A 144,179-nucleotide genomic window follows, 5' to 3' on the forward strand; every position below is an offset into this window, starting at 1 on the left:
TTGTGTTAGAGAGAACATCTGTGCAGGGCTGATGAAGTCACTGGATTTCTATACTGTACATGTGAGTGAATGTTGACGGTGTTCATGTCATAATCTGTTTATCGAGTGTATGGGTTTGTAACAGTCAGTAGTAAGTACTTTATTGTGTGTGTGTATGTGTGTGTTTCATATGGTTGTGTATACAGAGGGCAGTCAGAAAAAAGGGTGAGTGTGTTCCCAGGTCTTAGGGTTGTTTGCTGAAGTCACTGGCCAGTGGTTTATGACAGGCCATTTTTAACGCTCGATTAACAGGTCCAGTACAGACCGGACAGACCTGGTTCTCCCCTGACCACTGAGTCCTTACAGCGTTACATTAATCCATTAACTTTATGGATGTAATAGATGCTGCTGTCAATGGGTTGTGCAACAGCTATAACTTATATATTATCTTCGGGTGACTTTGCCAGGAATGGAAAATAAACAATCATTCAAAATGCTAGAAAGAAAAGGTTGATTTTCAGATATTAAAAATTCCATTTGGCTCTACTTTGAATCTGTTGCGAGCTCAAGCACTGACATGTTTTATAAACATGTACGATGTTGGATCCATACAGCCCTTAAGATGGCAATAATTGAATCAGTTCCATTAAAACGGAACGGCAAGGCCAAGGAATCATTTATGTGGCACATTTCGTACACATAAGCAATACAAAGTGGTTACATAAGGCATACAAGACGTAGGCCTATTTGCTAAACACATTACTAAAATGAATGTTTTGGGAAAATTGTAATACAGTTTCTATTACTGCCATGATGAATATAAAGAGAGGAATGGAGATTGTCAGCATATGTCCAGCTCACAAACAGTTGTTATTCTGGGACTATGATGCTGCCACTCCTGACTTTAGGTGACCGGGTCAGTGAACTCGGTTCCTCCTCCATGCAAACATCCACCACTATCTGGATGACTGCTCAGGCCTATTCATTGGCACGCTCTACATCCTAATGGGACTCTTATTTCGTTTTGTTTTTTATTGCAGGCTGGTGCACAGGTTAAGTATTAACTTTAGTACAAAGGTACAGTATATTACTAGCCACGAGTGATCTATAGTTAAATTACATTTAAAAAGGACATTTGTACATTTTCTAATACCTATTCAACACTTTCTATCTATTTATATTTTCATTTAGGGAATTTACAATGACTGAAATATATCCAATTAATTAAACATTAACAACAACACAATTTACTCCTTCATACAATTTTTGAAGGACTGCTTCATCTCTTAATGTGCAGTGTTCCACCTAAGATCAAGTACAAAAGGCCTACTTGCTGTTGCACTATAAAAGGCTATATGTAGCCTAATATTTAAAAAAAGGCATATAGTGTAGGCTAATAAAAATACAAAGTCCTACAGTTGGCCTACACAAAAAAATAAAAAATAAACCACCATTTTTGAATTCACTGATCCTCGCATTTACACAATTTGGGCTTTTACAATTAATTTAAATGTGGAAAATAGGCCTATGTTAATGAACTAGCTCAATATGATGACAATATCTCAATAAATCAGATTAGCCTATGTCCAATATACGAGCAATATAACACAAGCCTGCACAATCTAATTCACTCCTTGCTTTGCGTAGCCGTAGATGAATGCAAATGTGTTGGGATTTATTTAACTCTGATTTATGAAGGCGAGTTTGATTTAATCCATTCACACAATAACAATGTCACAGAAATGGCCTGGGGGGCGCGGATCCCAACGATAGACTGTAGGCCATATGAAAGAGATCCCAACAGGTAGGCAGGTCGTGACGTGTGCTGCCACCAACCAGCCCTCCTCCTCCTCCTCTTCTCCCCCCATCCCCACCCCCACCGTCCCGCCTGCCAGTGCCTCCCAGCTGCGTCCGCCGCTGCCCTCTCCCTGTCTGGCCGCTCGCTGTCTGCTCCGCCGCTCCGCGCTCTGCGGCGCTCCCAAAACCCCGAACCCGACGACTCTCTCGCCTCCTCGCTCTCCGCCCCGGACCCTCCCCACCTCCTTCCCCGGTGAATGCACCAGCGCGACCCGCAAACATGACGGGCATCGCCGCCGCCTCTTTCTTCTCGAATTCCTGCAGGTTCGGGGGCTGCGGTCTCCAGTTCGAGTCTCTCGCCGAGCTCATCGTCCACATCGAGGACAATCACATCGGTGAGTTGGGCCGGAGGGAGGAGGGGGGAAGATGGAGCTAGCTTGTTAGCTAAATAGCCTCCTAGCTAGTTAGCCGAACGCGCACGGGCTTGGCTCAGCATTCCGCTATTCCTTGTGCTCGCGCTTCGTCGAGACTATGAGCCTCGTCGGAGTGCGAGTTATTTATCAACACGGGGCTTTAAATTATTTTGAAGAAGCTCTGCCTCTCTGTGAAATAGGTGACCGGCTTGTTTTCATTTTGCATTAGCCGCGACAGTTACCTTTTGCAGTGGTAACTCGACTGCGAGGGCCGTTTAGGTCTCTCATAGGTGTAACTAGCATTCCAACCAGACAGCGGTCTCACGGCTAACGTTGCAGAAGTGTCGGAGTGTGTACGTTTGCAGGCCTGATGTCTCTCTCTCTCTCGTTTGTGTATTGAGCTGCCAGAAGGTCTGTAGCTTTTGTCACCTCAGGTGTCTCAATGCATCGAGCTCTTTGCAACGCTTAATTAGGCTACCAGCTGACAAGACACCCTATACGTTGAACCAAGTTGCGGCGGACATGCAGTGACAATACCATCAATAGATTTTCCTCAACAATGGAAACACTTTCACTTGTTGCCACGCTTATTAGATTTTCATCTGACAATAAACCCGGGCTATAACTGTCACGTGTAAAGACTCACAATAAGTTTACCCATCATTTTACTAGCCTAAACTAGGCCTATACAAAACTAGTGGGTAACCTATCACCATAGTTGTGAATATTATGAAATGCATGAAAGTTGTATCACTTAAGAAATACAGAAGTAGTCTTGTATTAGGCTAGTATAGCATATGTGTCAGTTTATACTTTTAAACCAAGTGTAGGCATAGTGTAGGTAATGAGGTAGTGCAATTGCTATTACTCTGACATAACAAGGCAAAAAAAACATTTACATGTAATTAGTACTATGTAATGCAATGCTTGTTAATTATTTACCACTTTTTGTAGTTCAGATGCTGCTTAAAGTAACACAAAATAATCCACTGAAGGATTACCCTATAAACCTCCATAGCCAATGAAACTATCAGCTAGAAGATTATCAGGGAGTCGCAAACCAGCAAAACACTCAGTAACCGCAAAAAAAGTTCTGTCGTGGGCTGCTAATCATTATTTGTGGTGTGCATCCATCCTGGAGTCGGGAGGCTTGTTTTGAAGCAGGCGATGCGGTACTAGTGGGGGTGAGGAGGGGGTAGAATGGATGCTTCATTGAGCCAGTCTCCATGGCAACTGGCTGTCTCCAAAGGGCCTGAGGGCAGTATATTGGCTGAGTTATGGCACACCTGCTGTCTCACTATAACAAAGAGCGCTCCCCAGCAGCCAGCTGTGGTGAGGAGGACGGCCGCCGTGTGATGTCACCACACGTGTCGGACAAAACTGATGTTCTCTTCTAGCTTTTTTTTAGGTGGGGGGGGGGGGGTTCAATTTTGTGTGACTGTGTATGTGGATGAGGTTAAAGTGGATTACTGTGGGTGGTGTTGTTTTGGACCACTCTTCAGACTGCCATATGTTCCGTGGATCACTTGCAAGTCAACCAGGAAATCGACACCTCGAATGTCTGTTTTTTTTTAGTATTGTTATTTTTTATTTTGTACCTGTGTGTTTCCCCCAGACCAACCAGTAAATAGCCTACATGAAAGGGTTTAAAAATGGACAAGAAGAGATATTGTCCTCTCAGCCACCCAGCTCCAAACCCCACAGACACATATATATCTGCCCCATCTGGCTCTTAGCTTGACCTATGACCCCCCCCCCCCCACACACACACACACACACACACAACCGTCGGCTGAGCAGAATCGCCGGATCACTTGGATTAATGAGATGCCCCTCTCTCCTCCGTACCTCTGCCGGTAGTCAGCACAGCCGCGGCGTCAAGATCACGCGTAGTAGCCTGATCAATATTATGCAGATCAGTTACCACGAGGATAAGTGTGACAGATGGAGGGGATTGAGGTTGGAGTAAGGTAGATGAAAGGGAAGGGCAAGGGTAGTGGCGTTTAGCTGCTTTGACCCACCGTTTTTAGTGTTCAAATGCCTGCAGGAGTGAGCGATTCATTCCAAAATCGATCACAAAGCAATAAGCTAATTCGATGTGTCTGTGAGCTGTCACATAGAAGTCGTTGGAAGGCTTTGGAGATAACAGATTGCCTCGATTGGGGTTCATTCATCCTACAGTGTGCAAACTGATTATGATAACAACAGTTAGCTCGAACAGCAAATCAGATAATCCAGAGGTGACAACAGGCTTGTGCTATCTGGCGTAAATAGCAGGCGAAAGTGGGGCTATAATGGTCTGGCGTATTTCTCCGTTTTGTTTCATCCTTTGGGTGGGGGGGGGGGGGAGCGTCAACAATTAATTTCCTACATTGTGGTGATTTTTTTATCAACCAATTTGTGACCTTTGTGCATCAATTTAAGGTGGAAATGTCTATATTTATGTAAAGGAAAAGAAAAAAATATGGTATGATCCACTTCAGGGGTGTCTGAAATTTTGGGGAAATATATACCTCTTTTGTGGACAGTGTTGTATTTTGTATTTTTTTTTGGGGGGGGGGGTATAATTACCTCTTCTTTATATTGAGGGGGACATTATATCCCTGCCTCCCCCCCTGAAATCTAATCTACACCTATGATCAGGGTGTAAAAATCAGTGTAGGCCCCTTGTGTTAAACCTTTGGCCTTTACCGTTGACTGTGCTGCCCTCTTGTGGTAGGGCATCCTATGTGCAGCTTTTGCTTCGAAAATAAAAGTCAGATTTTTGCTCTGCCACTGGTTTGCCCCCAACTTATGTGTATCTCAGTTATCTCAACTCTTTAGGACGCCCACCTCCTCTTGACACAGCAGACAATAGGCTGGCAGCAGCAAACAGACCAGATTGGCACGTTGCTAACCTTTTCCGTGAGAAAATGAGGTAATATGTAAAGGTGTGGGTTCAGCGCTGACCTCATCCCAGGGGGGAGGGGGGGGGAGTGTAGCAGCCATTGAATAACATACCCGCACTGTTTTAATCACAGCTAAAGAGAGGAGGAAACAGGCTGGGGTCAGGTGAACTGTGTTTAGTGTCGTGGTTGGTTGTTTAATCGAAAAGGCTTTGTGCGTTAACTCTAGTAGGTAAGGTCTGAGGAATGTAATGATGTCAGGCTCATCTGCCCTTGTGTTCCCACCTGCACAAGCACATACCTGCCTCTTACCTCAACAAAGAGGAGCTGGGAGGGAGGGAGGGAGAGAGAGATTAAAAGTGGGGCAGAGGTTTTAAAGAGAAGGCTCTGAAAGGCAAACTATGGTGGCGAGTGCAGGGAAATCCCAGCTCAATTCACTTGGATTTTTTTCTTTGTTTGTTTGTTGTTGTGTTTACAGCTGAAGTCAAAGGCTGAGCTGTATCTTGACTGGTGGAGTCACGTGGGTCCGCAGCATTGTGTTGGTATAATGTGGGCTCTGCTGGAGCATGCTGCTGATAATTAACCTACAGTAACTTTTTAAAAGACGTTATCATTCTGCCCCCACAGGCAAAGTTTGGCTCTATCCCTGTATTTGCCCTTGCTCAAAGAAAAGGCCATGGCTAAACACAATACGTTGAAGCAGTTGTGACCTGTTAGGTAGAAAAAACCCTTCCCCACAGTTAGCTTTTTTTTGAATATTTCTTGTAATAAAGATATAATTACTTATAGCTAAGGAAGCATTTGGTGAATTACGAGCATTTGTATTTGAAACTGTGATCAGTGTTTCTTCACTTTTTTCAGAAATTTCATTGACAAAGAGATGAACCGATTCAATATATAATATAGTACATTTAACAATAATGAACAAAATGACAATCAAAATATTTTCTTGTATCATCTGTTGAGTCGACTAATGGTTTCGGCGTGATTAAAAATGGTGATTTTAATCCATATCAGAAAATACCTGTGTTATTATGGCGATAATGATTTAAACTGTGAAGCCCGGCCCTAGTTGTCAGATTGTTTCCCATCCCACTTTGAGAGGTGTGACACGGGAAGGGACGTGTGTTGTGGGCATTCATGTGTTGTGTGGGAGACTGTGTTGTTCACCATTACTTCCTGAATGACCTGTCAGGGTGTACCGGAGCAATTAGTGGATCGGCATTCCCAAAACTGGAAGACTGCAGACCCTCTCTTTTCATGCACACATCCATCCACACACACACACACACACACACACAGTCACACAGTTTGCCTTTTCGGAAGTCGCAGGGCCCGAGCGCCCCCAATAAGCACTGGGGAAGTGTAATTACAGAGCAGTTTGAGTCCCCCCTCTTCCCACCCATACACCCCTCCCTCCTGCTCCTCCTCTCCCTCCATCCGGTTGCCTGCTGCTCCAGAAACACGTTAAAATGTGGTTCTCTGTGGCTTAATGAGCAGTCTGCAAAACAAACCATGCATTCTTGGCCTGGTTTCAACACACACATGTAAAGACACACACAACACAGACCCTATATATACACACGGGCACATGTGTGGCGGACACACGACCATGCCTGTGTGTATTCAGCAGGGGGCAGCAGTGTACCGCTGGCCAGAGATGTATGTCTAGTGTTGACTTGAGTGGAGTGGTGGTTGATTGGTTTGCTACTTTAAATGACAGGAACGCTAATTAGAGTAATATTTATATTTATATTTATGGACCCTCGAGACTGTGCAATGTCTCAGACGGGCAGTGCACACGCACAGAAACATGCCCTCCGTTCCAAATAGCATACTTTTTCTCTTTACTATTCTACATGACATAGCTGATCATAAAAAGTATGAAGTTAGCATTCATAGGGCATACAATTGGGACATAGTTTTACTTATTTATTTCCTGATAATATCGCGCCTTAAACTGGCCTCTTGCTTATATACCCGTCGCATGGCGTTGCTGATTTTCACACTAAAAATCATGACGGAATGTAGTGTAGCGCATCTGGGTATTTTTAAGCATGCTGCATCAGTCCACATGTAATGGGACATCCTAAATCTTTTTCTAACATACTTAAGCAGGGAAGTATGGTATTGGAATGCAGTCCTATAGTCACACGAACACATGGCTGGAAAACACGGACAAGAAAAGGCTGCTGGCAATACATTTGAGTAGTAGCATTACAGTATATGCAAAAAAAAATATTTATATAGCTTACTGTGTGTGTGTGTGTGTGTGTGTGTGTGTGTGTGTGTGTGTGTGTGTAAACAGGTCTCGCTGTTGATCCTCGAGCAGCAGGATCAGCAGCGTGTTAGCTTCCTGTCCTGTTAGGTGAGCGGAAGTCGTAAAGCCGGTGAACATTTACTGCTGCTCCCTCTCTCCACCTGGCTCACTCCATTTCCACCAACACCCCCCTACCCCCGTTGTACACACACACACACACACACACACACACACACACACACACACACACACACACACACACACACACACACACACACACACACACACACACACACACACACACACACACACACACACACACACACACTAACTAACTTCACCTTAAGTAGAAATAATGCAAGCCCCATGCACACCCCAACTCTTCCTTTTCTATCTTCTGGCTCTTTAATACCTTGCAGTTATGATAGCATTTAGCTGACAGACACTTTTGAACTAGTCATGGTGAACGCATTTTTGAAGGGACTTATTAATGAAAAATGCCAAACATTTAGTGGTAAAAGCTTCAAAAGAGTAAATGCAGTGATTGTGAATAGGATATCTGTGAAATACAGATGTTGGAAAAAACAAGCAATTTGAAGACGCCACTTTGGGCTCTGGGCCGTATGTAGACGTAGGGTTATAAGAATTGGCTGATATTTTGATCAGGTGATAGACAGACTGTTATTTGGCATCTTTTTTGATACTGAAACCGTTCTTTTCAGCCATTTTTTCAAGAAAAAAGCCAAGCAGTTGATTGTTCCAGCTTCAAGGTTTGTATGTCTCTCTTTGTCAGATAGCACATTGAATAGATTGTCAGAGTTTTGACTTGTTGAACAAGCAACTTGAAGGTTTCACCTTGGGCTCTGTGAACTTATTACAGGCATTTTGCTTTAACCCATTGACGCCCATGGCAATCTAGGATACATGTCCTTATCTCCTGAGGGTTTTCTGAAAAAATACTACGAATTGTCGTAGTCTACCAAAACCTTAATATCTAACGGCCTCCTAAAATATTTAAAAATAATGTGTTTTTATTTGTGATGATTTTCATCAGTAGCTACAGTAGACCTAGTTCCTGCGCTCCGAATGCAACTAACTGTTCTGTAATACACTATTGCCGATCACGTGAACACACAGCCGTCTTCTTCTTTTCTTTTGATTGACGTGATTTTCGGCAAACCACACAACATTTGGGTGGTCACGTGGTTTTAAAAAATCAACAAGACCCAAGGTATCAATGGGTTAAAGTTAAGTTTATTATATCAATCAGTCATAGAAGTATTGTTCGATATATATTAAAATATATTGTTTGGGTTTGTTGAAATATCATGTATGCCAGTATGTATGTTGTCACTGTATACACATTAACTTTATGAAATGTTTCTTGAATGCCTCAGTCAGTAGTCATCCCTATAATCAGCATCAGATTAAATCAATATGCCCTGACAGAGGAATTGAACTGGGGGAATTCCGAATATTTAAATTGATGGTTTTTAAAGAGGTTGGACTGCAAGATGCCACTGGCTCTAATTGTCATGCCTCGTGACTGAGCCTTGTTGGTGGTGTAGGCTGACGAGTGTGTGTGTGTGGGTGTGTGTGTGTGTGTGTGTGAACGTGTGTGATAATGCGCGTGCAGAGAGCTCTGGTCTCTCCATCTGAGCAGCAGGTAGGATTATTAAGGCTCAGCTATAAAAGCATGTCAAAGACCACCTCAGTGGACCACCTGAGATGTGTGTGTGTTTGTGTGTGAACTGTGTGTTTATGGATCTCTGCTATCTTTTTCCCTCACCCAGGCTTTTCAGTGTTTTTACATACATACGCTCACATGCACGCATACACAGCAGCAGCAATAGTGTGCATTTTTCTTCTAGGTTGTTTTCTTGTTTGGTGTTCTCCTGAACTGTGGGAAGCCTGCATTCTTTTTAATTATGAGGTGTGAAAAAACCAAAGTGCCAAGAAGGCCAACACACACACACACACACACACACACACACACACACACACACACACACACACACACACACACACACACACACACACACACACACACACACACACACACACACACACACACACACACACACACACACACACACACACACACTTGGGATTAGTCCAGGAGTGTGTTGTTAATTGTTGCTGTTGCACAGAGAAGATCCAGTTCTTGGATTTGAATGGCAATACATCTGCAAACCATTACATATAAAGCTGCAATTATGCCTCCGTGCAAACACACACACACATACACACAAACATAGCCTTGCACACCATGGTAACCAACTAATATTTTTTTCCAACGTGAATCCTGCTGAATGTTCCCCCGTCGAACACTTGATGGCAGTGGTACCTCACAGATGCACCCACCCGCGGTCTTTTCATGCACACTTGTCCCTGTTTTCTAGGGGGGTGGGAGGTGGGGCTTTGAAGTTAACACAGCTTCCCTCAGGCAGTGGAAGTGGCCTACTGTTGTGTGACTGACACAGCAAGTCAACTGGAAAAAGCGTACGTGTGTGTGTTAAGGGGGTAGTACACTGTATACATTCATTGCAGCCTCAAAGTTGGTTCTCTCACTCTCACAATTTAGACATCCCTATAATCAGCATCAGATTAAATCAATCAATCTGAATGTCTCTCTCTTTCTCTCTCTCTCTCTTGATCCTTTTCAAAATGTGTGGGATTATGAAGGCATACTTCGTACCCTGGATATCAGGACTTGGATATAATTTTTGCAGATGTAACTTTTGGTTCTGAATCGGAATCTGAATAAATTATTGTTTAAAACTCATCTCTCTCTCTCTCTCTCACACACAGACACAGATCCTCGGGTCCTGGAGAAGCAGGAGCAACAGCAGCCCACCTATCTGGCCCTAAGCTACATCAACAGGTATACACACACACACACACACACACACACACACACACACACACACACACACACACACACACACACACACACACACACACACACACACACACACACACACACACACACACATCTGCAGAGGGCAGCAGTGCTCCACCAGTGGAACTGTGTCTCTGCGCGCTTGTGTGTACATGTGGCTTGCGGCGAGCAGCTCAAATGAATGATGTCTTCCCATAGATACATTACTGACTCATCCACACATCAGCACAAAGGAAAAAATCACACATGAGACAATCCCTCCTGGCTGCAAAACACAACAGCCAAAGACGCCATTTCAGGATTACGGCATTGTGTGTGTGTTTTTGTGCGGTGTAGCCGACATGACAGGTTCAACTTCATGTGCGGTTAAATCACACCAAGACGCAACATTGAGGAAGATAATAGTTCAATCGAGGGAGAAAGACAGCGAGAGGTTTGTTTTCTACTGTTCTACTGTATACAGGCCTTCTTAAAGTACATGTATAATTGCAGTTAATCACAAGTTCGAAACTGAACCGGGGCCTTCTTCATTACCTCCATCTCAGGTGTGCTCACCTTTTTAGTTTTACCTCCCAATAAAGCAGTATGCTGCTGGCATGTTTGCAGTCAGTTGGATTGTCTCACTGCTTGTTTATTGCCCCACATTAGACTTTGATGTAGCAATGTCTGTGTGTGTGTGGTCCAAGATCTCTGCGATTACTTTGATCAAAATTGTGCTCTAAATATTTATTAAGAGAAAGTAGCGTTCGCACAAACAGCTTATCCTCCGAAGACCCTTTAATTGTGCAAAGACACGTTTCCAACCAACAATTAAAGTGTGTTGTGCACACGTTACTTTCTTTTAACACTTAGTTTGGTCCTGCACCAGCCACATATGGATGTCTATCACATCGCCTTTTTGAGCTATAATAACTTATAACATGGAGAAGTAAATGAACACCCAGATCATCCATTAAAGGTGCACTATGTTACTTTGAGGGTGTTAAAGAAGTGAAGTAGTGGTCGCTGTTTCGAATCCGGCCCGTGGACCTATTCTGCATGCCATCCCCCCTCACTCTGTCTCCTCATTTAAACTCTGTTTCGCTCCATACTGTCAAATAGAGCTTGAAAATGCAAAAAAAAAACATGTTTGTCAGATGGGAAGTTTGTTTATGTAACTGATGGCCCCCCTTGTGTGGCCCCAGGTTCATGACAGACGCGGCGCGCAGGGAGCAGGAGACCATGAAGAAGAAGGCCGCGCCCAAACTCTCCCTGTCCATCAGTGGGGGCGTGTCCAGGAACAGCACGGCGACGCCCCCTCGCCACACCAGCGGTAACCTGACACCTCCCGTCACGCCCCCCATCACCCCCTCCTCCTCCTTCCGCAGCAGCACGCCCACAGGTACGACAGGTGTGTGTCTGCGCTGTGTGTGTGTCGAAATATGTGTTTGTCACGATGAAAGACTGATGGCTCATAGGTGTTGAGTGAATGGGAAGTGTTGAAAATGACTAATGCTAAATGAACCCTGCTGCTGCTGGCCATAACAGACACGAGGCTTAGAGTTACTGGTTTCGACATCAGTGAGTGTATTCTTCGATATTCAGGTGGTGTTCTGATGAGTATATGAAGATATTTGTTATGCAAAAAAAACATGGCATCAAAATAATATATGCCAAGAAAGCACTATCCAGCTCGCCTTTCATGGAATCTGCAAATGATTCTCGTTTTAACCACAAACAGTTATTTCGTAAATAAGATGTAAATGTGGACATTCCCTTCTTTATTCAAATGTCTGATCCATGAATATAATGTGCTGCCTGCCAGAGTAGAAAGCGGGAGACGCTAAAACCCCAAACAACACTGTCTGCTGTTGTGTGCGTGTGTTGTTTGTGTGTTGGCTTTGGTGGCCCCTGCAGTGAGCAGACCAGTCAACACTCTGCTAATTACATAGCAGCTGTCACGCTGTGTGTTCACATTGGGGGCCGTGTGTTGCACAGCCCAGAAGCAGATGTCCAATTCCAGCCCAAATGGTTCCAAACGTAGTGTTAGGTCTGGGCTTATTCGCCAGCACGACAACACACGCGAGCACACGCACACGCCTCCTTTCGACATGTGCCAGGGTGCCATCCATTTCCTCATGCTGAGGTGCAGCATTTCCTGTGAAATGGTGGGGGGTCAGTTTGCCTTAATGTGTGTGTGTGTGTGTGTGTGTGCGCATGCAGAGTGGAAAATGTTCTGCTCTGAGCAAAGCACTTTTTCCAGGCTGAGCAATGGGAATCACTCCCACTTAATGATCTCTTTCTCAGTGCCAGTGCAGTTTGACTCACAGCACACACACACACACACACACACACACACACACACACACACACACACACACACACACACACACACACACACACACACACACACACACATACACACACACACACACACACACACACACACACACACACACACACACACACACACACACAGAGGAAAGTGTTGATTAAAAAAAAGTGACATATAATTTCTGCGTTGTAATTTTCCTCAAAGGCATGATGTCCTGAACTGGTATGTTACCCCATTCATAATTCATCTTGGTGGGATGATGACGATGGTTTCTTGTGTCTCCATTGTGCCTGCAGGCAGCGAGTATGACGAGGAGGAGGTAGACTACGAGGAGTCGGACAGCGATGAGTCGTGGACCACAGAAAGCGCCATCAGCTCCGAGTCCATCCTCAGCTCCATGTGCATGAACGGGGGAGAGGAGAAGCCCTTCGCCTGCCCCGTGCCTGGCTGTAAGAAGAGATACAAGGTAAGGAGACACCACACACCACTGTGGAAGGGCCGGTCTAGGCTACTACACCAGCCACAGCACAAGAGGTTTTAGTAGTTCCTCCTAATGTAGTCCACACTGGGGCTTTTTGTCTTCAGTATCAAATGTCTGAAAAAGCTAAAGTTATAAATCTAGAATGTGGTGATTGGAGGCTAGTGATAAATATATCACGGTGTATTTGCTTTTATTGAATTTTATTACGGCTGGTAACAAAAACGTCATTCAGCTTGCGGTCCATGCTCTTTGGATAATAGCCCTAACATGGGATAAAGCCTCATATGCTGTAGATCTGAAGGAGGTTCACATAAGCCAGTGTCACCAGGATTTGGTGCAGGTCTGCCATTATCCAGCTTTGATATAAGACGGTGTAGAAGTCGTCTTTCTGTGATAACTTTGCCCTCAAAGTTACTGGAGAATGATTGATATAGTGATCAGCTGCCACTGGAAGGTGAGTCCAATAAAATAAACATGACAAATTAACAATATAATGCTTGTAAATCTATTGTCTTACTAATAGATGTTGTCTGTGATCTCTAGCCCTACAAATCATAAACCATGCAAACCTATCACACGGTTATGCTTTCGTATGTAAACATTCTGGTGACTGTTTAAAATTATTTTACACAAATGGCTTACTGTAAAGCAAAAAAAGGCAAATTGGGATTTTCCCAGGAACCTCATCTGTGCACAGGCAGCAGCCAGTTAGCTTAGCTTCACATTAAGATGATGCTGATGCTCCAATATTAACCTTACGCAGCAGTCTCTTTGCATGGGTTCAAACATGAAATTAATGTGTGGCATATTTGGGTGTCATCATGTATTTATACAAATAAACTAGATCTGGGGAAAATGGTTTAGGACAACTGTATATAAAAGATTAAGCTATGGTTGAGCAGTGGTGTTGAATGTGTCCTTTGGTTGCAGACATGGGTCAATGAGGCGATCCACCTGTGACCTGTCTACTGCCAAAGGGTCAAACATGGGGCCCTACTTCTCCCGTTTCATAACGCATCTCCTCTGTCCCCTTTTCAGAATGTGAACGGCATCAAGTACCACGCTAAGAATGGCCACCGCACGCAGATCCGTGTGAGGAAACCCTTCAAGTGTCGCTGTGGCAAGAGTTACAAGACCTCGCAGGGCCTGAGACACCACACCATCAACTTCCACCCGCCCGTCTCCACCGAGATCCTGCGCAAGATACAAGGCTAGAGCCCTGTGCGCTCTCTACCAAGCAGTCTGCCCCAAACGTAGCCCTGTCCTGACATTCCTTTTCACACCCATCCCAACACACTAAAAGGTTTAAGTGCATGCTTTAAGTTGTTATACTTTTTGTTATTTTTTTTGATTTATATATATATATATTATTTTTTTCTATCCATGTTATATCACATGTATTTTTGGAAAACCAATGTATCTTTGTAGTATTTTTTAATGTTGTACAATTTTGCACATTCGTCTATATGCTATCACGCTATTTTTGTTTTGTTTTTCCCTATTGTTTGACTTGCATAAGGTGCTAACTGTAAAAAACAAACAGAAAGAAAAGACAAAAAACAAAACGATAAAGAAAGAAGAGTTGGGGTTAAAGATGTGAAACAGGAAGTGCAACCAAGTCCTGCTCCCCTTTCCCCTGCTCCTTGATTGGAGCGGGATGAAGTTGGCGCTAGTGCTGATCTGAGGTCAGGGTCCGTTAACACTCCCTTTGCCTAAGTTGCTGAGAGTTTGCTGAGCTTAGATCTGTGCCTTTTGCAGTAACTTCCTGGGGGGGGGGGGTTCAAGTGCGAGAGTTAAGTTATACTTTAAATAGATATATTGATATATAAACAATAGCTATGTTCATGTACATAAATAAATATATAAAAGTATTCATGCGCATATACATAAATAGTTACACTTTATTTCCAAGCTTTATTTTATATATTTTCGGCAGTGTTTTAGATTAGGTTTTTTTCTTCTATGTATCAGTAAGTGTTCTTTTTCATTCCTTATTTGCTGTGACGGCCAGTTTTGTCGCCTCAGAGATCAGGAGCAAAAAATGGCCTTTTCAGTTTGACTCTCTGAATGGGGTGCGATATTTCACTGTTGATCAGGAAAGGACGCTCGGCGCCAAACTCATGAGAACACGACCCCAGGCCAGTAATCCGTATCTTAAACATTTCATCCCCAGCAGAAAGCCATGCGTGTATTTCATATCTCCAGTGTTTACTCATTCAGAGTGCCAGAGCTGTGCTCCCCGAGACCTAGCCGTGAGAGCAGGCTAAGCATCATACTGTATTCCAGTTGCCAAGATATTGTTGTTTTTCCATTACTCCATGATTGTTGCCAACAGCTCTCCACTGCCAAACATTGACCATACCATGTGCCTGATGTGGGGGGTGGGTGGGGGGGAGGGTGAGGGTGGGCTGGTGGGTGGGTAGGGAGTTGTAATGTATCCATCCCAGAGGTTTGCCAAACGTGTGGCAATGATTTTCTTCTTCATCGCTCCTCCAAAAGGTTTTGGACTGGCAGATGTATATCAACGGAATGTTTTCATGCATGCTTTCTGTGACGTTTACGAGATAAATAATGTGTGAGAGAAGAGGTTGGACTTTGTATAATGAGATTACCATCTACAACCTGCCATTTGTGAGTGTGTTGTAGACAAGAGCATTCCAGTTCATTGAACGTATGTGTGTAATGTGTATGAGCGCCTTATTTGTGTGCGTGCGTACATGTTTTTTCAGCAGTATCCAAGTCATCAGCCTATAGAGTATTCTGTGTGTGTGTCAGTGCTCTCATCTGTCATGTTTGCTGCCTCAAGCCGCTGGTTGGCCTCCTGTGGAGCAGGATGGCTGGCTGGAAGCATTGTGTCATGTAGTGTAGCGGTGGCCAACATGTTGCCCCTGAGTGGAATTTTGATCCTTCATTTGCCTATAGGAAAAACAGAGCGGTGCATGGGAGCGCCGCACGCCAAGTCACATTATGATCCATGACACCATTCCCCTCACTGTGCACGTTTTTTTTTATTTCACCGAAGGCTCAAAGCACGAGCTCTTTCTCTTTTGTTCATGTGATGGGTACAGTGACCTCTGACATGCACACACCCTCCCGTCCTCCGAGCTGATGTTGCCATGGAAACCACTGAGTTAGCGAGGCAAAAATGTTAATGGCCTTTGTGATAAGAATTCATTTTCCACATTGTCTTTACAAGGCAGTTACCAGTTTTTATATTTCTGGTATGTTTATCTAAATCATACTTTACATTAAATGTTGAACCAATTAAATTATTTTTCATCTCCTGATTATAGTAAAACGATGCGCCTGTTCCACTCACAGTGGGCCTAGTGTTCCACCTAAAGAATAAGCACAAATACGGCCTGATAAGACATCCATGTCCATTCTGAAGCACCAAATAAGCGAGGCAAAATTTCACAAATCTGGGTATCAGTTCAAAGTACATCTGTGGACTTAGTACCCCCAGCGTAACCCTGAGATAATGGTTTGCGTGCGATACGAAAGCTTCATTCCAGCCCTTGAGCGTAAGGGAAGTGTTTCCGCGGCTGGGATCAGAGCAGACATGCTGAGATGGACAGAGACTGAGTGCCTCCCGTAGGAGCTCTGTCAAACACTCGTAAAACCATCCCCGCTTTGCGGACACAGCGGTCGCCATGGCAATAGTTTCAGCTTTACACAGGGGGCCAATTGCAGTATTACACATGTGGGAGAGGAGGAGTGGAGGCTGTGTGCAGAAGGAGGAGGAGATGTGGGAGGGGTTTCAGTATACCTGTACAGTGAATGTATTGTTACGTGTTGTCAAGTGCTTTTAAATTATATTTTCGTATGTAACGTGGAGACCAATGTTACCTTTTTGTATGGGGGGGGGGGGGGGTGGGACGACAACAGGTTCTGAGCAGAGTAACTTGTAAATGATGTCAAACTGTCTTTCTATATAAAAGAGAAGCTGCTTCAATGTAAACAGGAAATGACTGAAAAAAACCTGCAAAATAAAGTAAAAAAGCTCTGTAGCTCACACTGACTGTTGTGTTATTTCAACTCAAATAAAGAACAGTGTTACAGATGAATGCATTTAGACAAGCTTACTTTATTCATAAAGATCTTTGCAGTAGTTTACAGTATACACTTCAACCGCCCTCCCAACACACTCGCATGAAAAGACACTTGATGCACACGCGCGCACACACACACACACACGTTTTCCTCATGATTACTGGGCATGTGCAGTTTTTAAAGCCTGAATACAACACTGTCAGAGGGTCACTTTGTAAAGACAGAAAATGGACTAGCAGTGGAACAGAGCCCTGTGGACACGCACACACATATAAATAACACTCACTCATGATGTGGAAATGCACACAAAGCCATGACTTTTTCTTCACAACTCTAGTTTTAAAACGTGGAAGTACATAACGGATAAAAGTGTCTGTAACTTTGTGTCGTGTACAATTTTTTTGCCCAGCTTCTTACGGACCAAAGTAAAACATTATAGGTCTTTCTTTCATCACTAAAACATGAGGGAAGTAAACACTGAGGGGCGGCAGGGGTCACGAAAGTATCTCACACAGGTCTCTCTCCACGACTTCTACATATTTTCATATTTACAGTACATTCAAGATAAAGCCTTATTTAGTGCAGATACATGAAAAACGTAGTGCTGTTTTTTGTTTTTTTAACATCCGACGTCTTGGCAAAACACTACCATACGTACAGTAGTGCCGCAGTATGGGAGATTCTTAGAGATCACTTCCTATTCCATTCAATGAAATATACACACTCACATGGCTCTCTTAGACATCACATTTTAGCATTAACATTTACAAAAAAAACTAAAAACATTTTCCTTTCCCTTTTGCCTTCCCCGAGATTTGAACACTTGGACAATTCAAATATTTCTTGGCTGCTTTATCAGTAAAGACATGTTAAAGAACAAGGACATTAACATTCTAAATGGGGTTTTCCTTCCAAGCCCTGTTTCAATCTCCTGCTACAGTTCTCTCTTTTAGCCTAAACAGCTGTCATTTTGTAGTTAGTAACACAGAATAAGTGCATGCACTACTAATGGTGCTTGAGTCCCTTGCAGCAGAAAGATAAGCCTAAAAATGATTCAAACGTAAAAAGGGCCATGGCACTTCTATCAAGTTAATGATCCTATATAACCCATTGTGTATAATACGTTAAAAAGCTAAACGTAAAAGTGCTTCCTTCCAGAAGTGGACTACATTCTTTTCTTACCTTGATTGCAAATAAAAAAAAAAGTGCTAAATGATTGTACAGCATATCAACAAGACAACTTAACCGAACCCCGATCATAAATGAACTAATAGCTGACAACAACACAAATTTACCGGTATCTCCCTTCCAAATATCTTCATTCCACCTGCTCGAAGTTGAGCACGTTGCCGTCAAAGTGCGTGAGGACGTGGCCCTCAAAGAGCTGCTGCTGGCAGTTGAGGGGGAACTGCTCGGAGCAGACGGGGCAGACCTTCCAGTGGCTCTCCACGTGCTGCTCAAAGCTGCGCTGCTCAAAGTGCGGCGGGAAGATCACCTCGCACAGCGGGCAGCGCTTGTGAACGGCACTCCTGGAGGAAGTACAAGTAAGTCATTAAGTAAGTAAAATGTATTTATATAGCGCTTTTCACAGACAGAGTCACAAAGCGTTTTACAATGCGCATAGAAAATAAAAACATAGTAAAAAATATGTCTAACAATAAAATGAATTAAAAAAACACAACAGATACAATTGGCAACATATAAAAGACAGAAGTTACCCAAATGCATTAGCCTAAACAAGTTAGTCTTCAATTGACCCTTAAAACAGTCCACACTGTCAGCAAACCTAATGCTGGCAGAGCATTCCAGAGCCTGGGTGCCAAAGCGACAAAAGGGAAAGAGGGTTGGTGGTGGTGGTGGAGATGGGGATGGGCAACACATGGGTCAGTTTACTTTCAGATCATGTCCCGGGAACGTGCACACCGACTTATTATACATGACAAGTCCATCCAGTTAAAAGTAGACTGTGACCTTTGTAGAGGTGTCCCCGAATAATTTACATAGTCAAATCTAATTGGTTGAAAAATTATTCGACTATTCGTGGAATCGTGTTTTGTTTTTCTGCCTATTGATCCATGTTCTCAATTGCAACATTGGCTTTCATTGTTGTCCACTCAAGACAAAAACACCCAATTATAGTTTGTCTTCTTGACGTGGCATGAGACATTTTTTTTTTGCGATTCAGTCTACCGTTCATGCACACTACGGTGATATTTACAAAGATACAATGTAGTAGATTAGATTAGAAAATCAAAGTCTATATAATACCATTCTTTGTGTGTGTGTGTGTGTGTGAGGGGGGGCAGGCACACTACCTGGAGTCAAAACAGAAACTCCTCCTGGCTTCACTCCGCCCACTGGCCTGATGATCACAGGATGACTGAGCTCCATCGGCAGCCTATACAACACAAACACACACAAAGGGATGGAAAAGGATGGCTTATCTAATAGCTGGAAGAAAAAGCAACCAGCGAGAGGGTGCTTACTAAAAAAGGAGAAAAATGGGTCTAAGTGGCTTCCAAACAAGTGAACCGTTAGAGATAAGGGTGTGCAGGTATGTCTTCTTACTATTTAAAGAACAACACACGGTGGACCTTCCTCGTGAGGCATGGCTCGCTCCCAAACAACCAAAGATATAATCCTACAGAACACTGATCTCGGGTCTGTCCCTTTGCAAAAATCCCCCCCCAATTACTCTCCAAGCCCTTGTTATATTCGTCTCTCTAGGGCTCTGAGGGAGTGACGTTAATTAGAGCTTCATGCAAATGAGTTCAAAGCTTCATTTTTTAAGGGCAAGCTACTATTCCCTTCTTTCATCACGGAGGAGCACTCCAGAGAGAGAGAGAGAGAGAGAGAGAGACAGCGAAAAATAACAAAAACATCTGGGATCACAGTAATTTTGGCGTGCATTTGCCTTAAGTAACGTGTAAAGCTCTACAGAAGGACAAACGGATAAACTGCTGGACCAAACTCAAATCGATGCTGTGATCACTTATGGTAATTTGATCGATGTTTAATGTGATGTTTAATAATATATGTGTAGTCCAAATGATTACAGATACTCCAATATAATACCAATGCCTAGGTTTTATTTTAATGTGGTGGCTGAGTGTGTTTTTCGTGCACCTACATTGCGTGGCTCCTCTGGTGAATGCTCTCCGTTGTCAGGGGAGCCGGTGCTGCGGCAGGGCTGGATGCAGACCACCTGGCGGGTCCAGCCCGGCCCCCCCGCCGCGCTGGGGCTCTGGGGGGTGATGGGAGGAGCACAGGGAGGGGCGCAGGCTGAGGGGGCCTCGGGCGGAGGACGGGACATTTGATCGGGAGAGAGCGCGACATCCACCCGGTCTAAAAAAATAAAAATAAATCAGTTAAAGGTCACATTATTATGATCATCTTCAGGTTCAAAAGTGTAATTTGGGTTTCTGCTATGGTGTAGTGTCCAAAAAAAATTTATTTCTCAGTGCCATTGCTAAATCTCCTATTTTCAGCCTCTGTCTGAAACACTCCATTTTAGAGCCTGTCTCTTTAACCTTTAAAGCTTTCCAAAAAGCCCAGTCTGCTCTGAGTGGCCCTGAATCTTACTGTCAGTTAGATTCAGGGATATCTGGGGATGTGCTTATCACAGTTGGAGATAGTGCTTAGGTTGGTAAGGGTGGGGTGTGGCTTTTCCCCTTATGGAACACGGGTTTTCAGTAAAGTGGAGGTGGAGCAAAAGAGAGAGGGTTGTTTGTTATCACACTTTGGGAGTATCTAGTCACACTGTAGTGACCCATATTAATGTTGAAAAAACATGAACAAGTGAATTTTGCATAATAGGTGACATTTCACACACACGGACAAAAGAGCATCAAAATGACAGACGCTAGAGAGTAAGAGAACAATTAAAGATTGATCGATCAGAGCGTTAATCTCTCCCCACCTCTGGTTGTGTCAGTGGAGTAGGGATTGCCGTACTGCAGCTCTGCGGGCCTCTGAGGCACCAGGGGCGGAGGAGAGGGGTCCTGAGGGTAGGGCAGGGGGTAGCGCAGCACCATCATCTCAGCCCCAGCCTCCTGCTCCCTCTGCCTGGACACACAGCGCTGCAGCTCCTGGGGGGGGGGGGAAGATGGAGACAAGGTCCAGGCCATGAGTGTCACAGGATTTCAGAAGGATAGATGACATATTCTTAAAGGTGCAGTGTGTAAAGGGAATCTGCAATTTTCAAAACCGACTTGGTGGAAATGGAATGTAATATTCCAATAGATGGGAGCGGGGCACGCCACCATGTTTCTACGCTAGCACATAAGGGGACAACTAAAAAGCCTTACACGGGGTCTCATTCTCAAGAGAGACCTGCTTAGTTAAAGAATCTGACTTTGAATGCATCACACATCCTGCACGCACACCTTTGGAGCTGTGCATATTCTAAGAAGTTCTTAAAACCTATAAATTATTTTACTTTTTTTTTTTTTTTTGTGTTTTAACAAAAAAACTCCTTTGCAGCTCTATTGTGCGCACATGCTGAATGCGTGACCACCGCACACGTCAACATTATCAGTCTGATTAGAGAGGGACTTATGAGAACAGCTGTGTGAGAGGAATTCCAAAGCACTTTTTTGCACTCCCACACCGGGAGTTAAAGCTGTAGTGCGTAACCTTTTCAGAAAAAATCTAATTTCAGTTACGTTCAAGCCATTGCCACATGAGTTGACACAAAGCCGATTATGCCTTTTCAGCTCCACAAAGATCTTTGTATTTCTCAGTATGGCATTGTTTACAAACTGATGTCACCCCCCGACATTGGCACAGGAGCTCTGATAAATCTCAAGAAGTGCCCAAGAAATGTTTCAGTTGTTGATTCTACTGCTAAGGAAACACCTGTAGATTGTTATAATAACACATGGGGGGGGGGGGGGGCAACAGAAGTTACGCTCTATAGCTTTAAGTATCTTTCCCTCTACTCTGTTTTTGCCCTTTGTGATCATATATGAAGCGAGAGCATTAGTACCTTACTCATTACTGTAATGGGTGTCAGACTCTGGCTCCCTCTGCTCGGCCTCTCCCTCTTCTACTTCCTTCCTTCCTCTCTCTATTCCCACACTCTGACCTCCTCTCTTGATGACTTCATTAGTGCGCTGCTATCAGGTTTAACATTTAAACCAGGGTTGGGAAGGTGAAACAGACACGTCGCGTGGCATTTGCACTGTTCTAATGGCACTGTACCATTGGGCAAAAGAAGCAAGTATAGATGTATTAATTAATGGCTAGCTAGGAATATGGAAAAGTGAAGGAACATCTACAGAAAGGGTTCATACAAGGCACAGATAGGGTTTATAATTGATTGTGAAGGGACGATCCATCCAGTGATGGCTCATTTCTACAGGTCTGGTGCCTGTAGCAGTGACTGACAATGTTGTAATGGTAAACACTAGCCATGTATATAAATGATGTGCTGATTGTACCTCCTGTAGCAGCTCTTTGTCTCTCAGGGCCTGGGCCAGGTTGCGTTTCAGCTCCGTAACCTCGCTGGCCCGCTCTGCCATCTGCACCTACAGACAGAGCACACACACAAGGAAAGAAAGAAAAAACACATTAATTTATCCTTTCAAATATATCTCTTAAACAACTCCTTAAAGATTCTCTTAAACAACTCATAGATTCCTTTCATGTAGGATTCCCACTCCATTTGTGAATGCATGTCTTCGTGCACGCAGGCGAGGCAAGTGAACACAACATTTGGTCAGTTGAGTTTCTATTGCAGCCGAATGGAGCGGCGTCAAACGTGCGGTGCTCACTGTAAAACACACACAGCTAAAGCCACAGAGAGAGACAAGAGTCCAAGTCCAGGGCAGACTGGAGCAGCCCGGGGGATCGTAGTAAATCTCCTACTTTCTGACAGGACTGACCCTGTGGGAGAGTTTACATGGCTAGTTGCCGGCTCTGCTATGATATCATCCCATTACGAAGGTTTCCAAGTCCCCCCTCCGCTCCGCTCCCCTCCTCGGTTTCTCTTTCTGCTTCATGTCTGTCTGTCTGTCCTGCCCTTTTCACTCTTAAATTCTGTTCCATTCTCCTCCCCATCATGCTCTTTCATCTCCTTTTGTCCTCTCTCTCCCTCCCACCTCTTTGGTTAATTTACGGCGCAGCATTAGCGGGTTAAGTTCAGGTGAAGGGGATTGTGCAGCAGTGAATTTCTGTGCCGCCATCCCCTACCCCTGTCTCTCCCTCTGTCTATTCCTCTCTCTCTCTCACTCTGTCCTCTGGGTGGCTGATGTAAACAGCCGTAAAGCACGGCATTCTGCGGACGACTCTGTTGTCAGTCTCCGGGGCCATTAAGAGCGGCTGGGGGGCCCCCGGGGCAGGAGACTCTATCAAAGACTGGGGAGAGCCTTATTTACAGCGCCGATATAAACACACACTCACTCACCGAGATTAAATGGCAGCAGGTACTCTGGCGGACATTCGCACGCAAAATGGAACAGGCCCACAGAGACGCAGGGAGCGCTCGCATTTAATCACACACACACACACACACTGGCCCATGTGTGGCAAGGACACAGTGGCTATGTGTTAATGCATGGAGTAACTGGGTTACTCCCGTAATGAATGATCAAGTAAACTGTTATATTTGCTGCTATTTAAAATCTATCAAAATAATACTCTTCCAAAACAATGTGTTCATGTACCAGCTGCTGACACTGGTTATGCCCACTCTCTCTCTCTGAGTCAGCAAAGGTTAGACTTTGGGTTAAAATATTTGTCTCATAGTTTTTCTCCTTCATTAGTATTATGTTGCACTATTCTGTTACAATTTCCTTATTAAACAATTAGAAAATTATTCAACATCAATTCCCAACCATTCCCTGGTTCTTACAGCCTGTCAAATTTGAGGATTTTAGTTTTATAATTTTGTAAATATTAAGTTTAATCAATATATAGTTTTTTTGCAGTTGTTTGGATATACCTATCTTTCTGAAGAGTTTACCTTGGACTCTGGGAATCTAAGATTATAATAATACCATATATATGTATATGTTTTTTACAATTTTGAATATTTTATAGGTTTATTAGTGTGTTTTTTTTGTCTTTAGAAAATTAATCAAAATGGAGGAATATGATTATAGAACAGGTTTGTATGAGAGAGAGAGAGAGAGAGAGAGAGAGAGAGAGAGAGAGAGAGAGAGAGAGAGAGAGAGAGAGAGAGAGAGAGAGAGAGAGAGAGAGAGAGAGAGAGAGAGAGAGAGAGAGAGAGCATCCCTCTTACCTCCAGCCACAACCACACAGTCAGTCTCTCTGAGATATACTCTATGGTGTATATCATATGTTTGGAAGTGTGTCTTACTCTGAATCGCTCCTCCTCATTGGCTAGCCGCTGTTGGAGCGTCTCGTTGATGGCGCACTGCTCCCTCCACTTCTCCTCCATCATGGCCAGCTCCTCCTCCACTGAGCGGCTCTGTTCCTTCTCTTCCTCCGTCGTGCCCCTCCCCTCCTCCAGCAGCACCTGTTCCTCTACGTCATCCCTCACTTCCTCCATGCCTTCCCTCACTTCCTCTGCACTCCTCACTTTATCTACGTGGTCTCTTACTTCATCTTCCCCTGCCTGGCCAATGGCTTCGGCGTTCTGCCTCTCATTCTCCACCTCCACCCAGCTGGTCATCCTGAGGCTCTCCTCCGGCAGACTGTCTTTCTTCTTCTTCTCTCTATCGTCCTCTTTTTCTTCTCTCTGCCCATCATCCTCTCCTTGGTTTGCCTCTCCCTCTCCCTCAGCCTCCACCTCGGCCCTCACTTTTACTGTTTTCTCTCGCTGCCTTTCTCCCCTCTCTGTGCTAAGGTACAAATCAATATGTGCGTTTTCCCTGTTGTGAAGTTCTGGAGTGATTGTCATCTCAGCGACTTGTTGTAGGACTGCAGTGACTATATTCCCTGTAAAAAAAAAAGTAAGAGTTGAACACAGATGATTACGATGATGGCCTTTAATATCATTAACCCTTAAAATAAGTGTTAAAGCATTAGTGCGTACATTTTTCAAATAAATGAATGTCCTTTACATTCAGGCCATCGCCAAACGAGTTGACACAAAGTAGATTAAGCCTATCATCTCCACTGAACTCTCTCCGTATTTCTCAGTATCAAAACCGCAAAAGACAGAAAGATATGCACTATAGCTTTAAGAAAATAAGAACATGCATATACAGTACATACAGTACTAATGCACTTGAATGTGAATGTGTGCAGGTGTGAACGTCGATAGTTAGCCTGCTATCGGTGTATGAATGTGTGTGCGATTGGTAACGTGGGAATGGGAACAGGTCTCCCTTACAAAAGAGTATTCGGTCTCAATGGGATATACCTGTATAAATAAAGGTAAAAAAAAAAAAGGTGTGTGTGCATGTTTACCATCTGTTGGTGACTCTGGACTAGGGGTCAGTGGCTCCAGTGTCGTCTCAGTGGATGCATTTCTCTTTTGCTCCTGCAGAAATACACACACAACAAAAAGAACAATGTATCCATATAATGTATTACCAACTGGTTTAGGCATAACGTGTGTAATATATATTTTCAGCCCCTGTCTTTTCATGTTTTTTTTTTGAAGACAATATTACTCACCCCCAATGACTCAGTGGTGTTTAGTTTGGCCACCTGCCTGCGGAGGCGCTGGCACTCCCGGTATTTCTCCTTGTAATGCTCGGCGGCCATGTGAAGACGCAGCTTCAGCTCCTCCACCTCTCTCTGCAGCTCGGCCTCTGCCTCGGACACCACCATCACGCCGGGTGTCATCTCTCCGCTGGTGCCCACACCCTAGGGAGAAATTAAGAAGACGAATTTCAAGAAAGGGGAAAATTCCCACAGGAGCAACCTCTCCATGGTTTGCCTCAGACAAGGGCTGTTCAGTTAAATAGAATTTTAATAACGATTAGATAACAATTATGAAAATAAGAGAATTTACTTTTAGAAGATAATATTTTAAGTCAGGTCTAGCCTTTGAGCCAGGGCATGTTTTTAGATAATAGTTCAAGGAAATCCACTGTTAAAAACACAGTTTTTCCAATACATTTAAAAAAAGGTACTAAATACATGATGTTTCCAAAGCCAATGTAATTATTGTGTAAAATAATTGTGCTTTCACTATCAATCAAAATAATTGTGATCATGATTTTAGCCATACTTGAGACTTCCTTCAGCTCTAGCCTATCAGAGCATTGGACTTAAAAAAGAACATCCAGAATGAGGAAGTTTTTTGACACTGACCACTTCCTTCTGTGCAGTGCTCCTCATGCGGTCCAGCTGGCTCTCCATGCGTTGGCACTCGGCCTGAGCGTCGGCCAGACTGGCGCGGAGCTTGTCTGCCTCCAGGCGGGCGCGGTACAGCTCGGTCATGGTGTGGTCCCGGGCGCTGGCTGAGTCGCGGAGCTCCGAGGCCAGCAGCGAGGCCTGCTGCCTGGACGCATGAAGCTGCTCCTCGGCCTGACGGAGCAGCTCACGCACACGTGACAGCTCTGCCTGCAGATATGACAAGTGGACTGATTATTTTACTACACAAACAACATACAGGTTCATCTAAAAACAATGTTAATGTCATGGAGAAGTTCATTGAAAAGTGAAACTTATATAGGCTATATTCTAGATTCATTAAGTCAAATGTGTCATTCTTTCTTTTGTTTTTAATTTTGATGATTACGGCTTACAGCTCATGGAATAAAAAAAAAACAGTATCACAAAATGTATTTATTTATAATTAATAATAAAGAAATATCTACCTTATGAAAAGTATTTATATTCGAGATTCGGATCGCTTTATATGAAATGAATCAAGAATATATGAAGGTTTCACTTTTTGAATTAAATTATGGACTAAAATGAACTTTCATTGAAATTCTATTTTTTTTAGATGCACCTGTGTATGGCTTAGGTATGAATGTGCACTAAGTTGAGTATTTATTACTTTTGTCATACTTTGGCTCTCTAGTTAGTTTATTTGATCCTGGCAGTGACATTTCAGAACAACCCACTTGTACCTTGTCAGTCTTGTGTGCCAGCAGCTCTTTCTCCAGGCTGTCCCGCTGGGCGACGCAGGCCCTGAGCCGATCCAGCTCCTCCTGAAACTGGGCAATGGTCACCTCCCGGTTCAGCTCCACCGCCTTCAGCATCTGCAGCTCCGCACTCAGCTTAGTGTTCTCCAGTTCAGTGCTACGCAGATGGGCCTAAGGATGACGTGAAAGCACAGAGAAAAGAGGGGGGGGGGGGGAAAGGTCAGAATAAAGACACAATCGCACAGGCCTTGTAAGTCAAAATACAACTCCTTTTTCATTGACCCAACCTTTTTTTTCCAAGAGCTTTCTCCCACCTTGTAGAGGTCTCTCTCATCCTTCTCGTTCTTCAGCTGGCTCTCCAGGATGTCCCTCTCAGTGGTCAGCTTCTTCAGACGGTCGCGTAGGCTGTGGGGCGGGAAATGACCAAAATATCTTTTGCACAGCTTTCAATTTTTTTCAAGCCATCCATGTTTTAGGGTTAGTAACTAGCATGTACATTTCAGAAGACCTTTCCGAATAACATTATGTATGTATACAGGTTACCAAATTATTAACCAGAACCTATCGAAGTATTAATATGGTATAGATAGATATGGATTGTATAAATATATAAATGTAAATATAGTATAGCAAATTGTATATATTGAATATAGAGAGATTAGACCTTAACACAGGAAGTTCATTTAATAAATATTAATTATTGAGCTGTGGAAAAGGGGTAGGATTAAATACTGTACGTTTTATACTTCTTCCTACTAATTTTCAGGCATATCAATGGAATATAATGTAATATGCTTTTTATTTTTACTTATTTGTGAAATAATTTGAACATCTTATGTGTGTATTGTTTATTTGTGCTTTTGTTTTGTATTTTAGATATGTTTGATTTGATTGATTTGTCTGAAATACATTTTATCAATTCAATTCAATTTAATTCAAAGTTAGGAATTTTTTTTCCCCGAAAGGTTGCATGGCCACAGCTGAACCATTAAGGGATAATTGATTGGGTAACGTGTAGCTAGCATTCTAGCACTCACCAATCGAGCTCGGTCTCCTTCTGCAGGCCCCTCTGGGTGACTCCCAGCAGGTCCTCCTCCAGCTGGCGCACCCGGTCTGTGGCCTCCGTCAGCCGGCGCCTCACGTCCTCCCTCTCCTCTGACAGGCCCTGAGACGAGCGCAGCAGCTCCTAAGGGACAGACAGACACGCAGCTATTGGACCACAATGACGAGGTGCTACAGCCAATCACAACAGCTGAATTAGCAGGCTGAACTTTGCAGGAGGAGAAAGAGGGCTAAGCGTCAGGAGCTGATGTAATACCCATGATGGTGATAATTCATCATTTTGTATATATACTTTTTCTTTTTTTCTTTATTTATACTCGAGAGATCAATTGAGGGGTGATCATTTGCAGTGATGTTGAGTCAGACAAATGCAAAGCAAAAACAACAATACATACAGAATATACAATGCAAATACATCAAATACACAACAAGCTAATAAAGAGACAAAACAATTGAAACATTTAGATAGCGATATCATCACATTACAAACACTATAATCTGCTGTACGCAACGAAAGTAAGCTCAAAATGGGTAGAGGCTTGTTTTGCTTTTAGCCAGTTGTTAACCTTTGTTGTGAAGAACTTTATATTTGGTATTCATTTGATTAATCACACACATTTTATTGCCTGTTTGAACTGCGGTTGTAACATGAGAATGAACCCTCTGAGGCTAAGTCAAGTCTTGTCAATCACAAATATAACTTATGACTCAAGTGATCCTTTGATGGACGCAAAAAAACACCCCTTTAGTATTTAAAGTTCATTAAATGTTCCAATTGAACAAACAGTAACATTAGCCCCGTCTAGCTTCAGTGTTTTCCTTTTGACTCACTGGTGGTAATGCACACTAGAGCATATGAGGTCTGTGTCTTCTGCAGGAGGAAATGCCTTGTTTGAACTTGCAAATGATCAGCAGTGAAGAGACATTAAATCATCCACGGCTAATATTGGTTGTGACAGGACAACATACCTCAGCACACACCCTCCTCTCTATTTAGCGAGCGAGCGCACGCGCACGCACACGCACACACACACACGGTTAGCACAGCGGCCACCAACGCAGAGGAGACAGAGTGCTCGTGCACATGCCAATGCACACTCCGGCCTTTCTCCCTCTGGGCTCGGCTCTGCGTAGATTACTGTATGATTTTTACGGCGGGCGTTGGGGAAGCACTTTAGCAGTGCATAAAGACCTTATAAAAAGTGCGGTCGTAAAATTAGCAGCCACAAAATATGTACTTATGTTTTTTAATGTTAAACCCGGGATTTATTTTTTTCCCCTTTCTTTCCAGTGTGGCATGAGCTGACTCTGTACTGTTAATGCTCCAGAAAAGATACACACACCTACAAGTCGTATATCTACAGAAGGACATGTCTGTTGAATGAAAGGCAGCATGGTAATAACAGTGTGTGCGTGTGTGTGTGTGTGTATTACCACGTAATTTATGGCGATTTTGTCCTTCGTAAAAAAGAGCAGCGGACTAACTCAAAGCAGCCTGCTCTTACTCTGAGCCTAGACCGAGGAGCAACACTAGGGGGCGATAAGAGACTAGATTCAAACTCACTCACAAATGTCTTGGCAAGTTTCAGTGTTTCACCCCTCCCTCCTTCATCCACACCCCCCTTACCCGCCCCCCTCAGCTTTCCTTGACTTTACTTGGGTTGACTGTTTTTAGGCAAGTGTGCTGAGCTACTGCTTATCAAATCAGCAACTTAGAAAACAATATGAAATATGACTTATCCTGGTGTGTGAGTGAATATGGAGGGAATGGGGAATGGCGTAGAAAGTAAATTAAATCAAGAACATTTTAAATATATCTATTAAAAAAAAATAAGTGGATTAAAGTTTCCTTTTTTTAATCATTTTGTTGAACTTCCTTTATCTTCAAACTGCTTGCTTTGCTTTTGACGAAAACGAGAAAAGGACGGAAGGACAGGGGGAGAAAATAGACAAGAAAAAGCAGTGGCCACTGAATCGCGTGACTGAGTGGTGTTTGTCCCGGAGGCTGGGCAGGGCCCTTTTTCAGGCAGGCGGTTTTGCGGACTACCCTCCTCTCATTCCACACACAGACTAAAAGGGTTTGCAAGCGGGTGGCATAATGAGTGCGTTTGTGTTTGTGAGTTTGTGAGTGTGTGTGTGTGTGTGGGCTTGTGCGTGTGTGACTGTGCATTAGAGGGGCCTGGTGGTGTAGAACCTCAATGTGAGTGTGAGGAGCTAGGGGGTTGAGTGTTCGTGTACGCACACAAGCCTTTGTGTGTGTGTGTGTGTGTGTGTGTGTGTGTGTGTGCGTTTATGTGTTTGACGTCATGTTTGTTCACTCTGTGGTTGCGATGGCATCGTCGCCTGACGCCAGATGCCCAAGAAAACTGCGTCCCAATTCCGTTCTGGCCCAGTGAGTCAGGTCGTAAAGGACTTGCACGCACGCACGCACACACACACACACACACACACGCACGCACGCACGCACACACACACACACACTCTCCTGGACATGGACATAGATTATTCATAAATTGGGGCCTTTGAAGTTTTCAGACCTGTGATCACTGGTGGGGAACCGGCTCCACACACGTCTGTTTATGTACACACCCCCAAACACTTCCATGCAAACACACACATGTGCAAACACACTGAAACTCACCCAAAGCCTTTTTTGTGTGTGTGTAAGCTGCAAAGTATATTTTTAAACACATTTCTGAATTATTGAAACTCTGCCTTTATAATTTATAATTTACATTTTCCTTTCTTTCATCAATTAATTAAATATATCATGGTTTAATGTGACAAAGAAAGGGGTGGGAAAAGTTTAAGTTTACTCAAGTAAGCAAGTACAAATGTGTGTAGAGTGCAGCATTGGCATGGTCTTTGACCTCATTGTAGATTCAGAAATATTGCCATATCTTATATTTATTTCAAGTATAAATTAAAACTGCGAGCAGTGATGACCGGGCCCTCGCACCTCATCGTGCTGGACACCATCCCAGCCGGCCTTGGCGCTCCGGGCGACTGCGCGAGAGAATGCGCCGCAGTGTCCTCCTCTTCGGAGCGCGCGGCACAGTAATACCTGTCACCGGAAGCACAGAAGTTGCCGCGACACGCTTGATACGGATGCGAGGACGACCTCAGGCCTGGGCTCTTACCAGGCAGGTGAAGTTTGGAGCACAAGGGACAGTGCAGAGCGAAATTACAGCGACTTCCTGTTTCGAGGCGATGACGTTGAGAAACTACAAAGGCCACGGAGCCGACGGAACCGGCTTCCGCTGCTCTGAGGTTGATTTGATCAAGTGTGTAGGACTTAGGTAAATAACTAGCATGCAATATTTACTTTGCCCAGCAGTTGGCGCTCTCACTTTTTCTTAATATTATTGTGTGGGCTTACTCAGGCCTTGGGTCTCATTAAGCATATCAAATGTTGAGAAGATCAGACTATAGACAGAGTATAGTGGAGTTACAGCTACTTCCTGTTTACTGGCAAAGATGCCAAGCGACGGCTTGGCGTCTTCGCCAGTAAACTACTGTACTACTGTGATTTTGAAATCTTTTCGCAATTTAACATCGGGCAAGCGTCTTGAGTATTTGAGAAGTGGTTCGACGTTCCTGACGTAAAAACTCTAGGACGAGTTCGTCGATATGTGAAAATTTGTATTATGGCGATTTTAGGCACTAAATCCAAAATGGCCGACTTCCTGTTGATTTTGGCCCTGGACATAAAATTGCATTTAGGTGCGCCTCGGGCCATTACATGTTGTCCTAAGATTTAAGGCTTCTAGCCCAATTTTTGAGCATGCATTTCCTTAAAAAACGTTTTTGGCCACAGGGGTCGCCGTTTTTTTGGCCCGGTCTCGAAACCAACGATAACTTCAATTTTTTTGCAGGTCTGATGGGTACGCAAAACATTTTCAAGTTATGCATGACGGGAAGGAGGTGAAAAGTGCCAAAAACGAGTCGGAATATTAATAATAAGAATCCTGGCGGTTTCAATAGGGCTTCGCACCAGTCGGTGCTCGGAACCTAAATATATCAGCTGACGTACAGTATCTGCGGCTGTGGCGTTGTGATGTGGACTGTATACCGTGTAAGACAATAAACAGATCTCATCTCATTATTGCACTAACATCTTTTGATTACACCTTTATCTAACTATAGAAATGCATCCACAAACTAGATCTTCTACATCTCTACTAATGTGCATTGCTTGGTGCCCTGGCTTCCTGTCTGTCTCTCTAACCTGGTTGTGTGTGCGCAGCAGGCAGCATGTCTCCCTCTCCTGCTCTCTCTCTCTGGCCAGGCGTTTCTGCTCCTCCTGCAGCTGCTGTTTCTCCTCCTGCAGCAGACGCATGGCCTTCAGCAGCTCCCTGCGCTCCTGCTGCGCCTCCTCCACATGCTGCCAGGCACCAGGGGAGCATAGGGCAAAAGAGACACACCATGAGAATGATACCTGTACTATGGTATATTGTGTGTTTTACACACATTATGCAGGGTTCTCACATATTTTTTTTACCAATGAACTTTCCAAACTTTTCAATTATATTTACCCAATTTCCATAGCCTTATTTGAAAAGCTTAAAGTAGGTTGGCCTGTTAAGCAATCATATGGTTCAATAATGAGGCTCTTTATGTTTCTCGAGTCATAAGTCTACAAGCCAATTTTCATTCGAAAGCCATTATTTAACTCATACTTCCATGCTTAACTGCTAACTTTTAGTTTGCCAACTTTACCCACTCTTTTAATAAAAACTGCCAACTAACTGCCGCATCACAATGTGTATCACGTGAAGTTTAAAAGATCACACAGGTGCAGCGCAGCACTAGATTTTAAAACAATAGTCTAATTCAAGGAACTATTTTCGCATTATGGTTAAGACATGATTTTTATGAACATATTTTAAACACTAGCGAAAAAATAAGTGTAAATTCAAAACATTTCCAAAACATTTAGGTTAACTCCAAACAATTGCCAGGCCTGGAAAACATTTTTGTTCAAATGTTATAACTTTTCCAGGAATTTCATGTGCGTGGGAACCCCTGTATAAGGCTGTCTAGTAGGACAATAATAATTTATGAATGCACAAAGGGGAATTCTTTATTTTCCTCCTACTCAGTGACGTTACAGTCAGGTACGGTATGGTACAGAAGTGGCAGGGGATTTTTTAATGAGGGCCAAGAAGACCAAGAGGTATAATATCTCCATCTGGTGTAGCCTACCTCTAGCAGGCCAGTCTTGGTGGTGACGACCAGAATGTCTGAGTTGCTGTCGTCCTCGGTGACAGTGAGCAGCTCCTCTTCAGTGGGTGTGCCTGACCTGAACTGGAAAGGCGTGCTGGCACCCCTGATGTCACCAGTGTGTGTGACGTAACAAAACTGGTAGAACTCCCCGTCAGATTTAGGAATGTAATAACCTACAAAAGAGACAAGAGTGACCGTTTGCGTTTAAATGATCTTTTTTTGTTTTCATTTTATTTGACATTGCTTTAATCAAGTAGTAATTGAAGTATGTCTGGACAAAACATTTTACGGCTTCAAAAATGGAGAAAATATACCAAAAAGCACAAACCCTACTTAAACACAAAGCGCAACCACAGTTAAATTTATTCATAAAAAACATTCAATATGTCCATATTTTTAATAAGCTCATATTTCACAGCTACACTTTGAGATCTCACTGGAGCACATCATTCACATGTGAGGCCTCGTTCTGTGGGACGGAGGAGAAAACACAGAACATCCGGCAGCCGACCAGTTTTACTGACTACTGACACACCGCAGCATGCTCTAATTTTTTCACTGGGTTATATCTGACCGTTCTACTCACAGTTAAAAGACTGTTTGCATGCCCTTAACCTGTGTGTGTGTTTTTGTGTGTGTGAGTGTGGTTTGAGAGGTGCTCAGGTCCCAGGCCTGAGCACCGCGTTTGCGGTTGTGCTCTCTTATTAAATAAAAGTGCTGGTTTTTATATGCGCCGTAAAATGGAGGAGTAACTTTGGAATACCCTCAGTCTGTATAGTGGTTGACGTAGTGTGTGTGTGTACCTTGAAACACCACAGTCCTGTGCACATTAATTCCTGGTTCGAAGTCTTCAGGCATGGGAGACCAAAGGAAGGTGTAGTAATCTCTTGCTGTGCTCCAACCAACCTGAGCCGGTAAAACATAAGGAAAAATGTTCATCAACAACAGAAAATAGTGCCAGACTGGACAGTGAAAACTACATTTTTAATAGCCAAATCTTATTTCACCATTTCATTAGAAACACAAGGTAAAGGTAAGCAAAACGATGGCATACAATGTTCAAGGCAAGGGCGGAAACACTTAAAACCGTGCCCTTTCATTCCCCACACACCTCCTTCTCTCTTCTTCCCCTCAGTTCCTGCCCCTTTTGGGCTCACACTAAAGTGGGGCAGTGAAGGTGTGAGAATGGGGTGGAACGGCAGGAGTGTGTGCATGTAGCATTGCGTGCGTGTACACACATGCGCGGGGCTCATGAGACGGCAGAGAATAATCCACGTGGAAATGAGAAGAGGGGGAGGGCAAATAAGAACGACGGGGAAAAAAAGGTGAAAATTTTACACAAAACGGCAAGGGAGATGTAATTCCATGGATTTCATGTGCTGTTTGGTGACAGATGATGAAAGGGAGTTGTGAACATCATAACTCAGGTCCTGCGTCGTAAATCTGTCGCGCTCAACCACACGCTCCGCTGGCCGTCTGGGACGCTCACGCGCACACACACACACGCACACACACGCACACACACGCACAGTTGCACACCTCGTATCAACTCACATGTGCGTTACATGTTTGTGACATTACATAACTGCGCCTCAGCCGAGGATAGGTCAACCACCTGTAGTACTGCGGGCCTTTTTCTTTTTTCTTAATATTTAAAAATTAATGAAAATTGGCGCAAGAGAAAGTTGCCTTTTTTGGACTGCGCTGGCAAAGGTATAGGACGGATTGCACAATGCACTGGGAGCAGTGTTGCCACAGTTACTTTAAAAAGTAACTTAGTTACTTTACTAGTTATTTGGTTTAAAAAGTAACTAAATTAGATTACTGATTAGTTTTTTTTTAAGTAACTAAGTTAGATTACAAGTTACTTTACAGGTTTTGAAACCCATATATCTCAATTTAAAACATGCACATATTAAGAATCATTGAAAATATATAAAATAAAGCTTGTAGGGTAGTAGCCTATAGGCATACTGTTTTCAAAATAATAAAAATTATGGTTTAAAAAATGTAATAAAAAGTTTTTCCCCCCATGAAAATAAATGCATTCCTCCAAAGTGCAAAGACAGTAGCAGTGTCTTTAAAGATCTCCTATTATACTACTTTTCTGGTCTTAATTTCTTGTTAAAAACTGCTATAGAGCAACCAGACATGAATCACATCACAAAAAACCATGTAGATTTTCGGGAAACTCTTCCTCTCATCTGAGCGCGCACTGCAGTCTCTCTCAACACTCAGCTTTGTGCTTCTCCGCTCCCTCCCCCCTCCTCCTGCAAACCCCACTCCGTTGTGATTGGTTACCTTCCTTCCGGAACACTTTCAGTGGCGCGAGGCAGACTTGAGCAGGAAGGTGGGGGCATGTTGCAGCATTACCATACATCCGCTTTTCGTGACAACAAGAATATCAGGAAATTCTGAAACGATTTGATCACGTGACTTCTCGACCGGCTGCCCTAGTGTTTAGTGCTCTGCACAGACACCCCAGACGGTCAGCAGGGAATACGTCTTAATGCATGTACGTAATTATTTTATACGCTAGTATGGTTAAACACGACTATAAATCATTATAACAACGTTTATAGGTCATAAAAGTCAAAAACTATAATAGGTCCTCTTTAAACTTAACTTGCTTAGCCCTTCACTCTCATGCATTCATTTGACTTTTCTCTGCGATGTCTCATGTGTTGATAGACTGGGTGTGTGCGGCCACCGGTCACCATGTGACTATAAGTTTCCAAGTTTTAAACACTTCTATCTCTTCAACGTCACCGTACCCGAATCTGAAATATCCCCATAGCAGACGCTATATTTCATGGGGGGGAAATGTTTGTTTTTCGCCACAGTTCAGCTTAGACTCAGCCGTAATGCTGCTGCACACACACACACACACAGACACACACACACACACACACACACACACAGGCACACACACACACACTGCATGTCAGAGACGAGGGGCGCTACCAAAAAGACAAGAGGAGCGGTTGGAGCGTTTAGAGACATGCGCGCATTTATTTACATTGAATCGCAATCACAGTCATTTGTGCAGTTATATAAAATGTTTCACTAAGGAAAATGACAGAAAAAGTAACGCACAGTGACTTTGATGAGTAACGATAGTAACGTGTTAGATTACTCATTACTGAAAAAAGAGGTCCGATGCCGGTAACAAGTTACTAAGTAACGCGTTACCGGCATCACTGACTGGGAGGAGTAACTTGCTCTGTTGCATTGACGCGTCCTCACCTTCAAAGATTCACTAATAACATGCCAATAAAGTTTACTATGTTTATGTACAACCATTTCTGCTGTTCAACGTTTAAATAAACAATCAAAGTAACAATTAGTTATTCAAAAAAAGAATTTAATTCAGGAATAAACAAGAGAGAAAACATTCGGAAGTTTTAACTGTAAATCAAACTAGCTCTTCAAAACCAGTTTATGTCAGTTTATCCAGTTTGATAATGCTGTTGCATGATCTCTAAAAGCAGTGTTTGCCTTATCAACCCATTACACTTTAAGTGTATATAATAAGTGAGTATAATGCTATTCCACACAAATGGGTAATCAGCTTGGAAACATGGGTTAGGAACATTCTTTCCACCTCCAGCAGCGTCTGAGCTGCGAATGTGTGTTTGCTTAAGACTGAACAGAAAGACATAAATTATTTTGCTAATTGCAGAGTGAAGTTGACTGACATTTGGTCAGGTATGGTGAGGCATTCCAACGCTGGAGTGATGTTATAAAATAATCACAGGCAGAGCGGCAATCAATCACTCAGCCAGAGGTGTGAGGGTACAGCACGATGACAAGAAAATTATACACTTACACAACGGGTTTCTCCCTGCCGGCCCGACAAACATGCCACAACCAAAAAAATAAAACTCTACAGGGCTTCATAAGTGAGTTTTTGTTTCTTTGTAAAACATCAGATTCAAACTACACCAAACCATCATTTGAACTGGATATATAAAGGAAAACAAATGTGTTCAATTTTAGAAGTGATGTATAGAAATATTTGTTGGAAGGCACAAAAAAAGACTTGCCTAGCTTGATAAGAGAGTGCACTGTTGATGTTCACTGTGCATACACTGCATGTGAGTCCTGTTTGAGTGCACTACTTTCTAGGAGCATGTTATCCTCATCATTGTACTATGAAAATGTTCAGCCACTAGGGGGTGTCTGTGAACAACTCCAAAGACAGTGCCCTCTGAGTCATCCTCAGAAGCAGAGAGTCTGCTTCATAGCTCAGTCCCTCTCTCTGGAACAGGTAACGCCTGTAGATTAGAATGGTACGAGGTGGGGGGAATGCTCTCTCCCTGACTCATCTCTGCACAAAGCTTTTGCCTCTGGGAACCAGAAAAAGACTAGACATAACACAAGACAGGAACATTTTGATCAATGTTGATCATCCGTGCTCAGTGGGGAAAGTCAGATGGAAATCAATCATTTTTAATAACCCACCAACCTGTTGCTTTTTTGATTTAGATTCAAAACACAAAAATGCAAGCCAAAATGTAAGAATCACTGGGTAGCATGGGTTCATTAAAGGTGGAGTCAGCCATTGTGGAGAACGCTTGTTGTCAAAATCACTTTTTTTCAAAATCAGTGAATATGTCCTCACGACCCACCTACCTGTACGTACTGTCTATGTGTGCTAAACAGGCATGTTGCTAGCTATGTTTGGCCCCCTTTGTTAGCATACTCTTTGTTTACATAACAGTTTACAGAGCCTAGGCTGTGTATAAACACATGATTTTTTTTCAGCACACTCACAATATGTACAGGTAGCAGATTGTGAAGAGTTATTCGCTGATTTTGACGTGCTTTTGACAAAAAGGTTTCTCTAGAATGGCTACACTTTTAATTTGTTAAATTGTTTAATCAAAGTAGTGAGAGGATTATTATGTATTTATTTTAAAGCACCCTCAATGCTTTAGTCTAACCATCCATCTATTATATAAACAGATAGACGTGATGTGAACAGGACTAAAGAAGCGCGGCATGCGTGTTCGCTGACATGAAGCACCGACCATCAAACAGGCTTCGTTAGCGTGAATTACGACAATTACATTTTCCAATTGACTTTTTTCCACATAAACCCAGCGTCTTTATTCGTTGTTAATTGAGCTGGCGGGGTTTGAAGTCAGGTTCTTAAACAACAATAAAATGTTTGTCTGTTGACTTCACGAGACATTAAGTTTCCTGGTACACATTTCCTGTTAATTACGTGTGAGATTTGATGGCTTGGATAAAAAGAACGGAGCGGAGGTTGGTTAGCAGGAAGCACAGAGAGAAGAAGAGACCGATGGAAAGACAGGGGGGACAGGGGGGGCAAGTGACGTGGAGGGGGGAGGGGAGAATACAGGTCCTAATAAGAATCAGAGTGGTTCATAAAGAACACCAAATGTTTGCCCCCCAGCGAGACCTATTGCAACCAGCCCACCGTGTACACTCTTTCCTCTTTCTGCGTGCAAAGGCAACCGCACCAAAAGCTTGTGGTAAGGTTTTAGGCATGTAGTGTAGAGCCGAAACCATTAGTGTGGAGGCGGATGTATGTGCTAATCTGCCAACTGCAAGCCTACGTCCAATTAATTAAAAAACCCTAACACATAATCCATCTCACAAACACTCATGTAATAAGATGGGAATACTTCCATTCCCTAAAATATCTCTCTTTTGTGACACACATGATTCGGATTAAGGCAAGTCTGGTCCTGGGCGTCCTTGTTTTTTTTCTTTCTTTGAAGCAGCTGTGTTAGTGCGTGTAATGTACCTTGAAGATGCCCACCCAGTCTTTGGGGTGGGGAGTGATGTAAGGGGTCAGGGTGTAGCGACACTCCAGGGGCGCCTGGGGCAGGAAGCTCTTCCCCACGTTCTGGAAGATGACGTGGGCAAAGTTAGATGTTTCCATGACGCTGACGCTGCTGCCCGGCGACGACTCCACCACCTGGAACGACGACATTTTGTCCTGCTGCTGTTGGTCACTTCATTGGTCTGTAAGGCAGAACAAAAGAGAGCAGGGGACGGGAAAAGTTGAGTAGCGCAAACATCAGAGTGAAGAAAAGGAAACTTTGTCTTTTAGCCACACAGACACTCAGCAATAAAGCAGATTAGGTAGAAATATAGTAAAAAACATCTCTAATTTGAGTTCCAATCACCGTCTCTTTTGATTGTGTAAAAGACTAAGCAGAGGTGCAGTGGAGAATGACACATTTAAACAGCATATACTCACCTCTGAGCAGAGGTAATACGATTCAAGATTAATTAATTTATTATTTTTCTGCGCACTTTTACATAAATAAAAAACTAAATATCGTGCCCACACAGCCCGCAACAGTTCCGCAGAAAAGAAGTCAACAATGAAAAGCAGGATAAAATGATAATAAGATTGTAATAAAAACAGATATCGTTGAAAAACTAATAATTTATTCTTTAATAAAGACAGTACATTAAAGTTTTATGGAAACTGCAATAGTCAGGTACGCAGTGTGTAAAAGTGCTAGACTAGTGCAGTTTAATTCGGTGACAGCACAATATGTTATTAACCATATATTCCTATCAACAAACGACAGTCTAGGGATAAACGGTGTCTTCTGTACCTCTGGAGGAGCTTTGACAAATCAAGAGATGGTGCTGCTGATGGTGGGGTTGATCAAAGCCTTGGTTGGACAGTAAACACTGTATTTATATTAAAGCCGTATCTCTACAGCTTTACATTTTTTAATATTTCATTTTCATGTGACTCCTGCAATCCATCCACCTTCATGAAAAACTCAACCCTAAATTGATTGACTATACATATACATTTGAGTAGAGGATGTTTATTTGCCGAAATTGAACACACAGCTGACTGATGTAGTAACTGTATCTTACAGCAAGGCAGCAGACTTTTAAATGCTCTAGCTAAACCTTTGGTTGTGGTCATGAGAGTAGGAGCAGGTTTAAACGTTTGATGGCTGTCATCCATATATCTTTTTACTGGTTGAACATATAGCAACAACAAAAACCAAAACAACCACAACAAAAAACCCTCTTGCCCTCGATTTTCACGTTGGACTCCTCAGTAAGAGAAATGTGAAAGTGACTCAGTCATAACTGATGCTTGAGTCAGCTTAGCAGCTAACATAACATCGTCCACACACTGAGCCAGAGCGGACAACAAACAGTAAATGTTTCACGGAACAGCTATCGTACAGCAATGCCGTATAAAACCGCCTCAGTGAGCCAGAGGATAGTCTTATTCAAAGCGGCCAGGGCAGCTAACACTAGCACACGTGAACAGGCCATGTCGTGTCAAGTCACTGGCTAGCTAAACATTACCCCAGCCGGACAGCTAGCTTGCTGACACAAGACGCGACAATAACAGGCGTTCGTTTAGCTCGAAATGGAAAGATTTACCCCTTTCATATGAATTCCACTTGCAACAAAGAGGCAGTTTCTGCCGGACAGACCGATGTTTTTTCTCCCAGTGTCGCCGTTGTTGTTGTCAAAGCTGTGACGATGATGCGTCTCTTCCTGAAAGAGCAAAGTGTGCTGAACTTCCGGGATGCTGAGCAGTACCAATGATGCTGAGGATGCTGAGGGTGGAAAGGCAGCTGCCTCGACGAATGGAGAGAGCTCTGAGAGCTCTGTTAATTTATTAAATTTGCCTCAATAAGTGTGCACATTATTTTCCATTGCTTTATATATTTGTAACACTTCTGACTTAAAAATAAATCAGCAGAATAGCTGCGTATAGTCTACATTTTCTAATGTTCCTATTATTGCAAACCAAAATATACTATAAGACTCATTTTAACCCTATTTAATATTTCGATATTGTGTTCTTCATTTGAAGTAGATACTGTACCATAGACGGTCTTTAAAAGAGTGCTGTACTCATAGAAGCAGCTAAAGGGCAGTAAGTAAAAGCACAGGATGTCCCACCTTTGCCTTGTTCCCATTGGCTGTGGAAACTCGCCGAGACCTGCGATTGGCTGAAATCACATTCAATCATAACAGTTCTGTGTAGCTTCCCTGCCTTGACAGCTGTCACTGAACACCGAGGTCAAGGGGAAAGAAGCATGGCTGCGTTGTTTAGAGGGTCGCGAAATTTATTGTTAAGGTGGAACAAGCATGTCGACCTTGCTTTCGGTAACGTATTCGCCCGTCTTGTCAGTTTCCTTCTGCCTGTGTGTTCCCCTTCCGTGTACTGAATGCATGTTGAGCGGGACACCCCCCCTGCTCCAGCCTGTTAGCTAGCATGCTAGCCCTCATCTGAAGAAAGTACATGAGAACTAACCGCCCCGTGCTAATTAAGTGTTTCGGCCTGGACACAATGTCCCTGAGCTGACCACCCACCTGCTCTGTGCGGTTCACTCATGCAGTATGTTAGGACAATGTGCTTAATGAACTCGAGCCTAATGAAATGTGAAGCTACGGCCAGCAACAGCTAATTTTACATGACAATGCTATAGACCTGTTGTCGGCTATGCTTCAAACATACTGGAGTTTATATCAGCCTGCTTTAGGTGTTGCTATTCCAACAGCTTGTCTAGACATTGCACACCTTTATAGATTAGCCTTTGATGGCTTCACAGCCAAAACTCCCACCCTTTTTACCTTATTCCAACCTGTCCATCCTACATTACAAACCACAACTACGTTCTCTAAATCTGCTGCACTGATTGTTTTTTGATTAGAATGATAACTAAATCAATTTGCTACTCGAGATTCAGGGGCTTTTGACATAATAGTTACACTGGGCCTGACTCTGCATGTAGATCTTTGGTTTCGTAATAGTCAGTTGTTGTTGTTGGCTACAGTAATCATTTCTGTGAAGGTCCTTCCTCTAAAGGCCCCCTTTACAGTGCCCCCCTTACATTTACAAAGCAGTCATGTTCTTGCCCCTGTCCTGTACAGCTGGTTTCAAAGTCCACTGTAAAGTAATGACAACAACTGCTTCAAATGGGTTGCCTTGCTTGTGGGAACATGTTAAGTGTTATGTTACTGTTGCATCAACAATATTTATATTTGTTTGATAGTTGATGAACTGATAAACGCCAAGTATCAGACATGTTACCTTGCTTAATTCCTCCAGTAGTCTTAAGCTTCCAAAAATTAGAATGAAAGTTAATTTATCTGTGGTATTTACGCTTGTATTACAACCAAAGGTAGAATCACTCCTGTAATGATAAATAATAAATTAATCTATTATTCAGAGAATATGTAAAAACAACAAATTAAAAAACACAGGTTGTTTTGGTTGACACTTGATGTGTATAAGCAGCGAAAGCAGTCTAACATGCAGAAAATCCATAGGTGGATTTAAAAATATAAGGAGCCCCTGAGAAATTGATAATATGTGAGACTGCTAAATGAAACAGTTAATTTGCTAGTGTATTTCACCATTATAATAAGAATGTACAGTTCAACTCAATACACTTTTTAGTTGTTGCATATTTTAAAAGGATATTATTTACCCCTTAAACTCATTTAAGGGGTAAATAAAATCAGTGACATGACAAACTATGGACTACAATGTGCAATATAGATAAATGGCTAATTTCTAATTCTAATATGTCTGTCTGGAGGACGCATCTGTTTAGTTGTTATTTTTATGTAATACATCAGATAATCATCATAGTCATGGTGTGCCATTAACTCCAATCGTATCCTTGCAAAGGAAGCAACACCTAAATAAGACCACTGTTGAATTCTTGAAGGTTCTGGGAAAAGTATAATCCCAGAAATAATGAAAATAGCATTGACGGGTTAGCTGAATTTTAAGGTCAAGGCCTTCACTCTCTCCAGGCCTAATCCTGCTGTTGTAGTCTGGTTGCTGCTTTACTCTGTTTAGTATCTGTTAATCTGGCTGGACCTTGACTGAGCCAGCAGTGTTTAATAGCCTGGCCAGACAGTGCCCAAGAGCTGGTTGAAAGTTACAGCATTAAGACTCGCTCTGTCGTTTCCTCGTTACCATAGACTGTATATAAAAGAGCTCTACTCAGTGGAAAAGTAATCTTGCCTGCATTTGATGTAAAGCACGTTTAATACCTCTGCTACAAAGTAATCTTGCCTGTAATTGGGGAAAAAATGATCAAACTAATCCTCTGCATAGTCTTTAGTAAAAATAATATTATCACAGATAAGCTACTCATGTGACTGCACACATTTTGTCTATATCGTCTGAAATGATGATCAAGATATTGAGGATTGTAATGTGTTTCTATAGCTGGACTTCAGCTAAACAAAATGCCTCACGCTTTGTCTCGCAACTGTAATGGCTTCTTTGTTTATCCTCCTTCAGTGTCATCGCGATCAATGGCCTCAAAAACACCAGTGGGGTTTATTGGTCTGGGAAACATGGGCACTCCCATGGCCAGAAACCTGTTAAAAAACGGATATCCCGTCATTGCCACTGATGTCTTCCCCGAGTCTTGCAAGGAGCTGATGGACATCGGTGCCCAGGTAACACTCATCGGGCAAAATGCATCACACATGGACATTTAATAGAATACAACATGTAAAGTTTGACATGCTTGAAGTTGTTAATTTTTTTGTTTTTAATGACGTCGTGCAATACTTCAACACTCAGGTAGTAGACACTCCAGCAGATGTGGCGGAGAAGGCGGACCGCATCATCACAATGCTACCCTCCAGTCCCAATGTCCTAGAAGTCTACACAGGTCCAAATGGCATCCTCAAGTAAGCAAAACTTGAACCAACACTGGTTCTGTTTGGGACGTTTGGGACCTTCATACAAACCCACTGAATGTAATGTACATTAAGTGTTATTATTGGTATTGTTACATCCTTTAGGAAAGTGAAGAAGGGAACGCTGTTGATTGACTCCTCCACCATCGACCCCGCCGTCTCAAAGGAAATGGCCCTCGCTGCAGAGAAGATGGGTGCTGTGTTCATGGATGCTCCGGTGTCAGGAGGTAATGTCTCACCAAGCAAACATTTTAATCTCGCAGTCAGTGGCTGCGTTTTATAGTGCAATACATTTTGGAAAATGTTATCACAGGCTTTATTTCTCTCTTTAAGACCATTCCCAGTTGTTAGGGAATGTGAGTATAGGTGGCAGTATCAAAAGCAGAATCAGACTGCCGGTTTGCATATAAGAATAGCAAAATCATAGTGTTAGGCTTATGACCCCTTACTTGGGAACTGTCTTACACTCTTTTGTATATCTAAACTATGGGACCTTTTGGGTAAGTGCTCAGACATGGGTTGTAATTACTGAGCAGGGCAGTAGGTGCCCTCTTGAGGTTTTATTGCTGCTTTTGACCAGGGATCTTAAAGGCAAGGTTAAGGTTTTAGGTCCTCATTATGTCGGTGCTGTCTGCATGTGACGGCCTCTTGACAGAGCACAGGATCGCCAGTCGTCCTTAATGGGCTGAGCCGCGCTGGAGAATCCCGTGTCAGAGCTTTTTTCATGTTGATGGAGCCATAATGGCGGGTATCCCATGTAAGTGCCTTTCATGTCAGATAAAGAGTCATAAAGAGGAGAGAGGCTGCCCTCACATGGAGTGCATGAGAGGAGAGGAGGGGGAGATAAGACATGAAGGAGAGACATCGCAGTAAAACTGTCCGTCTCTCTGTCTTCCTCTCTCTTTCACTCATACACACAATTCTTTTCATTCAGGTATGCGCCGCGGTTAAGGTATATGCTACACCGGGACACTCTTGCACATCTGACTTTCTAGCTCAGCTCGTACTCCTATTTGAGTTTTACTGCACAACCTTTAATTCATGGACAATGCACACTGTTGCTCCCGCCCTCTCCCATACAAACACAGACTTGTCCCACACTGGCGTGTTTACCAGCTGGCGTCTGGAGAACAGGCCGACTTCAGTCAGCCAGATCAGAGCCCTAAGCCCGCAGCTCTCTCTTAACACACACACTGTTTACATACTATAGACAGTGCGCCGTTTGCGTGTGCAGTCCTCTGTGAAGGTTCTTCCTCTCCTGTCTTTTAACTAAGCCCTTTTTACTAGCCTGAGATGACCAATGATTTACCTGCTACCCCTGGCCTCTGCGGCTAGCTCTGCAGACAGACTTTTTTCCTCTCTTCTTTGAACTGTTGGTTGGACAAAACAAAGGCATTTGAAGATGTTACGTATAGAGAAATTGTGAGGGTCAACTGGTCAGTATTTCCTGACATGTTATAGACAAAACAATGAAAAACAAAATCATCTGATTGATTGATGGTTGGTTAGTGGCAGCCCTCAAATGCACACACAGAGACATTTTGCCCCGCTCTGAGCTGAGGAATGACAGTCGGTGGTGATGGTGTGACCTTGATAAGCCAGGCTAAACCTGTGGAAACACACACATTTTAAAAAGGGGGTTTAAGCGCGCAGTGACTTCCTGGGTAATAGCAGGGACCTGTGACCCCCCCCCCCCCCCCCCTCCCCCAACTTCACTTCCCTGGGTAGGATATGGAGTTACATGCTCGGTTCCAACCAGGAGATGGCACCCTACCCAAATAGGGCTTTGTCATACATACTCATGTACTTTTTTGTATGTGTGTGCAGGAGAGAAAAGTATGAGATTGTGAAGTCCGCTCAGCCTATTATAACCAATAGTACACTTAATAGTTCTTGTTTTAAAACTATACATCTACAAATAACACAGTCAATGATTAAGGTGAAATACTTCATTTAAATTGGAAAAAAGAAAACAGCTGTTCTGCCATCAATAATATGTCATTATATTTATATAACGTTTTATAAATCTAATTTATTATATCTTTTGGATACACTTGGAATTGACTTAAAGGTCAAAATGGGGGTTAACAATACACTCGCACATAGACTTTCTGTGATCTCACAGTCTCAAACTTCTGTAGACACAGCAGACTGTTCTTTTTGTGGTTTCTGCATTTGTTTCTTATTTTTAATTTAGATTTTCCTTTTGATATAAACTGAATCCTTTCGTTTGTATGTGGTGTGTGAGGTGGTGTATTTTATGCAGAAATGTGTGTGTGTTTGTGTAAAAGCTGTGTGCGTCACTAGAGGTTTGGCAGCCAACCGTGGGATCTGAAAGGCAAAGTCATAACCCTCCAAAAAAGAGCAATCAAAAGAAAAGTTTCACTTGTTTTCTCATTGGCATCTTGCTGTCTTCCATTCTCGCACATTGACCGGTGTCTTGGTCTTTTCCCTACAAGACCCAGCTGTGTCCGGATAAACACACACACACACACACACACACACACACACACACACACACACACACACACACGCACATTTATATACACGTATCCATAAAGAGTTGTAATCTCTTTGCAAACACTTTCTTGCATAGACTTATATTAACCCAGACACTAGTTCTTTTGGCATGCTCACATTTGCTTACACACACATACACACACACACTCCTACCACTGTCTGGCGTCATTAAAAGCGTCCGCATGCAAAGTTGACCCACAACAAAACAAGCTGATGTCACAGGCCCAGGGTGTTGGCACTGCCATGGCAAAAATAGGAGGTCTGGCAAACAAGCGGCAGGGTCGTTAGCAGTATAATTACCCAGAATGCCTGTGTTTGTGTCTCTGTGCCCATGGTGGGCTGCCACATTGCTAACGGACGATGGCTTTAAAAAGGCCACTAAAAAACCTTTCATTGTGCTTCAGTGCTGGGAAAAGTCGGCTATCGGTGCAAATGAAAGTGACGAGGAGCCTATAGCTGTTGCAGGGACCATGAACACTTGGGGCTAATGTTGCTTGTTTGCGAGGTCTTATAATTCCCAGCTAACTACCTATTTAGTTTGAGTCTCGACACCACTCTAATCATATCCATCCATACCACATAAACTGAAGCTTGATTGTTGCAGTGTGTCATTTGCCGACAGTTCGAACGTCATCCTGCAGCCTGTAGGAGCTTGTTGAAGCCAACGCTGGCACCAGTTTGGTTTGTCAGTCAACGCTGCCAATCCACTCCTTTTGCCGACTGATACAGGCTGTATTTCTTCCCCCAGGCCCACAGTTATCTGGGGCTTCTTCAACAAAGATCCTCCTTTTGATGACTTACACTGAACATATACAGTCAGACTTAAGATTAATTCAGAAAGTCATTATTAGTTTTTTAGTTCATTGGTTGCCCAAACCTTTTTGAGTTGGAAATGGCAGTTTGCCCAGACAATCTTTTTTCTGGAGCTCCCAACCATATCACATAGGCCTTTCACACCAAAAAGAACCATGAGCCAGTTCCGGGCTGGTGCTGGGGCCAGTTCAAAACTGGTTACAGCCTTATCCCAGTTATGAACCGGTTGGTTTCACAACGATTAGAGCCAGCCATGGAGCCGGCAAGAGAGCAACGTCATGACGTCACTGTACACGTGTGCGTACGTCGCCCGACGCCGCTGCTCTTGTGGCTAACGCTAAAGCTACCGCTAGCTTTAAGCACAACAACAGCAGCAAATACGTCTTATTTTTACACGTGTTGGCTCTCACTTTGCAAACAGGACCCATACAGCGTATTTTCGCCGGTCAATTTGATCGCTACTTTCGGTAATTATGTTATGTTTACGTCTCGTAGTAGTGGTGTTTTTAAATATGGCGGGCATGAGGTTTGAGTTGGTCTGGTTGGTCAGGATAATCCCTCCCCCGGCCGCTGGCGCAGGCAGTTCTTACCTCAAGCCCAGCGCAATCCTGGGGTTGGAGTTGAACCGTTTTTTACAGGCCGGAGCCGGTTCTCTGGCGTTGTGAAACCAAAACACTGGCTCTAGCTCCGAACTAGCCCGGAACCGGCTCCGATTTTGCGGCGGTGCGAAAGGCACTATCAAAACTATGATTTCTTAGATCAAGCATGAACTCTGGTGCTTACAATTCCTCCACACTCAAAAATTTATTATTTCTGCTACTCAATGGATTGTTGTCGTTTTCATGTGCAGAAATAGAAAAAATGCTCACCTTAAACTTACAATTTTAAGACGTGGTTATAATCAGATATAGTTTGATAGCCAATTGTGGTCCAGTATGTGACTAAGACAAGTTTGATGCTGAAACTGAAAGTCTCCAGTGCAGATATGCACTAAACTAGGAGAAATAAAAAAATATTCACGTTTTTGCAGATCCTTCATGAACACAACAGGGCAATTTGACTTTTTGTGGCAACACTACATCAGACATTAATTATCATTCCAGAGCATTCTCTGTCTGGAGGAACTCAGAACCCAAAGCTATGCAGGAGTACATAATAACAGAAGATGAGGAAAAGCAGCTACATTCTCATATTTGAGCAGCTGGAGCATGGTGGAAAGAATACTTTTAACAATGAATCAATTATCAAAATAATTGGCTATTAATTTCCTGTCTATCAACTTGATTAATCACCAGATCGTGGCAGCTCTAGTATTAACCGAGTCCTGTCCTGTCCTTTTTGTTTCCCTTGTCACAATGACTGAACCACGACCCCAGCTTTTCACTCATTCATTCACTCTTCTATACATAAAAAACATTGTTGTTTTCTTTTTACTTTGGGAAGTGGTACATTTAGATTTTGGGACATTTTGGGCCTGCACTGCCCTTTTATCTTTAGCAAAACATAGTGAACATACCACAGATACTTTTTCATTCCATTGTGGGAATTATGGAGAGCACCATTTAGAGCATACATTTGATTGAGAAACTCACACTCAAATAAAGTGGTGGAATTAAAATATATTGGACGTTTATTTTTATTTTTAAACCTTGCCAATGGTACTTTCAGTCAGAGGAAGGAACAAGGGAGCACTCGGGCCAACCTAATCCGGTCTGAGAATGGGATTAATTGAGAAGATGAGTCTGGGCAAGCTTAGTGAAGGTTAGCAATGATTCTCCAGTACTGAGTTAAGGAATCAGTTTGTATAGGCAGGGGGTGGTTCTGTCGCAGTCTGTCATGATGATGGCTCACCACTACTAGAGAGTGTCAGCGGTCCAAAGACAAGATTAGCATAACAAGCCTCTCACTGACGGGATCTGGTGACATAGAGGGTGTGTGTGTGTGTGTGGTGGGGGGGCTGTAGGACGGTAAAGCGACCGGGTATGGTGATGATGATGGAGGGATAGAGACTGGGGGGGGCCCTAGCTTATGCTCCAGATGGAAGTAGAACCCACAGCAGCTGGGGACTGGCCCTCACATCCCTGCCCCTATGTCATCTGCTGTGTGTGTGTGTGTGTGTGTTTGGTGTCGGGAGGTGCCGACAAATAGTCAGCTGGTTAATGAGTCATACAAAAAGTCTCATGTCCGTCAAATGTTGCCCAAACGTCACTCCGCATGTCACTCGCACTCAAAGTGAATCAGCGTCCTGTCTATATGAAGGACAGTTTGAGAGTGTGTTCATGCTAATGCGGTGTGGGTGTTTGTGTGTGTGTGTGTGTGTGTCTGTCGGTCTGAATTTGTGCCTGCCTGCTAACAGCCTAATTGGGGATCATTATTAACTTGCTTCCATCCTGGATGAGTCTCATTGGGCCAGGGAAAGGATTGATTGTGGAATCTATTTTGCTCTCTCTAGCCTGTGTCACCAACCATTGACCAGCCTCTCCCCTGCAGAATAAGGCAGTTACTGATGATGATGATGATGGTGATGATGATGATGATGATGATGATAAGGGCTGGCCTGGTGGTCAATGGACAGGCATTGCAAACTAAACCCTTAGGGCTGTAGTAACATTTTATATACAAACAACTATGTTGACGCTCTAAACTGAGTTAAAGCTTGCCGGATTTTTTTATTTATTTTTTCTCTCGTCGCCTATACTCCCTCGAGGTTCTCATGGAGCATTCGTAAGCAAAAGTCAGTTCTCATGACGCCAACCTTCTTAAACCGCGTCGATAAAGAGCCGTTTCTTAACCTAACACACAAGCATTAGCAAAGTTGGCAGCTAAACTGTTGAGAGGGCTGATTTTCTGTTTGTTTGAGTTTTTTTTACGTGTGTGAGAGATTTTGGTTTAACGCACACCCTTGTACCGTTTGGATTTACTTCGATATCCGTTGTGCGCTTTACTGGGCCTGTTTGGCTTTTTAATTTGTTTGAGAAAAAAAAGATCGGGGCCTGGGGTGTAATTATAATAGTGGACCACATGAGGCTGCGTTGTTGGCCTGTAAACATCCTACCATCACTGGCTTCCACTGCAGGCAAGCCATCTCTCATCCACTCAAAGCTGTGTTACACTCTTATCATGTGTGAAGGCTCTTCTAGGTCTGAATTATAGACGACTGCAGCCCCTCCAAAACTTTAACGTTACATGTGCATATAGTTAGAAGCCTAGTAGCAAACAATGTAGTATGTTTGCCAAAGCCAAAGTCTGTTTAAGCTAACTACATTTGGACTCGAAGGTGTGACATGAAATCTGGCGTATCCCTTAGTCTCTCCTGGTGTTCTTGAAGTAAAAGCTGTTTCACTAAAATGTTTAGGAAATGGGGTGTTTGGAGGAGCTCTAATGATATTATAGGTGTTGTTTTGGTGTGTTTTTCTGTTTACTCTCTGGGCGGAAGAAACAGAAAAGCAGGGTTGTGGCGTGTTGTCAAATGCGTCATTCATTACCCCAAACTCTGGGAACATCCCGTGTGTGTGTGTGTGTGTGTGTGTGTGTGTGTGTGTGTGTGTGTGTGTGTGTGTGTGTGTGTGTGTGTGTGTGTGTGTGTGTGTGTGTGTGTGTGTGTGTGTGTGTGTGTGTGTGTGTGTGTGTGTGTGTGTGTGTGTGTGTGTGTGTGTGTGTGTGTGTGTGTGTGTGTGTGTGTGTGTGTGTGTGTGTGTGTGTGTGTGTGTGTGTGTGTGTGTGTATCTGCGCCTGTGTGTGTTGTTCGTGTAGCCTCATATTCACAAATGTAGTTTAATTTAAACCCACCGCCAATAAAAAGTGCCTACTGGTTTACATGCGGCTCGTAACTCTGAGACACAGCCTCAGAAGCTCTCACTGACGTCTTATTGGTGGCCCGCTCTGGGATCTGCACCTGTCCCTGGTGCGCGCGCACACACACACACACACACACACACACACACACAGACACACACACAGACAGGAACACACAGATACTGCATGTACACAAACATTCTCGCTTACTTTGTAGCACACACACACACCACTTCAAAAGGAGCCCCAGTTTAAAAGGTTATAACGTTGTCATGAATTGCTTTGGTTGATTCTGTTGTGTGAAATGAAAGAAGTGCTAATGAAGTTGGTGTTCACTACAAACAGGCCAAACCAAAGTTGTTTCTCTGATCTTCCTTTGCCTTCACACGAGCAGTCTTCACCCTCTCATGTTCTCGGTTAACGCCTGTCGTCACAGCCTGCTGTTAAGAATCTGCCCTAATAGTGCTTGATTGAGCCTGCATATTAACTTGAACCTTGTGTTTATGGAAGAGATGAGACAAAGGAGATGTCTGTTATGTGTCGGTAATTGAATGGAACCTAACTCGCACAGGCTCATACAACACACTGTAGGAGCCACTTTCATTCTTCTCTCCTCCTCCTAATCCCTTGCACTCTACACAGTATTGGCCACAGAGTAGCTCATTAATAGTTCAGCCAGCTTCAACGTGCTCTGATAATATTAGTGCTGCTGGGTATGAGGAGGTTGGCGCCCACTACTCAGCTAACCAGAACTATGTCCCCGGGAGCTGGATGAGAGAGTGACCGAAGAGAGAGGTGGTTCTTTCCCGAGGGAATTATTTCCCAAGAAAGGGTGGCCTGCTAGACACTAGCATTTTTGTCTTTATTTGGATGCTATATTTTATTCCCTAAAGGAAGTGACGAGATGTTTTTTTTAGCTCTGTGGCATACTTTTATCATGCTCAATGTATTAAGTACTATATGATGTTGCATTTGATACTTATCAGTATAGTTTTTCCGTTTTTCCGTCCCCTCTTCTCTGCCCTGTATCTTCTATTTTAGGTGCCCCCCACCCCTTACTCCTTCACACACACAGACACTCAGACAAATGCAGACACACACACACAAACCCCTTGTCTCCCCCCCTAGGGGGCGTTGTGTAGTTGTGCAGTGCTAACGATCCAAGACTGTCACTCCCGCTGGGATGGATGAGCCGGCGGACCCGGCGCTCAGGAAGCCTCATTAGGATTCCACTTTAATCCGTCTCTGACAGGACCGGTCCGAGAACGGGATGTCCCCCTCACACACACAGACACACACAGACACACACACACGCGCACACACACACACACGCGCACACATACACACACACACACACACAAAAAACACACACGCACAGGGAAGAAGCGTACACACTATGTAGACACTATCATAAAATAACACGTCACACACTTAAACACAAATGCGCTCTTGCCGATGCACAATGAAGAGACTCACTGATAGCACACACACACACACACACACACACACACACACACACACACATTGTTATGCTAATGATGTGTTATTCTTCCACCAGCAAGGATCTTCCATCATCCGGGTGTCACTGCCTATAGAAATCCACTACAGATCATAAGGGCTTATTATGGGTGATTAGTTAATTTGAGGGAGGGAGAGTTGGGAGGGATGCTGGGAGGTAGGAAGGGAAAGATCGTTTTCCTTCCCTGCTGTTGTCTCTTCAACTCTCTCTCTACTTCTCTCTCTCCCTCGCACTTCTCCCTCTCCTTCTCTTCTGTCTTGCTCTCCTTCTTTCTCTCCTTAGTGAGATATATTGATCAGCACGTTGACTGTGTTATCAATAATCTCCTCTTTAGTCGTCCGCGAACAGTGATCTCCACTAATGAACCAGCACAGTTGTCACACTGCTCTTTCTGTGTGTGTGTGTGTGTGTGTGTGTGTGTGTGTGTGTGTGTGTGTGTGTGTGTGTGTGTGTGTGTGTGTGTGTGTGTGTGTGTGTGTGTGTGTGTGTGTGTGTGTGTGTGTGTGTGTGTGTGTGTGTGTGTGTGTGTGTGTGTGTGTGTGTGTGTGTGTGTGTGTGTGTGTATTTTTTCCTGTGAGAGAGAAGTTCTGCCTGGAGCTTGAAACCCAGTAAATGAAATGTAAAAAAGTTAAAACTTTTACAACCCCCGTTGATTAAAGCAAACTCTTCTTTAGTTTTTATTATTTATCTATTCTTTTTTCTCAAAAATATATATTTATTATATGCCATTGCATCGTCAAGAAACGTTCCATGACTTTTCAGCACTGGAAATGATACAGTACATAGGTGTGTGATACCTAACTGATGCTATTTGGACAAAAGAGTTCAATACCATGTCAATCATCCCTGAGCTTTGACACTAAATAAAAACGCTATGTTGAACTTGACTCAAAGTCAAGCATAAGTAGGATTTTTTAAAGGCAACATTAAGTAACACAAAAGTAACTAAATCTATCATGTCCATGTGGTCTGTGGACCATATGTGTGTATGATTGGTGTGTGTGGCGGCCTTATGCTAAGCGTGTGTTTGCCGTGGTCCATAGGCAGCTGCCTCAGCGTGGGCTTTGGGCTTCATTATGTGGCCCTAATGACCTGCTGACAGCTCACCACTGACACACACACACACACACACACACTCACACACACACACACACACACACACACACACACACACACACACACACACACACACACACACACACACACACACACACACACACACACACACACACACACACACACCCATACAGTGTGGTGGCATCATCATACACTTGACAGCAGCACAGCCAATTAAAGGAGGGGGAGGGGTAAAAGAGATGTATATTTATGTTTATGAGTCATAGAAATATACAGTAAGTCTCTCCTCTCTTCTCCCCTCCCCTCCTCTCCTCTCCTCTGCGGTGGAGTCTGATAATGTGCTCTCAGCTGTTTTGTCCTCCTTTTAATTATTAACACCGACATTATTAGGCTTTCACTATTAAGAGGCCTTTCATTAGAACTAGACGACACCCTAAAGAGAGATTTGAACTCACTCGCTTTCCCTCCCCTCCCCTTCTCTCTCTTTCTTTCCTTCTTTCGGAGAACTGAGATGTCACTTTGCATGCCTTTTAACTTTAACAGTTCTATTAGCTTAGCACACACATAGCTTTCTGTGTGAGATCAGCCTTATGTTTTGTTTTCCCATGTGTGAAGATCCGATTTCATTGTGTTAAAGGTGGAGTCGGCGATTGTTAAAATCATTACTTTTTGTTAAAATCAGTGAATATCTCCTCATGATCCACTACCTGTCTGTACTGTGCTGGTGTTAATACACATCCTAGGCTCTGTAAACTGGTATGTAAACAAAGGGGCCCAAAGTAGCTAGAAACTTTCCCGTTTACAGAGCCTAGGCTGTGTCTTAACACTGCATTTCTTTCCCACCGACATACAGTACGGACATATTTTTGATCGTGAGGAGATATTCCCTGATTTTAACAGGGGGATTTTGACAACAAGCATTCTCTAAAATTGCTGACTCCATCTTTAATGTTTGGGGCTATTCAATGAACCCTGTTTAGGGACACTGCCATTGAAGAAAAAACTCAGGCCGGCTGGGTCCAACCCACTGTGAAAGAGGTTATTTCTGCATTAAGGACCCTGTGGAGAGGGTGGGGGGGGGGGTAAGGTTGCCTCCTACAACATGGCACGCTCCTTAAGCCATCGGGCATGGGGAGGGACGCCTAATTGAACATGATAAAGTGTAAAGTTAATTACCCCTCACGCCTGTCACTGATACCCCCATGAGGGGGGACGGCCTCAGGCACAGCTGTTGGTGTGTGTGTGTGTGTGTGTGTGTGTTGGTGTGCTTGTGTTTGTGTGTGTGTGTGAGTGTGAGAGAGAGAGAGAGGGAGACAGAGAAAGTAAGGGTGACAGGACAAAAGGCAAGGGCTCCCAAGAGGGTTGCGCAGCGGATGATGGCAACAATCGGCTTTTAAAGATGCCTCTGTCCCTCTGGTGCACCACTACTTAACACGCCTGTCTATGAGCAAACACACACACACACACACACACACACAGTGAAAAGTACACAGTTGACCTTTTAGACACAGTTGGTAGTGCTGAAACAGTCAAGTGGTTGATATATTATGTTCTTTTGTGTGGGAAATCCATTTATTTTTTGCTGGATACACCCGTTTACTTGTGACTCGGTTACAGTGTGATTCCTCTGCACTTTTATAAAGTGAGGTTTGTTCAATTTAACTCACTATTTTAATCTGTATAGCATTTTCAATGTGTTGCGATTTCAGGTCTGGGTTACACTATTTTGGAGACTAGGGATCGATATGTTGTAGGGGTGGGAAAAATAATCGATTTTCCGATTAATCGCGATTCTCTCTCTCGAACGATTCCGAATCGATTCATAAAAGTTAATAATCGATTTATTAAAATAAATAAAATAGTTTTTTTAATTTTAATTTTTTTTACTAGTATTTAATAATAGTATTTCCTGCGCCACTGCGCATGCACACCACACAAGTGCAAGTTGTTAAATGTGGCGATAAAAGGGCAGAGAGCAGCAAACCCATATGACCTGCACTGGCTTTGTGTCTGTTTACGATTTTGTATGAGAGCTGAATTCCAAGCCATACTTTTTACACAATGTGATGAAATGACATAGAAAATAATAGAATAGAAATCTATAGAAACATGATTTACAAGAGTAGAAAGAAAATAAAACTGAATCGGTTTAGTTTTTACATACTTCCATATTGTGTTGAAATGCAAGCTGCATTGATTATTGCACTGGTCATAGAAAGTCATATTTGTGACAAGAAAAGCTTTTTCTCTAATACAATATTAGAGAAGGTAAGTCATCTGTTGATTGCCTTTAATGATCATCACAAAAGTAGGAAGTGATTAGCAAACTCTGAGTAGCAAACTCAGATGTGTATATAAATATATTTTTTGAAAATCACACATAGGTATGTACGTAAAAAAAAATTGCATCGAGATGCATTGAGAATCGATTTTGAATCGAATCGTTGACCTCGGAATCGAATCGTGAGGTGCCAAGAGATTCCCACCCCTAATATGTTGCATGTGTGTACTATTGAGTACAGTATGTGTTTAACCTAACCCTGTGTTTGACCATGTGTTGTGTTGTGTGTCTAGGTGTCGGGGCAGCCAGCTTGGCCAAACTGACTTTCATGGTGGGCGGAGTGGAGGAGGAATACAACGCAGCGCAGGAGCTGCTCACCTGCATGGGAGCAAATGTGGTCTACTGTGGGCAGGTTGGCTCCGGACAGGTGAAGACCCACACGTGCAAAAACATCACACACACACACACGCACACACACACACACACACACACACACACACACACACACACACACACACACACACACACACACACACACACACACACACACACACACACACACACACAGGGTATGCCTTCCTTCTGTTTAAGCTGCATCTTTGCTCACATACACAAAATGTAAATCACATGGTCATATTCTGTATATTCCCACACTAACTGACACTCTCTACGCTAACTCTTACGCACACAATTACATTATATTAAAAAAAAAAAACATCCAGAGAAACACTAAACTGTAATTGTTTTTCCCGAGACAAAATGTTCATAGTTTAGATTTGTATCAAATAACAACAGACTATCTTTCTTTTAACATAATGGAACAATTTGTCCTAAGCATTCTTAATATTAAACTGTATTATATTTAGAAAAATCAATCAATCAATCACACAAAATAAAGATTTCTCTTTCTCTCACTAATCTAGGGAAGCCCATGTAAAATGTCCCTGTTAAAGACATTTGTAGGGAGTCCTTTCCAAACCCGGATAAATGTATTATTATGAAAATGTCGGATGGACCTTTTTAGATGTATTTCCTTTTTTATATTGCAAACCTCTTCATATACACACAGTTAAATTGCCATTTTTTTCTGCTTCCTGGTAAATCCCCTCTCCAGGCAGCTAAGATCTGCAACAACATGCTCCTGGCCATCGGGATGATTGGGACCGCAGAGACCATGAACCTTGGCATCAGGTACTGTCAGCCTATTCCTCACTAAGCTGCATGCTACCTGTTATCCTGAAGGGGAAAGCAAGGATGAAGCAGTGGATTTACATGGGCAAAGCTCATGTTGCAGTTAAGTAGTGGTAGAGCACAGACAGAAATTCTGACAGAGGAGGAAACGTGTAAGTGAGCTATTAAAAGACGATGTATATCTGACTTTACCATATAAGGATTAATATTGCAGTGATATTGCTGTGACTGTGGCGATAATTTAGTACTTTAGCACAGGTTTGGAAATGTGTGTTTGTGTGTGTGTGTAGTTTATTGAAGTGCAAAGGGGTCAGCCCAGCCCAGAGTCCAAACCGCCTCTGCTGGAGAGAGATGGATGAGGGGGTGGAGCCACAGACTCTGATTTACATCTGCTGATTGAGCTCTCACCAGTATCCTGCCACAAGCCTGTCACTGAACACCGCCTAGGAATCCCATCATTCATCATGCCTAGCTCTGGTACAAAGCCTCTTTTGGATAGGAGGCTGAGGATGGTGGGATATGAAGTCGTCAGAGTTAAAACCAAGACGAGTTCGATATGACCTGTCATTTTTCGGCTCATCTAAGGATTCAAATATGTGAAAATGTTGTGAAACGAGTAACTTAGCATCCAAGTCTCATTATGCTAAAGATCCCTTATGGAAATCTACCTTCTCTTTTTGGAAAATTGCAACTACAGGATAAGGTTTTCCACAGTAGGCCTACATATCAGTAACAGTAACTTATGAATGGACTTACCTTAAAGAAGCCTGAGTGTATTATCTACTTTATGTATACATAGTCAAAACAGACCATTTTGTGACTTAAAAGGTGTGTCCAACCGTGTGTGTGTGTGTGTGTGTGTGTTTATATGTGTGTGTGTGTGTGTGTGTGTGTGTGTGTGAGAGAGAGAGAGAGAGAGATGCATGCACACCAATTGCTCTTCTCATAGTGCAGCTGTGTTAGTGGAGCTGATTTATCTGTGCTGAGACAGAGGAGGAAAATTGGCATGAGCAGTCGAACATAAATCCCCCCACTAGGCCCCTGAAATATGGAGGCATTAAGGAAGCAACACAGATTTACACATTGCCACACTGTCTCTGATGCACACACACACACACACACACACACACACACACACACACACACACACACACACACACACACACACACACACACACACACACACACACACACACACACACTTTGAGACACAGATTTACATCCACAGACACTGAAGACAGCAGTTTTCCACCAAACTTCTACTCACTGTGTATATTATGACACATAATGTACATCTATTCAAAAAATGCCATCATAACACTAACCACCATATACCTTCACTTTAACTGTGAATAATTTTTCTATGTTTGCAAAACCGCCTTTTTATAGTGTGTGTGTGTGTATGTGTGTGTGTGGGAGGGTGTGTGTGTGTGTGGGAGGGTGTGTATTCCCCCCCTCCTCTTTTACCAGCCAATCTCTGGGGCTTTGTTATAGGTTTTGACAAAGACTGTCATCGTTTAGTGAGAGCCCACACCCGTAAATCTCCCATGCTGCATTGCGGCCCAGTCTCTTATGCAGAGAGGACGCACTCTTAGGCGTATACACACACACACACACACACACACACACACACACACACACACACACACACACACACACACACACACACACGACACAGTCCGACACAAAGCAGAGTGAGCGCTCACAGCCAATTTACAGGAAAGCGGCAATAACATTTTATCTTGCTAGACTTGGGCCTGATAGAGCTGCCCTTTCTTCAAGTGTGCGCGTGTGTGTGTGTGTGTGTGTTTCTCCTCCTCTGTACATGCAGGCAGACACACAAACACACACATTGCTCTGTTCGTGGAGCTAATTTGTTGATCTCAGATGGAAGCTCGGGCCGTCTCCAACAGAGCGTGACGTTCTCTTAGTGCGAGGAATGGCCACGCATGACAATTATGAACACGCACACACATACACACTCCCAAACCCATGCACACACACTCTGCCTTTCTGCCGTCTTTTCTTCTCTTCTCTTTTGGCTTTTCTACCCCCTCCCTATTTGCTTTACCTCCTCATTTTTATTCTTTACTTTTAATCCCTTCATCTATTTTCTGCATGCAGCCAACCAGTCAGTGTAAGAGGGGAACAAGAAGCTGCAGAGAGAGAGAGAGAGAGAGAGAAAAAGAGATGGAGAGAGTGAGCAGCAGTGATTTTAATGATGCACATAAGGATGAAAGGAGAAGAAGAAGAGGAGAGAGAGAGACTACTGGCCCAGGAAGGGGATATGTGTACCTGCGCGCAGTCATGCATACATGGCATGCAGTCACTGTCATTGAAGCACAAGTAGCAAAGGCACATATTTGCTCCTTTACTTGTTTTATGGTTAGAACAACAGGCGAATCAAAGGGTATAACAACACACAACCCTTTGTGTTGAGGGGACAGAAATAGGTTTTCCACAACACACGAACACACACTCACATAACTCCCCCTTAAATGAATTGTGAGCATATGTTCCGGTGAAGATTAAAGTTGGGTGATAAACGCGCTTGTTGCCTCCATAAATGGTATAGTAAACGCTTGTGTGTGTGTGTCTATGTGCTCGTTAGCTCTTTAATGTAATAATAAATGGGGGAACAGGCCGCGATTCCTCTCCTGTGGCAGCAGACGAGGATGAGAAGCTAATCGCAATAAAACAGACGGTTAATATCAGCGCTGCAAATGAACTCCACCTGCTAGAGCTCCCTGGCACATAAACGCACAAACAGCCTCCCTCTTGATTTCCTTCTCCTCCTTCTCTCACTATAGCATAGCTTTAAGCTGCAAGCGCCGTCGGCACACAGCAACACGTTCGTTTTGCTTCTTGGTGTGTTTATCCATGTCAATCTTGTTATAGCGTGACATGTCCTCTTCTCCACGCAAATTACCGCAGGCGAGGAACAACACCACTGCGTCAGCTAATAACCGCGGCCGTGTGTTCGTGAGTGGGTGTTTGTGTGTGTGTATATGTGTGTGTGTGATAGGAGCAGGAGGGGAACTTCATTGATTTATCGTTAACAGAGGACAACAGCTCCCCGTCAGCGTCTCTGGTCGCTATAACAAACGATCTGCGCGCTCGGCCGCGCTTTATTGTAGCTCAGCCAGTAACCTTTTCAGCTGCTGACCCAGAACGTAGGGAGGGGCTGCCTGCTTGTGTGTGTGTGTTTGTGTGTGCGCGCGGAAGGATGGGGGGTTTGTGTGCGCGATGTCAAACATATGTCCCCCAGAGTCCTCAGACAGGGAGGTGTCAGCAGGGAAGATGAGGGGGAGGAAGAGGAGAAGGGGTGGATGCTCATAAGAACAGGAGCATGGTGGTGAAGGGGACGCTCACAGACATAAGCTAAAAAAGCCGTCATCGGAGAGACTGCCATCAAATAAAAAAACTGCAAGCTAAAACACATGTTTACACACACACACACTAACACATGCTTGCACGCAGCGTCACTTATGCCACATTTCCAAAACAGTTTGTTAAAAAAAACACACACACGAGAGAAGCTAAGCGGACACTAGGGAGACGAAGGGTAAGGGAGGAGGGCGAGACACGGAGAGAGAGTGTATGAATGTAATTCCCATTCTTAATTAGTTAGTAGACGGCTAATAAAAACTGCGGTAGTAATGGCGGAATGAGAGCCAGGTGGAAGGGAGGGAGGGAGGGAGGGAGGCTGCTGGCCTTAAGGACCTATGATGGTTTAATAGTCATATTGAGAGCAGAGTAGAGTTACAGGCCTGTAAGTAACAGTGAAGTGAGGCAGCCAGGGCTTGATGTGGTCAGCTTTACACTGGCCTTTTAAAGCGTTAATATGCAAAAAGCTGCACTACACAGGCGAATGGAACGAGGCGACACAGACGCTTCAGTTACACCCTCTCTCCGCCGTAATGGCAGGCACTTTGTTTCGCTCCCTGCTTCCGTTCGTCTGCCTGTGCTCTCTTTGTCTCATTTGCTTTTTGCCTCTACTTATCAAAGCCCGGAGATTTGCGCTCTTGCATATGAAAGTGGGTTGCTGCAAAATGGGGCAGCACAAGTAGAAAGAGCGTACCTCTCTGTACGTGACAAGAGAGGTTTATGGCTCCCCTGTGCTGCTTAACCACTTCTCCTCCTCCTCCTTCTCCACTTTCTTTTTTTTTCATGAAAGAGGGATGATGAAGGATAGATGTGCTGGTAAACATCAATACTGCATTAGCCAGCATTACAAAGCCTTCAGCCATTAACACTGAGGAATGGTCACGGCCTAGCATAAGGTTCAACGGGGGTCACTACAATCACCAGCAGCTGCCCCACACCCATCTTTTTCCATGTTCCTCTTTTTTTTGTGCTGTTTTGAGAATTAATTCCATATTCCATAATCGGCTCTCCTGTCTGTCCCGTTTCCTTATTACTACTACCACACTGTCTCTACACACACACACACACACACACACACACACACACACACACACACACACACACACACACGCACGCACGCATGCGCGCACTAATGCTTCAAACCAGAACAGCTAGGGTATAAAGAGAGATTCCGGTCTCAACCAGAGAATGTGTCAGTGTTCATCTACCCAATGTTTTACAGTTGTACACCAATGTTTGACCCATGTATTTCTCTGTCACCAAGTCTGAAAAGAGGGACTGACCCCTGTCTTCTTCTTGTCCCCTCAGACTGGGTCTGGACCCCAAGCTGCTGGCACAGATCCTCAACATGTCCTCAGGTCGTTGCTGGTCCAGCGACGCATACAATCCAGTCCCCGGAGTCATGGAGGGGGTCCCCTCCGGCAACAACTACCAGGGCGGCTTTGGAACCACACTAATGGCCAAGGTACAACCTGCTCCCTTGTCTTTTTTATACCTCCTTCACTATCCCTTGTGACTCTTGTGAGGGATGTTACTAATAATTATATAATATGTTATCATTATCTATTAATCTCTTGATTTATTGATTTATTTGTTTTGCTTAACTGATTGTCTATTTAGTCTATAAAATGTCAAAAAATAAATGACCTTTATTTGCTTGTTTGGTCCATCCAAAAATTCAAAAGATGTTCACAAAGAGAAAAAAAGAGGGGAATATCAGCCAATCCTCCAGTTTGGTATTTTCCCAGAATAAATTACTTTACTGGTTAATTATTCATCAGAAGGGTTGCCACTTCCATTTCCTGCTAATCGTATAATCATTTCAGCTATTACTAATTCCAATATCCAATATATTCGAATTTTGGATTTCCAATATTCGAATATCTCTTTTTCTCGTCTTTCTCTTTTTCTCTTCCCAGTAATTTGCTTTGTCTCACTTCTAACTGCTCTTTTGTCTCTGCTTTCCACTTCACTATTCCATCTGTGACTTATTGTGTGCCACTTCATTTAACTGTCAGTTCATCCGCTCTTCTGTATGGGTCAGTCTGTGTTATTTAGTCCATCTGGGTGTCTATTAATACACTTGCAATGTGTGCTCTCTCTCTGTATATATTACCTGGGTAGTTCTGTCACACACACAATTCTAAGTAATGTGATGGATTTAGGATACACTCTTATTCTTCCAGTCACTTATATCAGCTGTTACATATGCAAAAAGACGTTACTGTTAGTTCTCTTGTCTAACGCTCGGCTGTCTCTTTATTTCTGTCTCTAGGATCTAGGTTTGGCTCAAAACACGGCTACAAACACTAAGACACCCATCCCACTGGGTTCCCTCGCCCACCAGATCTTTCGAGTCATGTGTTCCCGCGGCTACGCTAACAAGGACTTCTCATCCGTCTTCCAATTCCTACGCGAGGAGGAAGGCCAGTGAATAGAGGGAGGGGAGGGGGGCCACAGTTGACTGCGATTTTACTATACGTACACACACACACACACACACACACACACACACACACACACACACACACACACACACACACACACAGTGCCCCTTATCCCACTTTGCTCAGGAGAGACTAAGGCCTTGCCCTCAGGCACAGATCTGCAGTCCAATTAACATACTGTATGTCGACATATGTCCCATCGTTGCATTAGCTGATTCATTTTTTTTTTCAATTCATGGCTCTCCCTTTGCATGGGGGAAATGCTAAAACTGACCTTAGATCAGTATCTAGAGACAAAGCAGCTCTCTTCCCCGTCTGGGCTAAGGGGCCAGTGGGGTAAATGAGAGGTAGGATGAGGCGCTGCAGGTTTCAGGATGATTGATAAGTAATAACTGCATGATTGTTAAAAAGTATAAAATTATGCTTTTGTCGGGTTTGCGCTTTTTGCCTGTTAAATGGAAGAGTATCATAAGGAACACCACAAGCTACAGTTAAGCAGTACTTAATTGAAGAGACAGTCCAAGAGAGTGCAGAGTCTAGGTTACCATTTTTCTACTGGAAAACAAAATCCCATATTTATAGCACTACATGGAAGGTAACCAAACCAGGCCACACTGTGGCCTCAAAGTATATTTGTTTTGTTACATTTGTCCGTTATTGGCAGGAAGGTGGTGTCATTCAGTCATCCTGCCAGCAATCTTCAATCATTTAGTATATTTTGTACTTTGTGAATACACTATTACAATAGTTTTATTTCTGTGGTACTTTTAACACCATTTTACGTCACCACTCACTGGATCTACCAGTTCTGCTTGTTTAAATGCTGTGATATATTTCGGGTTATTTTTGCACTGTGTGCATCGCAGAGCGATGTGCCGGGCCATTTTGATACGGTTACAGAATCTCTCTACAGAACTTACCTCTCTTGTGTGCTGTCTACATATTGAGCCGCTGGAGTATTATTTCGTGACCAACACTGTTCAGATTTTATACAGTTCACCTCAAAATGTTCTCACTGTCAAGCAATTTCTCTCTTCCCTTTTTTACTTTAAAGTCTATCCTCACCTATTTCTCCTCTCTCTATCTGTCTCTCTCTCTGAGCTTGTACGACATCTGTGTAAAGTGTAAGCGGGGAACGGTTCCTCCCTGCTCTGAGCAAATGTACATAATGTATATTTCATATTCTTGTGTAGTATTGAAGAGGAATCCCTAAATGGACTGTCACTTTTTTTTCTAGTAAATCCATGAATAGCGTCTACGGTTTGTCTTTGCTCTGTGAATCAGATCTTCAGTCACACTGTAGACTAAAATAAAATATGTTATGTGTATTCTTTGTTGGTCTGGTTTTGTACAGTATATTGCTGAAGATGTAGCACCTAATCATTCAAAGTATAATTCATTATGGTGGCACCAGGAACACCAGTGTCAGACGACCTCATATCATAAAATTTAAAAATGTTAAATGACATAATTAATTTGACTTACAATGACATTAGTTCAGTTAAAGGCAGCAGGGTTGAACCAGCTTGAAACCTGTGTGTGATGCTTGAAGAAAAGTCAGGGTCATGAAATTCATGATCATCTATCCTCTGAGAAAAATGAAAACCAAACAAAGTCAGTCTTATAAAACCCTGGCACTAGAGGAAAACTATGGAAGGGCACAAACTCAGTATGGTTCATCCTCTTGGGAACTTCAATGTCTGTACAACATTTCATAGCAATATCTTCAATGAGCTTTTTCAGGGGACAAACTGACAACTTTGCCAGTCATGAATTAGTACCCTACTGTATTTAAATGTTTCTCATACACAAGGTTAAGATTTATTATCCACTGTACAGTATGTGCTCATTACATCCATCCTGTAAAAGGGATCCCTCCTTGGTTCCTCTCACTGAAGTTTCTTGTTTTTTTTTAACAAAAGGTTTTTCCTGTCCAATTGCGAGGCCCCTCAAGGCCGAACCAACTTGTGTTTTGTTCTATACAAACAAACTTGAGTCGAATCAACTGTATCTCTCCCACCATTCTAACACATCAGCCTTCTAGTTCCATGTGTTAGGGGACTGTTGAACGTGTCTTTTGAACTTTGAGTTTGCCACGAAACCAGCCGTCCTGCTCTTCAGTGGGCTGTTGTTCTATTGTTTCTCCAAAGCTCTTCAGCAGGCGCTCATATAAGGCTTAACGTCAGTCGGGGAGAAATAGCTGCACTAATCTCAGAATGATGCCCTTATTTCCATCATTACAATGAAATGAGAGGAAAAAAACAAATGCGGTTTTGTTTTATGTTACTCCCCCTTTTTTTCTGGAGGGCTGGTGTTTCTTGGCGACATTTTATGAAGCTGCTGTCGTCTAAGTGGCAGCCGCAGTTGTAGCAGACTGCGGTGAGCCGTTGGTGGCAGGGGTTGTGTCGTGGGCTTGTGACTCATTGTTATTGTTTTTTGGGGAAGTATGCACTTGCTTCGGCAGTGCACTTTGAAGATTATCTCCGTCTGATTATAAGAGAAGTACTTATAGGTTTTAGATTAAAGCCCTTTATATCACAGGGCACTTCCCATGAAAAAGGTTGGGATCACTTTTTGCCTCTAAAACTGTCTTTGCCTTCACAGACAATAGTCCTCCTGAGTTCTCGCTAAAAGAGGAGCTACGCCTCATGGCCTGGCCTGCTGAATTAGGGTAGCGTAGCTGATTCATATTTGGGTGTTTTAATTTGCCTGTGTTTTATAGCAGGCTGCTGAGCCGGCGGTTTCCTCATTAAAGGACACATGAAAGCAGGCCGTAAAGGAGCTTGGTGAGACCGGCCTGCGCTGACGTCTGAAGAGGACGCAAACGACCGAAAGAACCGAGCCAGTCCCCGAGCCAGCCGGTCTGAGCCGGAGGGCCTCACCCTCTCAGCCGGGCAGCCAGTGGTGGGCCACCAGACACACCACACTCAACTGTGTCTATCCAGGGTACAATACCAGTCTTGTGTGTCAGCAGGAGTTCACAGCTTCCTACAATACTTCAAACAATAGTCAAGGCTTAGAGCGGGGGTGTCCAAACTACGGCCCGCTTTTTATTGGCCCACGGCCGATTTAAAAAATATAATGTAATATGGCCTTTTAATATTTTTTTTATTATAATTTTTTTTGCATTTCTTAGTTAACCCACTAGTGCAGGGGTGTCAAAACTGATTGATTGGCCCACGGCACATTTAAAAAATATAATGTAATATGGCCCTTTTAATTTTTAAATAATTTAAATGCATTCATTATATACAAAGAATTATGTCCCATAAAAGAAAAAGAGCACCAAGCCCATCCCAGGACCCTGCATAATATTTTATTTTAAATTAATATTATTATGGAAAATCCATGTGTCCTTCTTCAATAGCTTCTAATTCATCTGACAGTGTATCCAAATAATTTTTTTATACAAAATTCTTCAGATTAAGCCTCTTAATTTTCCTCTCAAAGTGCACCAGATTCAATTTCACTTTAAAAAGTTAAAAAATACCCCCGGACCCCTCTAGGAGGGTTGGGATCTCGGCTGGCTACTATTTTCACCCAGCTGGACATTGAAGGCAATAGCAGAAAACACTGGGTGTCTGAATGGCATTTAACAATAGTCAATGATTTGGGCAGCGCTAACATTGGAGAGGGGCCCCCCTAATCAAATTCTGCTTAGGGCCCCATGAAGGCTTGGGCCGGCTCTGAGGGGAAATGTGTATGTTTAATTTGCAAGGAAAGTGTTGCCGTGAAGGATTATAATTTACAAAGACATTATGAAACTAAACATCAGAGCAGCTACATGTCCTGATAAATGTGTTATTGTTGCAAAGTGGCCCGGCCCTTCGTAGTTTTTCTGTATGTGGCCCTCAGACAAAAAAGTTTGGACACCCCTGAGCTGAGAGATAGAAAAAATATACTTTTTTGAACGTCAAACAACCCTTCTACTACTATTGATCATAGATATCGAGACACCCACACATCCCTGAGCTAAACTGGTCTTGAAATTAAAGGTGTAGTCAGCGATTCTGGAGAACGCTTGTTGACAATCACTTTTTGTCAAAATTAGTAAATATTTCCTCATGATCCGCTACATGTCCTTACTGTGTGCGGGCTGAAAAAAACCCCAGTTTTAATACACAGCCTAGGCTCTGTAAATGGGTATGTAAACAAAGGTGGCCAACAACAAGCATTTCTCCAGAATAGCTGACTACACTTTTAAATGTATGTACCTTATACACAGATGATCCATTTTTGCAATTTTCCTATTATTGCTGGTGTGTTTGTCTGACTTTGAAGCTAATTGCCCACCTGGTAAGTCGTAACCCCCCCCCCAACCCCTTTCTGCCATTTAGAGAATAAGGCAGCCTCGGCTCTGAGAGTTAGCTGCTGTGATAAATACCTCAGGCAACAGCGTTCATTATTTGGCCATTATAACTGCTGGTGGATCCTCTCGGCAGTTTAACGACGCGCTCTTTAAGGAAGTGAGAGCGGTGGGGTCAGGGCGCTGAGAGGGTGGGGGAGGCTCCTCTTAAGCACCCTGTGATTCATATCAAACGCATGTTAAGTGGCATGTGGCTAAATTAGCGGCTGGTATCTAGCAGGTATAATAGCTCGCGCCGGCGGTGCGTAACGAGCCACTGTCTCGCTGTGTAGTAATGTGGCCTTGATATCTTTTTCTCATGAAGCCACCAATAATACTCAGGCTATTTAGCCCTAGCCCACAACATCCGCACAACACCCACACAAGTTCTTCTTACTGTTTTGTAGACAACATTCCCCCTATCCTGAGTCATTGACTCCGCTTAGGTTCATTAGTGAAGATAATTCTATTGCAGACAGCGGGGTCAGCACATAACGAGTCACGACAACAGTGAGGCCACATAACAGCAGCTAATTATGACTAGGCTGAGGTCCTCATTAGAAGATCTATGAGAGATGTTGTGAAACGTGGAGCTACTACCTGGTTCAAAGGTTGCATCTCATCCGTTCCAAGTAAACATCTAAGGGGACCCCATATGATCTGCCCCCCGCATATCTTGTCATCTTGCTTTCACTCACTTTCTCTTTCACTGTTCCTGCCATCGTAACTCCCTCCCTGATTTCTAAGATGTTCCCATCTGTGCTATAGTACCCTCCAATATTATATTGATTCATTCATACGTTCCCCCTATCCTGCTCTGGCTTATCTCTTATGGGCCTTTCCTCATCTTTTACACCACACTTCCCTTCTTTCGTATTACCCCCCACACACCCTCTGTCACCTGTGAGTAACGACAACACCGGCCCTCTATACATCACAGCCTACTGCACATGCTCAGTAGCTCTTCATTATATTAATTACTCTCATTGGAAGAGTGATCATCAGCCCCCGTCAGAATCCATCACCACACCGGTTCCCACAGAGACCCAGGGCCCGGTAAATAATCACCGGTGTTGGTAGCCGTGCTCCGGCCCTGTCGTTCCCATCGGACTCCACCAGGGTGGGCCCTAAATACCCAGGAGGTTGCTGCTCCCACTGAGCCACATTCATCTCTGCCAGTGGAGAAGGTAGCTGTATAAGGCCGGTCCCAAAAGGCTGCTCGTGCTGCTTTAATTCGTGGAATGGGTGAGAGCGTAGTTAAGGTAGTCTCGTCCCACAACCACATTCTGTTTAAAAACAGCCTCTGGAAAGGTGTGTGTGTGTGTGTGTGTGTGTGTGTGTGTGTGTGATATTCTGTGGATTAATCTGTGTGAGGTAGTAATAGTTTCTGCAGTCCAAACCAATTTATAAAGCGTAACAAGTCAACTGCAGTACCATGGCCAGAGACCACAGGGTCGAGTTCACACCAGGCGCGCTTTGTGTGATTCATCAAACTGTGGAATGTTAACCCTTTGATTTCAGGTGAAACAATGCCAAAGAATCTTGGGTGCACAGTAAGAAATTGGGCAAGACCATAAGAACATAAGAGAAGCACCGATTTGACTTTTTCCTCTGAATACCAATTCCTTTTCCTCTGCTCCATGTATCTGTTCTGTTCCGTAAACAGAATACTGACCTGATACCAGTGCCATCTTCTTTCAAAGTTGAAGATATGTGTTTTGCACCCCATGGAAGTCGTTGGAATCAATTTAATGTAAGGCAACATGAGGCCAGACACTGCTGTGACAATAAAACTTGAGTCAGCAGCCGTCCATGACCATGGATGAATGTAAATGATAGCAGATGCACAGAATGCTAACCTTTGGATGGGTCATGTCCCAAATAAAATCTATTGTTTAGTTTCAGAGAAAGTTGGAATACATTTTTAGGGATTACCATTTGAAACAACTCAAAGAAACAAGACTGAAATCAAATATGTTTCAATGCAGCAGTTACCTAGTTGGTATTGTCTTGTCTGTAAAGTGAAGCAAAATGAAAGGTCTAACCATTGCCTTGATTAGAACTCAGCCATTTCTTCACCCGTTTATATAGTAACTGGAAATAGTGATGACAAATGTTTTTAAAGGGACATTTCAGTCTTTTTGACATGAAAATCTCCAACATCATAATTTTTCTTTTCACAGGAAATTAAAACACCGCAAGTCCACATCCACATGCTTTTTATTTAAAAAGATAAGTGGCATTTTTTGTTGGACAAATCACAAGAAAACATTCCAACCACAGTGGCGTTGTTCGGTCTTTGAATATTTCCCCAGACAAGCCCATTTATTCTTACTGAAGTAAATATTAATATAAATGGGATACAGATACACTTTAAAATACTGTCATCTCATATTGTAGCAGGGCACTGTAGTTTTCAGCTAACAGTTGAGGTCACATTTTAGCTACAGATTTGGTGAGCTAGTGAGTATTTATGGTACCCCGAATGGTTTTAAGTGGGGATTGATTTAAAAAATAAAATACAATTACCATGTTTTTATGGCTTCTAAATCATTTTTGGACATCAATAGAAGCTTATATTGCACAGAGAAATAAGCTATATCAGACTTTACTAGTTAGTAGCATCAATTGATTGTTTTTGGTCTTTTCACAGGGGATTGACAGTGAGAAAATATCCCTGGATTTAGCTTTTAAATCCATAGTTTGTTTAGAGGTGGTGTGAAACGTAACAAAACACCCATGAGAAAAACAAATCTAAATGTAGAAATGTTGGCACCTGATTCTCAGAGAGCAGCAAACTAACAATAGGCGTCATCTCCCAAGGGAGCCAACAGAAACTATATCTGCAGTACAGATTCAACACCAGTTCCTACACCATTTCTGATTTGTGAAACACAGTTCGGGACTTCAGCACCAGTAAAAATGCTAATCAAAAGATTTCAGGACTCTTTCGGAAATCAACCTCTAGTAATCCTGAGCATAGCAACTCGGTGATAGCCTCATCTTGCTCCGTTTAAAGCTCTCTTCATGGCCAATTGACCCAATACCTCACTCTTGTCTTGTGCTAATTGAACAGAGAGGTAACAAGCGAGAGAGAGAGGGAGAGGGAGAAAATGAAGGGGGACTGAGGAGGGAGGAAGGAATGATGTGATGGAGGACGAGAGAGAGGAGAGAAGCGAGGGGTGGTGTAGCATGCAAGGCCTCATTGATTAGGTGGTGAGTGGTGCAATGTTTCTCTCCTGACGCTTGCACGCATTAAAGCTACATAAACACCCATAATTGGTTCGTTTAGAGCAGAGTGGAGGGAAGCCGCACACACACACACATACACACACACTCACAAAACACACAGCCATCTTTGTATGTGTGTGAGGAATATATAGAGAGAGAAAAGAGGAGAAAAAGTAAATGCTTATGAAAAGGCATCACGGGCATGCAGAGTGGTTGTTGGTGTGGGTGGGTGTCAGTGAATGTGTGTCCCAGTGCTGTACTAAGCAGGAATGATAAAACCATCCTCTGAGACTTTGGCATGACAATGACACTCACTTCAGGGAGAGGGATAAAATGGGAGGGGCGCTGCTGACTGTGACAAATTAGCTCTCGCATATGGAGGTGGCCGATGGGCTGTGAGGTGGGTGTCAGGAGGGACAGATACGGTTGGCTGGCTGGAGTTGATGGATAGTTATTATGCCATTCTATTAAAAGAAGATGCAACTTTGGGACCGTGCAGTTCAATGATAGTTGCGGATAGCTGTTGGACACTGTCATACGGGATCCTGCAAAGTGTGTATGCATTCATCTCTACGCATTTGTGCCGTTTTGTCGGTGTCCTGGAACAAGCAAAAAGACAGCGAGATCACATCAGAGAATTGGGCATCTAGAAGATGCCCGTTGCATCCTGCAGCGCTGATGTCAGAGAGCCTGTCCCTGTTCTTGGAGGACAGAGTGTGTGTGTGTGTGGCAATATTCAGGGTGTTCCCTGCATCCCGTAGCGTCACATCCATCAGGTCCTAAGACCCCTGACAGGGCCTCACCTCCTGCCCCACCCCAGAGGGCCGTGGTGTCACTGGCTGAACGGACCGCTCCCTGGACATGGAATGATGGGATTCCTCGGTCTTGGCTGTCATCTGTAATCCACACTCTCACCCACACAGCTGAATCTTCATCGCTCTCTCTCTCTGAACACACACACACACACACACACACACACACACACACACACACACACACACACACACACACACACACACACACACACACACACACACACACACACACCTTTCTCCCTCTATATCAACCAACAGGGCCACAAATACATTTGCATTCACTGCCAATTCAACTCTGTATCAACATCGCTGAATCTACATATCTTTGACGTGTCCAGGTGCTAAGTCACCATTATGTCTCTTTCCAACACATACACCCTACAACACACACATGCAGGAAGTAGCAGGCAGGTCACAGTGGCCCCAGAGCACTGGACTGTGCTAAGCAGGTAAATATAGCGAGGACAGGCTTTATTAGAATAGAAAAAGCACTGTTACAACTGTCACAGGTAAGCATGACAGATTAGGTACAGATCTTTGCCTCCGCGCCCAGAGTCCAACAGTCGTCCTCAGCTATTCAGAGTATCCTCCACGCCTATGGGTTATGTATTTTGTGTACCCTCTCATTTGAATTCTTTCACAGTTTAAAAAAGTAGATACCAAGGGTTTGTTGTGTGTACATGAGTGTTTGTCTGTGCACTCTTAATTTACCACCAATGCTCTTGGTATATAAAAAGGACAAGGTGAGTGTACTGTATGTCATGTCTTCCTAATGTAACTGCCCAGCAGATTACCGCCTTATTGCCTCCAAATCAATACCCTCGAGTGGGTGAAAAATAAGGCTTATTTCCTCTCAAGCCACCCTAGCATCAGCACCGCACACACCCACACACACTCGAGGACACTGTTAACACATGCAGTCTCACATGCATGTTCATTATAGTGTTCAAGTGCAAAAAGATTATTGGCAAGTGGAGAAAGCGAGACAAAAAACCCCTAGAAACAGCCAGATGATGAGAGAGATGAAGAGGCCGGTTTGTGTAATCTCTCTGGCCTTGTCACAGCCACTGAGCCTACACAAAAGGACCCATCCATTCTGGATCCCCCTAAAGCTCATTGATCCTATCAACATCCAGACAGGAGCTAGGAGTTAGGAGCAACCCTTGCTGGCTCTCCCCTTAACGTCACCCCACACTCACTCTAAAACTGGGATCAATATTGATTATCATCCCTAAACTGCCTGTCTCTGATTGTGTGCTTCAGGAGCTGCTCTACCCCATAGGAGATGTGGATGGAAACAGCACAAGGCTGGGCTGGCTTTTATGTTGTTTTGATCATTTTGAAGCTTTGTGACTTAAAACAGAAGTAGAAAATGGAGAGGAAGTCAAATTAAAAGGGAGCATATGCTCATTTTCGGTTTCAAATGTGTATTTTTGCAGTCTTTACTTGAAGCGGTTTTGATGGTTTATTGTTAATAAAAAAACATATTTCTCTCACTCTGCCCATTTCAATCACCTATCTCCAGCATTTGTTCACCCACTGTCTGCAAAGCTCTGTTTAAGCACCTGCCCGCCCTTCGTAAAAGCCCAGTCTGCTCTGATTGACCAGATCAACGTGGGAGACTTCCCTGCTTGCCTTAGCAAAGTTACCTCTGGAGCCTCAAGTGGGGCTACCTTTGACTTCAGAGTCTCTGACATCTCATTTGGAGCTACACATGGGGGCGTAATATGCTAATGACATGCTTTTCAAATGAGCAGCTCATTTGAACAGCATGCTGATTAACACATTTTCTGATCTAAACCGACAGGGTTGCCTTAGTTCAGCTTTTGTGGGCTGGTAGGGGCACCAAATACCCAAAGATGTGTGTACAAAGACAGTCAAAAAAAGTTAGTTTTTCACAATACAATTTGTCCCCTTTATATAGAGAAAAATGTGAGGTAGATGGCACGATAGGGATGAGAGGCAAGTTCAGTCCTGGAGATCGGTTATTCTAGTCTGAGATGTAAAGGCTTGTACTTCTAAGCATCAGTGTCCAGCACCCCCCCCCCCCACCTTTCTTCATCCCACTCTCCCACCCCACACATTCAACTCCAGTCCGTCAATCATGCTTCTCAGCATGATAGCCCCCATGATCGCAATCGACACTCAAATGATGGAAGTGAATAAAACTCATTACTGATAGTCAGCGTGAGTCATGGCAGGGCATTAAAAGTTGCGTCCGGGCCCTTGGCTGTCCATCCCTCAGCCGTGCTTTATGATGGGGGAGATCTGGTCGGGTTCCCGAACGCCTTTTCTGTGCCAATCTCCATCAATCCACCACACCAACACAGACACCCCTCGCCTCCCTTGCACCTTGTGTTGTCAGACATCTAACCGGCTTTTATTGAAGTAGTGGGAGAGTTTTCTGGTTGTGGGCGAGTGAGTGGTGCCACAGAGGTCTTGGTGTCTGGGAGTTGCAAATGTGATTGTTGTAATAAACTTAAAATGAGCTACTACTTTTTATTTGGTAATCAAGCACCCCCCTTGCAACTCTCGAGGACATGGTACCACTTATGTCTCACACTGGTAATGGCTGGACACTGTGGAAAGGGCTGCTACGCTCCAACTGACTCTACTAACCACTGGCTAAACAAGTCTTTACGCTAATGTAAACCAAGGCAGACCAGTGTGAGTCACTCACCATCTTAGACCGCCTCCTAACTGGCCCTGTCCTCATAAACCCACTGCAGAGAGAGATAGAGAGAGAGAGCAGTGTTTATAGAAACACAGGAGCGGCTCACCTCTGATCTGCCCTGCGATATGGGAAAAAAGAAAAGACTCAGAGACAGAGAGAGCAAGAGACAGACAAGAGAGGAAAGGAGACACCAGGGGTTACATGATTGCAGGACAAACTCATAAAAGTTCCATTAACCCGCGAGGAGTTAAAGAGGCCCTGTTTTCATCCAGCAGACAGCCTTCACAAACAGAGCATCACCATAAAACCGTGTCCTCGTTTCCTTGCTTCCATCTTTCCCTGGGATCTCTACTATAGCCCCTCGCTCCCACAGTCACAGTATGTGTCTTGGTCTCCTTAGTCCTTCCATCCCCCTGGTTTTTAATATTTTACAACAATCTCTTACTTCCTACGCTCAGACATCAAACGCACAGATCTATAGAAATAAGGATTCCATATATTCTTTCCTCCTTCAACCCATCCACCCTCAGCTGATCAAAACAGGACTAACTCGTTACGCCCTCTCCCCTCCTAATCTGGGTTCCTGGTCTGTGAGTCACGACCCGAAGACGCCACAGGTCCGTCAGCGTCAGTCTGTCTGTCTTATTAAAGCGGCTCGCCATTCATCCGTGTCTATTCAGTGACTGCTTTCACGAAGATCGGGTCGTAAAAAAAAAAATAAAAAAAACCTGAGTACATTTTGATGCAAAATTCTCTTGAAAGGAGAGTATATTTATAACAACTAAATTGTGTATACTGTTTTAGCGGGGGGTTGGGGGGGAAGGTTAACACACACAGAAAGGACATTTTATTGACTTAAGCGGTAATGTCGGATTTCATTGTTCGGGTTTTGTTGCCATCTTTGGTATGGAGCTCTGCATCAGCACTACTCATCTCTGAACTTTCCAAAAGGATCCCTGTGAATCCAATCTTTTTCTCGCGCTTTCAGTCGTGCCTTTCTATTGTTGCAATAATGCAAAAGACGCGGCTCTTCAACGATTGATTCCCAGCAAAACAACTGTGGCTTCTGCCAGAAACAAAACACATCACTCCCTGTTCGCCAGTAGAGACCTAAGTAAACATAACAAGGTCTCATTAAGATCAAAATCTCTTTTGCAAGAGAAGCTTTAGAAGAAACTGCATATATACACAAGATCACAACAAGATGACACAAATTGCACAACACAATCATCACACACAGACACCAATCCAAACCATCAAATGTTAGGGAACAAAAAGGATGTAATAAGTAGAGGCTTCTATCTGCGGTTAATAAAAATGACAATGTAAGTTGATATTTATATGGAATTCAAACATAAAACTGATGGGAGTAAAACATGATCACGCGGTACATCAAGGTTAATCATTATGCTTTTACGAAAGAATCAGGATTACCATTTAATGCATGAATTCTGCAGCCATACATGTTACCATATCATGTTTAATGGATACCTTAATCCTACAGATAAGTGTGTTTGTGATATAATCCTTTTGTTTTTGATATTTTAAACACTGAATGCAGACACACGATGACCCCACCTCTACCTTGTCGATCACAACAGTTTTATAGGTTCAGGAAGGTCTGCTCCCAGCCAAACCGTATAACTGTTCTTTCATATCGTCCATTAAGGAACTAAGCAGAGGCACTTAGCTCTGCTTTTGATGCCCTCACTATCTGGTACCACCATCTCCTCTGCTCATTTTCCCATGGTGTAACCTTTCCTCCCAAACTTATCTTGCCTTGGGGCGCTCCGGTGGCGTAGTGGATAGAACGTGTACCATATTGGCTCCGGCCTTCGTTGCAGTGGTCGCGGGTTCGAGTCCGACCCGTGGACCTTTACTGCATTCATCCCCCTCTCTCTCTGTCTCCCCATTTCAACTCTGTACTATCTAATAAAGCTTGAAAATGAAAAAAAAACGTATCTTGCCTCAGCACACATGCTCATACACACCACGTTGCTTGGTAGACACTTTTATCAAAATGCATTTCTTTAGTACGAGATTCTTTCATTGGAAGTTACACATTTGCAAAAACATAAAACAAGTTTTGTCTCCTGAGCTATGCTGCTACACCTGTCAAGATTTCCATTCATGCACAGTACATATGGACACAGTTTACAATTACCACTTTTACACCAATGCCAACCTGGTTCTGGGCTGGTGCTAGTTTGCAGTTGGTACAACTTCTAAGAAGCCATTAGCGTATCCACAGGCTAGAGAGCCACATCAGTACAGCTGTATACATACCGCTTTCCCAGGAACACTAGCGCTAACTTCAAGCACAATAACAACAACGGACTACATTGCATTTGTATAGTGTTGCTACTGTCTTTGCAAGCAGACAGGCATTCAAACACGACAGGTCCAATTTGTGTTGCTTGATGCAACTGCTACGGACAGATATTACATTTCAATTATGTTTTTGTTTTTTAAAATGGCGGTCAGTAAGCTAAAATTGGTCTGGTTGGTCATGAAAATTCCGACTCAAGCCTGTGATGTAGCAGTTTTTGATTCTAGACCAGCGAAGACATGATGCTGCTCTGGAACCAGTTTTCCTGGTAGAGGGTTATTTTGCTGTAGAAAAGCAAATACGTGGTTCACCATTTTGCATATACTTTGAACTAGCCCTCAAACTACTAATTGAGCTAATGGTAAAACTGTTAGCCAGGTGAAAATTCTGGCTTTGAATAAAATGCATGCTTTTTATGCAAATGATGGCATGCATCATGCCAAAACACTGAGGCTAAATTGAACATGTTCCAGGCAAAGTCATCATTCTCACCAGATCATGATGTACAGAACACGAAGGAAAACACAGCATTTTTCTTGCTTTGCACTAGTGCTAGCTACTCCAAAGTATAGTAGTCCAAGTAAAGTACCCTGAGGTACTATGGTAGTGACGTTGATTGGAAAATCAACCTCAGAACGCTGTTCTGAATAAAGGTTAAGCAAATAGTTGGACCACTTTCCCCATTAAGATTTCTTCACAGAAACATATTTGGTTACAGCCTTGTTTGTTCTGCCTTTATCTTTATTATGAGGTCAAAAACTTAGCAATTGGTCAGCAGCAGTCAGAAGTGAGCAGCAGGACGACTCAGCACTTCATGGCGAGTGTGGGTTTGGGGGATGGGTGGGGTTTTGGAGGAGTCAGAAGGGCAAAGGGTTGTGAGATGGAGGACCGGAGTGAAGGGGAAGCCCAGACATCTCGGTCCCCCTGGAGAGGACCTGTGGGCTGGGTGTGACGCTGGTGGGACGTGGGCATAATGAGGATGCATCACTGCAGCAATGAGGTGCTCTATCACAGGTGCACACACACCAACAAGCATGCATACACGGGCAGTCACACTCCGAATGTGCATCCACATCAACACATGACCCACACTGACATCAGACTACCATAAAACCTCTAAGCCGATCACGACAAAAGATGTCAAACTAAGCCTCAATCTGAGCCCATTCCCACTGTAAAAGACGTGGGAACAGGCTTTTTCTTACCAAGCTCTGGATTCTGTTTTTTCATTCTCTGGGAAAGAAAGGGGTACAACTTTTTCCTGTCGCCTTCAGCCACCGCTGTTGCCGAGCAGTAAAGCGGCCAGCATGCAGTAAAATAAAATGAGGTGTGGAGAGAACTGGACTGATCTGCAAAGCCATTGGCTGCCGAGAGGGTCGTAAAATAATAACACTCCGTCATAAAACAAAGTGCTTATTAAATCATTTTAAACAATATTGCGTGATGTGGTGTGCTCCGTGGGCTCCACAAAACAAAAAGAAAAGATCTCATGGGGAAAAAAAGCTGAACAATCAAATGAAACTTAATAAGTTGATCATCATCACAACGCCGAGTAAGACTTTGGGGAAACCTTGGTGGCTGAGCTCCTCCCAGCCCTATCAATAAAGTGACACTTGGTCATTATGTGGCCATTACTTGGACTGCATCAGAGGACACTGCCTCCCCTGTATAACTAAACCAAGCTTGTGGTTATTTCTATCTGTGTGGAGGTGGGGGAAACCAAATACAAGTGAATGCACAAGCGCATCACACACACACACACACTTCTTCCGCAGTTGCTGGCGAGTGGACTTAAAACTCTCGCTGCATTGATCTACAGCGAGTGAATTTCTACCACTACCAGTGCGATGCAAGGCAGAGAAAAGATCAGGACCTGGAGAACAAGTCACACTGACAGGAGGTTTCTTTAGGCCTACATCAGTACAAGTAATGAGGGGAAGAGTTGTGCAGCTTTTGGAAAAGAGAACCAGCCCTTATTCTTGTTCTGTACAGACAAGAACAACAGCTGCTGATCTTTAGATCACTACAAGATTCCCAAAACGGATGATTATCATTAAAATGAATGGTTTTAAATGACTAGAAATGAAGCCAAACAAAGGGAGCAAGTGACAAGATACGTTGATTTTAGGATGTTAGCCAACTCTTGTCCTCACTACTACTTAGAATCAGCACTGTGTTGCTTTCTTTGAATATGTTGTTGAAAACCTTATTGCATGCTATTCCTTCTCTGTCCCTATACGCTTCCTGTTTGTGGCAACTAGAGACAATCCAATTTAGCAGTTGTGTCCACTCAAGTCCAGAAATTCGGGATGATTCAGTTTCCTCACCTGTGAGTTTGACAGTCAATGATTACAGAAACAAAGACGTCAGTGCAAATGTACAATGAGTTCCTGCTCCATCCATCGAGGAGGAAGAAGTCCTTCCACCAGGATTGGGTCCACTACAGTGCCGAATGAAATATGCCAACTTTTTTTTTTGGAAAAAACTGGGGGGAAACACATTGAGCTGTTTTATTACACCTCGTCAAGTAAATCAACATTTTGCTTTAGGGTCATAATACAGCAGGATGCTAAACACCTGCATACTATTTGTAACTGACATCCTATAGGTGGATCTAACCAGCCCTTTATTTTCAATACAATCAATGAATAATCAAAGCCTTTACTATGACATATTCACAATATTGTCACAAATACATTTTCTGTGCAAAGCTTGCAGTGACATTTTTTTTTGCCAAAAAGAAGACTCCATTTGTAAATGTTAAGATCTTCAAATGTGGGCCTCTGGACAGGGTTTCATTTAAATGTGCAAAAAGAAAAAGAAAGAACGAAAATGGTAGAAAGAGAAGCATGTCAATTCATGGTACAAAAAAAAGATATGATTATGCATCTGGTTAGTGCGGTTAAATCCCCCACTTTTCATAATATAATTAACGCTAAACTTTCATTTAAGACCAAAAACACTTGTTTTCAGTACCACTTTCAACATTAAATACTTCCACATTGAAAATATGCCTATATGTAAAAGTAATGATTAATGTCAAGAAATCCTTGACTTAATGTTAACATTAAACACAAATGCAGTGTGTGTTTTGTTGAGATATATTGACATACATACTGGAGACTGGGGGCTCTATTATCTAAGATTGATTATTGACGGACAATTTATTCAATTGCCAAGTCTACCTTACCATATGCGCAAATGATTAGCATAATGCTATCGATTCTCAAGTTTGTATTTTTACGTGGACCGTTTTGCACAATGGTGTTTTACTGTTTGGGAGGTTGCAGATGGGTACTGGCAGTTTTCCATTTTAAAAAACTGAATAAGAAATCTTAAAATTCTGTTTCTCCCGAAGCTTCGGGAGAAAAACACACACACACACACACACACACACACACACACACACACACACACACACACACACACACACACACACACACACACACACACACACACACACACACACACACACACACACACACACACACACACACACACACACACACACACACACACACACACACACACACACACACACAAATGTCTGTCCATCTATACTCACCTCCTCGTGCAACTGGCAGCAAGGTGCACCGGCAAAAGCTGATAAAATGGCCACACACCTCATTAAATGCATCGGGAGCAGACCACAGGGAGGGGAGAATACTTCAGTAAAAGTCTTGACTTATGTTAGAATAATGGTTACTGCGTGTCACTGCATGTTTTTGTCAACAGTATTACTCATTCAAAAACGTGTTGCAATGTAAACTATATGTGATGTTGCATTTTGCAGCCTAAATGTGTTTTCTTATTGGGTCGATGCCCCCTTAACATGGAACTTTCCAACTTGATACGAGGGATTTTTAAAAAACAGCAAGAGTCACTCTCGTTTGGTCTGTTTCCATGTCATGCCGTAGTAATAATGTCACGGTCGCAACATTTCAGGTGTAAAATAGCGAATGCCAACCTTTGCAAATGTAAGAATGTTTTACTTTTATTTTATGTTTCCTATTTTCTTTTCTCTGTGGCTTTCCGCTATACATTGATACATTGTTGCGAGGTGTCGTTTGGGTTCATTTCTCCGCCGAAATAGGCCTATACTGTGCTGGCGCTTGTTGGATTTAGTGGCCTATCTAGGCCAATACAAATGTACTATAGTGTTGCCGGATAGTGTAAAGTTTACACAAGTGGACATACAAGAAGGATGTTGAAGGTTTTGGGTATTTCTGAGACAATGAACCGCTTTGTGTGGATATAAGAAATCCCGGTGTGTAGGCTAGGCCTTGCCTCTCTGCAGTTTGGAGAGACATTATTAAATATTCTACAGGCTAAACATAAAGCCTGTCGCAACCCAGATTGTCTGTAGCCTATTTTGATGCAACATATTGCATACATTATGCAAAGGCCCTTAATTTAGCATTTCGATGTTTCTTTTTTGTTTTGTTTATAAAGCCTGCCCTAATGAACTTTGCACAACACCTCTGCCACGCAAAACATTTGGATTAAAGATGTTGATTTTTCCCCCAGATGGGGGTCATTTTCTTTAACATGAATGTGCAGTTGTGCACAGAAACGGCTCCGGCTCCACTTGATTTCAACAGCTAGAGGAGGATTCAAGAATCTCTTTTGTCTCCCGAATCCATCCTGCTCTGTTTTTCTTGCTCTTGTATGTCACATAAGCACGTAACAGCCGGCCCCATTTTCCAGCTGCGTATAGCTGTCTCCGGTGCACCGTAAATAAGGTTGATAAAGACGCCGCCGAAAACGACTTTCACGCGTCCCCAGATTGATTTAACGTGACCCCCGTTTCCAAATGATATTGGAAGCCTATTTAAACAGATGAAGGCTTAAATTGTCTTGCTTGTATGCGAATTAATCTCCCATTCATCATCATTACTGTGTGATTGGTCCGTCCACGCCTCCGCCAGCCCCCTCACGTTACGACAAGGGCCTGTAAATTAGGATGTAATCCAATTTAAACGGCGGTAGCAGCAGCCACAGATCCATTTGGTGTTTTTTTTTTAAATTGCTGTCGGCGGACAGCTGCACTGCACCGCCCCTATCAAAACGCTTTGTGCTATAGTTGTGGGAGCTGGGGTTTCCTGAGCCAATTCTCACAAATAGGATCTTATAAGGCTGATGTAATTGGTGTTATGTGCGCAATGTACGAGTCCATCATATCAGGTAGCTCAGTCATACGCAGTCTTTCACCGATTAAATGGCATGTTGATGCCGGATTAGGCCGCCGAGGATTCGACCATATAGTTTAGTGAACAGAGATGGAGATCCATATGCGTTGCTGCGTAAATGTGGTTGTAATTCGCCTCACTTTAATGTGTCATTCTGGCACAGTGTGACGCGGGGTTTTAGAAGATGCTCGTATAGTAACAGTGCCGCTCCTGTGTGACCAAATGAAAGTCAGCTCCAAGTCCATCTCCAGCCTGGTAAAAAAAATAGCCCGCCATGTAAACAGGATTTTGGAGAGACTATCCTTCGCGTTTTTGAATATTCTGCCTGGTCCGTTCATCTTTATTTTATGGTAGGGTTTTTATTATGCACAAACCAAAACCATTTTCCTGCATGACCCGTGTCCCTATCAGGCATAAAGACACCGGCTGATAGTTTACATAAATCTGCCTTGTGATTTCGCCCCGACCCGGGCGGCTTAAACGGTGTATTATTCCAAACATATGCATTTTAATCAGCTCGGTCACACTTACAAGAACTGCAGTTAATAAGGCCATCAATCAAACGCGCGTGCGGGAGGCAGTTTGGTGAGAGAGAGGGAGGGTGTGTGGGTGCAGTAGTGTCTGACTAGGATTAACCTTTTACATCAGGAAGCATGAGAGGAAGAGGAGGAAGAACATCCAACCCAGTGTCAGTGAAATGTGATTTAAGAAGACTGTTTTTGATAGAGGAGATACTATGAAAATATTGTGAATGGACATTTCTTAAAAAAAAGTTGAATTAATGTAATTGGCTTAATATTCCTATTCATAAAGGCTGCAGGATTGTATTTATCATCTTTTACAGAAAACAATGCAATTTTGCTTTGCGTGAGATTGTAGCCATAATGACCCAATTGGCCAGTATTTTTTTTCCTGTTGCATTGGAGGGCCCACGCTTAATGCCAGCCATTTCTCCGAAATAGCTTGTGATCTATCTCATATACGAACTTAATCTTTTTCTTTTTAATGTTATTTGTGTGTCTCTCCGCAAGACACAAGCTCCACGGCGAGCCTATTACGTTCGGAAAACAATTTTAATTTGCGCAGCCCCGGGCCAAAGCCGACCAATTAAGAACCCCGCTGATTGGTGGCGGGCCCTCGCTGAAACATCGATCTCTTTGCATTTCCAATATCTTCCGACAACTAATTCTGTCGTGTCTATTAAGTGGTCTGAGAGAAAATATGAGGAGCGCCAGCGGAGCCCGGGGACCACTTAACTGTCACGGTCAATCTAGCGGTCCCATCAGGAGATATGGGGGGGCACACGGGTGTTTTTGACACCGACCACTTTAGAAGAAAATTAGTGTTATTATTGAATGTGGGGTTGGTGGGGGCGGTGAGCCAATTGTGAGTATAGAACATCCTTAACAGCCTCGAAACGAAACGAAATGACCTGAGGGAGGCAAAACTTGTTTGTAAAGGATTTCTCTTGTCTTGGATTAGAGGAGCATTAAGGTAGATTTTCTTTTCTTTGAATTTCCCTTCCGTCTGCATTCGGGCTCTGGATATTAACACAACTCATAAAAAGGTGTTTAGAAGACACACACTCTATTGATGCATTATTTGACAGTGTTTATTGCAAATTAGACGTTGAGGACAACCCGGACCCCAAAAAACTAAACGGAAAGAAAACAGAAAAATCAAATAAAAAACATCAACAAGAGAAAAGATAATTCAGTTATTTGTTTGTCCATTTCCTCCACAAAAATCCCAACTACACCGGTGCCACTGTAGAAGTGCAAAGCGAGAACTATATTTAAAAAGAGGCCTATAGGAATATATTAATCACATTTTCATCATAAGGAACTGGCTCTCATCTCGTTGAGGGAGGAAACTAAAAAAGCGTGTTTGATGGCCTCAAAAATGTTCACTTTTTCCCCCCATAGTGATTGTCCTCCCTCTGGGTCTCTCCATCCTCTTCTGGGTCCTCCTCACCCCCCTCTCCTCCTTTTCAAACCGTGCTGGCTGTAGTAATCCGTTCCCTTGGCGCCTTGTTACCTTTTGTGGCAGTAACGATCCCCTTCCTGGTATTATCATTAATTCAACACTCAAAATTCACCGGGTCGTACATATACATCACTTACTAATTTTTCCCTAGCATCTGCACATTTTGCCCGGGCCGCCGCGGAGGGCCCGCGATTTGTAGAGCTGTTTTTATAATGAGACGGCCGCAGTCTGTTAACAAATCCCCTTGTTAAAAAGAGAGATGGAAAGCATCATTCTCGTCTAACTAACAGTAGCATATGAAGGGCGAAATGTAGGCGTAGAGACAAGTAATGATATAAAATAAAAAATAAAAAACTTAACGCCATCCATCACTGATATTTAAACGTTTTTCTCCTCCCTCACGCATTAAATTAATCTTCTTTAAAAAATCAAATCTGCATTTCTGTCAATGCCGTCATATTTCAACCCAATGTCCTGGCTCTGCAATGGGATTATTATTTGTCAGTAATTGGAGATCCGTTGTGCGTAAACGTCATCTTCAGCTAGAAGATCTGGAAGTTTTTATTTTTAGCTGGCTAACACATCAGGCTATAGCCTACCTCTTCATGCTGTTTCAGTTCCTAATCATGTAATGTTAGGTTAGAAAGCTTATGGCAAAGGCTTATGATAGACTTGGTTTGTTGTTGTCGTTTTTATCTTGTCAGAGGGACTTCTTCCCTCTGGTCTAACGTCACAGGTGAGGATTTGCTGAGAACTGAGGGCGTGAAAGTGACAAAAGCGTCAGTCCTGCTGGTTGGGGAGCACGCGAAGTCCGAGGCGGCGGGCCTGGTCGAGATCCCGTTGGACTGACTGGAGTGACAGGCTAGGCAGGAGCAGGGGCTTCCCCCGGGACCCAGGCCGTGGTGGGGCGGCCCCTGGTACAGGGAGGGGTGTCTGAAGGCGCACAAGAGCTCCGGCCTCTGGTAGGGGTGAGACAGCATCCGGAAGCTGTCGAGCGAGCGCAGGGGGTTGGGGAAGGGGCTGGCCGCCGGTGCAGAGCCCGCTCCCATGCCCAGGTGGGAGTAGTAAGGCAGCGGCAGGTGCGTTGGAAAGGGGTAGGGCAGGTTCCCCGTGGCCGCAGCGTGGCTCATCATGTAGGTGTAGAAGGCCGGGTCGGCGGGGTGAGGCCACGTCATGGCCATACGCTGGCGCTTGTCTTTCATCCTGCGGTTCTGAAACCACACCTGTGAATACAGAGACACACCGAGTCAAATATTAACCACAGCCAGCCCCACTGATCAAGAGACAAGCTAACAATAACAAAAGGAATGTAGCGAATACAGAAGTTAAGCTTTTACGCACGGATTTGGGTAAGGGCGAGATTTTGATTACATGGTTTTAGTATGCGGACCTTCACTGTAAACAAACCAATTACAGGTTGGACTTGTTATTTTGTCAACTGAAATAAATTAATAATATTAATAATAATAATAATTATCATTCAAAATCCAGGCCTTTCCTCTCCAGTCTGCATTTGGTTATGAGCTATTCTTGGTTCCTGGCATTTTGGCTGATTTTATGTGGTGTTTCTTCTTCTACATTCTCTGTATAGGTCTATATATTAATAAAATGTACTTTTGGAATCAAATAATCAAGGAAATAACAGTTTCGCAGCTCTCTAGCTTTGGAAGATCTTTAAAAAATACAATATGACAACAGATGAGCACACATACTCCCAGCTGGAGGCCTGATCCAGTTCTGCCCCTATTTGAGACAATCTGTGACCTTATACCTTGATCGTGGTTTCAGGTAGATTTAACGCGGCCGCCAGTTCGCATCTCCGCGGCCTGGACACGTAGTTCTCCCGATAAAATTCCTTCTCCAGCCGTCCGATCTGCTCCCGGGTGAACGCTGTCCGGTACCGACGAATCTGGTCAGCTGAGTAGGACATAGAGCCTTGGCCTGGCATCATCCTCCCCGGGTCAGAACCAGTGTCACTGGGGTGACCTGGAGAATCCCCATTTCGATCTGAATATAAGTGTGCAAAAATAATGAATCAGATATGATCAGCATGTATTTTATTAGAACACATTTGGTAGAATAATCTAACGTTCAAACCGTTTAATTTCTTTCATTCGTTTCATATTTTAAAAAGCTATTTTCCTAAAGAATGGCGTTTGAAGACTATAGGCTAAATTCATTATTTTAACTGCACTGTTCCACTTTTAACATCAAGGGCCTTCCTGACACATAGCTCTCATTTTGAGGAATCCTAACAACCACCTGCATTTTTTTTTTAAATTTGGAATATAGTTAATTATGTATTTGATGTTGAACCATCATTTCAGATAACAAAAATAATGGTGAATGTGGTTGTGCAGTTTTCATTAGCTGGCCTTCTTGACATCCTTTTGGTGTGAGGCAAACAGGCAGCTAATGTCTCATATCTATAAGCCCACTAATTATTTTTTTAATATAATTTCGGATGTGACACATTTGCAGCATACAATCTTGGTTCCTTTTTGGAGATGCCATATATACGCCACACAAATTCCTATGTTAGTGGCATGCACTCGACGTTTTTGCTTGTGGTCTACATAAAATCCTACATTCTTCCTCGTGCTGTATAGGCTGAATTTACTGTATGAGTTGAGTTAGTGTCAAAGTATAGGATGGGGGAAAAAATGCCTGGTTAGGTTGTGGGTGTCACCTCAGCGTGTTTCCAGCCACACTGGTCACTTGACAGAACAGCTGTGCAGCACGACTCCTTATATGTTGCTGTTATTTCGGCTTCATTGTATGTATTTAATTGAGGACATGTTTACAATTTCGATTTCGCTGCACATTTGTCAATACGATTCATGCATTTTTTCAAGAAGTCTGGTTGTATATTTGGCATATTTCTTTGGCATAATAATTCACGTTGGCATTCATCAACTTCATTAGCACAACCATGCATGGACAGAAAAAACCCGCAGTGGCATTCAGCGCCCCAAACGTATCGCCTACCTTTAGCCGAGGGGTAGTCCATGAGTTCAGGCGTGCAGCTCACATCGATTTCCTCGTAGAAGTCCGACTCTGTATCTGAGCTGCTGCCGTCTTTGCGGAGATTATCAGTCCGATGCCTCTCTCCGGAGGAAGACGTGCCAACTGGCCTCATGTCGGCGCACATATTCCTCCGTGCGCTCTCCTCCACCATCGCCTCCGTCCTGTCCCGGGAGTAGGGCGCAGCACCGGGGCTCAGGCAGCTCCTGTGGCCCAGCTTCCCCTGCGGTTCTCGCGCCGGGCTCCCGCTGGCTTCAGATGATTTGGAGCCGCTCTTGCCAAGCTGACCTCCTCCCTCCGCCAGCATCACCATCTCCTCTCTGCTTTCCATCACGATGCACGACTTAAAAAAAGCTCCACTTCGCGGGAGAGTGCGAGCCGTCAGAACCGAGGCGATGATTTTCAGGTTGGAGGGGTGTGTATGTGTGTGTGTGTTTGTATGTATGTGTGTGTGTGTGAATGTAGTAGTGGTGGAGGTGGGTGTGTGGGTAGGGGGGCTGAGTTCCAAAGAGAAGGAGAGGCTTCTGGAAAAAGAAGGGGATGCAATCCGGTCTGACCCTGAGAGAAGAGCGCTCCAGAGTGCGCAGAGGGAGCTCTGGGAGGGATCACCATTTACCCTCTCTCTCTCTCTTTCCCCAGAGCTGTCATTCTTAATAGGCCAGCCGTCATGATGGTCCCCCTCCCTGATGACGACGCGCATTGATTGGATATGGGTAAACAGACGGAGCAATGGCAGCGTTGAGATGGGGGTGGGAGTCAGGGGGCACAACAGAAGCTATGAAATAGCTCTATCTATCTATCTATCTATCTATCTATCTATCTATCTATCTATCTATCTATCTATCTATCTATCTATCTATCTATCTATCTATCTATCTATCTATCTATCTATCTATCTATCTATCTATCTATCTATCTATCTATCTATCTATCTATCTATCTATCTATCTATCTATCTATCTATCTATCTATCTATCTATCTATCTATCTATCTATCGTTATTTTTTATTTGTTTCAAAATAATATTATTTTGTATTACTATTCTGTTTATTATTTTTAGTTTTTTAATTAAGTTGGTCAAAATGTTTAAAAGGCCAATATAACTTGTAAACATTTTCAGGTGTCACATTAATGAATTGACATCAACAGTAATTGGTTTAAACTACTGCAGTGCAGAGTTGTAGTGTATTTTAAAATTGAGAAAATAATAAGAAATAACATTAATAAAAAAAGCATTTATCAACCCCCCCTCCCTACCACAGCACTCACTTCATTCTCCCCATCTCTCTGTCTGTAGTGCCTCTCTCATCTAAAGTGGAGTCAAGTAAAGTCACCAAAGGTCAAGTCCTGCAGGTCAGAGTTAAGATAAGAAGCCATTTGACATCAAGTCTTTAAAGTCAGCAGTGTGGAAGAGAACGGCGCCCTGGCAGAAAGCTCCATGCAGTAGTAGCCTGTCATGCTTATAGCTAGTGATAAAGACAAGTGTTACCATGCATGTAAGCCTGTTTGAATATTCAATTGGTAAGAAATCAGAAAACTGCATGTTTTTCATTCAAAAATATTTTGGTGTTAATACAGAGCCGCTCTGTGAACTGGTATGCAAGCAAAGGGAATATAAACAAAGTGGGACCTCTTTGTTAGTATTCCCTTTGTTTACATATCAGTTTACAGAGCCTAGGCTGTGTTTTTGCACAGATTTTATTTCATCTCACACACAGTACAGACAGGTAGCAGATTGTGAGGAGATATTCACTGATTATGACAAAGTGATTTTTCAAAAAACATTCTCCAGAATGACCTAGTATGCCTTTTAAATATTAAAAAATATCCCCCCTATGCTAAAACAAAGAGGCAGTGATATGACGCCTCTTTAATGTACATAGTAGTCAGCAAAAACTCATGTCACCAAATGATGCACTTATCACACATCTTCCTGCTCAGTTCTGTTTACCCTGGTGTTGAACTGTAAAATATATGTGGTGCACAGAATGTATCATATGACATCTTCTCATCAGGATGTGATCAAGTTCACTTTGCTCAAACTCGTTTTCTCCCCCAGTGTTTGGGGAGTTGTTCCTCAGTCGAACCTTTAGGGTCTGAGGGCAGAGGGTGCAACAATTGCATATGGGAGCTACCATGGAAAAAAAGCAAGGGCAGCATCTTTGCAATGAAGACCTGCACCTGATCATTTGCCTTGACATATGACTTATAATGATATTGTCAGCCATGTTGCTCAGCTCTGTCCTCACATATGTAATCATTTTAAACCGTGGTACATCACAGCGACATTGATCGTACGGTGCCCCTATATAAAACAGCCTTTCCCCCTTCAATTTCTGATCTGTTTGGAGTTGTGCAGCTGCAGTGCATGGTGCTTATTCTTAGACGGCCATGATGTTGTGTAGAGAGGTGGAGTCATGTGAGAGAGGGAGGCGGGCTGCGGTGCTCCAGCAGCCTCCGCTGTCCTTGTGCGCCCTCGCCTGTCCGAAAGAAGGAAAAGACCCCGGCGGCTACGGCGGCGAACCCCCTCCCCCCACCCGGCAGCTTAGCTAAGGAGTGAGGGAAATTCCTTTGGCTTTCTCCCTCGACTCTTTCATGTGTCCAGCAAAGGAAAGAAGTAAAGTAACCCCCCCCCCGCCCTCTTTCTTTCTGTCTGTCTCCCTCTTCCCCTCACTCTCTGAGGGTTTGATGTTGCTGCTTTTAAGAGTTTAGGCAACATCCTTCTCTCTCTCTCTCTCTCTCTCTCTCTCTCTCTCTCTCTCTCTCTCTCTCTCTCTCTCTTCTCTCTCTCTCTCTCTCTCTCTCTCTCTCTCTCTCTCTCTCTCTCTCTCTCTCTTCAAAATAATGTACATTTGAATATGTGTTGTATGAGGAATATGTTTCAGTGACGTTAACTCCGTTGGTGTTCGAATAATTATCAGATGGATATTAGTTTTGGAGGCAGAACCAAAGAGCACCAACATACCAGACTAAAATAAGAGTAATTAAAGAAAATATGCACGAATGTTTTATGAATTTGGGCGAATTGAACCAGTAATGGAAATGTACTGACATAACTTCTCAGTCGACACATGCACATCTTATTGAGTCTGAAAGGGAAAGGGTATATTGCATTTGTTTCATTCCGGTCTTTGTGGCACGGAGACAAAAGTTACTCATCTCTTGTAACTTATTGACCTGGCGGTTTCATATTGCCTGGGTTAGTTAAAATGACGTATTAAATGAACTGATCACTTCTTATTAATGTTGAGCACTTTCTTTCAAATCGATGTGTTTTGCCAATATGTTGCATAGTGTGTATTTTAAAAATTAACTTAACAGGTTTGATTTGGGCAGACCATCACACAGGAAACCTCGCAGATTATTTAGACTCAAAACTTCCTTCTAGTCATTAGAACCGACTTGGTTTACTTTTAATTTAATAGAAATCATATAAATGGGTTACCAGGGAGTATTTTAGTAAAGTGCCCAAATATGACAAAGGTCCCGTGGTTTTGCTACTTACCATGAGTTATGCAATGGTTCTTGGCCGAGGCAGATGGGATCTTGTGATCACCCGTAGATAACACTTGGAAGGGTTTTGCGCAACAGATAATTGACCTTGCAGGTTTACAGTAGTACCACTTATATTATGTGTGTTTTAGATAGTGAAGGACAGCGGATGGGTTTGGGCAGTTTCCTGATTGTTGAACCTTTTTTTTATTCACTATTTACATAAAGGAATTGCCATGCTGTGCATCCCCTCAGTAAACTTTCAGACAAACGATTGTTCCAAATCCTGCACATTCTTTGTGGCAGAAGTGCAGAGAGCGGGACTGCGTCGATGGCTCTGCTTCAGTGTCTAGTTTTGCAGGAGGAGATCAAAGAGGGGGAGCGCCCCCCACGGCAGACACTGCAGAATGCGCCCCCTCAGTTTTACTAGCCAGCCAAACTTGAACTTGACCATGGAGCCTGCGCAGTACGCATGTAATTCATTCCATGGGCCCTGGTCTTGCAGACCTTCCAGAATATTTGCTTTTGGCACCAAAAAGTGTTTCAGTGCGTGGTAGAAGAGCGCATGAATGGGTTTGGTGGGTGTGGAGTTTGCAGCTGGCTGAGGTGCACCGTTTCACACAAAGAGTCAGAACCTGGAAGAAAATAACATGTAGCCTCTCCTTCATTACCGTGGCCCCTCCCGTCTCTGTTGCTTCAACTTGGCCTTGAAACGGGATGACGCAGCTACCAGAGAGTTAACTCGCTGACCTTGGAGCGAAACATTGTCCTGATGACTATACAGCTGGATATATCTGCGCTGTAAGATCCGCTTTTTTGTATCAGCTCTCTTACATTCTCCATCCTGCCATCCCCACAGGCTATCACACGAAGGGCTTAGCAAGCCACCGAGAATCAGGCCTGTATTACCCCATTAAAGTGGGGAAACATCGTGGGGTATGGCTTACCACCAATTCAGCAGTAGCACAGACAACACACCAGGTGCAAAGCCCTGACGTTTCACAAGAGTGCATGTCATTCTATAGACTGGCCGGTGAGTCCCTGGCATCTTTGAGGAAGGTGATATTTACAAGTCTGTCTAGCCCCAAATGGCTTTTTATTTTTAGGAAGCGTTTCTGTCATCATATCCATTTCACTTATATGCAGCAATGCTTTCTTTAAGTCTTGTTTAAGAATGTGTAAAGCTGCCAATAATGGGCCAGAGGTAGCCTACATTTGGACATTTTCCATTCGTATTTCTGAAGCTAGGTTTCAACTTTTTTTCGGGTTCGGATGTTGTATGGGTGCAATGTAACATGCAAACTGGCACTGAAGGGATCTAGCACGCGATTGATAGTGTGTTGTAGCCTACATATTCCCGACGGAAGACTGAACTCAGTATCAAACCGGCCTTTTGCCACAAATTAGTTGACAAATGTAGTCTAATTGTAACACGTGAAATTGAGAATTTAGTTTACCCGTTGCCTGTATTCAGTTACATTATATGAGCACATGAATCGGAGCACAATTGTAATTGAATTAATATTTTTGTTAAAAGTATCAATCACAAAGCATAACCTACATCACAAATGATTTACGAACTCACGAAAACAATAAACTACATTTCCAAGAAGTGGATTGTGCTTTTCGAACTAATTAAAATACACAAATCACAGTCAAAAAAATATTTTAAACGGAAATTTCTTCTTCTGCTTTTAAAATATTTCGCAGTCGATTTCAAAATATCTCAATATCTCCAATTGTGTACGCAGTTCGGATATGTTTTGCCGATTGTTTATATTGACACTTGTTAGGTCCTCAAAGATTATTTGCGTTTTTTGTTGACTGATTCTCTGAGCCAAAATAAGCGGAATTAAACCGATTTACACACATGCAAGCGGCACCACGTGTTCAGTGTGCGTATATATTTTTTTATTCCCCCCTCCCCCGAAATTGAATCAATCTGACATGCATAAACAGGTATATGCATTTGCTTTGCGCTATTTGACGCATAGTAATGTTTCTACATATAGGCAGCACTAAGTCTATATTGAAATTAATCTTATTCGTATATTTGTGGTGTACATGGCCACTAAAGCTGAAATCAGAATCACGTAATCTCATTTCGGCCTTTGTGCTGGCTGCAAACAAACAAACAAACAAAAAAGAAGCAGATGGATCACATCGCATCCTGATCAAATAGAATATAATCATTTATTGTCATTATACAATGTACAACGAGATTAAAATGATCTTTTCCTTTAAGGTGCATAGAAAGACAGTAAAAGTTACCAACAACAAAGAAAACTACATTATAATATATAACATGAGAATAAGACACAAAGTGCACTGTCTCCAGAGAATAAATAAATAAATCAGCGCATTTCAATTGTTCAATTATTTATATTTTGTGTTTTTCATTGAAAAGGGGGTTAGAAACTGACTTAAGCCACATTGATGAAATTCAAACTGTACTCTATCTGAATTCCACCATCGCAGTCTTCATCGAGATGGGCGGCCTCTGCAATCAAAAATACAACTGATGTGAAATTGAGCACCGGCTGAAGTGTGAATGAAACAAAATGCAGACCTTTATTTTTGGTTGGATTCCTGTATTCTGCCGATAAATGATTTCACATGCAGCTTCAGTAGCTTTAGCAGGCTGTTAACGCAACACTGAAGACTTGTACTGGAGAAATTGGAAACGACTGAAATGTACAACTAGCTCGTCCGTCAAACGCGCCCATCAAGAACACCTTCTGAGTGGAAATTTCCAGTTAACCGTAGAGCTTTTAAAGTGGCTTCCAGTGTGCATGTCCGAAAATGAAGTGGGTCAGGTTTTTTTCTTATTTTTATGCAATCCTTCATAATCACACCACAGGCACCCTTCCAGAAAATATGGAAAAGTCAACTGTGTGACCGCCCTGCGGTGCACTGCTTTGACCACAAAAACATATTGGTTGTTATGTTTTGACAACTTTTTGACAGCCTTCTACTTCCAACACGTGCCATCAACAAGACTGATATTTGACTGCATGTAGTTCGCTTTAGCAGCCCGTTTTATAACACATTTTAAGCTATTAACGATAGAAATTTATAGCTGAGCATAACTTTATATAGACCTTTCCCTACTTTGGCCATGCAGGCTTCAGGCGCTGAGGCCGTGAAATAAATGTGCTCTTTCTCTCTCTCTCTGCGTAATGTGGATGCCAGTACAAACAGGGGGTTGAACCTTGATAATGACCTCAGAGAAAAGCCTCCAGGCTGTGCCGCCAAACCTCCGGGGATCCATCATCTGAAGGGGGAATTCCATATCAATATTAGGAATAGTTTAAATTCACCATTATTTATGTCACATTGCATTTTCATAAAATGCGACTTTAATAATCATCCAGTCTGATCCTTGGCATCCTAATACTTTCTTCTGAAAAAGTGATTATGGATTCACAGACAAATAAATTATTGGTTTTCCAGCAACGGTCCCTGGGACACACTCCCTGCGTTCCAATACTTTCATACTATTTAGTACTCCAGAAAAAGATTAAGGATGTCTCAATGCATGTCAAATGCAGTATTCCAAAAGTAGTCGGATTCCCTAGCTAATACATCCTGTTGCAGTATGCAAACTATTGGGTTTGGTTAGAGAGTAAGGAGTATTTGATTCGGAATGTGAATGTTCTGCGTCTGTTAGGCAGGACAATGCGCGCGCCGCTGCTAGAGCGAGTGTGTGCATTGTACTCTGGGATGTCTGGACTGACCACATGTGCGCACCGGCGGCCACCTTGGTGAGGGCGCAGGGTTGATGTGACTGCATGGCTGTAGCAAGACGAATAAAAGGATGCAACACCTCAATTATCCATGTTAACGCCTCACAGTAGTATAGTGGGGGAAAAAGGCCTGACACGGTGGCTCTAACACTGATAGAGGACGTAAAATCTAACAGGACTGCATAAGGCAACAGCAGCGTGTTGTACAGTCAATGATTAACGCACTTGTCTTTATTTAGATGTTGGATTTGCCTACATTGTGATGAATATCCCACAGGGCAGAGCGCAACAGGCTGTAACAGTTCCTTATTGACTCATAGTCGCATGTTGAATGAATGAATGATTTCATTACATAGCCTCTCGTTCGACACGACACATCCGGTCTACCCCTAGTTTAAATCACATATTTTAGGGATGTGTCCCCGTCAAATTGTGACGACAATGGAAACACTCGAATGTAGTTCATTGAGAATATCGCTGATAACGTCACTTGATTATAATAGCTGTAAACAAAATGAATAGTCCCTGTTCAAACTATTTCATAGGCAAGAAATACACTCATAAGCTAGTACAGTTTTTGAAATAAAGACATTTCGCAATTTGAACAGTGTTTTCTTATTTTACATTTTTGCAACCTAAACACTAACCTGTAATGACAAATAGCTAGAATACACGGAATATGAGACATATTTCAAAAGCCCTTGTTTTAGGTTCATCCTTGTATTTTTTTAATCAAACATACCCAGGATTGAAATGCTCTTATTTATATTAAAGTCGGTACATCCATCAATTGATACTGAAATGAATAAATATAAATAGGGAATTGTGACAGTTTTGTAGAAACACCACACCCCACTTTTCAATCTGGGTTATTGTACTGTTAAACAATATACGTCCATTATTGTTTGCTCTATTCGGCACTATTCTTTCTGCCTAATCTTCCCCCCTAATCTTCCCCAGTTGTATCTATTTGAATGCCAATAGCACTAGAACAAAAAAACAACTTGGTTCAGAATAAAACTGTGAATGTGCTAATATTCACAGTTGATATTCGTGTCATTTGAAATCGTATAGTTTCTGATATTGTGTGATTTGTCAGTTGATATGTTATTTAAGTGTTTTCTGGTTGAGAGTTACTCAGATTAGTATACATCAAAATGTATATCTTAAAGGAGGAGGATAAAAAAATTCTAGAAAGTAGTCAGTAATTGCGTCAGTGTTTTACGCAGCTTCTATTTTGGTCGATTGCTATCCTCTAGTAGGAGATAACATACAAGTACAACTACACACATTTAGAGTCATGCTGGATTTTGAAACTAGGGTAACAAATCCAGTGAAATCTCCACCAGGTCCATTTCCCTCAACACAATAGAGGCAGAGCCACTGCTCGTAAACACAAAGCAGCAGACCAGACACACACACACACACACACACACACACACACACACACACACACACACACACACACACACACACACACACACACACACACACACACACACGCGCGCACACGCACGCACACACACACACACGCGCGCGCGCACAACACGTCTATCCAGACCCCTCTTTTCAGAGATCAAGATCATTTTCACACGTATCTGCCAAAAACCATGTCGAAGAGATCTGCAAATAAAAACAACACCATTCCTGTTATATTTCCAACGCTGGGATACAAAAAGTACGCATCACCCACGTGAAGCGCGCACAGACTAGCTTGTGAGAGTTAAACGGTGGAGAAAACAAAATGATAGTAAAAGTTAATGTCCTCCAATAGCTTTCATTGGGACAGGAATTCTCACCCTTCTTCCGCTCTTTTCAAGAGCTCAGACGGTTCCTTCAAAGCCTGAATGGCCCGACAGGCTGGATGGCTAGACAGCAACTTTCAACTTGACCTTGGCCTCCAGCCGCGTCTACCTCCTATGTAAAAACATGCACGGCACTGCAAGTCCAGATCTGTTTTCTGCTTGCATATTGTAAACATGTTCGAAGTCTAGTGTCAGTCAGTGATATTCACACAGCTACAACCAAGACGTTGCATCAGATTCTCTGAAGGCCTATATCCACCTACATTTGTATGTTGATATTCAAAGTGGATCTGTCGGGGCTGTGATTCCAGGAATATTTGCACACGTAAATTCAAATACTTGAAATATGTCGACTCTCATACTTTTCTATATCATGTCTCAATCCCACATTGAATGCGCGGTGCTTTGTACAGAGTTCGAACGGTGAAGTGTGTCAAACTACACATTGTTACTGCATCAACGGGAGACAGACAGTGTGTTAAATTATGTTGATAATGCCTAGTGATATACTTAAATACAATGTTTATCTAAATGGGAGTCTCGTTTAGTTAAATGGCTTTGAAATGATATCCACTTCTTACAGAGACGCAGACAAAGGCTGGTCATTGTGCGTGGTAAAGGCCACACGGCTATGCATATAAGTCAAATGTAAATTAATATGTAATAGCTGTTTTATTTGAAATCTTTGAGCACGTTTCAATAATCTATCCTTACTGGAATTTCAAACACAAAGACCTATTTTCAAGCCAATATTACCTAATTCAAACATTTTGGATTCTGAAATACAACCAAATATAAATAAAAAGTAGACCAATATTATGTGTGTCTTACTTTTTAAAAATAAAGGCACAACTTCCATCTCATTCGAAGCAGACACGAAAAAATGCGAAATCCCTTGATAGGTATACGGTCACCTTACTAAGCCGCATTTTTCTCCATTTAATTATCTGTGCTGGGTGATGTTTACCGTCCTCTTTGCATAGCACGGTCACGTGACAACACGTGGGCCAATGACGGCGCAACCTCGGCGCTCTTGTGCGCGTCAGAGTGGCATTACTCTCTGGGAACCAGTATCTCCTTTTTTCAGTCTCTGTGCTTTTTAAAAAAGAGCCAGAAGCTTCAATGTTGGATGCCGTGCTATGACAACGTCACTGCTCCTCCGTCCGCGCTGGGTCGACCCGTCGGTGATGTTCCTCTACGACAACGGCGGCGGTTCCGATGAAGTGAGCAAGAACATGGAGGGTTTTGCTGGGGGCAACTTTGCTGCGAACCAGTGTAGGAATCTGATGGCGCACCCCGCGTCCCTGGCACCCAGCACGGCGTACTCGTCCAGCGACGTGCCCATCTCGGGTATGGGCGAGCCAATGAAGCAGTGCAGTCCCTGCTCTGCGGCTCAGAATTCATCCAGCGCGTCCCTGCCGTATGGCTACTTTGGTAGCGGCTATTACCCGTGCAGAATGTCGCATCACAGCAGCATTAAGTCGTGTGGAGCGCAGCCCCCCTCCGCGTATGGAGAGAAATACATGGACACGTCTGCCTCGGGCGACGACTTCACCTCTCGGGCAAAGGAATTCGCTTTTTATCCGACCTACCCTTCAGGTCCATACCAACCTGTCCCCAGTTACCTGGACGTTCCCGTGGTGCCAACGATCAGTGCGCCGTCAGAGGCCAGACACGAGTCCCTGCTGCCTATGGAGAGCTACCAACCGTGGACTCTCTCCGCCAACGGCTGGAACGGCCAGGTTTACTGCACCAAGGAGCAGCCTCAGCCTGGACACATGTGGAAGTCCTCCATACCAGGTGAGCCGTTTACCTCATAGTCTCAGGCTTTTTACACGACAGAGCTGTTGTATATCTTAGTGTATTGCCACACATAGCACACAGAATACACATTGTAGCCTACATACTGAGGGTGTACGAAGTGTCAGTTGCTGGGTCAACGAACGGCACAAGAGTATGTTAGCTTGTTTACAACAATATGACGGAATACATTTAAGGTATGGAACATTTTAGTGTATTAAGAGGAAGTGTAAAACACGATTATTTCGTATTTTCGATTATTTTGTTTACTTTCCAAGAAAAAAGTTACATTATTTTATATTATTCAGCTGTCATTATCATGGAGTTGTCAATATTCATTTTATTCTTTTTTTTGGGATAGCACATTAATCTACAAAAATATTTTTGAAACACTGGATTTATATTGAAAGCAAGTGGAATATTTGTGGCTCAATTATGAACAGTTTTTCAATTAATTAATGAAAAATTCCATTTTGAGGCTGAATATGACGGTGAGACACTCGTTGAGAAGCATATTCTTGACAGCTTCCTTTTTCTCTCCTTTGCAGACGCGGTGTCCCACGGCGGAGGAGACTCCAGCTCTTATCGACGTGGAAGAAAGAAGCGCGTGCCATACACCAAGGTGCAATTGAAGGAACTCGAGCGCGAGTACGGCGCCAATAAATTTATCACGAAAGACAAACGGAGGAGGATATCTGCCGGGACCAACTTGTCCGAGAGGCAGGTCACGATATGGTTTCAAAACAGACGCGTAAAGGAGAAGAAAGTTGTCATCAAATCGAAACCTATCAGCTAGTTTTTTTTATTTTTTATCGCAGACAATATCTGACGGAAATAAACTATACACACACAACACACACACACACACACACACACACACACACACACACACACACACACACACACACACACACACACACACACACACACACACACACACACACACACACACACACACACACACACACACACACACACACACACACACTCTTACTCGGACTCATGGATTGGAAAAACTGAATATGACTGAATATGATTTTATTTGTATGTGGCCAAATGATTTCCCGGAGATTCTGGGACAACATTTCAGAGGCCTAGTGCTGGACCCTCCATTTCCTGCCACTTGTTGTTAAATATTGCTGAAGCACTCAAGTGGGGGAAACAAGAGAAAATATATAGCTGCAGTATGTGTGACCTTTTTTTTTTTCCTTCAGCATGCATTCACGGGAAAACTGACCCCCCACCTCAGAAAGGTGTGCGCCACCGAGCTACGCCTTTATCTGAGAAGTTTAACGATAGCGATAAATGCGAAGATTCGCAGGACGGTGTCATGATTTGGACCTTGGGAATGTTAAATATTAATCTCCCTTTGCTTCCCCATACTCACGTGCTTAGTTAGTCTTATGATGCATCCGTGCTCTCATTCGTATCCAGTCCATTGTGCAATTATTCTTATTATAATGCTTAGATAATCGTCCAGGATATGTGTTCATATCAATCATAGCTTTTATAATGTGTGCGTATTCTTGTGGCTGTATATAAAGTAAATTCCGGCATGATATCTAGGATAATTGTGTTTGAGTCCAGTATGTCGGTGTTAAAGTCCGTCCCAATAAAAAAACATTACTTGGTTGAATTTTATCCAAGTTCTGCTGAAAATCCACGTGACCATGTTAATAACCCGTTTTATATTTTTCATATCCAAACATTTCATATTCAAAAACAAAAACAAAACAAAAAACCTGCTCTTTTATTGTTGCTCCCCTTAACAAAATACTCTTTTAAGACAATACTCCCGCAGTTTATGTGACAAAAAAGGTTTCAACTGCGACTTGTGTCTTATGGTGGCGTTGCTCTTTGTGACAGCCTTCTCAATCCTCAAATAGCAATGTAGTCCAGTGTACATTCTTATTTTAAATTCCAATATTTACAGTGCGTAGTTAGAGCTCTTTTTTGACTCATGGAAAAGAGGAAATAAGTCATTTGAGGCGTTTCTGTGCTGAAATGTAGGCTGACATCGCCATCTAGCGACGACTTTGTGACAGACTCAAACGGTTTATAAATCGACACAGCCCATACAGAGCTGAAGGTCTACTGAATATAATTGATATCATTGTTAGGCAAATAATAGTTAATGATAATAATAATACAATTTTCATTTCATCATAAAATAACCACTTCATTAGTTTTTCTCTCAGTTATTTACCAAACAGTAGTGATTAAACAGACGCAGTTGGACATTTTAGAGAAAACCTTTATTTAAATCATCAAAATATATAAAACATTTAATACATCCCCTACTCGTGTGTGTGACAGTGTACATATAAATATACAATGAAAGCAGACGCTTAAATATCAAAATGATTTCAAGGACATTTGATCTTAAAGTGCATTAAGGTTAAACGTGCGTCTAGTTTTATCAAAATGTAGCCTATACCTTAATGTTTTTTTCCCTTATCAATTCGTGCTTTACTGTAAAATGATAGGCTACAGTTCCAAGTCACTTTTCATGTTCGGCCTTTTGATACAGTGATGTAATATTTAGCCTACATTGCGTTAATAAGGTACTATAGTGAAATGCAGCTATTTGACCCGTTGCGCATTGTTATATGAATATATATTTTCATAAACAAAAATAAATTGTTTCGGACAGCTTAACTCACTTAAATCATTTCTGTTTAATTAATTTAACTACATTTAGGCAACTGGTTTCAAACCGACCAGGCGGCCGGATATCAGTCTGCTTTGTAGGCTGTACGGTACATGATTATTTATTTAAACGCGTTAATTTTGTCTTTGGCAAATTTGAGTAAAATCATAGGCCTAGGCCCATGTGAAATCCCAACCCTGGTAGGAATCCTTTAATCATCTTGCTCATATGTTTTCCCTTTCCGTGACGCCTCCATAATTCATCATCATTTTTCGAAAATTACTCGCGGTTAAATAATTTTGAATGTTTTTAATATATTAATTTAAATTTGATGCATTATGGTAATGTTTCGCTTGATAATGCGTCACATGTAAAACACAATATATTAAATATTGGTGCTATATGAATATGAGTTGAATTGCAGTTTGAATTTAAAACAAGGCCATCTGAATTGATTCTATCTTTTGCTGGCAGTGTTGTGGTGTTGTACTAGAAACCTAAATTAGTCTCGTATTGTTCACTGTATAATCACGTGGTGGTCCATAGAGTGTGAATATGTATTTGTTTTTCTTAAAAAAAAGGAAAATTCCTCTTCAGTGACAAAGTGCACTTGTACTGCAGCTGAAGCCAAGAAAAAGAAAGGATAAAAAAAAACATCCCAGCATGTTTGGTTTGGCTGCATTAATAAATACGATTCAGTCTCACTGGCAGTCAAATGTCAGGCATGAAACCAAAACCCCATCCAAAGCTGGCTGGCCCACCTGTTATGCTGATTTACTTTGGAATATAATTGTTTGAGTCCATTCTGGTATATGTAGCCAACTCAAGTCAGTTTAATTTGTGTAGCCCTATATCACAAATGATAATTTGCCTTCAGCAGCTTCACATGTATTTGTTCAGTCATTTCAAGTCCACCGGCGGTAGCTGTCGCAAATAAGGCTTTTGCTTCTCCTTATGATTGAAAATGCAGGTTGTTGGACGCGCTGAGAAGCTTGAACGTTGCTTTACTAACTAAAAAATAAGCCTACGGACGAATGATTGTCAGCATTTTGTTAAATTAAATACTTTTACTTAATTTTAAAATATCTATAAACCCTAAACTGCAAACTGTGTGCTAAATTACATGGCTCTTTAATTGATTATTTTTGGTATTAGGCTTGTATATGTAGTGATAATTATTAATGGGCCTACACTTGATGTGGTGGTCGGTTGAAACTAGATTTAGTTAATTATTAGTATAGGCTATAACACAACTAATCTAAAATGCTTTTGTTAATTGGACTTAAATTGTAACGCCTATCGCATGTCCTCCTTTTTTCCCAAAATGTCAAAATCATTATATAAACGTATAAGGCTAATATTACAGTTAAAATGAGGCTACTATATGCCTATGTATGTGAGGACAACTTATTAAATTTTTTTGTAAAAAATAAATAAATAAAATGTTTTAGCCCAAATAGTCTTACAAACTTTCATTCAGGATTATCTTAACATGTATTTGCTAACTAAAAGTGGTTGTGGAGTATTTTTCGATAGTAGGCCAAGCCCAAGTAGCCAGCTATCTTGTGTTTATTATATTCCCATAACCAGCTGCCTGATAAAAATAAAAAAAACGCTACAGAAATGTGACACAGTAGCCTACGTCCTCGAGCCCGGAATGTAGCGTTGCCATGCCCCCACGTCCTCTGACGTAGGCACGGTGGAGCGCGCACGTGTTATACAATAAACAATCAGAGATAGGGAAAAAAGTGAGATGTCTGACTGCTCAGTGCATCCTGTCGTCCAGAAACGTAAATGAGCAGAAGAGCGGACGTTTACTATAGGCGTGTGACCGGCGCGGCACCTCATTGGCTGCGGGGTTGCACGGCCTCGTCCTATTGGTTCGCTGTGAACCAAAACAAGCCCACTAGTCCATCCTCTCTAAAATGAGCCATCTTTGATGTGGGACAGCCCATCGGCTGTGGCAGGAAACGCAGGACGCTGGACTGGTGCACTGTGCAAGGATTGAGTTATGCTGCCACACTACGGCAAAAGAGTGAATTACAAGAAATATCAGTGCTAAAAAAAAATTCAATTACGAAGGCTCTTGTTATAATAATATTAATAATTATCGGCTTTAAAATGCTTTACAGAGAGTTCCATGCATCATTCACATTGTATTTAATCACACATGGGCCATGGCCTAAGTGGGGAAAGTGAGGGAATTATGGTCTGTTAGGGTTTGCTTTAATACAACATATTTTAAAGCATACTGTGCCATTTTACTTTTCAACTCCAGGTTAAACCAACAGTTCAATTACTTATTTGCAAGACAAAAAACCTGGCATGTTTGATTTCGTCCAAATGACTGAAAGGAGTAGGCATATTTTAAATCCGCAGAGGTGTCTTTCATATAATCCAGGCAGGAACTCTATTAATATCTGTAATAAAATTGTACCTTGGGAGCTTTTCGGATCAATGGACAGGTCTCATGGACCACATGTCCAAAGAGCAGCCCGGTATGTCTCTCGCCCGCCTGTCAGACGTGATTGAACACGGACACGGCCAACACCAGGCATTGCTCTTTACATTGACCTTCGCTGTCTCTGTGCGTAATGGAGGCGAGGCCTGCAACCTTCAGTCTCCCAGCCATATTGTCGTGGTCAAGCCTGAGAGCGTGGGTTTGGAGAGTAATCTCGTAATACACCTCAAAGACTGCAGCAAACATAAGTTTATCCAAGGCCGTGACAGCGGTCAAATAGAAGCACTTGACCGAGATTATGTGGAAGCCTCCTCCGTGTCCAAGCCGCCGCCTTATTCACCCACAGAAGGGATTTTCCCGTCCTGATACCGTTTGGTTTGCTATACAAATGCCAAATAATTTACTGTGTGCATTTAAGAAAGGCAGTGTATGTAGGCCTACTGCATGTTTTTAAAAGAAAGATATACGCAGTGAGTATGAATGCGTATTTGAATACACTGAAAGCAAAGAGGGTCTTTTTTCTTCGTTGCTATTGTTTCCCTAAATGCATTTGAATTGAATTCCCTCAAAATCAATTCGAATTTAATTTTAGTCAAATTATAAACATACAACTAGAACGATAGCCTACATATAAAGTCCTATTTAGCAGCAAACCTTAGTTAAAATACTTTTAACAAAGAAAGTTTTCCTGAGAATGTGATTCCGTGTCGAAAAGTGTTTATAAAAAGCAACACGAGGAAATTATGACATTGTGTGCGTCTTTTGAAAATGTTTTAAAAGCCCCGCTACACATAGGCCTACTTCATATTTGTATCTTGTCATTCTAATAGTCTGATATTGTGCTAACTGCCTTGATGCAGAAAAAATATTCAATGGCAGATGGCAATGATTTTACGTATTAGTTCCTCTTAGTTCGTAAATTATACTTTTCAATGAGATACAATAAACAGGAATTTCTAAAGAATGAGATGTTCTACTAAAAAAAGTTATTTTGTGAACATTTGGTGGCTTTCCTCTAAAGGAACCTGGATGAATTGAAGAAACTTAAAACAATCCCGTTGCGAGATTCTTTCCTTATCATTTGAGCTTGAATGTAAAAATGCGGGACAAAGACGATGATGTGGAAAGGGCAAGAGCGAGAAATGAATTTCAGCGGCGGTATTTTCGTTCGTCGTCCAGTCAAACATAGGCTACATGTTTATCCGTGATATAGACTATATTTAAATTAGACGTCCCAGTTGAAGCGGACTATGTGTCTGTGCTTTTTTTTTTAAAACGGGGATTCTCACGTGTGGAAAAAACACAAACAAGGAGATTAAAAACGCAGTGTCTGGAAACATTTTACAGATATACGCACATGTGCATATACCACTGTTAAATATGATATTTGATTTCATTGTTGGAGATGATGTGTAAGGCAAAAGGCAGTAGAGATGCAGAAAACCAACATAACTTATAATGTGAAAAGGCTGTTTTTATGTCAAATAATCAACGGGAAGGCAAACGTTCTTTAATTAAAGGTTGTACTATTCAACGGGCTCATTCCGACTTATTTATTTACTGCAGGAAAAGGAAAAATAGCTACAATTCCTTATTCTATTTTGTTGTTAGCATACACACACTTAAAGGACTGGAATGTAAGGGGAAATATAATTTCTCATGTTCTGAATGTGTTCTCTTTTCTACAATCGCTTAAACCATAGTGCGCAATTACGACACTAGGGTTTTCTGACGCAACTGTTCTTTTTTCAAAGGCTAGAAACCCTATCTTTACACCTAAACTGTGACCTCTGTCTCTGTCTGTCTAATTTTTTTCCCCTTTTGTACAGTCTCATTTATTCCCCCCACTGAAGTCCACTTTATGTCCTTTTGTCCATGCAGGCCTGCTCCAGCTGACGCCTTGTTTCCAAGGATACCCTCTGGGTGCTAATCCAGAGCTGCGAGTCTCCACATGTTTAGTCAGAAGGTGCTCCCGTTGACCGTGGAGTTGGCCAGTTCCCCTGCAATGGCCCCTGTGTGGTCCGCCTCGCCCCTCTGTCGTCGCCATCCCCATCGGACCACGTCTCTCTGTCACCTGTGGACCAATCAACAGTTGTGACGCCGGGATATCAGGTTCACATTTACTGATATTTTTCCTGCTCGTTCATTTGTGCGCAACCTTTAGTGCAAGCTGCGATTGTTTCACGTTTCAGTCTGATGGTTTATATACCCCCCCACCCCACTGCAACTCGGCTTGTATTACTGTAGCCTGCATCATGATAACGTCTGAGCCAAGACAATTCAAGTTCAAAAACACTTAAAACAATCTCATTGTATAATTGAATTCTTAATTATTATTTAGGTAAACGCGTAGGTCTACATTTATATTTGAGTGGCTGCTTAGGCGGAACATTATACATGCATCAATGGAAAGCTTAGTCTATTCTGTTTTGTTTTGGTTGTGAGCCAATGGTCCCAGTAGCCTTTGCCTTACAAACCTCCACATAGTTAAATTGTATTTTGTGGTCTTTTTAATGCACGTGTAGAGTGTGTGCATAAAGACCAACAGTTGGTACCCGTCTTCCTCTTGTATATCGAGGCATTTTATTTTCGGCCTCCTGCTCTGTAGGACTAAAGGCGGTGTTTTTATTTTGAGATGAAAAAATAAAGTCAATAGACGCTTTGAGGCGCAGGTGTGGTGGCCCATTTTTCGACCATAAAATGAAAACAAAAACAGCCTATACTAAAGCTCTGGGCTTTTTCTTTCACGCGAAGACTTAAACTACAGGAGGTTTCCTTGCAAGACATTGAATGCGCCCATTTAGCCTCCTTTACTGCCCAAAGCCTAGCCTACCTGACGTGGCGTTTAACTGTACGTTCAGATCCTCCCCACACTTGATTGTTGACTTGTTGTCTAACAAGGCTTTATGACTCACGGATTGGGCTATCTGGACGTTACGAGCGTTCTCCTAGTCTCAAACCCTCTGCGCTACAATCCCTCCACGAGTTACACTCCATTTAAATGTTAAAAGTTAAATGTTTTGTTAATATCTGTGATTTCATTACATTGTCATTTTAGATTTAAATTGAATCCAATATGTGTGTGTTTGTGTTTGTACAAGGTAGGAAAACATAACAAAGGAATTAAATTGACTCAAAGGCCAAATAGACAGTGTCCCTGGGTAAATACACTGTCTATTTGTCTCCGTATCAGATCTCCTACATAGTCACTCATGGCTGTTTATTACCAAAAGCCAGTGCGTTAATGTTTATCTTTTAGTCCTAGATCTGCCATAAACTGATTTGTTTTTGTGTGTAAAGTGCACAAGATGAATTGTATTGTCAACGTTGGTGGTTCATAGAATAATTCCATAGTAACATCATGTATTGGTAAAGAGTGTTTACTCTTAGAGCATTATTTAGAGTTCAATTCAAACATAGGCCTACTCGAGACGGTATATTACGACCTCCATCTCTCATGAGACATTGTTAAAGCGAAGGTGAAGTTCAGTTGACTTTCCCTCAACTCAGAGTTACATGCTAACGTTATGAACCGATCTGGTAACCTAAAGACTACGTTAATGCAAAGGCAATTAAAGCAACTCCATCCGGGGCACAGAGGGCCCTTTGCTCTCTGTGAAGGATCCTCTCCCTCCCCCGAACTTGAAGTCGACCGTACAGACAAAGCTTTGGCTTTGAGAGCTTTTACGCAACGCCAGACTGACCAGAAAACCGCACAAAGGATGGCCAGATGAACACTCGAGAAACTTTCTTTAATACAAAACACATTTGACATAGTTGTGACATTTTTTAAATTTTTTATTATTGCTTGTTTCCATTAAAGAGATATTTGTTGTTATGTTTTCAGTCAACCTTATTTAATGCAAGTGGAAATCTTACCTTAGCTGTGGACCCAGAAGATATATTTCTAAGTTGTCGAAAATCCTCAGCTGACTTTGTGTAGGTGGCGACTTCCCATCACGCTTGACCAGTTTTGTGGTGTCTGTCTGGCCGTGGGGAGAAAAAAAAGCGCAGCGGAATACTATAGCAGCTATAAAAACGCAGGTCTGTGCAGAGCTGCCTTTGGTTTTCCTGGGCATCCTGTGCTCAATTACAACTTAAAAGCTTCAGCACAACTCGTAGAATTTGTCTGGATTGACTGAGAGGCGGAGCGTGCGGTTGCAAAGACACTCGAGTTGTTTGTGCCCCTGCAATCTATCCAAATAAAAATGGCCTGTATACGCAGGACGGCGGAATACTGCAGTAGGCCTATATTCACGTTTCCCCCCCCCCCTGTTTTTGATACCCTCACAGGGCGCTAGTGGATGCTTGCAAAGGCTTAGTGTGTGTGATATTTTAAGGTTGTGTTTCACATAGTGCCATTAGGAGCTCGTTGGATCAAAATGTAAACAACGGACTGTGGGGCCGGGTCAGCTGTCTTAATCCGAGCTCAGGTCCCTGACTCACAGCACATTAGAGTCAGGTTGCAGCCCCTGCAAAACAAGCTCTACGGGGGCTTCAAAGCAGAGAGCCAGGGTTGGCGCTTTGCTGTGTTTACCGAAACAAACAGAATAAATTCCTGTATTCCAAAAATATACTGTCGATGTGTTGTCCTAATTCACTTTAGATTCAGTCTAAAGGAAACCTTTAATCCAAAATTATTTGCGTATTCCCGCACGACTACATATAGCGTCAAGATATTGGGGTTATTCACAATCATGGTTTTAAAAATAGATTCACAAAGAAAATTAAAATTGTATTCTTTGAACTACAACTGTGCAATGCAGCTGTAGCTATTTTAAAATCCCATGCAACCTGATCCGTATAGAATCAGTTTTATTTGGTGTTGTGTGCATGTTGATGGGATTTACGGGAATGTATGTATATATGCGCTATGGGAATAAATAGAAAAAGAAATAGGGATCTGAAGGAATTTATTGTTCATCAAAACATAAAAGTGTCTTGTAAATTTCTGGAAGCTGTCCTCTTACTAAGTGACGCGCATTTGAATAAATATTTGCACCAAAACGTAAAGAAATAGCCGTGCGTAAAAGTGGAGCGGGGCTTGAATGTTGCGAGTTTTTGGAGCTGTTGGTGCCACCATTTAATGCAAAACCGATATTAGAGAAGTATTATTCAACAATTTACTTGTAAAAAAACATTTAAATGAGGCTGTAACATTTGACTATAGCATCAGACCGTTTTAATGTTGTAGGCGACACACTTTCAATTGTCACACATTTCCACTGTGGTCTTTTCTGAAAGGTGTCTGTTTTTTCTCTGCTTTCTCGCAAATGCAAAACATATCAACAATAAACGTATTGGTCTAAACATTTAAATTTAAACTACTACTTGTTTTTATTGGTGTAAGGTTTCACATGAAATCAAATGTTCCTTGTCTGGGGTTTCCTCAAATGTTGTATTCTGTTCACAATTACTTTTAAGATAGTATCCTTTATTTACTTTAGTCAAAAATTCAACTTGATCTGTGCTATCGTGCCACTAACACCGGGCAAGTTGAAACATTAGTCGCTACTTTGAACATGACCCTGATAACCAAATGCCCACTGGGCCAAACGGTATGTTGTAAAACCACCAAATGATGATGACTAAGACATTTCTAAAAGCAGATTTCGGAGATAAGCTGTGTGTCTCCTTCCTCCAATATAAGGTCCATGTTATTATTGCCGGTAATGCTGGTTTAGTTAATGTTATTGTCAGTTAGGGTTCGGGAAAGAGAGCTTCCAGACTCCTTTTTATTTTATCGGACTTTTTATACACAATTTAAAAACAAGGAACACCCCATAAGCCTAAAATACGCACACATATTCCTCCGTGGCAGATTGAGAGTGGAAAAGCGCGGAACTTGTGGGAAATTGATATTGATATTTTGGTGAAAGCTTCGATTGAAAATCCCTCTTATAACAGCCGTGCATCCAATTATAGTTTGGTCTTCCTGTGACTCCGCTGCACGCGGAGGAATTCATTTTTTAAGCCTTCAATGGTTATAAACCACCAATGTCAAGCTTTAGGACACATAGCAGTCTTGTCTTACACTCACACACACACACACACACACACACACACACACACACACACACACACACACACACACACACACACACACACACACACACACACACACACACACACACACACACACACACACACACACACACACACACACACACACACACACACACACACACACACACACACACACGCTCTTTCTCTTTCCTGTGCACACACCCAAACACACACAAGCAGGCACACGCACACACACACACACACACACACACACACACACACACACACACACACACACATAAGCACAGCCTGAAAAGCTGTCAATTTCTGCCGCGTGGTCACGTGACCTCCTCCTCTGTGGAGTGGATGGAGATGGCTCTCCACGTCAGCTTACGTCTCCAAATTTCTGCTTAGCGAACCTGCTTCAAAGAGGCAAGAGGCACGGCGCTTCAGAGCCATGTTCAGGGTGGTTATAGAGGAATCCAACCCCAACATAGAGTTATAGTACAGGGTGAACTACGATGATGGATTTTGACGAAAGGGTCCCCGTCGGATCGAACATGTATTTGCCCAGTTGCACTTATTACGTCTCGGCGGGGGCTGATTTCTCCGGTCTTCCCTCGTTTTTGTCCCAGACCCCGTCTACCCGCCCCATGACATATTCCTATTCTTCTAACCTGCCGCAGGTCCAGCCCGTCAGAGAGGTGACGTTCAGGGACTATGCTGCCATTGACGCGTCCAGTAAATGGCCGCACAGGGGGAACTTGCCCCAGTGCTACCCCAGCGCCGAGGACATGGTGCACCGGGACTGTCTGTCGGCGCAAACCGCCGTGGTAGGGGACATGTTCGGTAAAAACAGCCCCGCAGCTGCTGCTGCCGCATACCACCACCACCATCACCACCACCACCACGCCAGCGCCGGATCCGCTGCCACCAATTTCTACGGGAACGTAGGCAGAAATGGCGTTCTGCCACAAGCCTTCGATCAGTTTTACGATACGGCATACGGGAACGCGTCGGAGAGCTCCTCCACGAACGGCTACTCGGGGGACAAGACACCGACCAAGCAGCCCAGCTCTGCCCCGGAGGACGCGCCGTCATGCAGGGACACCGAGGCGAAGGAGCCCCGTGATGAGACGAGCAGCCCCGAGTTATCTTCCGGCAACAATGAGGAGAAATCCAGCAGCAGCAGTACGTATTAAAGTCAGCGCCTTGGTTATGAGAGAAAGTTTGCAATCTTGCGCGGTGCTGTTAACATTTTTATATGCTGTTTTATAAGCATATAAGGTTTATAGAGGGCCTGTAGACCCCCCACTCCCCAACAAAACTTTGTTATAAACTGCAGGATCACGTGTTTGGAATTGAAATTGGCCGTGAAAGACACCAGGCTGCTGATTTTTGTGTACCACTCCCTGACGTTTTACAAAAAAAAAATAGTTATGGATGTGAATTCCTTTACATACCTTGGTTAATTTTACGTGTATTATAAACGTACTTGTTTTACGGTTTCTTAGTGTTAAAGGCGCACATGCATGTAATGAGGGTGTTGCCTCTGGTTAAGGTTTAGCACACACAAGCTCTCGTGTTAAAACTATCATGGACTATGTTCACTTTGTAAATTTCCCCACTTTATGTGTTTTTTAAAACGAATATTTTCATATAAACTGCCTAATGCAACACGGTGTCCCTTTCCTGAAGCTATTAGCTGCGTATATTTGAAGAGTCAGCCTGTTGTTTTCATTTGCTAGAAAAGGTCAAAGCCCAAGTGTGTCGTCTGGCGAACCAGCAGCAAACGGTTTGGTAATCTTTGTGTAATATAATATCACCATATGGCACTTTACTGGGAAATGTGTTATTAATGCTGTATGTAAAGGAAATCCACTCGTGCGTAATTTTGTGTATAAATCTTTTCATGTTACATAGTCATGGCTGGTTTGAAATGTTTACATTTGTCTTTTTTTGGCATTCCAGGTGGACAGAGGACCCGCAAGAAGAGGTGCCCTTACTCCAAATACCAGATCAGAGAACTTGAGAGAGAATTCTTTTTCAGTGTGTACATAAACAAGGAGAAACGCATGCAACTGTCCCGGATGCTCAACCTCACCGATCGACAAGTCAAGATTTGGTTTCAGAATCGCCGCATGAAGGAGAAAAAACTGAACAGAGATAGATTACAATATTATACATCCAACCCCCTGCTGTAGGGGGTCAGAGCAGAACCATCACAGCGTTCAATGTCCTCTGCCGTGGGACTGACAGCGTTTACAGACAGACAGGCAGGCTCTCCGGCTGTGACTCTCTCTCCAGTGAACATTGCGTACCACAATGGCCGCGACAGGAGCAACAACACTGCACAGTGGTTGATTTCAAGTTCGAGGACAACCGTATCCTGTGATCTGAATTACACAAAGAGTGAGCATGAATTGAGGCAGTCATTGGACTTTGATTTCGCACTTCAGACCGTTTTGGGAAAATGTAGAAACGAAATCTGTGTCCTCACAAAGACTAAGTGTTCCTGCGAAGGCCCGTGTTTAATATTATTGTGACTCACAGACGCCTTGTCCATTTTCCTTTTCACGCGGGCAGAATTTAGCAGTCTGTAATTGACTGAACCAGTGTATTTTGTAATCAAAAGATTTATTTCATTTATTTTCTGCTTTTAAAATCAGAAATGTGGTGGATTCTGGATGACGGCGAATATGTGACTTTTAATAACTGATTCTGTATTGGTGTGACCAAATAATGAGTCCGAACGGATGAGAATGTATCGTGTTTCTGTTTTGTGTGCTTATTTATTTTGTAGCCACTCGTTTACTATCTCCTTTAATGCCATGGCTAGCCAAGATTGAGTCCATTATTACAGGTTATTGGGATTCCGTGTTCAGTCTGGGCTGACCTCAAGGCGAGCTTTTTTTCGACTTCCTGTAGCCTGCATAATGAGGGCTATACACGTATTTATATTTTGCGTATCTTTCAATACCCAAATCTATGTTGTGGTGTCGTTGACATTTTTTTTGGAGACGATTAGTTGAGCATTGACCATGCTGGCCAAACCAGAGAGATAAGCTTGCCTACTGGATCCGTGTGGAGTTGCACTGAGGTACACGCCCAACATATTCACACAGGTATATGCAGCGGACCTCTTCGGTCTCATATTGATACGCAGAATATTTTTCTCATGACTCGTGATCATTTGGTACTTGCAGTCTAAAGAAGATTGAAAAAAGCTACAATTTCAAGTGTGCAGTCAGGGCAAGGCTGGTCAGGGTCATCGCATTGAATCAACTGCTTGGTATGCCCAAACTATTGTGTATTATACTATATTTCCAAATAAAAAACAAATGAAAAGATTATTGAACAAAAACTGCGTGGTTGTGTTGTGTTTTCCCACAGGCTTTTATAGGATTTTTTTTTTTAGATCTGTAACACTTTTGGCGAGTAAAACTAAAACGCATTTCAAACATTTTACGCACGAAGAATTAAACCGTCAAACTTACGCTTTCAGCAGAAATGTCACAATGATCACAATCAGGTGCATGAATTAAACAGTACACAATAAAAAAAATAAAAAATAAAATCATTATAGCAGATTTGAGGGATCACATGCAAAGTGTCCAACAAACCCCACTGCCTGATGCAGATTTAACATGTTTATATTCATATTTAAAACAATACAATACATACAATAATACATATAAAATACAATATACAATTACAATAATAAAGCAGTATATTTTTCATATGTTAAATATTACAAGCAAATCTGAATTAATGTATTAAGGGCCCCCTAACATATACACGGAGATCTAAACTAGAAACTATAAACTATTTGCTTTTATGTACCGAAAACCAATACCATATACCCTTGTTTTGTGGCAAATAAAGTTGTATTCTATTCTATTGCTCTTTGTGCTCTCAAGTTGTTTGTGTAGTTGTGTTTTGCTATGATTTTGAACCATGCCTCATAATATATCGAGCCATATAAGATATTTTACAGCTCTTAAATCCATCTTGAAGGAAATCTATGTTATTGAACCACTGTGATTGCTTATAGATCCACCTTATTCCATCTTCGCAGCATGTATTGTTTGTTTCCAAACATTCAGCATTTCACCATCTACATCTAATTTGGTTTCTGTTTCTTTCTCCTCCAGTCTTTCTCTGAAACGAGTTGTCATTTCACTGATTGGCTTTGGAAACACAGTTCCAACAGCAGTCTCCTTTGGCGAGGGTCGCCATATTTGCTGTTGTTATCACTGTGTTTATGGGAGCTAGCCGCAGCGCATTGGCGTTCATATATGACAGTCAAAAGGGCCATAAACACGGGGAGAGAGGCTGAAGTTTATGGTTGCCTCTCTCTGCCATAGTCCGGCCTTGCCTTGCGCATCCTTTACTGCGCTCTGGAATTCCGTCCCTAATTACGGGACATCCTCCCCGTTGCCGCAGCAACGCTGCCATAAAAGCTGTCTGAGAGTCTCGGGCATTTGTACAATTGGAGTGCAGTGCAATAAACCGTCTGAGACCCAAGGTTATTAACTGTGTTACCAAGGAGGCGAGAGCAACGACAGAGAGAGGACGGTTAGGAGAAGCCTCTGCCTGCTCGCTGCATCGACTTCATTTCAGAGTATTTTGCCCCTCGTGTGGGTTTGTCCACCTCGACTGAGTTTAGTGACGAATGGCTGCATCAGGCTGCTGCTCTGCCACCGGGCGGCGCTATTGGGACCAATGTCATGGCCGTGGATCTTTTCGTTTCCAAGCTCACCTCGAATGCTCGCAGGTAAACCTTATTTTTTTGTCAACATAGCCTGTGTCTTGAATAGTTTACTATTTGCAAGAGCAAACCGTCTGTGAATGCATCCCTTAGATTCCTGTATTTTGAGATAGGATCTGTTTTGAGTTTAGTTTCTACTTTTCTCTCTGGTGCTCACTTGGCCATGCGGTGGAGAAAGTCTTACTGGGGGCCCTAATAAGGCAACACATCTGTGCCAAGCCTTCATGCTGCATGTGCTGTTCATTTTGCTGAGCTTGAGCTTTTTAGTGGTAGTAGAAGTAGGCTATAGTAAGCTATAGCATGGCCGGCCTTTAGCCTACCTGGAGATCTGCAACCCCGCACAGTCTAACCACTAATGTTTTGGCTGTGGGTAGAGCCTGCCTTAATTATTAAAGACGTGGTTACAGTTGGTATCTTAACGATGCGACGGTAAGCAGTGGTTTGCTGGATACAGAGCAGATGAATTTTGTCTTTTTCAGATGGCTCTCATGCTAATGCAGCTCATCAGAAATCACAGCAGCTGGCTTGTGTGCTCACTCTCCTTCGTCCTCTTTCCTCTTCAAAAGAATCCTCTAACGACGTTTGACATCCTTCCAGAACACATTATTCTCTGTACGTGCCAAGTGTACAAAAGCTCTTATTAAAAAAGTCGATTTGACTGCGATAGGGCAGCAATCGCGTCTCCCCTTACTTCCTGTCATCGACACAGAGCCGCAGCGTCAGGCTATCAGTGTCAGTCCAAGTGGCGAGTGGCTATTCTGGGGCTTTAATGTGTGTAGACCGAGGCCCTTTCTCCTTTGTCTCTCGTGAAAAATAAATGCTTCCGCTGGATGTAATAAAACTCCGCATTATTGTTCATAACTGCACTCGGGACGAACATGATACGACTCTAACGGCCTCTTCGGCCACGATTATATGGGCCGGATCAAAGCCAGTGGTCAGAGTAAACTGTTTAAAGGGCGTAATAGCCGGGCAGCTGTGAAAATGGAGATTTAATAGCTACAATTAATAACTGTAACACAAAGATATCGATAGGCCACATGCATGCCAGTACGACACCACGAAGTGTGCAGGCAAAAACAATTTAATACTGGGCACACATAATTAATTGATATATCATGTTTCCTACTGGCTCAAATGTCCCATAAGGAACATGCCGCCGCGGGGAAGGGTACACGGGCTTTGGACTTATATGTTAGTTTGTCGGTATTTAGTGGCTTTACATTTTAGTGAATTATTTTGTGCGTCTGGGGGAATTTACTAATCAGGCGCAAATGCCTGGCGCGCGGCCTTTGTCTTTAAATGTCCCGCATTGCAGAAAATGCCCTTTACTTGGTATATTTCTGTGGTAAATCATTACGCTTTTGAAATAGATTGTTGTTTTATATCTATATACGCGTAAATAACCTCCAACCTACTTCCAGTTGTTTAAGCCATTTTGAAATATCTGAGCTTGGAGCAGGAGCGAGTGACAAATGTCCAGAGCCGACGCATTAAAAATCTAAAGCCAGTGTACATAAATGAGCTGTCAATGAGAGAGCGTTTGGAAACCTAAATGGGCGCAATTTATGAATTTCACCCAAATGTTCTTCGTTTCACTGCAACAGGCTGCAAACGAACCCGGGGGGCTAGCGGCCACCTGGGCCTGGTAATGGCAAAGCTGGCCAAGATTAACTTCAACCTGGAGAAAGCAATAGAGTGCACATGGCCAAGGACACTATGAGATGAAAGGAGAGTTTTATAGTGTCCCTTATTGCCCCAAATTGGACCGACAGGATGACTTGTATGTGCAACCTTTATGTCTGCTTTACTGTGCCACATTGTGCCTGTCCTGTCACGACGCAGTGATCAATATGTTGGGAACTTTATCCAAGGATTCATTTTATTCTGAGCACAGTTAGTTGTTTTTATGTTTATACTAAAAGCAGATAAATAATGCTCAACAACTTAATTATATGTTTGTTCTTTATACCCTTTGAAAGAAAGCACATCTAGAATGTATATTGTTCTCTATCGTCCGTAATGACTAGTCGGGTGCAGAATCGTAGAACTCATTTACATATCCAAAATGAGTGAAAAAATAAATAAATAAATAAAACACATTCAGCTGGTATAAATGCAACTCCTACTTTTCAAATAGATAATTGTGAAAGAGTGTCATGTTTTAATGTGATATGTAAAAGTATATGCGCTTGTTTTATATATCGTTTAAAGACGCTCAGGGCCTAATACAAGCTCTAATAAAGCATACTGTATATCCTGTTACATGCTATTTTAAGACCTTTGTGTTTAAAGAGTGAAGTAATTCGTCAATATTAAGCCAATTATTTTGTCGTAGAAAGGCTTTTTTTCCTCGTTACTATAACATTTAATTATTGGTGATGGAATGGGTTCACCGTTGTTTACGCACGAGCATAGCTTTGTTAATATTGATACATTTGACATAATTCAACATTATGATAAAAGCTAGGGCAAAAAGGGGTTATTTAAGATGTAATATACTAATTTTAGTAGTACACAAAGACAGTTCAAAGATGGCAACTTGATATAAACTAGCCTACTTAAGAGACTCCCCCTGCGTAAAATGAAATAAACGAAAATATAAATATCAAAGTCAACAAATTAGTATGTTTGATAAACCACTTTCTATATTAGTCTTTACACCTTTGATTTTAGTGCGGCAGAGTTCAGAAGAAGATTCCTGTATTGAGGCTAAAGGATGCACAATATAAAACGGCTTCTTGCCAAGTCATTTCGCCAAAGGCGTATTCTCCCTTTAGTTACATTTTATTACCACTAAGTCCTAAGGTTTTGTTAGTGTGTTTTTGTTGTTGAGTGTCTACAGCAAATACGCCTTTTAAACCGGATTTTCCACCACTTATAAGACCATATCTTATTAATGTAGGCTAGTGTTTTTAGCGTGTTTGTAACGAAAAGGGGTTGTTTTTCTTTTGTTTATTTTCACAATCGTGAGTCTCACCTAAGCTATATCAATTTAGTGGTTTGTGATTTCGTAAATCTGACCATTCCAACAGTGTTGCACCTATTGTTGAGCCTTGTATCATTTAATTTGCATGAATGAAGGGGGCAACTTTTGCTTCAGACATCATTTGGTGGTTTGTATTTCAAATACTTTTCAAAGCTTGTTAAAAATAATCATATATAAAAGAACATTTAAAAAAATAAATATGTATTTTTAAACGTTGTATCGTGTTGGACTTCGCTCCTTTAACAGGGTAACAGTGGTGCAATAAGGCGAGGTGAGGAAACACTGATTGCTGGGCTGTCTCCTTTCTCTGCCTCAGCTCCATGATGAATATCGCTCCGGCTGCTACGTAGCCGCGGAGTGGGAGGGACTGCCCATCTTCCAGCATTTCCATTGGTTTTACAGTCCGCACGGCGCAGAGGGGGGTGCCTCTAATCATATCCAGCATGTTTTGCACAAGAAATGTCAGCCAGAAAGGGCTATCTTCTCCCTTCGCCAAAATACACCACAATAATGTCATGTTCGGACACCCCGTCAGGAAATGCGTTTTTAGTGGATTCTCTGATCAGTGGCCGCACCGAGAGTGGCGGAGGTCACTACACGGGGAGCGCGGTGTGCATGCCCCACAGCACAGCTACAGAAGTGCCTTACGGACTACACAGCTATGGATACTTCCCAGGTATGGGTAAGCGGAGCGAGTTGGGTTCCCAAAACATGGTGTCCACCTCAGGCGCGTACATGTCCAGCATGGAGATGTGGATGGACGCGCAGAGGTCATGTCGTATGGACCAAGAGCACCCGATAGGTCCCCAAGTCGCGCCCTGCTCCTTCCCGCAAAATATTAAGGAAGAGAGCACCTACTGCCTGTATGAGCAGCCGAAGTGCCCCAAAGCCTCCACCGCCGAAGACCTGACATATTCGAGGTTAACGACAGCCGGTCTCGGCTCAACTTCTTGTACAGTTACCGAAGGCGGCGGCGGGGGCTCAGTGCCTGTGCCGGGCTACTTCCGCTTGTCTCAGACGCACGCACATTCTCATAAACTTTACAACACTAACGGCCCCCAGCCGAACCCTTCCCAGACTCATTTTGGCCTACACCCCACTGCTCCCGCTCGCTTCCACACGCCACCAACATCGACGTCTACCCCAGCCACGGCGCAGGAAGGGAGGAACACCGAGGAGCCCGTGTCCTCGGGAGGCACAGACCTGCAGACTCACGCCGCTGCACCGGGGACCGAGGAGGCACGCGAATCCTCGGATGCAGAAGCCTCCTCAGCTGACGAGACAGAAGAACATGACAAAAAGAGGCCAGCAAAAGCCATTCAAGGTAAATAGGTGTGGTCGTCCATGTTTTCGTTTTGCATGCATTGCAGGTAGTGAGGCTTTTTAATGGCTCCTGTCGAGGTTTATTTTAATGGGTAGATTGCATTGGCAAGTCAAGACAGGGGTATGGAAACTTTTCATTTACATTTTGTGTCAAAGTCCAAAAACACTATATTAATGTGTAACATGATGTAGGCTTTATGCGCATGAATACGGCCCAGAAAGATTATGCGTAAAATTGAAAATTAGTCGACAATTATTTGGCAAAGCTATAGGTTTTGAAACAAACCCACAGTTAAATGGACAATGCGAAATTATTTTTCAAATAGAATCCTGCATTGTTACATTTTGTATCTATATTTTGTACTTATCTAATACCAATAGGTATAGCCTTATCTAGTTTTCTATTGAGCGCTGCGTAAAATATACCAGTACAGAGGCCTATGTGTAGCCTATTCGTGAAGGCCTATATATTTATTCTGTGCCATAATGTACTAGAATGCGTTCTTCCACCGTTTCACACACACACCAGCTATGTTTGTTTCACTGGAATATTGGTAATATTTTCTAATTAATAATATGTTCTAGTACTGACGTTTCAACTCCAAGTCTAGAGAGAAGACATACTTTACGCATAGGAAGACATACTACTTTACGCATCACACACACACACACACACACACACACACACACACACACACACACACACACACACACACACACACACACACACACACACACACACACACACACACACACACACACACACACACACACACACACACACACACACACACACACACACACACACACACACACACACACACACACACACACACAGTGACTCGTGTTGCAGTGCGTATAACCATGGTATCTGCCGTTTCTGTAGGAGACACAAAAAGTGACAAGACGGCCAACTGGCTGACAGCAAAAAGTGGCCGGAAGAAACGCTGTCCATACACCAAGCACCAGACACTGGAGCTGGAGAAGGAGTTCCTCTTCAACATGTACCTGACCCGAGAGCGCCGCCTAGAGATCAGTAAAGGCGTCCACCTGACGGACAGACAGGTTAAAATCTGGTTCCAGAACCGCAGAATGAAACTGAAGAAAATGACGCGGGAGAACAGGATCCGGGAGCTCACTTCCAACTACGGATTTTCATGATGAACGAGGTGATCACATTGAAATAGGAGAAAATTGGCGTAATCAATGACACGCGCCCTCCCCCACAAATTTGCCCACATAATGACTCATTTCACTGTGGGGGTAGAACAGTCTTTAATTTTCCAAACAAGCTGCAGGTCAATACATCATCCTCTCTGAGCTACTGAGAAGAGAAGAAAGGGAAAAAAATGAAAATTATTGGTTCTATTTGATTGTTTTCTGATGTCTTGTTTTTGTATTGTCGACCATGTTTCTGTCACTTCTGTCGTATGGTTGGAATAGTGTCAGTGGAATTAAATGAAAGCAATTTTTTTTAAATAGTAAAATACTAATTGTGCCCAGGAAATAGCTTAAATCGACCTCTCCCATCCATGCCGATGGTAATTCTTTTTATAAATTGAATCAGAATGTATTTTATTTTAATTGGAATTGCATGATATAAAGTTTCCTAAAGTTTTTTTAAAAGCTATTTTAAACCACCCGAAAATATAAAGCCTATGCATCACCAAGGGAAGAATAATTCACTCGTCCCCATTAGATGTAGACTCCCATGATATAGGCCTATTGTATGTACAAGCTAAATGTAAAAAAATAAAAAATAAATAAAAAAATCATCTTTGTCACATTGAGGACGTTTACAGGAAAACGGAGTGCAAAGTGAAGGAGGCATTGTTTTTATTGTATATTTCTGTGTACATATGACATTGTGTTTTTGTGTAATGCTTAATAAATTATCAGCTCGCATTGAGGAGGATGGTGCTTGTATTTTTGCACTGTGGGTTTAGGTTTTTCTTTTTATACAGAAACAGAAACACATGCTCTTCGGTTAATACTTCAATATCCCATATAATACAGGCACCTCGGCTGGAGATTCAGCTTTAGTGAACCAGCTAAGAAGTGTTTCTAGAGGCTAATGTAATGGCCATCGGAAATAATTAAGATATTAGGCTATAAGCCGTCTAGCTGCAAGCCCAGTCGGCTATTGTAGAGTTTTATGACTGGCTGGTATATGAGCTTTCTCCCTCTCCTCTAAGAGCAGCTTCAGTCGTGGGAGAGCCTTTCAGACGGAGAGGAGGCCCGGCTCCCTGCTGGAAAACTCAACTGTTCGGATATCATTGTGGATAAAAAAATGACCTTCTGCTCTACTTTTTTGTAGTACTGGGATTAACATTTCCCTGATCGGGTAAGTCCACCTATCATTGTGAATTGGTTCTATTTGCGCTTTGTTACAGCGTCTTCTTCACTATAGTGTGTGTACAAAACAGCTGTACTTTCTCAATACAGACGATCTTTTTGGACACTTGATGACGGAGAGCGACGAGCACGATGCACTGTTATTAGGCTGATTGTGATTCACTTGAGGCCCGGATCGACTGTCGAGTGGTTTAGGTAGTTTCATGTTGTTGGGGTCCATTTCTAACCCTGCAACATAGAACTGTCTTAATTGCCCCAGTTACACACATCGAGACCGAAAAAGGAGAGCAAAACAGGGACTCACAGATGATGGGAGTTGATGAAAATGGAAGAGAAGTGTTCTAGAAGCATGTTCTAAACCCTCCCTAGCTTCATACATTGGGGAGGGGTGACTGGCTGCTGCTGTGTATAGTAGGCTAGTATTCTTAACCTGTATGCCGTAATGTTATTAAGACTTCCCCACTGGTTTTCTTTTTTCGTCGTCGAAATGTGCCCGACCGTGGGCATGTGAGCTGAATTAAAACGTGATCAAAGCCGAGCTGCAGTATGCACAGATGACTCGGGATTAAGGCTAAAAAGCCGCGAGTGGTTTCTGTGAGTAGTAGTAGTGACGCAGACACGCCAGACAAGGCCTCGGTTACGACCACTGCAGTGAAGGGGAAGGTGAATGGGGCAACAGCGACCTCCGTGGGCAATGAGACCGGATGCTTCCGCTGCGCAATAGAGTGGGCTCAGACAAAAGGAGGGGAAGGGCTTTATGGCGATATTTAGATCCGCCAGACAGGCTGTTATCTGCAGAGGCAAAAGAAGTGAATGGCCCCTGCGGTAAACTGGGTTGAAAAAAACACCCTGATTTAGGTTTACAGCCTGAGAGCCCATTGGCGTGATGGCGTCTTTTCCTGCTCTGGAGGTGTTTGTCTATACTTTTAGTGCACAAATAAGACGAGCAGCCGCTCCCTTTACCCCCTCGGCTTGTTTGATGTCTGTTGACCAAATAATGTACAACAGCGAGGTGATAGCTTGTAACTACGATGGACAGACAGCTTGTGCATTATTTCCCCTTCTGTGCCCCTCTTGCACACATGCAATAGTATTAGTAGTAGTAGTAGCAGCAGAGCAGAGAGAAGGATTCCTGCGTGTTGAATTGCCTGTGGCCTTGTGGGGTGTTGGCCAAGCTCTCCGTTTATTTGCTGGTAATAAATAAAACACGCGGCTTGTGCGAGGACTGAAGGTTGCTGCTTTGCTACGTGATCAGCACCGTAGAGTTAGGTTTAGGATATTGTGGACGCACAAAGCAACCATATTTAGTAACATCCACATTGAGTTTAAAGCTGTCGATGTATTTCTGTGATATACATAAATTCACTAGGCTAGGCTATAGCATGACTATTGTTTTACATCAGTGGCTGACATTTCTGCTAAATGAAATTGGTGCGCGCTGAAGCTTAGAATGTCAACAAATACATGTTAACTTGTATGTAGGCTATTCATTTTGATGTTAACACCTATCAGGCAATTATATTACTATTTTATATAATTGTCACATTTAAATATGTCAATCTTTACTACAAATTTTTTTTTAATGAGCTGTTGTTTCCTGGTGTTTGCCACTCCTTGCAGCATTTAATTTTAGAAGGAGTGAACCGCAAGCACCACATTAAACATATATTTAGCTCTGTTTAAGTGTAACGTTACACCAAGTCACTGGCTGCAAGAAGGTGTTATAGGCCCAGAGTTAATTTGTTGATGGCGGCGAGGAAGGCAAGATATAGGCCAATGTGGTGATAACGGCGGTGTAAATAATCACCGGCGTAAACGACAGGGCTGACCAAGGAAGAAACGGGATCCGCCGCCAAAATGTTATTAGGAAAATATTTAATACATTTTCGGCTACCGTGCTTTCGACGGGATAATAACTAATAGCATATGCATCATGTCTATGTTTATTCAGTTCTATTTGCTTGGTATTAATTGTTCTAGCCTACAATTTTATGATTTCACCCTTTTGTAACACACTAGGCTACTTTGTATTTTATATATTATAATTTATATGCAGTCATAGGCCATCAGGTAAATTGTTCTTATTTTATGTTTGAATATAGACACGGTAATTATAGCCAAACAAATAATATGTAGCCTAACTGCAACTAACAAGACAAATAAGTAAATAGAATGGCCCCGCTTCTCTCTTCTTCTTGTGAAACACATTGCAATTTCAGAATAAAATATTTTCTATTATAAAGAAACACGCTCATGTGTATTGATTCTTTCATTGTCATTTTTAATTCCGTCAGATTGTAAACAGTCCTGGATTGTCTTCTCTATAACTGTAGCCTACACATGTTGTAAAACGAGATTTGAAAATTAGCTAACGCTATAAACTCTTCTAACTCTTTATTGTCCCTATTTAAAAAAGGAGAGTATAGCATTGTATAGATGCATGAACGGAGACTTGAAATATCCTTGAAATAATCAAAATGTGATAATTGTGAAAAAATTAGACCATCTAAGCAATGTGTTTATATATACTGTTTAAATGAGCCCACCAACAACTTCCCAGCCTGACTAAATTTAAGCTGATAACTAATTTGGTCTTTTATTAGATATGACACGCATATTTTTTGATGTGGTCCTCAGTTTAGTCTGTAAAGTATGTGTTTAAAGTTTGAAGCTAAAAAAACAAAAATGTACGGCCATGGTTGTCTGAAACAGCCGAGAAAAGAACCAAATACGCAGAATGTCATTTGTACAGTTGTAATGTGAGATGCAGATGTTGTTCCTGCTTTGAGCTGCTAAGTTTTTATGTAATACGTTGGCGGTTAAGAAGTGTTTTGGTGAGCAGCCATAGTAGGGTGCTTACGTGTCCTATAAAAGTACCTCGTAAAAATAAGGTTGCCAAAAACACAGCCTACAGTATCGTTTTTGAATAACCAGGAATGGCTTTTAACAGCAGGATCAGGGTGGGATGCTACTAAAAAGAAAAAGTAAAAAAATTGTACAATTTATTCAGTCATTCATATTTTCATAGATAAGATCTGGCTCGTATCTTGATAATTCTCAGCTCTAAAACTAGAGGTTGTTATAGGAGTGCGGGTGAGTATTTAATGACCAAAGGGATTGATTTATCCTTTATTGTTCAGCCTTTATGATCACGTGTGTCTGCTACCCAATGGCCGGGCAGCATGTCTCCCCATTACTAGCCCACTGTAGTTCTCTGTGGGGCCAAGTTGCTACTTGATTTCTCCACATTGTTATTTTGTGAGGCTGGGTTTACTGCGTGTGTATGTGTGTGTGGGGTTTGTTTGTGTGCGCGCGCGCGTTTTTTACTTTCTTGCATGTATCTTTTTGGAATGACTGCTTACATGTGAACGTCTAAATTCTTTCGGCCATGTCGACATCCGGAACACTGACTAGTTACTACGTCGATTCCCTCATTTTGCCCGAGAGCGAGGAACTCTCTGTGCCGAGATACCCCTCTGGACCCGGGGGGCTCCAGCACGCAAGACAGTCCGCCTCTATCAGCGACCACCATCTTCACCACCACCACCACAGCAGCGAGCTTGGGAACTGCACTTTCCCGTCCAAGCCCTCCGTATTCGGGCCGTCATGGAGCCACGTCCCCTCTCAGATCCCAGGCACAGTCTCCTCCGTGTATCATCACCACTACGGGCATCCCCAAGGCCCAGTGGGTGCAGATACGGACGGTCGCTATCAGTCATGGCTGCTGGAGCCCATGTCCGGTTCCCTGCCTTTGGCCGGATTACCGACGACCCATCACCCGTACGGAATCAAACCGGAGGGTGTGGGGACGCGAGTTGACGGCGCGCTGACTGGCTCCCACACGGCGCTGCTGCTCTCAGATTACGCCAACGGGACGGTGGCGACGGCATCACCACCGGTGGAAAAGGACGCGCTCGCCGGGCAAACGAGGGACGCAAACGGGGAAGCCGAAGAGAAACCGGGCCTCGATCCAAGTAAGTGGCTACAGAGTCCTTTATGTTTATAGCCTACTATATATATACCGCATGAAGCTGTGAGGGATTGGGGTGCGTGATGGGGGTGCGCGTCTGAGCAGATGCCATTCTGAACGTGCCATTTCCTTATGGGGGGACTGTTAATGGCCCGGCTCCCATTGCTCTATTAGATAACCTTTGTAGCTTTTTAAACTAAACGTGAGGGAGATTAATAGGGGTAAATTGTATTTGGATGTTGGATGTTGCTGCGTTTGTATACAAATGTAGCAATTTAACCTCTCATGAGAATCAGAAGGACATTTTCACAGCCAAATTGTGAGTGATGTTTATTTTTTTTTTGTTTTTACATTTGGTCACTCGGTACCGGGCCCCTTACACCAGTGTCGCACCCCTACTCTTTCCAGATAACCCCGTGTCCAACTGGCTCCACGCGAGTGCCACGAGAAAAAAGCGCTGTCCATACACCAAGCACCAGATCCTGGAACTGGAGAAAGAGTTCCTCTTTAACGCCTACCTGACCAGGGACCGTAGGTACGAGGTGGCGAGGCAGTTAAACCTCACCGAGAGACAGGTTAAAATCTGGTTCCAGAACCGCAGGATGAAGATGAAGAAGTTTAATAAAGATGGACCGAAAGACGACTGACTGAACAGTGGGGATACACCATAACGTATTTAGGCTGTTAGCGAGCTTTGTGTGCGGAAGCTCTTAACTCTGCTGGACCTTGTTTTTAAACTTCATTGTCTTATTGTTCTATATAACAGAAGCTATTAGTAGAAAAAGAAGAAAAAAAGAAAAGAAAAAAAGCATGTTGGGCTTCAGTTTGATGCGACTACCTTTATATTGCACAATTTTAACAGTGCCCACTCGTTTAATTGTTTTGTTTTTTTAATTTGTTCATTTTATTATGTTGATTTGAAATAATACCTCGTTAATGTGTATTAGTTGACCTGGTCCCTGTGCTCGTTTGTTTTGTGTATGGATGTTTCTAGCTGTTATATGTTCTGGTTTGTAGCTATATTTGTTGTCTGTCTCAGAGTCAGCTGAGCGTATAGTTTGTAAAATGTATTAATTTTATTGGTGTTTCTCCCTTACTGCTAGAACTATGACTGATGACCATGAGTTTGAATCTTACATTGGAACCTAATAGAAAAACTGACTGGTCGCATTTTGAAGTAGATGCATAGACCTCAGAAACCTCTTGGAAATGCTCAAATTCAAAGATGTTATAGACGCTATATTACATGACACGATTGACTACCTAATGTCTATCAACTACCTACAATAACCTACCTTTTTTCGATGGCGGATTATAATAGATTTGCTTGCATTAGATGCTGAACTATGAATTTCAGGGAGTAACATTTTGGAAGTACATAATGTTTGTTAGCGAGAGAAAATTAAATAAAACACTGTAGGCTACTTATTGAATACCTCGCGGTCTGCTGACCGTCTGACTTTTGGTTCACAAATGTAATTTGTACTTTATTTATTAAATAAAACAAATTATATCTGCGAATCCATGCACGTTACACCCTCATTTCATTTTGCTCTAACATCTTAATATGCTTAATATGTTTTCTAATTATTATAATTTATTTTATTATTATAAAACTTTAATTCAAGAATTATTCCTCCACAAAAAGTATCTTTTGGCTTTTAGTCTTTGTGCTGAAAATGAAGGTTACTGCAGACATAGGCTACTTTACACACACACACACACACACACACACACACACACACACACACACACACACACACACACACACACACACACACACACACGAATTATGAAATACTTTTTGAATATCTGAACATGGTACAAATTACCTAAGTTTTACACGCTTATATATCTTTTCAGGAATTTAAATTTGGCTTCCAGACACACACCTATGTGAATATCTGAATATCTAGGTTACGTGTGTGTGTGTGTGTGTGTGTGTGTGTGTGTGTGTGTGTGTGTGTGTGTGTGTGTGTGTGTGTGTGTTTCTTTCTGGATTGGGGACAGAGCTGTGTCTTGGCAGAGGATGTTGTTAGCTGTATACAGCCATAAAAGACAATTACCGCTATAACCTTTTATGGGGTGCAAAGCACTGCGGGGCGAGAGGACGCAAAACAAAAAAAGACATCGAGGGCTCAGACAGCTGAAGCATAAAATAGTGCAGCTGATTCGGCGCAGCTTTGATAAGCGACATAACCAGAATAGACATTCTGTGAACAAATGACTAAAAACGCAAAACATTCTAGTTTTAAAATATGGCCTCTGAGTTTGTGAGGTTGGTTCAAGTCTCTGCATGTTGCAGAACATATTTTGCACAACAACTCTTGAAAATGGGACAAGCAGCAAAGATACACCAGGTCATTTAGTTGTCAATATGGGATGCACAGAAACTGGTAGATTATTGTAGTTGGAAGGTAAGACGGACTTTAGTCTTCACTAACTGGTGTGCTGTTGTGACGCGTTAGGGGACGCAGATGGACCCAAACTTCAAAGACTCGGCCAGAGACAGTGCAATAAAACGCCTGGTCTGCTATACTGTCTGGCATTCCAGTTGTAATGGCTTTATGGCCATCCAGACACAATTAGGCCGTTTCCAGAATGGCACCCATTTGTTTCTTCTTCTCTTTCTGTGAGACTGCGCGCTGGACAAAAGGCCGAGCGGAAATGATCAGCTTTATTGGAGTCTCTCCGACGGGGACGCGCAGGACTCACGGTCATTTGGAGCGATCCTTTGTTTCTACCTGGGAACCTTCCGCCCTCTGCTCCTTTGCTGGGCCCGACCTAAAGGAGAAGGAGCCATAAAGCCAGCGGCTACTTTCAAACACAGTGGTGGGCCTTTTAGACCAAGCATTTTTCAAATATACATCTGGATCATTCTGTTAGAAGACATCTTGGATTTGCTTAAAGTCCCACACCCTTAGATAGGTAACGTAACCATCTGAGCCTCATTAATGACTTGTACTTTACACTTATGTCTTGTATTTTGTGGATTGCAACAGAACGTAAACGCCCGCGCACTGTTGCCTCCCACCCCTGTAGTACCCACAAGTCACCAGAGGGTGGCGACACTGTTCCACAACACCACCCTACTTTTACTTTCAACACTCTTCCCTAATGAACCTGCACTGGGAAACAAACTGTAGTAACATTTTAAGAGACCAGCAAAAATCATTTCGCACCTTTTTACAGTCTCAGTGCAGAAGCTGCTGCTCTGTAGGGAGGAGTGAAACAGCCACCTCAAAGCTAGCCTACTGCTTTCTTTCTCTAGCCAACGTTTGTAGGCCTACTTTACATTGCTTTGGAAACGCTTTGCACATACTAAGCGGCAGGATAGGACTAAACTGAAACATTAACAGTTGCATTAATTGATGTCGTTTTAATTAGGCCGATTTTCTAACTGAACTGTAGCTATATGTCCTAATACGTTTTCTTTCAGGATTTTTAAATGCAACACACTAGGCGGTCTGTGCTGCACCAATATAGTTTTTTCCCGTGTATACAAAGGATTAAAAACAATTATCGGTTCTTTATTTAATATTGATATAAATTTTAGATATTAGTTCTGTTTTCCCCATGTAACCCTGACTGATCGCTTTCTTTTATTGAATACATTATTTTTGTTAAAGGATAATAGCCTGTTAAATATTATAACATGTTTATTCCGATAATGAACAACTTTAAGAAGATGAATTATGTGCCTACTTATTATAATGCTAATACTTACAACAATAATAATAATAATAATAATAATAATAATAATAATAATAATAATAATAATAATAATAATAATAATAATAATAATAATAATAATAATAATAATTTATTTAAGAATAATTCAAAAGTATCATGTCCAAACCTACAATATGTTTCTATAAAGCCTGGACTGTTTGCGTATAATGAAACACAAGTTATAGGCCTATAATCATAACATTGTGTTCGTTTTTAGGACGAGAGATTATATATGCCTTTTTAAAGGCAAGATAAAGCTTAAATCACTTTCTGTTGGAATAGTTATGTATAAATTGTGATAATAGTTATTATAACCAATGTGGCACTAAATATTAGTGATGCCGATCATTAAATGAGTGTAGGTTATCATTAAGTAGGTTTTAAGTATTCCACGAAAGCAACATAGTATTTAAAAATAAAGCTCTTAGAACATTTGTGACGTATTATTATGATAGGGGTTATAAATCAATTTAAATTACGTAAATTAGCTGTGGATCACTCGAATTGTGTGAATATACCTCGTTTGTTTACGTGTGTGAACGTGTTTATGTATGTGAAGCGTTAATCCCACTCTGCAGTCCTGCGCCATAATGAAATCCATATCCGCCCGCTGATTGGACGAGATCAGCCAGGCCGGAGTCACGTGGCTGAGTTCTTTGGTCCAGCGCAAAAATGGGGTTTGGTGTAAATCTAGGGTGTATTGCTGTCATATATCACGCTACCTCGTAAAAACGACACTGAGGATTCTGGGCCAACAAATCAGAGAGAAAAAAATATGAGTTCTTATTATGTGGACGGTCTTCTTAGCAAATATACGGCGGCTGGTTCTCTCTACCCAAACGTTGAGCGGGCATCTTGCAGCATTGGACCTGGTGGAGAGGACTATGGCTCGGCTCGCAATGCTGCGGCCATCGCGTTCGCTCCGTCCCTGTCTGGAGTGTACAGCGTCAACAATGCAGTGTACCAGAGCCGCCCAGTGTTTACCTCGGGCTACGGCCAGGGGCAGGACGCACACACACTGCACTGCAGCCTGTTCGACCAGAGCCGCCTGTTCGCCGACAGCTGCTGCCATCAGGAGCCGGGACCCCTCACCTCGCCGCCGGACAAACAATACCGGATGTACCCCTGGATGAGAGCATCAGGTATGTGGCGATACTGTTCCTTATGTGCCATTTCATATCCTTTCTGGTCAATGCTTTTACAAAACATTGGGATACTTACACTGGCCGTTAGTGATTAAATTAATTTCCAAGAGCCATTGGTGTTGCATGGAAAGAATCGTAAAACTTTTATTGCGCAACTAATGAGTTCTGCAGCCATAAATTCATTTGGCCAGCTCCTGTGTGTTGACTACGCAGAGACCTTGCCGCTGGGGGTTTTCTCTGCACTCCTATTACACCCATAGCCTCTTCTCTCCTTTGTGGTTGTAAAAAAAAAGGAGAGACCGGCCTGTTGTGTAAATCAGTTCTCTTGCACTCCACATCGCATTTCTAATTGGGTCTGCACTGCAGAGGCTCTGGTATTTTCTGAATCTCGTTCGTACACATTGCTGGATCAATATGTCCCTAGTAGTGTCTGTTACATAAAGAAGTCAAGTAGATTTAGAATGCAAGTTATTCGAAACATTGGCATTTGTTATCATTTTGAAGGAGAAGGTGTTGGGGTAGTTATCTAGCCTAATTAATTGTGGCTCCATCGGCGCGCAGTGCATCGCTGGCTTTTAATTGGAAAGGCATGCATATTATCTAAGGAGGCATGGGCCAAGCATTCCAGCAGGGCTAATTTACATAGACGCAGAGATCTTAAAAAAAGAAGGAAAAAAATGAAACAAATTCCTTTCACCCCAACAGATTTTAATGTGAGGAATGTGTTCTATGTGTGTGTGTGTATGTGTGTGTGTGTGTGTGTGTGTGTGTGTGTGTGTGTGTGTGTGTGTGTGTGTGTGTGTGTGTGTGTGTGTGTGTGTGTGTGTTATAGGAGAAATGTAAAAAGCCAAAATTAATTGAGCAATCAAATGAATTATGGAGTCCCATCATGAATCCAACTACAAGTTTTTATTGCCAGCAATACCAATTTAATTAATGATTTATATGCAGTACCATACATCAAACATGTAGGTATATACAACATGCATTTTTCTGCCAGTTACATAGAGCCAAGCGCATCTTTTCGCCAACAGATCCAAACAGGAAGCGTGGGAGGCAGACCTATTCCCGGTACCAGACCCTGGAGCTGGAGAAGGAGTTCCACTTCAACCGCTACCTGACCCGCAGGCGGAGGATCGACATTGCCCATGCCCTCTGCCTCTCAGAGAGACAGATCAAAATCTGGTTTCAGAACCGCAGGATGAAGTGGAAGAAAGACCACAAGGAGGAGCCGACGGTGGCGACTCCCGGCGATAAGGACGGTGGTGGTGGGGATGTTGAGGCGGTGTCAGAGGCCGGAGAGCCCGAAGCTGGAGACACTGAAAAGTAACGGAAGAGACGGACAGAGCATTAAGTTACAAAAAGAAACACACTGTAAGGTGTGGGTTATCGATATATCTGAGATGTTTCTCACATACCATTCATGCACTAGAAGCTTTGTAGGCTGATCGATTGAATGACAGCTGAAGGCAATAAGCATTTAAAAAGTAGACTGTATGTCAGCGTTTCAAATTTAAACTCAAAATGCGTAAGGCTCCGTATGAGCGAAATTAACTACCTAGCCAAACTATATTTTTTATATATGCAAAGCAGTATGTAATTGTACTACTGAATCCACATTCCTACACGAAAAACTACCTAATATTTACCTTCTAGTATTAAAACACTGACACAAGGAAATCCAACGCAAGTTGGTAATTGATTGTGAACCAATATATTCTACCTAATGGAATGATTTATTTCCATTTTCTGAAGATAACAAACACAACATTCTGTGCAAATGTGCCTTAATTTAAATCAAGGCAAATTGAAAGTGGATGTTTTGTTAGTTAAAAGCTAACTGTGATTTTAGGTGCCTCTGTAGGTTTCAGAGAGTTCACCAATGTGTCGTTTCAATTACGATGTTATCGTGCATGTTTTTTTCGATCCTTATTATCCAGCTATACATCCAAGGATAACCAGACAATTATATTTGTTTAGTTTTGGATGGATTCATGTAACCTACCTCAGATTCCCAGTAAGCCCACCTGCTTATTCTACTGTAAACAGGAATAGCCTAACGTAAATGTTTTGAAGTCATACAGTAAAATGTTCTATATAATTTTTGAAGATTTTTTCCAGGCTCAAAATTCCAACCCGTGTTCTTGCCGTCATTAATTTAAATGCATGCACAGTTTTATTTAGACAGCTTTTTAATTCGACACAAGTTAATTGCAATTGTAATGCAAAATGTGCTGCCTACAAATACTGTGAAATATTTAGTATATATATATATATATATATCAAGCCCACGTACATCATTGTGAATTATATTATAATCTGTGAACAAAGAAGGATAAAAAAGTGTTAAACCTCTCACTTGTAAATGGAAATATAATAATTGAATAAAATAGCTTTCACCTGTCTATTTGTTTACATTTAATATCTGCATTCAATATTTGAGAAGATAATATTTTGAAACCACAAGAATTATGATAAAAGCAGCAATTACGCGCCGGGTTGAGTAGCAATATGTCACCCACGGTAAACAGAAAGTGCCGTTTGCTGTGGCCAATAGTAGGTTGCATGTAATGAACGATGTTGCAGTCCATTATGAGGGTTAGGTAAACACATAGAGTTGGGGAATGCGAACTATGAGGATGCGAGATGGGGCAGGCTGTAGATGAAGGGGAAATCACTGTTGAACTTTGCGTTGCCTTTTCCCTCTGTAAAATGGCGCCTGACGGTGACCTGTCCCCCCCCCCCCCTCACTCTCTCTCTCTCTCACACACACACACACACACACACACACACACACACACACACACACACACACACACACACACACACACACACACACACACACACACACACACACACACACACACACACACACACACACACACACACACACACACCTCTCCCCCCTCCCGTCCCAGCCCAGCCCTCCCCTTTTCTCCCCAATCTCTCCCTCCAGCGCTGGAGCCATAAATCCGTTGTTGTTTATGAAAATTTACAACATAGCAATGCAACTTTACGACCCGGCTCGTCCTCCCATTGGCCACGGCCCAGTCACGTGACGGAGAGCCGTGAACATGAACTTTTTTATGTATAATTTCCAACAGCGGAATAGAGCAGCCTTTCATTTAACGGTGTTGAGGCTTACAACGCGGCTCTTTTCGCCGCATGCAGCGACCATCTAGATATTTTTTATATCCTGTTTTTTTATATATATATATTAAGCGAGTTTGGAGTTTTCTTCTCGGTGAGGTACAGAGACTCTACGCGCAGGAGCTTTGCTTTTAGAACATGGAGACTGGATCTTTGTGGTGCCCTGCTGTAGGGCTACTGACAGGCAGGATGAGTGGATGGAGCTCCGGTGCGTCACTGACCCCCCGAGGAGCCTCAGTTTCCGTCCTGGGACTCAGCTGGATACTTCCCTCCGTCACAGCCCGCCGTCTGCACCTGCCAACTCCCCCCCACTCCTCCTCCACTGTTTACAGGCAGAAACCTACACAAGGTAAGACACCCGAAACGTGCATACGTTGTTCGCTCTTTTAACAATTTGCAATGACAAAAAAGAATAGTGTTTTAAATATGAAGCCTAATTTGCTCTCTGTGATACCAAGATGTTTAAATCCTGTGATGGAAATAATTTCATGTTGTGTGATTTGAGTGGCAGATGCTACGTGGTAGGATACATTTGATCTGTCTGAATTAGATTAACCTATAGCACTGCTGTTTAGCCTTCTTCCTGTCTGCGTTTATGCTCTCAAGAACGTAGCCTTGTTTGTTTGTTGTTGGATTTGAATGGGGTTGGGCTTTTCAGCTGCACTGTTCATTGGGTGGATGGTGGCCAGGAGATGTGCTCTTTTACGCCCTCCTGTGGAGACACCGGGGGTATTTCAGGTTGCAGCTCTGCTTGTTTTTCTGCAAATGGACACCACATAAGTCGACCTTATTTTTCTACCTGGGTGATCGTGCGTAATCGTGTGCTTCACACTTATGCATGCAGGCCCTGACTTACTGTACAGTGAATCGATCATTGGTATAATGGCATATCTTACAAAGCATGATTATTTGACCGTTCGAATGACCTTCATTTGACACAGTGGTGCAAAACATGCATACTATTCAAAAACATTATTTGCACACCATGTTTACACATCGATGTTGCTCAACGTTGTTTCTTAATATAATACGGTATTGTGATATTGTAGTGATTTTTGTAGTCCAATAATCTTTAGTCGAATATCAGTCGTGAAAGGTAGCCTATAGTTAAATGCATTAAGCATTTTTTTGATTTTCATTATACAATATTCCATATCTTCGTTTGACTTTTGCTATTTTCACATGCATTTTATTTGAAAAAAACGCTTCTATCTCCATATGTTGCACTCGCACCCAATAACAATTTATTTCTGTTTGGAAAGAGTGTTAATAATATACGTTGAGAAATACTCACGTGTTCTAAAAAGTGACACAATTATCTAGAATGTGACTGTTTCAGTCTTGCTGCCGCCGTGCGTAATACTTAGTCAGACTATGTGTTCAAATATTCTGAACTGCTGTGTGTGTCTGTGTGTACTGTTAGACTCGCTGTGCTGGTGTGTGAGGGTTAGCCTGCAGAGTGCAGTGCCCTCCTGCTTTCCTGCAGCAGAGGCCCCCCTCGCTCCTGACATGTTTGACACCAGTGCGCACTCACTTCTTTCCTCTCCTTTCTTTGGGCCCTTATTTATTTCCTGGGTGTGTCCCCGGCTCGACTCCGGGAAATAACTTTCGTGGGAACTTTGCTGCCATTGGCTAGTCATAAATCAGCTGTTAGAGCAGCTGTTTAGGCAAAATCCCGCTAAGTAGGTCTCCTCTTGCTATGGGCCCACCAGTATAAATGTGTGAGCCTGGTATTCACACCCTTCCTCTCTTCTTGCCTTCTGGGGGTCTACTGATACCGCACCACATACCTGGCTGGAATATACTAAATAATCTATACTTCGCTGTTGGTGTCAGTAACACATGATTGAGCTTGAGCTGGGTAAAAGGGTTGCTTTGGGGGAATAGAATGTGAGAAGGGGGGAAGTTGCTTTCGAGAGACGACGGTGCCATAAAAATTCCACAAGAAGAAAAAAACCCAAAAGGCTTCGTGCCTCCTTTTTAAGCGTCTTATCCGTGTCGGACTCCATGTAAACCTCCTGTTTTTGTGTGCCTGCTCAGAATGAACAAGGGCTTTAATTGGATAGTCAATTGACACTTTTTAACATTGGCCATGTTGCAATACAATCTGGAAACGGTTGGTCAGGATTTATTTTAATGTAGGCAACTATTTATGTTAAAACACTAAACTTAATTTTTTTTTTGTTGAGGATCAATAATTTTTACTTTTGGTTTGTGCAGCATTGTGATCGGTGTATTAGAAAAATATTAATAAAGATGATTAATATTTTATTTCAACATGAGAATATTGTATACTAGCCTTTTTTCTGTGGAAGCGAAGACACAGTCAAACCATTGAACGCTTCTTCATAGTCACACACACGAGCAGCCCAAAAGCACACTGCGACCACTAAAAATGTCAATTATAATCTGAATATTGTTGTGATTTTACATTTTATATTTCAAATACATTGTCTTTAATGTATCCATTAATTGTGACAATATAGTTGATTTTTCAATCATTTGTCATTTTAAAATCTGGCCTATAGTTTCTTAAAATTCACACTGAAAATTTGTACAAAACTCCACCCTGTGAAGTTGCTCGTAGGATAGAGATGTTACGTTGTCCTCGATCTTATGTTGAAGTCTCACCCAATACACAATACAAAATATTAAAACATGCGTTCTGATAAGAAATGGAAAATGTAATAGGCCTAGTCAATATGAACGATGACTCGCCTTCAAGCCAGAGCGTAATAAAGTCGGGTTACATGCATAAAGCTCGTGAAATCCTCTTCAGGGTTTATTGTTTGGAATCGTCACATTTTAAGCAGCCTAAAATAAACAGTAACGTGTTTAAACGTGTCTTCATATGTAGACTATTTTTAAAGTTATTAATTATTCAGCGTGCCACAAAGGACAGGCCTGGAACGGCATACCTCCATCAAAATATTAGACAATGTGGTGCTTGGCTTTTATCGGTCCCAAAACATTTATTTATTAGACTTTTTCCTCATAGATGGTTGTTCACTTGTTTTATGAATACAAGAAAAAGTGTGAAAAGAGCCGCTGCCCTGTTCTGAATGGCCTTTCATTCTATTAACTGCACAGTCTATTTCCACTCATCGCCCATCATAACATGCATAACAGATTCTGATCGAATTATTCCTGTACACTATTCTCACCGAGATTGCACTCTCAGCATGTCACTTGTTGTATTGTTTAGGAGCCCGTTGGTTTTTGCCGCAATGGTCGTTAACCTCTGAATAACCCCGTGTGGAGCCCACGCCTCAGAGAGCGCCGCAGACACGCAGTGCAACAGTTGAGCCAGAGGATGGCGCACCACGACAATACAAAACAGCCGAGCCGTGGCTCTGAGGCTGCCCTAGCCACGAGCGCAGGGAGGCGCGCGCCCTCCACATCCCACCCAGTATTTCCTCTGTGCACGAGTTTACCTCTGGAGGTCACCAAGCAGGATTTACGACTGGTCAACAAAAGCACGTGATACTCCGCCGTACCCCATATTTGGGTGCCTACGTAAGAGAGAATCAAGTCCATGTCCCACTCATTTCCATAATTCATCATAAATTGTGCAAGGGTGCTATAGGACGCGCTAAACCGTAAGAGCCACAAATCAAGCACACAGGTTTATGCTATTTTACCTCCAAAAACAATAAAACAACAACAGCAATACCTACAACGAGCAAACGGTGGAATTGTCAACAAATGAGCTCCTATTTTGTGAACTCATTCTGCGGTCGCTATCCCAATGGCGCGGACTTCCAGTTACATAATTATGGAGACCATAGTACGGAAAACGAGCAATACAGGGACTCAACGGCCATGCATTCTAGCAGGTATGGCTATGGCTACAACGGGATGGACCTAACAGTCGGGCGGGCCGGCACCGGACACTTTGTGGGCAACGAGCAGGGGACGCAGGGCTACTCCCCAAGTCACTCAGCGGCGACGACACCCTCCGTGGAGCCGGTCAGGTACAGCCAGTCCTCCGGCAGCACCGGGACATCTTCTCTATCCCCACCACCTGACCCGCTGCCGTGCTCCTCGGTCGCCAGCTCGTCCCCGGTTACCGAGGCTCAGTCTCAACAACACCGAGCCGTGAAAAACTCTCTCACGACCCCGTGCTCAACCGCATGCTCGAGTTCCAACGGAGGCTCGCTGCTGCTCAGCCGGGACTGTGTGTCCAAATCTTCCCCCCTGGAGGAAGAGAAGCCCGCGGGAAGCGCACCGACAACTCCCCAAAATATCACAGACTCCTCACAGCCGCAGATATATCCGTGGATGAGAAAACTACATATAAATCACGGTAAACGTCTGATTTTTCTATGATCTTGTATTGATTTTTCAGAGACGTGGCGATGTGTTATTGTTAGGTAAAGGTGTGATCATGGTTCTATCTTATTTATGGACTTTTTACTATGAGCTATGCAGACACTATTTGACATTTGTATCAGTTAAAAAGCACAAAATATGTTAACTTTCCACATGGGCATGTGGCGTCATATGCACCTTATAGCCTACCTGTTTGGTGTATTTTCATAGACCAGGTACGGCTAATTTAATAACATAAAATAAGTGTTGCATTAAAAATGCATTATCTTTCTGTAGGATGTATGCTTTTTGTTTTAGTTTCAAAAATCAATTTTTTTGGGCGAATAGCTCACAATGAAAATCCATGTGCTAATTCCTTAACGCAAGGTGCAATGGAAAAGGTGTATATTTTACCTGTTGTATTTAACGAGTTTTGGTTCTATGAAGCGTCATTGATAATATTGTCTTTAAGCTAACTTTTAAACCATTACTATCTGCAGAAACCATAGGCAGTGTATAAAAAAAACTGCGAGAAATGAAGTAAAAAATAAAAAGTTTCTGCCCTTTCTTTTGAATATCTACTGTATCTCACGAGTTTTCCCTCCTTTCTTCTCGTAAAAAGATTTGGCTGGACCGGAGGGCAAGAGAGCCAGGACTGCATACACCCGCTATCAGACCCTGGAGCTGGAGAAGGAGTTCCACTTCAACCGCTACCTGACCCGCAGGCGGAGGATCGAGATAGCCCATGCCCTCTGCCTCTCAGAGAGACAGATCAAAATCTGGTTTCAGAACCGCAGGATGAAGTGGAAGAAAGACAACAAGCTGAAGAGCATGAACATGGCGGCTGCCGGCGGGGGAGGCTACAGGCCTTGATATGCACACTCTTCTATACCAGCCGATAAGCGAGCACTTGTGAAAAATAAAACAAAAGATTGTCATATCAACTTCTCGTCCTCCTGTTTCAAAAAAAGCGCAAAGACTTGTCAACGGGGCTGTGTGGGGGACAGGGGACACCCCCACTTAAGCCAACTGTATGTCCAACAAGCGTCCCCACTATATTCCTTAATAATATGTTCATTTTTTTATTTCCACCGTGGTAATGCTTGTGAGTTTAAAAAAAATTGCATCATGTACAGTTCTGTCAAGATTTAGATGAAAAGAAACACATGCAAATAAATGCTTAAATTATTTCTTGTTCAGACGAAAAAATAAAAATAAAAACGTCAAAGCTTGAATTGCTACTTGCTCTACATACCGCAAATAAATCCAGTAAAAGTTGTGTTATGCACTCAGAACCATTAACAGCATATAACATAGAAGGTTGAGCTGCCTTCGTGTTTAGCCTTCATTTTCTATATATGTATGTACTGTATATCTACGTATTTATTTGTTTGATGTATTGTGACAACTTGTCAGAAAACTTGCTTCCAAAAAGTAGAGCCAGCACAGTACGTAAAGCCTTGTGTGGTTATTGTGTGCGTTGTGAACACATATGTATGGACAGAGGTGCCGACTCAGTCTTGTATGTACAGTAGCCGTGCCTTGTATATTCGTTTGTTTGCAGGAGCTTTGCAGGATCTTAGTAACAAAAATCGTATTTTGTCTTTGTTTCTCTCTAGTTGTTTTTATGTGGAGGGTCCCACATTTTATTCCATTGCCTATGTGTATAACTCCATCGTGATTAGCTTTTTTGTAAATGTTTTTCAAAGACTGGAAGTCAAGAATATACTATAGTAATATTAATAATAATGAAATGATGATGGCCATTATAATAAACTTTCTACTGGAACGGCAACATTACTGTGAGTGTACGTTTTTCTACAATGTCCAACATTTCATTTACGCCTTCGTCACGACTGTTGCGTGGAAGAGCAGAGTCAAAATTAACTTTTTTTCTGGTATAAAAGTCACTTGTAGGAGCTCTCGAAACTGGACCAAATTTCCTCAAGTTTAAATTTTGAATTCAACAGGTCCCCCCTTGAATGAAAGCTACATATTTTACTCACCTGGGGCTTTTTGGGGGGGTCCTTGGCCACTAACCGGCTCCAGGGGCCCGGGCGTCCCCTTTGCGCACACACTCCTGGCCTATTCCCCGAGAATCAGCTCGACTTTTCAAGCTGTAAACTTTATTAGGGCCGAATCTGGCTCTCTGACATTTGGGTGCTAAATGAATGGGGGGTTTTGTCTATGAATTAGATCGTAAAAATCATCCTGAGCGCGGCCAGATAGGCTCACTGGCCATAAACGGTCACGTGGTGGCCATTAAAGTAAGTTTTATGGTTTTGGGGAGTTGACAGTATATTGCACATAACATATAATCGCACTGACGGCGAGGCTTCGTCTGACTCTCCCTTCGCAGGCTGTAAGTGTTACTTGACCGGTACAGAGAGTCTCTGTTGCTCTGTGTTGCCTCAGTATGGACCGGACGCTTGCCAGGATGAGGACCGCGTCTCTGGGTAAGTTTTCTGCGGACTATCCGGTAGCCCGAGAACAGCCAGGCGGCGTTAAACAGCCTTATTATTGTATTCGCTCCCCTCTATCCGTCCCTATTAGACCATTACACTAATTTGTCAGTTGTGCAGTGCTGAATATACTGGTCTCGGCAGATGTTGCGCAGGGTTTGGTCCGGCTCATGGCTATTTAATTGCTTCCTTCCCCGCGTAACTTGTTTCCCCCCATCTGTGGTGTAACTCATAATCCATTTTTACATGTTGGATAATTATCTCTGTGTCCATTTCCACCCCCACAAACTTGTAGTTGTTGTCGTTTTATTACATTGGAGAATTCACAGACCGTGCGCCAGAAAGTTTTCCAAGGGGGGTGTGCGGAGCGTGTGGATTTCCTTGATAAAGTTAGGCGCTAATGCAGGCCTGCAGATGTACAACTAGCTGCGTTTGATTGGATTCTTTACGTGCTGATGGCGTTTCATTTATTTATCTATTTTTTTTGTAGGTCCATCCGTGGAAAAAGTTGCAGTTGTTTTGCTGAGCACTTCGCTCCACATGTTGGCAGCTTTACAGGACGCAGGCTGTACACTGTGTCAAGTAAACACAACATGGGAACAAACAGCAGCAGGGGGACTTTTGAAAAGGAATTCCGTTTTGTGTCTGCCACGTCGTTTTGTGTTTGGGGTTGAAAAGTTCAGATGACCCCCTCAAAAGTCACTCTCGCTTTGTGGTGACCTCTTGTTCGATCGCTGACCAGTCACTAGATTCTGATTCCAAAAAACATGGATTGAAATTTTGAAAAAAACGTCATATTACTTCGGATTCTTTCTTTTGGACGCCTTAATTTTTATTTCTGACCTGGCACATTTTTTTTTCAATTAGCCTAAAGGCTGTGACTTGGTGCGCCGATTTCTAATTAAAAATTGACGGACCACAACATCCAAAAGAATGAATAATACAAAGTTAGAATTGATATCACTTTTTAAGTATTCTGATATTTTGTCAGAAACAACCTTTCAAACAACCATTCCGCTTTATTTAAGATGCTACTCCGGCGGATTAGCAAACGTTACATTTTCCGTCAACTTTCATGGCTTAAATAGAAGGCTTTGTTTGGCATATTGAGTCCTATCATATTATCTAGAGCTATTACATGTTTTCACATACGTTTCTGCACATAAACGAATGCATTTAGCCGTGAAACTTTAAACAACCTATTCAATCAGTTTCCCATAGATGCTGGGACGAAATTTTAGGAAGTCACCATGTTGACTAAATACTGACTTACACTCCTTGCAATTTTGATTTCAAACACACTGAGTTTACAACACCACACTATAAGGTTGCGGTTATTTGGAAATAAAAAACCTTTGCTAATCATTCAAAGGGAGATATTTCGACAGGGCCCCATGTGTGGCGTACCGCCAGGCAGATATAGAGAGAGCTGTATAGGTTCATCTGGAGGTCAGCCACAGCACCAAGATAAATCTGCATCCTCTCTGAGCCACCAGCAGAGCTCGCTTTAGGCCAAGTTCACTGTCACCCTGCTGTATGGAAGGAGGGAAACCGCTCACACATGCATGGTACCGCTCGGGCACGCACGCACACACGCACACACACACACACACACACACACACACACACGCGCGCACACACACACACACACACACACACACACACACACACACACACACACACACACACACACACACACACACACACACACACACACACGCCTTCACGTTAATGACACGTTTGCTTGGCGTTGTCTATAAGCATAATGCGTATTAATGCATTTTACCCAGGGACACACAGCCCATGGTAACAACTGGCACTGGAGGGAAAGACTATACGCGAAGAGAGAGAGAGGGGGAGTCTAACTTAAGTGTTGCCTCCAACACAAAGACTTTTGGCTGCTTTGGTTACTCTATAACGCTAATGAATGATTTGCATATTTTACGGCCCTATTAGTCTTGAGAGGGAGCGGGTGTGGATTTATCTTCTCACTCCCTTGTTGAAAACATCATAAAGCCACAATTGCGTTTTAGGTATTGCATTGGCATCTCCCTTTAATTGTGAAATTTGAGAAAATGATAATCGTGATGGCGAGAGAGATGCACATTGTTCGAATCAATTTTTCGTTTCGAGAGGCCCAGATATCTCAGCGTGCTGGGACAGATGAGGGCGAGATAGCTGCAGAAGAGGAGGAAAAATTGGGGTCAAAAGTTTACCCGCTGAACAAGTCTCCGTCATCTGTTCACTCGTAGCTTGATGCCAGCCTTATAATAGCGATCTTGACTCCCCACACAAAAGACAGAATAGCTTTGAATTACATATGTTGCACGGTGCACTCCAGGTGAACCCTGCAAGCGCGATGACCTCGCGTTTGGGACCGGGGGGAGGCGACCCCCACCCGTCCCCAGCAACAAGATTGAGTGGCTGGCGTTTTATTAGGGCGGTTGATTGGTGAATTTCCTTTGAATAAATTGCATTTGATATGTTTAGGGACGAGGGCGAAATTTGCATTTTGAGGATTGATATTCTCGACCCGGTCACAGGGTAATGGGAAGGCCCACAGCCCCCAACATGAGCCCCCGGACCCCTTAAAAAACATTTAGCCCCTCTCTTCCTGATCAGCTGAATAGAAACCTTTTAAGAAAGGAGAAATGGCACAGATGTTTTTTTTGACAGATACAAAGAATATTTAAAAAATACATTTTTTTTCATTCTGTGGAAATATATATTTTAGGCTATACATTTGATTTTTCTGTTGGATAGTTCTTTCGCTCTGGAAAATGTATGCAACTAATTCACTTTAAGCGAGCAAACATATTTAACTTTGTGTTATACGTTTAAAGGCCCAATGGAAACTGAAAGAAATAAGTGTAAAATAAGAAACACAAATGACACCCAAAACTATTTCACTGAACAAGTATTCTGCGTAAAACATAAACTGGTTCTCGCCGAAAGCGCGACCTGCATACAAAATATACACAAAATAACTTTTTTTAAACTAAAAAATATGGATTTAATCCAGATTAAGAAAAAATAAGGAGTTATAAAATTAGACTATATTAGCAAACTTTGATTTCATCAAACTTTTTTGTTATTACCATCTCAAGCGTGAAATGAAGAGAAAATAATCGCTTCATTTAATAAAAAGTTGAAAATCACAAGTTTTATTTGCTGAAACTGAACACATTTGTAAAAATATAAACAAATATAATAAATATAAATGCACGACATAACGGACTATTTGCTCTTTGACAAGCGTTGAAATGTCTAACTGTTCAATGCAATCCAAAGAACGGGAATCCAAATGAGTTAATTCACCACTTTGTTTATTGAATTTGAAAGTAAATGTAAAGGCACAATATGAATAGAAAAGAAGCATAAGGAAAGGGAAGACAGGGTTTCACATTTTGCTAAATGTTATTATTTTATAAAAGGTTTTTATTCTGTTCAAATTAGGCAACAGAAAGCATAATTTTATCAGTTTTAAACAATTGCAAACTGTTAGCACTTTAACTCACAAAAGGAACAATCTAACATATTTAACCATTTGAAAACTTTATTATTAGTGATTTGAAAACATTCATTGGGTCATTGTTCAATTTGTTTGGGTTCAGACTTTGTATTACAACAGCGTCTTAAAGGGTTAGGAAGTTGTACACTTTCTTAAGGATATGGCTGCTTTTGTTTTCCGCACAATATGTTTGTAAAAAAAAATAAAATCAAAGTGTGCTGCATTGGATGAAAGCTTGCGACCACTCTTGGTTTAGCTGGAAGCTCGTTATTGTTGAGGAGCAGGTGATGGGAAGGACAATCATGTGACACACCGCGAGAAAAAGAAAACCACGCTGTGTTATGGCTGTTTACCTGTATCCAAATATTTCCATTATGGTATTAAAGGGTATTTTCTTGCCCGAATCCTTGGCACATCTTGAATGCAGAGGGGATTTTTTATTCGGCCGTCATAAGACAAGAGACCTTGTGAGAGCCATCTGCAATCTGTCACTATCGTCACAGCACTTCTCTGATAATCTAAATTTACAGTAAACTGTCAGCATGATGTATATTGCTTAAATAGACCTTCACTTGACGGTACACGCTCTGAAAGGGAACACCGTGATCTTGCTGTGATAACTGGTTTTTGTCCGTCCTAAAATAAAAACCCTTAACACGAGGCTGTAACAGTTTTTTGTTCCCATTAAGAAGCTAAATAGGCCTTTTCAATGACGTGGGAAATTACTTGGATGGTGCAAAGCTAGTTTAACATTGTTTCTAAAGGCTTCCTTTTAGTTCAATGGTCAATTGGATGATTATTATCCAATTATATTGGGCATGCTGCATTGTTCGGAAGAGATCTCCAGATGCTTTATTGCATTCAGACATACAGCAGCACCTTGCAGGCCTTTAGGGTAGATAACGGGGGCATTATAGGACTGTTATCTAAAATACTTATTTTGCAGCATTGAGTGTGATTCTTCACGATAATGTATTTTTGTAACAGTATTCAAAGCTGAGCATTAAAGAAAAAAGGAGTCCATAGCAACAAGTAGTGATAACAATTCATACCGTTATTCACGCGAGGATCCTAAAGAGAGTAAGTGGATAATAGCCGAGCTGATCTGGCCCATATTTATACAGGACATACATATAATAGAATGGCAGCCGGCTGTAAATTCAGATATCATGTGAAGTCGTTTTACCGCTGACATTATGTTGACATATTGCCTCTCAGGTGGTCTCTTGGCCATATACGGAGTGGATATATGGCGGAAGGTGCATCTGCTGCAATTTACACCGAGTTAGGTGCGAGGAAGCCTGTAAGATACACAAGCAAGTCGCAGCTCTGCCATGCAGCAACAGTGTGCTCACATGAGGAAACAATGTTTTCGTGAAGAACAAAGACTGAGGCCTCAGCAGCCTCTGGTTACTGAAGGAAAAAAATATGAGATTTCACCTGCTATAAGCGCAGCAAGCGATTTCTCAAATCCAGTAGCTCAGTGATGAAGATAAGCACTGCAAAACACAATGTACTTTAGGTTAAATATTTCAGCACATCTGCAGCAGAGCTCAATGGCTGTAAGATCCCCCTGTTCCGCAGATGCATTTTCTCACTCATAGTTCGGCGTGTGAATTTCAAAGTAGGCCTGGTTAGAGGTCTTTTGCACATTTCTAAAAATCCTTCTGGGGGACCTTCTAAAGTGCTGACCCGCACTAAGTGCTCCCCAATCTCCCCAGAGTTGAAACCGACCCTGGAAAACTGAAGTCCAAGTCCGGGGTGAACTCCAGGTCACCGAGTCTAACAGATATGAAA

The 144,179-nt window shown here is 42.6% G+C and overlaps 10 protein-coding genes across 12 annotated transcripts; 8 read left to right on the top strand and 2 right to left on the bottom strand.

Moving 5' to 3' along the window:
- The first annotated feature begins 1,907 nt into the window (after nt 1–1,907).
- Nucleotides 1,908–15,397, top strand: LOC307263668 (juxtaposed with another zinc finger protein 1-like). Of its 2 annotated transcripts, XM_080044873.1 has the most exons (5): nt 1,908–2,171; nt 10,146–10,218; nt 11,421–11,617; nt 12,847–13,016; nt 14,070–15,397. In XM_080044873.1, exons 1-5 carry the CDS (start codon nt 2,057–2,059, stop codon nt 14,244–14,246), a joined length of 732 nt encoding a protein of 243 aa, XP_079900999.1. In that variant the 5' UTR covers nt 1,908–2,056; the 3' UTR covers nt 14,247–15,397. The 2 variants fall into 2 exon arrangements, with proteins under 2 accessions (XP_079900999.1, XP_079901000.1); XM_080044874.1 differs by lacking the exons at nt 1,908–2,171; nt 10,146–10,218 and adding an exon at nt 10,568–10,669.
- Nucleotides 15,398–17,149: 1,752 nt separating this feature from the next.
- tax1bp1a (Tax1 (human T-cell leukemia virus type I) binding protein 1a) lies at nt 17,150–40,887 on the bottom strand. 2 transcript variants are annotated; one of them, XM_080045984.1, is made up of 17 exons: nt 40,784–40,887; nt 39,159–39,379; nt 34,186–34,288; nt 33,362–33,555; nt 32,385–32,540; nt 28,132–28,280; nt 27,409–27,499; nt 27,080–27,265; nt 26,313–26,564; nt 25,671–25,862; nt 25,461–25,533; nt 24,406–24,986; nt 22,526–22,612; nt 21,004–21,172; nt 20,215–20,429; nt 19,400–19,482; nt 17,150–18,613 (listed from the first exon to the last, which is right to left on the bottom strand). In XM_080045984.1, exons 2-17 carry the CDS (start codon nt 39,345–39,347, stop codon nt 18,403–18,405), a joined length of 2,931 nt encoding a protein of 976 aa, XP_079902110.1. In that variant the 5' UTR covers nt 39,348–39,379; nt 40,784–40,887; the 3' UTR covers nt 17,150–18,402. The 2 variants fall into 2 exon arrangements, with proteins under 2 accessions (XP_079902110.1, XP_079902109.1); XM_080045983.1 differs by having other exon boundaries at nt 27,382–27,499.
- Nucleotides 40,888–41,400: 513 nt separating this feature from the next.
- hibadha (3-hydroxyisobutyrate dehydrogenase a) lies at nt 41,401–64,438 on the top strand. Its single transcript, XM_080046032.1, has 8 exons — nt 41,401–41,518; nt 43,674–43,834; nt 43,962–44,071; nt 44,186–44,307; nt 56,379–56,512; nt 57,200–57,276; nt 61,972–62,128; nt 62,939–64,438. The coding sequence occupies exons 1-8, from the start codon at nt 41,449–41,451 to the stop codon at nt 63,095–63,097; spliced, it is 990 nt and encodes a 329-aa protein (XP_079902158.1). The 5' UTR covers nt 41,401–41,448; the 3' UTR covers nt 63,098–64,438.
- Nucleotides 64,439–83,327: 18,889 nt separating this feature from the next.
- On the bottom strand, nt 83,328–87,104 carry evx1 (even-skipped homeobox 1). Its single transcript, XM_080045659.1, has 3 exons — nt 86,668–87,104; nt 85,451–85,686; nt 83,328–84,902 (listed from the first exon to the last, which is right to left on the bottom strand). The coding sequence occupies exons 1-3, from the start codon at nt 87,032–87,034 to the stop codon at nt 84,372–84,374; spliced, it is 1,134 nt and encodes a 377-aa protein (XP_079901785.1). The 5' UTR covers nt 87,035–87,104; the 3' UTR covers nt 83,328–84,371.
- Nucleotides 87,105–96,819: 9,715 nt separating this feature from the next.
- Nucleotides 96,820–98,531, top strand: hoxa13a (homeobox A13a). Its single transcript, XM_080045642.1, has 2 exons — nt 96,820–97,546; nt 98,095–98,531. Exons 1-2 carry the CDS (start codon nt 96,886–96,888, stop codon nt 98,340–98,342), a joined length of 909 nt encoding a protein of 302 aa, XP_079901768.1. The 5' UTR covers nt 96,820–96,885; the 3' UTR covers nt 98,343–98,531.
- Nucleotides 98,532–109,047: 10,516 nt separating this feature from the next.
- On the top strand, nt 109,048–111,969 carry hoxa11a (homeobox A11a). The gene is made up of 2 exons (XM_080045041.1): nt 109,048–109,854; nt 110,635–111,969. Exons 1-2 carry the CDS (start codon nt 109,185–109,187, stop codon nt 110,865–110,867), a joined length of 903 nt encoding a protein of 300 aa, XP_079901167.1. The 5' UTR covers nt 109,048–109,184; the 3' UTR covers nt 110,868–111,969.
- Nucleotides 111,970–113,336: 1,367 nt separating this feature from the next.
- LOC307263675 (homeobox protein Hox-A10-like) lies at nt 113,337–119,656 on the top strand. The gene is made up of 3 exons (XM_080044889.1): nt 113,337–113,440; nt 116,670–117,747; nt 118,633–119,656. The coding sequence occupies exons 2-3, from the start codon at nt 116,883–116,885 to the stop codon at nt 118,905–118,907; spliced, it is 1,140 nt and encodes a 379-aa protein (XP_079901015.1). The 5' UTR covers nt 113,337–113,440; nt 116,670–116,882; the 3' UTR covers nt 118,908–119,656.
- A 3,740-nt stretch (nt 119,657–123,396) lies between these two features.
- Nucleotides 123,397–125,531, top strand: hoxa9a (homeobox A9a). The gene is made up of 2 exons (XM_080045204.1): nt 123,397–124,075; nt 124,480–125,531. Exons 1-2 carry the CDS (start codon nt 123,490–123,492, stop codon nt 124,716–124,718), a joined length of 825 nt encoding a protein of 274 aa, XP_079901330.1. The 5' UTR covers nt 123,397–123,489; the 3' UTR covers nt 124,719–125,531.
- A 2,996-nt stretch (nt 125,532–128,527) lies between these two features.
- Nucleotides 128,528–135,582, top strand: LOC307264457 (homeobox protein Hox-A7-like; the record flags this gene model as incomplete). The annotated part of the gene is made up of 4 exons (XM_080045869.1): nt 128,528–128,945; nt 129,983–130,274; nt 132,271–132,447; nt 135,372–135,582. The coding sequence occupies exons 1-4, from the start codon at nt 128,579–128,581 to the stop codon at nt 135,580–135,582; spliced, it is 1,047 nt and encodes a 348-aa protein (XP_079901995.1). The 5' UTR covers nt 128,528–128,578.
- Nucleotides 135,583–135,791: 209 nt separating this feature from the next.
- Nucleotides 135,792–137,282, top strand: hoxa5a (homeobox A5a; the record flags this gene model as incomplete). The annotated part of the gene is made up of 2 exons (XM_080044823.1): nt 135,792–136,404; nt 137,032–137,282. Exons 1-2 carry the CDS (start codon nt 135,804–135,806, stop codon nt 137,280–137,282), a joined length of 852 nt encoding a protein of 283 aa, XP_079900949.1. The 5' UTR covers nt 135,792–135,803.
- Nucleotides 137,283–144,179: the final 6,897 nt, after the last annotated feature.

This window comes from Ammodytes marinus (genome assembly GCF_949987685.1).
Source record: "Ammodytes marinus genome assembly, chromosome: 17".
In the NCBI taxonomy this organism is placed as follows: domain Eukaryota; kingdom Metazoa; phylum Chordata; class Actinopteri; order Uranoscopiformes; family Ammodytidae; genus Ammodytes; species Ammodytes marinus.

Excerpts from the sequence above, each read along its gene's own strand:
- evx1 (XM_080045659.1), bottom strand. The coding sequence starts at position 87,034 with ATGGAAAGCAGAGAGGAGATGGTGATGCTGGCGGAGGGAGGAGGTCAG. Across the intron at positions 85,687-86,667 it reads GGACTACCCCTCGGCTAAAG|ATCGAAATGGGGATTCTCCA; the intron begins GTAGGCGATACG and ends ACTTATATTCAG. Across the intron at positions 84,903-85,450 it reads TACCTGAAACCACGATCAAG|GTGTGGTTTCAGAACCGCAG; the intron begins GTATAAGGTCAC and ends CTGTATTCACAG.
- hoxa13a (XM_080045642.1), top strand. The coding sequence starts at position 96,886 with ATGACAACGTCACTGCTCCTCCGTCCGCGCTGGGTCGACCCGTCGGTG. Across the intron at positions 97,547-98,094 it reads GTGGAAGTCCTCCATACCAG|ACGCGGTGTCCCACGGCGGA; the intron begins GTGAGCCGTTTA and ends TCTCCTTTGCAG.
- tax1bp1a (XM_080045983.1), bottom strand. The coding sequence starts at position 39,347 with ATGTCGTCGTTCCAGGTGGTGGAGTCGTCGCCGGGCAGCAGCGTCAGC. Across the intron at positions 27,266-27,381 it reads AAAGCTCTTGGAAAAAAAAG|GCCCATCTGCGTAGCACTGA; the intron begins GTTGGGTCAATG and ends CGTCATCCTTAG. Across the intron at positions 25,863-26,312 it reads GCACTGCACAGAAGGAAGTG|GGTGTGGGCACCAGCGGAGA; the intron begins GTCAGTGTCAAA and ends ATTTCTCCCTAG.
- hoxa9a (XM_080045204.1), top strand. The coding sequence starts at position 123,490 with ATGTCGACATCCGGAACACTGACTAGTTACTACGTCGATTCCCTCATT. Across the intron at positions 124,076-124,479 it reads GAAACCGGGCCTCGATCCAA|ATAACCCCGTGTCCAACTGG; the intron begins GTAAGTGGCTAC and ends TACTCTTTCCAG.
- hibadha (XM_080046032.1), top strand. The coding sequence starts at position 41,449 with ATGGCTGCGTTGTTTAGAGGGTCGCGAAATTTATTGTTAAGGTGGAAC. Across the intron at positions 43,835-43,961 it reads TGATGGACATCGGTGCCCAG|GTAGTAGACACTCCAGCAGA; the intron begins GTAACACTCATC and ends TTCAACACTCAG. Across the intron at positions 62,129-62,938 it reads GAACCACACTAATGGCCAAG|GATCTAGGTTTGGCTCAAAA; the intron begins GTACAACCTGCT and ends TTCTGTCTCTAG.
- LOC307263668 (XM_080044873.1), top strand. The coding sequence starts at position 2,057 with ATGACGGGCATCGCCGCCGCCTCTTTCTTCTCGAATTCCTGCAGGTTC. Across the intron at positions 10,219-11,420 it reads GCCCTAAGCTACATCAACAG|GTTCATGACAGACGCGGCGC; the intron begins GTATACACACAC and ends GTGTGGCCCCAG. Across the intron at positions 11,618-12,846 it reads CCGCAGCAGCACGCCCACAG|GCAGCGAGTATGACGAGGAG; the intron begins GTACGACAGGTG and ends TTGTGCCTGCAG.
- LOC307263675 (XM_080044889.1), top strand. The coding sequence starts at position 116,883 with ATGTCAGCCAGAAAGGGCTATCTTCTCCCTTCGCCAAAATACACCACA. Across the intron at positions 117,748-118,632 it reads GCCAGCAAAAGCCATTCAAG|GAGACACAAAAAGTGACAAG; the intron begins GTAAATAGGTGT and ends CCGTTTCTGTAG.
- hoxa11a (XM_080045041.1), top strand. The coding sequence starts at position 109,185 with ATGATGGATTTTGACGAAAGGGTCCCCGTCGGATCGAACATGTATTTG. Across the intron at positions 109,855-110,634 it reads GGAGAAATCCAGCAGCAGCA|GTGGACAGAGGACCCGCAAG; the intron begins GTACGTATTAAA and ends TTGGCATTCCAG.